Genomic DNA, 144,179 nt, shown 5'->3' on the forward strand with positions numbered 1-144,179 from the left:
TTTGTCTCAAGTACAGATAGTGTTGAGGATCAGTGGACGAAGTTCAAAACCGTCGTACATTATGCGTTAGATGAGTATGTGCCAAGCAAGATCGTAAGAGATGGGAAAGAGCCACCGTGGTACAACAACCGAGTTAGGAAACTGCTGCGGAAGCAAAGGGAACTTCACAGCAAACATAAACATAGCCAAAGCCTTGCAGACAAACAAAAATTACGCGAAGCGAAATGTAGTGTGAGGAGGGCTATGCGAGAGGCGTTCAATGAATTCGAAAGTAAAGTTCTATGTACTGACTTGGCAGAAAATCCTAAGAAATTTTGGTCTTATGTCAAAGCGGTAGGTGGATCAAAACAAAATGTCCAGACACTCTGTGACCAAAATGGTACTGAAACAGAGGATGACAGACTAAAGGCCGAAATACTAAATGTCTTTTTCCAAAGTTGTTTCACAGAGGAAGATTGCACTGTAGTTCCTTCTCTAGAGTGTCGCACAGATGACAAAATGGTAGATATCGAAATAGACGACAGAGGGATAGAGAAACAATTAAAATCGCTCAAAAGAGGAAAGGCCTCTGGACCTGATGGGATACCAGTTCAGTTTTACACAGAGTACGCGAAGGAACTTGCCCCCCTTCTTGCAGCGGTGTACCGTAGGTCTCTAGAAGAGCGTAGCGTTCCAAAGGATTGGAAAAGGGCACAGGTCATCCCCGTTTTCAAGAAGGGACGTCGAACAGATGTGCAGAACTATAGACCTATATCTCTAACGTCGATCAGTTGCAGAATTTTGGAACACGTATTGTGTTCGAGTATAATGACTTTTCTGGAGACTAGAAATCTACTCTGTAGGAATCAGCATGGGTTTCGAAAAAGACGGTCATGTGAAACCCAGCTCGCGCTATTCGTCCACGAGACTCAGAGGGCCATAGACACGGGTTCACAGGTAGATGCCGTGTTTCTTGACTTCCGCAAGGCGTTCGATACAGTTCCCCACAGTCGTTTAATGAACAAAGTAAGAGCATATGGACTATCAGACCAATTGTGTGATTGGATTGAGGAGTTCCTAGATAACAGGACGCAGCATGTTATTCTCAATGGAGAGAAGTCTTCCGAAGTAAGAGTGATTTCAGGTGTGCCGCAGGGGAGTGTCATAGGACCGTTGCTATTCACAATATACATAAATGACCTGGTGGATGACATCGGAAGTTCACTGAGGCTTTTTGCAGATGATGCTGTGGTGTACCGAGAGGTTGTAACAATGGAAAATTGTATTGAAATGCAGGAGGATCTGCAGCGAATTGACGCATGGTGCAGGGAATGGCAATTGAATCTCAATGTAGACAAGTGTAATGTGCTGCGAATATACAGAAAGATAGATCCTTTATCATTTAGCTACAAAATAGCAGGTCAGCAACTGGAAGCAGTTAATACCATAAATTATCTGGGAGTACGCATTAGGAGTGATTTAAAATGGAATGATCATATAATGTTGATCGTCGGTAAAGCAGATGCCAGACTGAGATTCATTGGAAGAATCCTAAGGAAATGCAATCCGAAAACAAAGGAAGTAGGTTACAGTACGCTTGTTCGCCCACTGCTTGAATACTGCTCAGCAGTGTGGGATCCGTACCAGATAGGGTTGATAGAAGAGATAGAGAAGATCCAACGGAGAGCAGCGCGCTTCGTTACAGGATCATTTAGTAATCGCGAAAGCGTTACGGAGATGATAGATAAACTCCAGTGGAAGACTCTACAGGAGAGACGCTCAGTAGCTCGGTACGGGCTTTTATTGAAGTTTCGAGAACATACCTTCACCGAAGAGTCAAGCAGTATATTGCTCCCTCCTACGTATATCTCGCGAAGAGATCATGAGGATAAAACCAGAGAGATTAGAGCCCACACAGAGGCATACCGACAGTCCTTCTTTCCACGAACAATACGAGACTGGAATAGAAGGGAGAACCGATAGAGGTACTGAAGGTACCCTCCGCCACACACCGTCAGGTGGCTTGCGGAGTATGGACGTAGATGTAGATGTAGATGTAGATTGGGTCAATTCTTGAACAAATTAATTACAATTAACACATGTTATTAGCTGAGCGCAATGCTGCTTCATTACCTTCGATAACAATATACCTCGTCCAGAACCGTGACCAGAGACCCATGTCGACGCCCGCCGACTCCTCACACACAACTACCGACTGAGTCCAACTCACAACTACAACTGAACTCTCGCGCGGTCAAGCGCAGACTAGCAACGATAAATAACTCTCTGGTCAGAGATTCTGTCATGCCTCGCCATCGCTGCTAAGGAATACACTGAATACATACGTGTTTCACAGTCTGGCATCTGCTTTACCGACGATCAACGTTATACGATCATTCCATTTTAAATCACTCCTAATGAATACTCCCAGATAATTTATGGAATTAACTGTTTCCAGTTGCTGACCTGCTATTTTGTAGCTAGATGATAAGGGATCTATCTTTCTATGTATTCGCAGCACATTACACTTGTCTACATTGAGATTCGATTGCCACTCCCTGCACCATGCGTCAATTCGCTGCAGATCATCCTGCATTTCAGTACAATTTTCCATTGTTACAACCTCTCGATATACCATGGAAATTAGCTGTAAATGGCCTCCTGGTAGCCAAATATAACAATTTCCAGTCAATAATCGGTTCATTTGGACAAGAGGGCCAAGTCTATTCCACATAAACGCAGCCCACCATTTTGGAGCCACCATCAGTTTGTACAGTGCCCTCTTGACGTCCTGGACCCATGGCTTCGTGCGATCTGCGCAGCACTCGAACCCTGCCATCAGCTATTACGAACTGAGATCGGGACTCATAAGATGAGATCACAGTTTTCAAGCCGCCTAGGATCCAACAGGTATGGTCACGAGCCCCGGAGAGTCGATGCAGGCGTCGTCGTGATGGTGGCAAAGGCATTCGCGTTGTTCGTCTGCTGCCATAGCCCATTAAATCCACATTTCTTCACATTAACCTAACAGATACGTTCGTCGTACGTCCCACATTGATCTCTGCGGTTATTTCACGCAATGTTGCTCGTCTGTGAAGCACTAACAGCGCTACGCAAACACCAGTAGAGATATTTCCAGAATGAGATTTTCACTCTGCAGCGGAGTGTGCGCTGATATCAAACTTCCTGGCAGATTAAAACTGTGTGCCCGACTGAGACTCGAACTCGGGACCTTTGCCTTTCGCGGGCAAGTGCTCTACCAACTGAGCTACCGAAGCACGACTCACGCCCGGTACTCACAGCTCTACTTCTGCCAGTACCTCGTCTCCTACCTTCCAAACTTTACAGAAGCTCTCCTGCGAACCTTGCAGAACTAGCACTCCTGAAAGAAAGGATATTGTTCAGGAGTGCTAGTCCTGCATGGTTCGCAGGAGAGCTTCTGTAAAGTTTGGAAGGTAGGAGACGAGGTACTGGCAGAAGTAAAGCTGTGAGTACCGGGCGTGAGTCGTGCTTCGGTAGCTGAGTTGGTAGAACACTTGCCCGCGAAAGGCAAAGGTCCCGAGTTCGAGTCTCGGTCGGGCACACAGTTTTAATCTGCCAGGAAGTTTCATACCAGTAGAGATAGTGTCCACCATAAAATCCTTAAAATCAGAAAAATCTTTGGCTATGATAACATATCATCAAAGTTGCTTAAACGGTGTGCCTCTGAGCTTAGTGATATTTGTGTATCCAGTCTTTTATCAGTGGAACATTTCCTGAAAGGTTGAAATATACTGAAGTTAAGCCTTCGTATAAGAAAGGAGATAAAGAAATACAATCAAACTTCCGTGCAATATTACTTTTGTCCGCATTCTCAAAAAGTTTAGAAAAGTTTATATACAGTAGTCTTCTTAATCATCTGATCACATACAAAATGTTATCCAAGTCACAATTCGGATTTCTAAAGGGTTCCAATATTGAGAAGGCTATGTACACAGACAGCGAAGGCGTGCCTAATTCATTCGACAAAAAATTATAGGCTATTGGTATATTTATGATTTGTCGCAGATATCTGACTGTGGGAATCACAATATCCTTTTAAGTAAATAGAATAGTGCCGTGTAAAAGGAAATGCCTCACAGTGGTTTAAATGCTGTTTCTCTGAGAGGAAACAAAGGGTGTCAATAGGAAAGGGACGTTTAGTATGCTGCCAGGCATCATCCAACTGGGATCCAATAACATGTGGTGTCCCCAACGTTCCATCCATCTTAGGGTTCTTACTTTTTCTTGTGGATAATCAACGCCCTTTCATCAGTAACATTACCAGATGCCAAGTTTGTTTTGTGTGCAGATGATACAAACACTGCAATAAATAATAAATGAAGTATAGCGTTAGAAAAGTTGGCTGCTGACATTTTCAAGAACATTAACAAATGGTTCCTAGTCAATTTTATGTCACCAAACTAAACATACTATGTCCACTTCAGAATTTGCAAAATGTTTCCTGCCTATATATGCCTAAAATATGACCACAAGCAGGTAGAAGAAATTAACAGTGCTAAATTCTTGATAATAATTGTAACCGGGAGCCGCATACCACAGAACTGCAGAAGTGCCTAAACAAATTTCTATTTGCTTTGCGAATGTTGTCATAGTGGTATAAAAGCAAAAAAGCTAGGGTACTATGCTTGTGTATTGTGTATTTAAACTGGGGACCTAGAAACGACGGAGAGGCTTCGTCCCGCCGTAGCCCTCAGTGGTCCACAACCCCACAACAGGCCACATCAGACCACCCACCCCACCACCGCTCCACACCGAACCTAGGGTTATTGTGCGGTTCGGCCCCCAGTGGACACCCCCCCCCCCTCCCCCTTCCCCAGGGAACGTCTCATATCAGACGAGTGTAGCCCCAAATGTTTGCATCGTAGCGTAATTATGGTGTACGTGTACACGGAGACATTGTTTGCGCAGCAATCGCCGACATAGTGTTACTGAGGCGGAATAAGAGGAACCAACCCGCATTCACCAAGGTAGATGGAAAGCCGCCTTAAAAACCATCCACATGCTGGCTGGCACACCGGACCTAGACACAATCCGCCGGGCGGATTCGTGCCGGGGACCGGAACGCCTTCCCACTCGGGAAGCAGCGCGAAGCTAGCTGGGCGAGCATACTATGCTTACTCTTCTGATGTAACTCATCAAGCCAAGCTAAAGTTGTCCCAATCCAGAAACGAGTAACACGAATTATTTGTCGTGTGAACTCAAAAACCGCCTTGCAGAGGGCTGTTTATGAATGTGGGTACTAATTACTGCTTCCCAATATATTTATTCCTTAATGAAAGGCCGGCCGGTGTGGCCGTGCGGTTAAAGGCGCTTCAGTCTGGAACCGCGTGACCGCTACGGTCGTAGGTTCGAATCCTGCCTCGGGCATGGATGTGTGTGATGTCATTAAGTTAGTTAGGTTTAATTAGTTCTAAGTTCTAGGCGACTGATGACCTCAGAAGTTAAGTCGCATAGTGCTCAGAGCCATTTGAACCTTAATGAAAGTTTTCAGTAACGCACTATTTTTTAATTTTATTTTTTTAAACATACAGTTCAGTTCATGAAAACAGTACTAGAAATAGGAATTTTCACAAAGATTTAAAGTCACTTCCTTTGGTTCTGAAAAATATATCCACTATTGAGTAATATACGTTTTCAATAACATGCCAGCAGCGCTAAAAATTTAACTAATAATAAAGTTCAGTTGGAGAAGAGTCTAAAGGATTTATTGATGGCCCACTCCTATTCCATTGATGTATTTCTTAACAGAACCGACTGATGCATGTACGAGAGTTGGAACTTTAATAGAGGCAACTATTTATTTACATCTCGTATAAAATAGATATGTGTTTCAAAGTTTTACTGACCTTCAAAGAAGTCACCAGCATTGTGTATGACCCGTTCCCAGCGATGTGGAAGTTGTAGGATATTCTTAGCAGTGCCAGTTATGTTGACAGTTGAAACGGCGCGGTCTATTGCCCGACGAATTTGTAGCAGTTCTGAAGAGAATGCCGTGAAGTGTTTCCTTCAGTTTAAAAATCGAGTTGAATTTACGAGGGCTTAGGTCAGGGGAGTGTAGTAAGTGATATAGCACTTAGCAGTCCCATCAGTCAAACAAATCAGTAATAGCTTGTACTGTGCGTGCCGGCCGCGGTGGCCGAGCGGTTCTAGGCGCTTCAGTCCGGAACCGCACGACTGCTACGATCGCAGGTTCGAATCCTGCCTCGGGCATGGATGTGTGTGATGTCTTTAGGTTAGTTAGGTTTAAGTAGTTCTAAGATCTACAGGGCTGATGACCTCAGATGTTAAGTCCCATAGTGCTCAGAGCCATTTGAACCATTTAGCACTGTGCGTGCTTGAACATTGTCCTCCAAAACGATGGTCAGGTCCTGTAGAAAGCGTCATAACTTCTGTCTCTAAGCTGGTCGTAGGCTGTGTTCCAAAAATGAACTGAATAGAGACAGAACTGATGACAGTTTCTGCATGACCTGACCATCGTTTTGGGGGACAATGCTCAAGCACGTACAGTGTAGGCTGTTACTGATGGGGCTGCTAAATGCTGAGAGCACTGCTAAGAGTATCCTACGACATCCACATCGCTGGCAACGGGTTATACAATATGCTGGTGACTACTTTGAAGGTCAGTAAAACTTTGAAACACGTATCTATTTTGCACGAGCTGTAAATAAATAGTTGCCACTATTAAAGTTCCAACCCTCATCTGTTATTAATAATATCACACAATGTGAATACTGCGTACAGTCTGAGTGCTGTACAAATTTTGTGCGGTAATGCCATCTTTCTAAGCAAGCGCTGTTAAACGTTTTAATTTTTTAATGATACGTGGCTACAGTAGCCTAAGAATTATCATATGCACCTAAGTGTACTGAAAATTTAATATTTGGTGACAAGTTTTATATCATTTTAAATGTAAATATGTTTAAGAATTTTTTGACCGATTCAGAATCCACAAGGAGGGGGAGGAGAGTTGTGTTCAACGTCGTGTCAACAACGAGGTCATCACAGACGGAGCACAAACTCGGATTATGGAAAGATGGAGAAGGAAATCGGCCATGCCCTTTCAAAGGAACGAGATCCGCATTTGCCTTAAGTGATTTAGGGACATTATGGAAAACCTAAACCAGAATGGCTGGACGCGGATTTGATCCGTCGTCCTCCCGAATGCGAGTCCAGTGTGCTAACGACTGTGCACCCACTCAGTCCACATCCACGACAGCAATTTCATTTTGGTGCTCTGGAAGTACATTAGCATATCTGTTCTTATTTTGTAAATATTTATTGTGTGTTCTCGTTTCCTGAAATGTTCCACATCCCAGAGGATCTGATGACCATGGATCAATTCGTGCGAAAAGTAGGCTTGCATCTAATCTAATCTAATCTTGGTCATTAAGTGAAGGCGGTCGACCCCTGCGTTGTTCATGGTGAGAGGTAATGCCTGAAATTTGATATTCTCGGCACCCTCTTGACACTGTGGATTATAAAATATTGATTCCCTTAAATATTTATGAAATGGAATGTCCCATTCGTCTAGCTCCAACTACCATTCCGCGATCAAAGTCAGCTAATTCCCATTGTGTGACATCTGCGCCAATGCACTGCCCTTTTGTACCTGTCTACAGGATACTACCACCGTTCGTATACGTGCATGTGGCTATCCCGTGACTTTTGTCAGTTCGCTGTTCAGTTCTTGAATGTTTTGTTGTGTCTTGTGCTGCATTTTTTTTTTAAGTGTCGGAGGTGCTCCTTTTATGAGCACTATTTTCGTGCCCTAATAATTTCGTCTTCTTGTTCCTCATCAATCTGATAGATTTTTCAATTACTGCTTCTTTTTGTGCTATACCAGTTGTTCCAAGGTTTTTCTTTGGCTGTGTGCTTCTTCATGTATGTTATTCAATCATCTGTGCTTCCTTTTCTAATTCTCTGGAGCTATTTCATACACAGTATGTTTAATCGTTTCTGCAAAGTTGTTGTCAATATCTTTTGAAAACAAAATTCCTTTCCCTTCAACGCATAGTTATTAATTCTCTTAGTAAGACTAGTTTATTTCTTGATTTTATATTTTGGAATAAATCTCATGTGGATCGCAGTGATCTGAATAAATTTTCATCTTGTCTTAAGTAATCTTCTCTGTAGTTTTATCTGGAGATGGTGACATTGTCAGTCTCCCAAGTTGGGGTATTTCTGTTCCCTAGGCACTTTTGTCACGAGTGTTTTCATGATTTTAAGACCACATGATTTACATATATTTGCTAAATTTGAACCAGCTGTGTTAGTTCTCTTGTGAACCAGACGAAACTAAAAACTAACCTCCGTCCGAACAGGCCTTGGAAGGCCCAACGGTGCCGACCGGCCGCCCTGTCATCCTCAGTCCACAGGCGTCACTGGATGCGGATATGGAGGGCATGTGGTCAACACACCGCTCTCCTGGCCATATGTCAGTGTACGAGACCAGAGCCGCTACTTCTCAACCAAGGAGCTCCTCAGTTTGCATGACAAGGGGTGAGTGCACCCCGCTGGCCAACAGCGCTCGGCAGACCGGATGGTCACCATCCAAGTGCTACCCCAGCCCGACAGCGCCTGTCTTCGGTGATCTGACGGGAAACAGTGTTACCACTGCGGCAAGGCCGTTGGCTCTTGTGAGCTACACATTTTCCAGTAACTTTTAGTATTGATTTCTCCTTATCTAGTACTTCATAATTATTCTATCGCTCTGGTGAACTTTTGACGGCCTCTTTTTAATATTTTCCCAAACATTTTCTCCTTTGGCTCAATTCTATTTGTTATCTTCATTTATTGGTAGATGGCACTTGGATCCTGAGTAATGTTCATTCTAGGATTTGGGTGTTAAAACCGAGAGTCTTTCACCAAAGCATTCAAAATAAATAATATTTTATACACATATCAAAAAAAGTTGTGCATCACCCCAGTTCCCAGAACTCCTGAAGGTAGATGTTGACTGTGGATATTGTATTACAGGCACAGTCCTTTTCACTGTTCATAGTTGCCACTAAACCTGCCCAAAGATGTAAACAACCACGCATGAGCAGCGCCTATTAGACGGAGGGGGTCCGACAGCCGAACAGTTCCAGTCATTGCACCAGGAAGGAGGTACACGGCTCGTGTTGTCTATAGTTCAACCAAGCCTACACGGTTAATACCGCGGTTCGATTGTTACTTTGTGCCAGGAAGGCCTCTCAACAAGGGAAGTGTCCAGTCGTCTCAGAGTGAATCAAAGCGATGTTGTTCGGACATGCAGGAGATACAGAAAGGCAGGAACATGCCTCGCTCCGGGCGCCCAAGGGCTACTACTGAAGTGGATGACCGATACCTACGGATTGTGGCTCGAAAGAACCCTGACAGCAACGCCGCCATGTGGAATAGCGCTTTTCGTGCAGCCACAGGACGACGTGTTACGATTCAAATTGTGCGCAATAGGCTGCATTATGCGCAACTTCGTTTCCGACGTCCATGGCGAGGTCCATCTTTGCAACCACGGCACCTTGCAGCGTGGTACAGATGGTCCCAGCAACATGCCGAATGGACCGCTCAAGTTTGGCATCACATTCTCTTCATCGGTGAGTGTCACATATGCCTTCAACCAGACAATCGTCGGAGACGTGTTTGGAGGCAACCTGGTCAGGCTGAACTGTCCAGCGAGTACAGCAAGGTGGAGGTTCCCAGCCGTTTTGAGGTGGCATTATGTGGGGCCGACGTACAGCGCTGGTGCTCATGGAAGGCGCCGTAACGGCTCTACGATACGTGAATCCCATCCTCCGACCGATAGTGCAACCGTATCGGCAGCGTACTGGTGGAGCATTCCTCTCCATGGACGATAATTCGCGCCCCCATCTCGCACATCTTGTGAATGACTTCCTTCAGGAAAACGATATCGCTCCACTAGAGTAGCCATCATGTTCTCCAAGCATGAACCCTATCGAACATGCCTGGGATAGATTGAAAAGGGCTGTTTATGGACGACGTGACCCACTAACCACTCTGAGGGGTCTACGCCGAATCGCCGTTAAGGAGTGGGTCAATGTGGACCAACAGTGATGCACTTGTGGACAGTGTGCCACGACGAATACAGGCATGCACCAATACAAGAGGACATGCTACTGGGCATTAGAGGAACCGGTGTGTACAGCAATCTGACGACCACCTCTGAACGTATCGCTGTATGATGGTACAACATGCAATGTGTGGTTTTCGTGAGCAATAAAAAGGGTGGAAATGATGTTTATGTTTATCTCTATTCTAATTTTCTGTACAGGTTCCGGAACTCTCGGAACCGAAGTGATGCAAAACTTTTTTTTGATGTGCTTATTATATTTTTCTGAACTGTGAAGGCTGTTCCTAAAATATTATGATCCGACAATGAGTTGTAAAGTCTAACTGCTGGCGAAGCTACAAAAATTATATGCTTCACACCATCTATTATTTGGTTACCAGCTGGATGGCTGCTAGCAGGATGTTGTTGCCGTTGAAAAAGTTTATAATTTGTGTGTGTTACCCAGCTTTGCAGAGGGAATTAATATTTATGGTTGCCAATTTCTATTTTCTCTTAATTTCACATTACAGATGTTTTGAGCACTACAAAGCTCGAAAGTCTGCTTACATCCCTTTCAGGGGCGGTGGACTGGGTACGTACAGTAATATAATATTTTCCACCACACATTATAGTTATCCTATTTCTACAAAGTTCGTAGATATATGTCTACCAGTGTTTAATATCGTTAGTCTTATTTTTAATCTTTTTTCCTTATATGTTATGGATAAATTATATTCTTCAATATTGTGTAATTAACATACAACTGAACTAAGAAAATAAGTATATGACTACAAACACGTGGGATAAGTGCACTTAGAAATTAATCTACAAAAGTTCTGCAGAAGCAAGAATAAAATCCTTAGGCGTAAGACGTAAAGCATACAGTATATAGTGTCTCTCGTGCACAAAACACCGTTCATTTGATACCTTGTCTTAAAGGGAGCTGTATTCAGCCGAAGTCCTAAAGTAAATTCGGTTTTATTTATTTTTCCAGTGATGTACCACACAAACGTCAAATACATTTTTCCATTAACATAGTATTCTTTTGCGATTATTACTTTATCTTTTCGCCAGCGATCAAACCGACGATTCTTTAGCTGCGTCAGCTTACAAACAGATCTCCAATCATCACGTCTTTCTGGCTGCATCATTTCTGCGTAGGAGTTACAGTAGACTCCTTCTGTAGTTTCATCTGCATATTTCAGTTGTGGTTTCCTTTAGTTCTTTTCCATTTACAGTTCCCTACTATAGGTTCTAGGAGTCCCTAATGTCTCAATAAACGATCAATAATCTGAAACGTTTTAGATTGTGTTCCATAAATGGGTCTTCCACTCTTTTAACTACCTCATCAGTCCATTCGATTATCAGTAAGCACCTCTTAACAGCTCCTCTCAATTCAGGCATTCCCTTATCTCAGCCCTCATAGTTCACGTCTCACAGCCATACAATGCCACATTCCAAATACACACTTGCAGGAATCTCTTCCTGATTTGCAGGATGTTACATTTTGAGGTCATCATCATTAGCAGCAGCAGCCTCACCATCATCACACCCCTACGAACCATAGACCTTGCATTAGTGCGGTGGCTTGTGTGCTCCTCATATACAGATATACACCATAGGTACAATTACGCATCAACGCGCAGGAGACAGGTACCAGCACTAGTAGTGGAGAGTATATAAAGTACGCTAGGGGGACGCGGGAAACGGTGCAGTTGTCGTGACGCGGAAGCGGAGCGATTTATCTGACGTCCAAACAGGCGTGATCATTGCCTTTCGGGCCAAGGCTGGAAGAATTTCCGGAACGGCTAAGTTTGTAAAGCGTTCGTTTGCTGCTGTGCTTGAATTATATCGTGTATGGCAAAATCGTGCTATCCAAAATAGGCGCCAAGGCGTGTGTGGTGCATCTCAGGACAGATATACACCATAGGTACAATTACGCATCAACGCGCAGGAGACAGGTACCAGCACTAGTAGTGGAGAGTATATAAAGTACGCTAGGGGGACGCGGGAAACGGTGCAGTCGTCGTGACGCGGAAGCGGAGCGATTTATCTGACGTCCAAACAGGCGTGATCATTGCCTTTCGGGCCAAGGCTGGAAGAATTTCCGGAACGGCTAAGTTTGTAAAGCGTTCGTTTGCTGCTGTGCTTGAATTATATCGTGTATGGCAAAATCGTGCTATCCAAAATAGGCGCCAAGGCGTGTGTGGTGCATCTCAGGACGTAGATACAGGGGTAAACGACGTCTGCAGAAATGTGTAAGGGTGATTAGACGTATAGACGTGCAGCTGTTGACCAACTAACCGTCCAGATGAACCAAGAGGCTAGCAACAGCGTTTTCACAACGATCGTTCAGAGAATGTTGCTGTATAACGGGCCTTCAAGGTAGGCGCTTGGTTCATGTACCCATGCTGGCTGCTGTTCATCAGCGATGAAGGCTGGAATTTGCGCGCCAGTACCACAATTGGACGTCCACAGAGTCCTGGCAGATTGCCTTTCCAGTTTTTGTTGTTGTGGTCTTCAGTCCTGAGACTGGTTTGATGCAGCTCTTCATGTTACTCTATCCCGTGCAAGCTTCTTTATCTCCCAGTACCTACTGCAACCTACACCCATCTACGCTGCCTCTACGCTGCCCTCCAATACTAAATTGGTGATCTCTTGTTCCCTCAGAACATGTCCTATCAAGCGATCCCCTCTTCTAGTCAAGTTCTGCCACAAACTCCTCTTCTCCCAATTCAATTCAATACCTCTCCATTAGTTATGTGATCTACCCATCTAATCTTCAGCTTTCTTCTGCAGCACCACATTTCGAAAGCTTCTATTCTCTTCTTTTCCAAACTATTTATCGTCCATGTTTCACTTCCACACATGGCTACACTCCATACAAATACTTTCAGAAACGACTTCCTGACACTTAAATCTATACTCGATGTTAACAAATTTCTCTTCTTCAGAAATGCTTTCCTTGCCATTGCCGTCCGCAGCTCGTGGTCGTGCGGTAGCGTTCTCGCTTCCCACGCCCGGGTTCCCGGGTTCGATTCCCGGCGGGGTCAGGGATTTTCTCTGCCTCGTGATGACTGGGTGTTGTGTGATGTCCTTAGGTTAGTTAGGTTTAAGTAGTTCTAAGTTCTAGGGGACTGATGACCTCAGATGTTAAGTCCCATAGTCCTCAGAACCATTTGAACCATTTTTTGAAGAGACCAGGTGAAATGTGATTCCTGAAATGGGACAGTAGACTGTTTCAGTAGCTGCATGCCACCGGACTGGATGACTGGTAAAATGAGCCAAAATGCCTTTGTTATGTTGGAAATTATCACCAGGAAAAGCAAAACTGCCATTCTAAGCGTCAGGACGTGGAGTGTTGAATGTTTTATACTTAAGCAGTTATGTAGATAGAGAATTTGAAAAATAGAAATATATAGGCTGAAGTCTGATATTATGGGAATTATTGCAGATCAGGACAGTACAGGGTTATCAACACAAAACCAAATGGAGGCAATGCAGGGACGGGTCTAATCATCAATAAGAAAATAGCAGTGCTTGAAAGTTACGACGGACAGCGTAGTGAACAGATTACAGTAGCACAAGTTTATACGCCAGTTAACTCAACAAATGAAGAGCTTAAATGAGTGTATGATGAGATAAAAGAAACAATTCAGATAATTAAGGGAGATGAAAATTTAATTCTGATTGCCACAGTTTGAAGAGGAAGGTAGTAGCAGAATGTGGACTGAGGGAAAGGAATGAAAGCACACCTTGTAGAATAGAGCCTAGTTTAATCATTGCTGATACTTTGTTTAATACCATGAAAGAAGGCTGTATACATGGAAAAGGAGACAACGGTAAGTTTCAGACAGAATATACAACAGCAAGGCAGATTTCTAAACCAGTTATTAAACTGCAAAACGTTGCATATGGATTCTGACCACATTAATCTGGTTAAGAATTGCAGATTAAAAGTGTAGAAACTGCACAAAAGGTAGAAATGAAAGAGATGCGACCTAGATAAATTAAAAGAGCCGGAAGTTGATAACAGTTTCAAATTTAGCATTAGGTAATGAATCACTGAAACAGGGGAAGCGACTAGGAGGAAAGATGAATGGGTAGCTTCTGTAATGAATAGTGAACACAGCAGAGGATCAAATGGGGAAGAAACCAAGGTGCAGCAAAAATCTTTTTATACCACGACATGTATTTAAACTAACCGATGAAGGGAGAAAACATGAACATTAAGAAAATAAAGCAGCAAAAGGAAATATAGACGTCAAAGCAGGTATGGCTAGACAAAAACGCAGTGATGTTGACGCATTTATGACAAGGTGAAAGAAAGGTGTGTCCCATACGAAAATTAAGATCTTTGGATGAAAGTGAAGCACCTGTGAGAATATTAAAAGCTCTGACGATAAAACCGCACTAAGCAAAGATGGAAAAGCTGAAAAGTGGAAGAACTATATCGAGGGCCTTAACAAGTTAAACGAACTTGAAAACATTAAGAAATCCAAGAGGAAGTTGATACACACGAGATGGGGAATGGGGACGGGATACTGTTACCCAAAAATGTTTCAGAACCTCAGTGCCATCTTCAGTGGATTTTGCTTATTGGACACCAGTAAAATTGAAGAGATTTTAGGCTGTAACTGATCTAGCATATCGAAGCCTAAAGACAGTTTTTGTTCGTTTTTGTTCTTACCTTGATTTTACATTAATGGTTTTGCAGGACTATCTGCATGTCGTCCTGCACTGATAGCTTGTCATCTGCAAACCAAACGATGTAAATGTGAATGTTATCAGCGAGTTAACCTGTTCCTTGATCTTCGAAGAAAACTTGGATTTCCGTGCGGCAAAATGTTTTGTGTACTTATTTGTTATCACTCACGTTTTGTTGTGACTAATACCACTACTTTCTCGTTCCGAGGGCACTGCTCCCACACATTAAATCTACTCTGCGTATTTTCGGCTCTGCAACCTCCTGTTCACTTCGCAATGCGTGGTGTGCACGGGGTTGTCGTGTTTGCTAACCACGTCGGCGTTCATTTCTTCCCGTGTTAGTTTGGCGCGGAATTTGAATTTTGTTTCCTTTTTAGTGCTTTTACAGAGAGTAGTGTTTTCATTTAAAACTTGTTTGCCTTCCGCCATTGCCTTCTGTATGTGGAAGTATTATTCTTTTCTTACTTTGCTGTATAGGCTGTGACTGGATTTCAGTATTTCTAAATCTGTTGCTATTGCAGTTGGATGGTGGTTACGGGCTACACGTCGTCAACAAATGTGCTAGAGATGCTGTCACATTTTAGGGTTGTGAGTTGTTTTGAGAACCTTGTTTTAAAGTTCCTACAGGTTTGTCCTATGTACACTGATCGGCAAGTGTTGCATGCGAGTTCATATATTTCTGATGTGTTGAATGTATCTGTGGTTGTCTCGTGTGTTCAGTTTTTTTCTGTGTTGTGTTGTCTGTCCTGTATCCTATTTGAAGTTCCTGTTTCTTCAATATGTTGCCTATTCTGTGAGCAATTTTGTTACTGTGAGTATGTGCCATTTTGTTGTTGTTGTTGTTGTTGTTGTTTGTGTGTGTGTGTGTGTGTGTGTGTGTGTGTGTGTGTGTGTGTGTGTTTGTTTCATCAGTCAGTAATATTATGTCATTGACATAACGGTACCAGTATATAACTTCGTACTTTCTTGGTTTTATTATGTATGTGAAGATCGTGTTCTCTAAGTTGTTCAGGAATATGTTATGCCAGGAGGCCACTAATTGGTGATCCCATTGGCAGTCCCTGATGTTGGGAATAAAGTTCTTTGTTGAACATAAAGTAGTTTTGTGCTATTATGGTCTTGAGTATGGTTGCTGTTCATTAATGTGTGAGTCTGGTTTGTTACTTGTTGTTTTAGTCTTTGTATGATGACGCTGACTGTTTAATTTACTGGAATGCAAGTATACACTGATGCGACAGCTATATGATATCAAGAACTGAGATGGCAAGTCAGTACTACGTAAAGAGGAGAAAGATGTAAGGGAAATGTGGATGGACTACACAAGGGAAATGAAAGGTAAGAAGAAGTAGATGAAGGTGAGATGGGAGATATGATAGTGCGAGAACAATCTGGCAGGGCACTGAAAAAGCTACGCTGAAACAAGGCCCCTCAAGCGGCGACATTCCCTCAGACCTACTGATATCTTTGGGAGAGTCATGCGTGACGAAACTATTTCATCCGGTGTGGAAGACGTGTGACACAGGGGAAAGATCTTGACATTTCAAAAGAATGTAGTAATTCCAAATTGAAACATATCAGGTGCTGACAGATGTAAATGTCGTCCAACTATCACTTTACTAGGTCGTGGTTCTTGACACGGAGTTGTTTACAGAAGAACGGAAAAACTGATAGAAGCCAACTTCAGGTAACTTCAGTTCCAGTTTTGGAGAAATGTAGGGACACGCGAGGTAATATTGGAAGATAGCAGGGGTAAAATACAGGGACCGGAGCGTTACTTACAACCTGTACAGAAAACAGACGGCAGTTGTTAGTGTCGAGGCCTAAGAAAGGGAAGCGGTGGTTGAGAACGGAGTGAGGCAGGCTTGTAGCCTATCGCCGATGTTATTCAATCTGTATATCGAACGAGAAGCAAGGGAAACCAATGAGAAATTTGGAGTAAAAAATTAAAACAGTGTTGTTTGCCGATGACACTGTAATGCGTCAGAGACAGCAAGGGACTTTGAAGAGTAGTTGATTTAAAAGGACAGTGTCTTCAGAGGAGGATGTAAGATGAACATTAGCAAAAGCAAAACAAGCGTAATGGAATGTAGTCTAAAGCAGACGATGCAGAGGGATTTAGGTTGGGATACAAAAAATAATGAGTTTTACAATTCTGCAGTAAAGTAATTGACGATGACCGAAATAGAGAGTATGTCATGCTGAATGGCAATGTCAGGTTAAGCGTTTCTGAAGAACAGAAATTTGTTAGCATCGACTAAAAATTTGAAGTGCTACAGGGAATGTTCTGAAAGTTTGTGTCTTGAGTGTAGCCTTACAGGAAATGAAACGTGGACGATAAGCATTTCGCACAGGAAGAGAATAGAAGCCTTTGAAAGGCAGTGCTACAAAAGACGGCTGAAGATTAGATGGACGGATGGTGTAACCGATGAAGTAGTGAGTTGTATTTGGGAGAAGAGAAATTTGTGGAAAATTTGATTAAACGAAGGGATCGGTTGATAAGACATTCTCAGACGTCAAAGAATCATCAATTAAGCATTTTACGAAAATGTAGGTGATAAAAATTGGAGAGGGAAACCAGATGTGCAACATAGCCAGGTTCAACAATATGTAGGTTGCAGTAGCTGTTCGGAGATGAAGCTTGCACAAGGTAGAGCAACGGGGAGAAGTGTATAAAATTATCTTCAGACTGACAACGACGACGTTTAAGAAGATGGTAGAAAGTTTCTTTTACGGTGACGCTCGTGGTGTTGCTGGTAGTGGCGGTAGATATTCATCCCGACAATGAGCTTGCGTGAGACAGTTGATTCTGAAAGAAGTGACTCATGATGACGGAGCTGGAGTTTGAATGTATCCTTTTCTACTGTTACATAACCCGTTGATCGTAGTCATGATGAAATTTTACAGCGTAAACTCATCGTTTCTACCGCAGCTGCACGTGTTATTTGCCATCCTCCGGAATGGGGCCATCTTACGGGCACATATTAGGTTCTACTATGACAATTACTGACTCACCGAAGAATAATGCAATCCCCGCATCTGAATCTCGCGAGCAGAATTGTATGACACGGTTGCTACCGATTGGTCTACTTACTCCATTCGAGATTAGCAGCCACATGGCATTTCCTGGTTTTGGCCTGTCCTCAGATCTTCTCAGCGATGCTACGAACTATACAGATGGCCAAATGGAAATCTGAATCGATGTCCTGAAGAACGCGAATTCTCCGGTATTTCAGATACCGTTTCGTTTGGAATTTCGTGCTGTGTGTGTCATCAATATGATTGTGTTTCGCCTTCAAGCATTACAAATTGTCATCTTTTCAGTTATTTTATTCATTTTGGTTATAGAACAGCAGCAACGAATTATCACACACTGAATTTAAAGCAATGCAAATAGCTGTTTGTATTTAACGAGTGGTTTCGGTTATGTAATCATCCTCAAAACCAAAATGCCCGTGGTGGGATGGCAGTATTGGTGAAGAATTACCTTCTAGTAGGTCCCAGTGACCTGTGTGAAGTAAAACACTTGTTACAAGTCACAACTGACGGCGTGGAAGGTGGTGTTATTTTATCGACTATGGTAGCATTTCCACCTCACTGTGGCCTTTTTTTTTTTATTAAGACGGTTTTACGACAAACCAGTCACCAAGTACAAACTTAGATTTGGTCTGTTTCAAGACCAGGTTATTTTCAAGTTGTTCTAGACTCTCAGGTTATCATCATCTTGAGTTACTCATAAACGCAGTTGAGGGAGTTGTCACACACATGATCGAATTTCTTGTTTCAATAGTAGCCATTAATTACTAGACGAGATACGATCCCATTTATGGACACCTGAATACGTTAAGAACGATGTCATGTATTCCCTCACTACAAAAGTTTGCTGCGTTTGACCGCAACTGTTATCAGCACGGTACTAACACAAACGTTCATCCTTCCATTTTAAAAAGATATCACAATAGCAGAGCTACGTATTGCAGTTCGAAATTGTGACATCAGACAGTTATGCTGATAGGGTTATTAAAGAAATATTGTGATGAATAATCAGAGAAACTTTAGCTCTTCTGCCGGTTTTCTTCGCTGTGATAAGTTTCAGGAAAGTTTTCCACTTTGTCTATGAGAAGTTTGACAACAGGTGTTCTTGGGCATTACTGGAGAGTGGCGTGTATTTTATACAGGGCGTTCAAAACAATGTGTCGAATACTTTGAGAGGTGGTAGCACTCATCGAACCAAAAAAAGTAAATCCACTAAACATGGGTACGGAAATGCACGCTCTCTGCGATAAACAGATGTTTACAGAAGGCGTTCAACGTGGCGTCCATTCATGGTCTGAGAAACGAGAAGTCCAAGGTGTGGGGGCGCCTCCCACCAATTCTGTGGCGCTGAAATGTCTGCGTGAGATGTTTGCGCACATTGTGAGGAAAGTGCGCAGGTGCGACATCACGCATGAACCACATTTCTATTCGTTGCTGCAAAGGCATAGCCTCCAGCAATGTTGGAAATACATTAATAAGGAAGCCTACATAAGGCGCCCCAGTTAACCTTTGCGGTAGCACTTATAGCCCTATTAGTCCATCGCCAAGTATGCCCTGAGAAACGGTGTTGAAGCCCTCTTTCGTTAATTGCTTGGGGATTTACATCCGCCCTTTCGTGCTGGTTGTGAAAATTAGCCCACCATCTCTTGTGAACGCTGCTTCATTGGTAAACAAAATATTGGATGTGAACAGTTGATCTACGGCACACTTCTGCAACAGCCATTGACAGAACCGCCGCCTGCACTTATGATCCTGTGGTCTTAGGGCTTGAACGCGCCACCAGATAAGAGTGAGACAAGCCTACTGCTGCTGCTAATCGTAGCACACTTGTCCAAGGGTTTCTTCCACCAACGTAGAACATGCTCCTCCATGTCAGGCGTGCGGACTGTGTGGGGCCTTCCACTGTCCATCTTGTGAGGTGCAAGGGTACCTGTGTCCCCAGACGCTGCAAAAGCTTACGTAAAAGCTTATCACAGAGCACTCTGTGCTGTGAATATTTTTCCGCGTAGAGGGCACGGGCTCGCAACATACGTCCGCTTGCTAAACCCTACCAGAATATCACATCCGACATCTCACTTGTCCAGTAACAGACTTCCATTGCTAACAAGTGGTGGAGGAGAGAAAATGTAAATGTGCTACACCATCTGTACGCACAAAAAGCGAAATAACAGTAAACAAGTAACTGAATCCGCGTGTGGAAGAAGGTAAAACACCATGACACGTACCAAGGGCTGACAGTACTGTACAATAAAGCACACAAACACAACACGACGAAACCTGACATAGCCTACAACAAGACTCGAACCACCTATCTTACCTAATCGTAGATAGAGTACTGTGAGTAAGACGACATAATATCCAGCCGACACATTTGAAGCAGCGCCTGTACAACGACTGTGCAAATATCCGGAACTAAGCGTCGCGCAGCCCTTCCTATAAACCGGTGTTTATTTCGGAAAGTAAGCGTTTTCGGACCCATGTTTCGTCAACCTGTTTTTCTCCTTTCGATGAATACTACCACCTCTCAAAGTATTAGACACTTTTTTTGAACACCCTATATTTATTTCTGAGAGTTTGCGAACCCTATGAATGTGAATGTCAAACGTACGGGTCATGGTAACAGATTGAGCCGCAGCGTAGCCTAATGTAAGTTCGCGCCACATTCAAACGGTCGACGTCAGATGAAAACCAGATCATCATACTAAATTTAGTTGCCGGTGGTTTCGTACGTCAATTCGATGCTATTTCCCTGATTCATAGACTGCAAGTGTGTGTGATGTTCGTCCTGGCTTACCCTGTACTTCTGCAGTACGTTTACACCCTGTGACTTTTTACGAGGGTGGGAAGTGTTATTCGTGGCATTGCTAAAGAATCTGTCCTTTGCCTTACGTGACTTGGGAAAACCTGAATTACGATGACCGGACAGAGGAAACTCCATTAACGCGAATATAAGGCCAGCCTCAACTGCATGAATCATTCCGATGATCACTATTGTACGATGTTTGATCATACACCGTTTGCATCCAGTGACTTATAAACCACGGCGTATCACTGCTCACGCCATGGACACCCACTGGTCAAAAGTTTAACATTTTACCCGTAACAATCGTTCTTCACAAGAACTACAATGACCTATTTGAGAATTATCATGGCTGATATTGTCGTCCTTCCACTTCGGAAAGCGGAAAGTGCTACGTTCAAAATGTTATTCATGTACTGGTAACGGACAACCCTTTCCTTATTTCTGAGAATGGCTTACAATAATGAAACTGGCTTTTAGTTTTATACACCAGATACATCACCCATTGTCAGATAACGCACAATTCGTGCTCACTTGAGACATTGGAAAAATATCTGAACGAAAGGACTTACGTTCTTCTGTGGTGTTTGCTGTCTGTGCGCTGAAAGACAGACTGGTACAGCATCTCTTCATCTCTACCTGCTAACATTAAGTCATTACTATAGTAGCTTCCAAGCTCTGTTGCGGAAACTTTGTACTTAATATTTACCTCGTTGTAGGTGCGACATGTGTTACAGGAAGATTTTGTTGCTCCTTCTCCGCGATACCTGAGAAGTAGTCGTTTACAAAGTTTGCCAATTTGTGAGAGTTTCAATCTCTGCACGTCACATTTTTGTGTGCCTTACAAGTTCACATTTTATGAGAGCCCTTGGTATTTTCTGTACTGTATATTTGGCCACTAAATTTTTTCGCATCCACCATTACCTTACTGTATATCTGACCTGTGATAACCTCTGATCTGGATTAGACTAGTTCTTTTGTGAAGGACTGAGGAATCTAAATGTGTTGAATTTTGTTATCGCGTCCTTAACCAATCTATTTTCCTTAGATCAGGTATAGTCGAGTTTTTGGAATGTTGCCTCAAAAATTAAACAAAATTTAGTTTCCAAATTTTTTTCCGTCTACACTTCGTTCCGGGTTTAATTTGGCAAATCCCTACAAAAAGTACTGACGTTACGTTGGGAGATATTTAGGCGTGCACTTTTGTGGGACTTACCAAGTCTGTTTAGATTCGTTACCCGGCCGTAATTATCTGAGGGGTGAGGATAAAAATACAATTTTTTTCCACGTCGATATCTGTAAGTACATGGTTCAAGACTTAGATGAACTCTCATACCCTTATTGCACTGTTTTCCATTTGTGCCACATCGAAAATATTCAAAACGTTTTGTAAGTTTGAAAGTAGTGAAACTGACTGTACTGTTGAGTGGTTAGGAAACATTCATTTACTGGTGGTCGCTTTCGAAGTAGCACTTTTGAATAAACGTATGTATCCGTTACCTCCACCGCTGAGAATTACTCTGCACGCCGTTTTGAGAGAGAGTGCTTGGAGTCTGTCGTTTACGCCTTCTGGCACACTATACGAACGAATAGCTGCAGGAAATTGCTCGTACATCACGTCACACCATGATACGGAGTTCTTTGCTAAATATCTTTCTGCCACACCAAGTACACGAATGGAAACTCCCACTTCAGTGCTTTAAGGTAGTTTATTTCCCACCTATGTTGCTCAAATTTTCACAACTCGTTGACATTATTTAACTGGTGATCTTTATATCACTTCGATACCCATGTTCTGACATCGCTATCAAGTATTAAAGAATGTTTACTTTAGAACTGAGTACGCGGCAGTCTTGGACCTAGAGCGTGATAATTATTTTACTATACGAAGAAACTTAGTAACCAACTACAGTGTGCACACACTTTATGCAACATATAAAGATCACTACAGATATACCTATTTAGCTTATGACATCTTCGATATGCCTGCCATCATTGGCGATGATGTGTCGCAGACGAATTGCGAAATTCTGGATGACCCACTGAAGTGTCGGAACATCAATGTTGTCTGACTAAACGCCTGTTTTCAGCTCAACAATGGTTTTCGAATTACTGCTGTACACCTTGTCTTTAATATAGCCTCACAAAAAGGAGTTGCACGTATTCAGATGCAGAGAATATGGCGGCCAATAAAGGTCCGTGCCAGAGGCCCCTGCGTACCACGGAAGCGGAATGCAGCCCCCAATGTGCTCCTCCAGGACATCAACCACACTCCTGCTTCGTTGAGGTCGAGCTCAGTCTTGCATGAACCACATGTTGTCCAAATCATTGTCACTTTGGATAATGTGGATGAAATCTTCCAAAACCATCACGTACCATTCGTTAGTCACCATGCCACTGAGGTACATCGCACCGATTATTCCTGACTGGAATTGCAGACCACAGATACACCCGTTGGGGGAGAAGTAACTATCACGAAATGCGGATTCTCACCCGCCCCCCATCCAAATGCACCAATTTTTCAAATCGACGACCCATCCAAATGAAAGTGAGCTTCGCCGCTAAACCGAACCATACAGCGCATACTAAATCCCATTACGCCCCGCGGCCAGTCGTGCAGTTTGAAGGTCCTAACGCAAACTGTTCACGCGTTATGACGAGTTTATTCCGTATAGTTCAATAATTGTCATCCTGTATAAGTTTTGGCACAGACAGAGGCTCAGTAGCTTGTAGGTAACATTGTTACTTGGCCACATATGGAGTACAAGACGGGTTGTAATATAACAAAGCCGAACCTAAGTGCGCTGACTGCAACAAAAATGGTGAGTAATCGACAAGTATGTTGAACATATGCATAAAATAATTTTTTATCTGTACTGGTCTCCCTACAATTGGCATTGGATATGAAAATAATACGTCTTGCCTAGTGTATCTATTGGGGTATCTGCCATGATAGAATACGTCGGTTTTCAGTGATTTCATAAGAACAATGTAATTATACGTAACCTAGACATGTTATCTAAACGGTAACGGTGGTCGTAAGAGTGACCATGTAGCAATCTACTGACCAATATCAGGTATATCAATGCCCGATTATTTCTATTAGCGACCTGTTATGTTTCAATGAAGGAAAAAATCTTCAACCTTTTCACAAGTTTTCTGCTGTGAGGTATTTCACGCTGTGTTATAGCTTCATCCTTTACTCCTTTATGGGCGAAAGTTTCACCCAAGTTATTTAATGTATTTTCAAGTAGCAACTTACTAAGTGAATACTAAGTGAATACTAAGTGAATACTAAGTGAATACTAAGTGAATACTAAGTGAATACTAAGTGAATACTAAGTGAATACTACGTGAATACTACGTGAAAAAAGGCATGACTGTTCAAGATTTTATTGGATAATACCTTTGATGACAGACGCTAAAATTCAGAAACCTTTAACTGCCTTTTTGCATAGATTGAGATAACAATGTAGTTCAGACTTACCTTCGGCTCTAAATGCCTATCTTTTCATTCTCCGATTCATTACCTATACGCAGAGTAACATATTGCGATTCTCTTGAGATTAGTCGTTCATAGTTTGTGCCATTGTGTACCACGATGACAGATGTTGACACGTCCCTGTATTTAGTAATGTAATTACGGTTTGAAGAAAGATTAGTTTTTCCATAATACACACAATGAAGTTCTGGATTCTTATCTTTTGTACAGATAATTTTAACTGATTGAATGGGAGTCTACATAAAACGTACTGAGGATTGGTTAAAACCCTGAGGTGTTTTTGCAAGATTTATTTTTAAGTTTGATTGCATTAGGCATAGCGTAAACGAGCAATGAAACAGTGTATATCATGAGACTGCGCACGCAGTATTCATATTGAGGTAAGAGGAAATTATGTGCATGAACAGTGGAAGTATCCGTGATCGAGGAGATACTTTCCCTCCGTCCGTCACCTTTTTCCGTCATGGCAATGTAAGTGGTTTAGGAATACTAACAAATATCTGGACTAGATAAGATCCAATGGAAATCATGTCTTCGAAAGCTGTCCATGTTTGACTTTCTTTCAATGGCTACGAAACTTCCAATAAATCCGAAATCAAGAATTCCTGCAGTTTTATTTAACTATTAAATCAGAGTGTTTCATACACAAGTTCTTGAGACTTGCCACCTTTGTCTTAGCGTACACAGTAGAACACTTGCGCAATCTCTCCGTATCACATGAGAGTACATCGTTATCTGAAGATATCTACAAGGCATCATCTACTAAGAACTGATTTACATTACTGGCTTCATTATCACTTCTCCTGTAGAATTGTAATGTGGTACCTATCTACCTGTGTTCAAGATGCTTAGAGACGAGTCGTCCGAATGCCTTAATTCGAAGCATGCAATAGTCTTCAGTGTTAAGTGCAACACTGCTTCAGCATATTCACATCTAAAACAATGTATCACATCTACTACCTCGTCATTTGAAAGTTTTATATATGGCATCAACTTTTTTTTTAAGCTGGTAGAATCTAGAAGGCCTAATATTCAGACATTAGCGTCACATGTTAAATAGCAACATCAGGAACACATTTCGTTAAACACGCCATTGTGTAGAAACTGTAATTTGGAAATTGATATACAGCAGACCTAACTGAAAGATAGTGAAGAATGGAATACCATTTTTACGTGAACGATATCTTTTTGCTCCCTCCCCAGGCTTGCGCCTAGTTACATTCAGCTAATGAAGTCTAATGAAAAATTAGTTTGATGTAATGCGCAATCCCACCGTAAGGACTTAATAACAAACCCACCGATAGAAAAGCTCACTGAACGCCATTAACTTCAATACGAGCATCTTAAGAGCTATTCGTTTTTACTTGCTACCTTTATTTTCTTGTTTCTGTGGGTGACAAAGTGTAAAGATTTACTATGTTATCTTAAGTGTTCCGTTTTAGTATGGTGGTTCCACACACGTCCAGATAGCTTCGCTACCAAGCAACAGGATGATTAGCATAAAACGCTTTGACAGCGGCGGAGTTATTTCGAAAGACGTTATCGCTGCTATTACGCAACGTAATCCTCGCCCAGCGGTTGAGAACATTTCTCTATATGCACACTTCTCAGTACAGAACTTACAACACCGTCGATCTTAAAGTAAACCATCATTGATGGCCAATTTTAGAGCATGCTTTTTGTAAATAGCTTAGTGGCTTTGCCCAGTGGCTTCACCAATTTTAGCCATCCACCTGTTTTATTCACGATCAGTTGCTTCTTACCACAGTCGTTTGAAATTTAGTTAACATCTAACATAAGCTATCAAAATTCCTACTTTTTATGATTTTTAATTTTGTAGCTTAATTCTAGTGAGGAAGCTTCATGTCTTCAAAATTAGATTCATGCTTTATGGCCATCATAATGTAATTTCACAAGACTAGTTTTAAAGTCTGTTGGGATTTCTGGGAAGTATCCCTGTTTATTGGGCACTGCACTTCAAACTCAGTCATGTAAGATTCAATGTGAGAGGAAAGGAAGTCAGGTAGGTGAACAATAAATATGCTAACAAAGTGTCATGTTTTTATGTACTTTAATGAACTTTTTTCATCAAAATGTAATTCCCCACCAAGTTCATGCTTACCTAAATTATTTGGTAACAAAATAATTAAGCAGACATTGGGGAATGCAGGGAGTAACATTAGTGTCAGTCGAAATTGTTCCAGTATGTTATGAAACAACAGACAAGTACACTTGCCAAAAGGACCTTAATACAGAAGATGAAAACTTTTCTTAAATCAGACAGTTCAACCTTTAAGCAAAATACTATAGTATTCTCATAGCCAAAGGCTCTTAATAGTTAAGCAAATTACCAGTATGGCAAAACATTTCTTTGCTATCTGCAAACAAAATACATCTCTTGTAAGAAATCTTTAATTAAAATAACTATCTTCTTATTGCCTATTCCATACTGCCTAAATGCCACTTTAGAGGGATTGCAGCCTGAAGTTCTACCAATCTACGTGCTTACTCTACTGAATAATGTTACACGCTCACAAAGCCGTGCAATGTGCTCCAGATATGGTGTGAACATTAACAGTCACGAGTAACGACAATTGGCAGTACAGCACACTAATTTCCTTCATTTCTTTCTCACTGACGTTCTTTTGAGCAAGATCTTTTAAACCTTTGGCACCCGATATAATCATTTGTAATACGTTGAAAGGGGGACAGGGTCGCGAGCTAGTGCAAATCACGAGCCAGTGTCAGTTTAAACACATCTGGCTTCGAAGCCAGAGCACATTACAAGCGAACTTTGAAGATACACCTTTTCTCTTTAAATAGGTAATATTGATATATACACATCGATACAATTAATTTTTTTTTACTTAATCACTAGTGATAAGAAATGCTGTTTGAAAGTTTTATTACTTTAAAGTCAATACCATGCGTAATAAACCTAACGACAACCTATAACTTCACGTCATGCAAAGAAAAAATCTTATGCTTAATCACTCAAAACTTATCCGACGGTCATAAAGAAATGTTACTGAGATCTAATATTTGGAATATAATCAACAAAAAAGCAATATTCTGCACATTTTTCTGTCATTCCTGGTAAAGCCACGCAACTAGCAATCACACATACATAATAAAAGTTCCTAAAACTTCCAGTCACGCAAGAAAAGTGCTAACGAATTAGGAGAATTAATGTGCAATGCTCAAAAAAATACGAGTCTCACAGTTTGGGCATAATTTCACTGTGGAGACAAACGTTGACAGTCTTACGAAACAGTACTTGCAAATCTAAATTCATCTATGCTTAAAGTGCTCACACTTGGGCAAGAAATAAAAAATTGCCAAACACCGAACTAACGGAGAGTGTGCCTCTACCTTTCTTAAGATTAATTCTAACGTCTATTGTTCGTTAACTCTAAAACGATAAAAATTCGTGTTTCTCATGTTTTCTTAAAAATTTAAAATGTTTCCAAATTACTCAGGTAGTCTGTAAAAACCATCAGCTGTTTTTGTGATTTCATGGAACTATATTTATAAATATTACTTGCGACATTTTTTAAAGAAATTCTGAACACACTCTACAGTACCCGTTCAAAGTTGCACCGAACGTATTACGTCCCGCCTCTGGCTTCGTAGGGTCACTTCACGTGGAGTCATCCTTTTTTTAAAAAAAAAGGAATCTTCAATCGCGAAGCTTTTGTGCACTTCCTGCAAGCACAGCCTACATCCTAACAGGCCGGTTTCCCTTTCTCCTCGCGAGCGAATTTGCTCGCCTCAGCGAGGTCAACTGGCACGTATAACCGAGCAGTACGGAACCATCGTGACAGCCACACAAAGAGGCGGTTATGTAAACAGACGAAAGTTGTGCATTCCCAAGTATGGACTTTTCACCAAAAAAAAACTCACGTCTCCACTATTGTAACCGGCAGAGGAGAGATGGTAAAGAAAACTTGGCAATCTCCGTGCTGAATTTTTTATGTCCCTGAACTGTTCGCGGACGCTGTAAGTAACCTTTGTCAACAAGTAATTTCATACGGAAACAAACATGAGCATCAAGGGGCATAACGTATCATCACTCCGTTTACTTTGGAATACTCAACGCTTGTCTGCTGCTGTTGCTACTACTACTACTATACAAAACCTAATCTAAAATATCTGCAAGAAACTTTATGATTTCAAACCTCTTACCTACAATTTTTCAAGAAAACTTTCCATTACTTCAAAAAATCTTCAACCAAGTTACCAGATAAAAGCATTAAACATACTGCATATTGTAACTTCAGGCTGCATTCTACCTTATTCATGAAAAAGAAAATTGAAACTTATCCTCCTAGTAATTCAAAACAGCACAACCAGAAATTTTATTTATTTCTTTTGGAGCTTTTTTCACAGCCACACACCAAATCAATTTAAACGAGTTGTGTATCTCGGAATGGTTTGGTCGCAATTATTTTTTAGCGTAGTGTTTTTCCTGTTAAGTCCGTTTTGTCCACTTTTTTCGTCATTTTTCGTGCATTCATGCTATTAGAAAATATTTTTCCTCTTTTTTTTATGACTCAACAGTAGGTTCAGTGCCGCAACTTGACGTGTAGCCACGGTCACGACTAACTCGTGAAACAGTTTATGGGTTTGTTTTTTTAGCTTCCCGTCGCACAGTTTCTGGGTACGAGGCGGTAAGCGGCCAGCACCTCCTTAGCCGGCGGAGTGCGGGGGCGGACGACGGCCGCCGCGTTCACAGTTTGCAGAAGAGCTCCGCCGCTGCGGCTGCGACCGCCTCCGGGCGGCAGTGGACGCGAACGCGCAGCTGCGAACGCGAGCGCGAACATCACGAGGAGCAAGCGGCGGCAGCTGCGGCCATCCACGCCGCGGCGGCGCCGCCTGCGCACGTGCACGTGGGGATGACGGGCGCGTAGAACACGTGGCCGTGCCCCGTCGTGTACAGCAGCGTGGCGGTGGGCGCGGGGGCGGCGGGGGCGGTGGCCGCGGGGGCGGCCGCCTGGTGGTGCGCCGCCAGGAGCCGGCTCTGCTCGGCGAAGAGCACGCGGTAGGCCAGCTCCTCTATGAGGGCGAGCGTCTGCCGCCGCTCGTGGCCCATCAGGCACACGGTCGACTCCTCGACGACGCTGTGCAGAAGCATCAGGTACTGGTACTTGAGTTGCTCCTCGTCCGCGTCGACGAAGTGGTTCCACAGGTAGTTCTCGAGCTTGGCCCGCTGCTGGTTGATGTCCGAGAAGTCTATGAAGAAGCGCGAGCACATGTAGCGCTCGAGCGTCTTGATGTAGTCGGGCTGCGCCGGCCGGTAGTTCTTGACGAGCAGGTAGCAGTACTTGAGCAGGCCGCCGCCGCGGATCTCCTCCGGGTGCCTGGTCGCGATCAGCTTCTTGTGCAGGTGGTAGAGCGCCTCCTGGAAGTCGCCGTACACGGACTCGCCGACGACGGTCGGATAGAAGTTCTCGCCGATGGGCAGCTCGCTGCACTCGTAGAAGAGCAGCAGCGAGTCGAGCACGATCTGGAACGAGTCGACGGAGAACTCGAACTGGCGCCGCATCGAGTCCACGAACTTGAGCTCGACGTTCTTGTGGCCGCGCGAGTTGCCGAGCGAGATGAGCGACCAGCGGTCGCCGTCGTGGTTCACCTTCACCATCTTGGAGACGTACGCCTCCTTGAGGCTGCACGTGGTGATGCGCTTGCGGCTGACTCCCTCGGGCAGCAGGTCGAACAGCGAGCCCAGCACGGCCGTCTTGACGCGGTCGAAGTTGCGCCCGCCCGACAGCTCGACGGCGAAGATGAGGTCGAGGTCGTTGTAGGGCTGCGACTCGGTGGCGAGCACGTGCGATGCGGCGCCGCCGTTGAGGCGGATGTCGCGCACCCGGACGCCCGTCTCCGCCTCCAGCTTGGCGCGCACCACCGTCACCAGGTCGCGCAGGCGCACCTCCAGCGTGGGGAAGTTGCCGCGCCCGTGGATCGACACCACCTCGTCCATGACGTCGTTGAGGCGGCGCACCTGCTCGTAGCTGAGCACCGCCAGCCGCTGCTGGCCGCCGCTACCGCTGCCGCCGGTCGAGTTCTCGCTGACCTGGCTCAGGGTCTCCATCATGTTGACGCGCCGACGACGCTCCTCGCCGATCTCCAAGGAGCCACACTGCAACCGACAGAAAACACACCAGTCAGCATCGCTGCAGGAGACAGTGCTTACTAGCGCTGCGCACGCCCATAATCTATAGCAAGTGTTTGCGACATTAACGTCCAATGGTGGTACAATATTTTGCTGCCTTTCACGTTAGTGCTGCACGTCAGTCACAATAGGGCGAAGAAACTGGTGTCGGGAAATTTCGGGAAAAACATTGTTTGCGTTGCTGAAACGGGGCTACTAAAATATAGACTTTCACGGCCGGAATTATCATGTCCATTATAATTATCCGGGCTGTTATGCCGTGGTCGGTTGACGAATTCTGTGTCAATTCACAACGTTTCGTCTCCGACTGCGAGAGAAATCTTCAACGGGGTCCGTAGCTCGATGGAAGGACCAACACACCCACTGGCTCGCTACTGACTCGCTGAGCCAGTGGGTGTGTTGGTCCTTTCATCGAGCTACGGACCCCCTTGAAGATGTGTCTCGCAGTCGGAGACGAAACGTTGGGAATTGACACAGAATTCATCAACCGACCTCGGCATAACAGCCCGGTCAATTATAATGGAAACGGGGCTGTAACATCAGAACTGGAGAAAAATAAAAAACACTTTTGATTAAGTTAATCAGTAACACTATCAGATCCTGGCTATTGAATCTGAAGATGGTCTTTGAATGTCGAAAGCACGACTATCGCTGTGAATGAGTAAAAAATGAAAATACTTCGCAGAAGGGTGGATACATGGAAAACGTGCATGAACGGTGCACTGACAGATGAAGGAACAAAACGCAACATACACTTAGAAAACAACATGGTCGCTTTCCGCTTGTGTGTCACTATAGCGGTGTCAACCATTTTCATGCTCTACCACACTTCGAAATGTGAAAGTAACATGTGTCTCGTCTTTATGTCATGTATCTGGCGAGTTTTCTACGTCTGAAATGTTGTGATGTGCGGCTGGTCCCTGGCGGAGGTTCGAGTCTTCCCTCGGACATGTGTGTGTGTGTGTGTGTGTGTGTGTGTGTGTGTGTGTGTGTGTGTGTGCGCGCGTGTGTGTGCGCTTGCTTAGGATAATTTAACGTAAGTAGTGTCTAAACTTAGGGACTACTGACATTAGCAGTTAACTCCCAGAAGATTTCACACACAAATGTGATGAAACAAGTTCACGATGATCCACTCCGACGTAGTTTAAGCTGGAATATGCCTTACAAGATTTTAAGAATGGTCGAAAGAGCGAATTAGCTATGATGTCTAAGGCGTTTTCGACTCTCAGCGCAACCAAAGAAGTCTTAAAACTAAAGAATGTAAAACACAAACTTCCATCGTTTGATTGGGCCGATTTAAAATATATTAATAATCCATTGTATTTTAATTGTCAAGTCCTGTACTGCATAGCGCGTATCTGAGGACGGTACCTAGCTTCGGAGGTTAGTGTCAGCCCAGCAGGCGTGTAACCTCGAGCAGGCTCGAACTGACGAATTCAAAAGTAATGCCTCCTATTAATGCTGTTTCTCCATTACGATACTGTTTTTCATTCCAGCAAGGCTATTTGTAGTTTCCTTTAGCCATGAAACTTCATGGTGTTTTATGTGATATATCTAACTGTTCATGTTATGATCTAAAATTCCGATTAGTAAATGAATGCAAAGCAATCAGCCAGTTTGAAACTTTGACCAAGTATTCGACAGATGTAAACCAGACTTCAGAAACAAATTTAAGTAAAATTTCACACTGGGAAACACCTAATAATGAAGTTATCAATATTTGTTCTATGAAAATATGCTGTCAGTGCGTTTCATTGTATACATTATTAAACATGTTGGCCCCTATGGTAAGGGCTTGTCATGTAGGATTAGTTACAATGTAGAAATAAACCACACATGTCTTATCAATGTGAAATTTTAGTTGCATGAATTTCAGAATACGGGATTGCATGCGGCGAAACTATGACCAAGAGGTCGAATAAAATCACGTTTAGTTGCAACTAGTTGACAGCTTTGGGTTCATTTACTGGTCTGACGTGTTCGAAACTCTGAAATACTAATCATAATGGTAACTGGTCCCTTATGCCAAATATCCTGAACGACCGTATTTGACGTTTTAAACCATCAGGTAACTGATCTCAGGACGTCCACAGCCCACTGCAATCTAGACTGCAGCTTATGCGTACGAGGTTAGAAACCTAGTAATTCTAGAACCAATCAAACAGAAATGGTAACAAATGTAGAAATGGGCTACCGATGACTAACGTGTTCGGAGCATAGTTACCATTTCAGACTACGAACTTTGTCGAACTGAGCACTTTGCCCAACAAAGCTACTTAAATGAGAACTAAGGCGGTAAGGTTAACACTAGCGAAACCACACGCAAAGGTAACACTCCTGGAAGACTGTTTGTAATGCCAACATCGATCTTTGTTAAATTTTCTGGCTGTCCATAACGTCAGCAAAAAATTAAAGAAATGAAGGCCGATAAGGAACTACACGCACAACTGTCTTTTTGTCTGAAAAAATGTTTTAGAGTCATTATTACATTTGCTTGATACGCTGTCACTACAAATCTACAATCCTACTGGAAATTTTAAAACCATTCTCATTTTGATTCTTAACAATATAATGCAACCTCTTAGCGATTTTGTACGAACGTTCTCATACGATAGCGTACAGGTTTTCATCCATTGCAGCTGGCTAACCTCTGAACATTTAGACACTCTGGAGTACTCTAAACCAAACACTGTTTTGCTCGCAAAATGAAGTGGCAAACATTTCAAATGCAATTACTGTTTCAGTACCTTTAAGAAGCCGACTGTTTAACGGACTACTTCGCTGAGTCGAAAGTGAATGGAAACCTACTGACCCGTATTACAATTTACAGAGTCAACAGCTACGGAAGTAATCTTCGCACAATGCCGTGACTGTATTACTGCCTTTCTCTTGGGTACAGGACTGGGAGTAAATGCAGGTCTCCAACCACAATGCGAAGATAACGGTAACATTACGTATCGTGCCAGATAGCAAGACGTGTTCAAGATGGTGTAACATGCATTTCATCACGTCCTGGTTATTTGTGCAATTGTCTCTAAAAACAAAATTTGCGCGGTGGCAACAGCTGACGGCAGACAGCTCTAGGGATGTTTTTAAGTCGTTATCGCACATCCACAGCGCACTCAAGTCACTAACAAAGCTATAGTGTGTTCAGACCCATTGTCCACGTGAGTTTACTGACGTCTCGTTTCTGCTGCACTGACACGATCAATGTGAATTTCTCCAGTTAGTAAACGAGTGACAAAAGTTTGAGACCTCTTCTCGACGAGTTTCTGTAAGACTTCTGTTGATCTGTAGGTAATGAAGAGAAATTCAGCTTAAATGTAGAGTGTGAGTCGCCAGCCATGCAGCAATAGCGGCGTGAATCACAGTTCAGGCTAGCAGCACTGTTACGTAACAGCGCGGCTACTGGCCCACCACGGCGCGCGCAATCCTCTAACAGATGGCTCACAAAAAAGTGAAAAGCACGCCGCACCACGTACAGTGCTCTTAGGAGTACTGTACTAACGATGTTATGCACCAACACGAAGTAGGACGAGCGTACCGATGAGCACTCAACGAGCCAAGTCCATAGACGCGGACAACATTTTTACGGTGACGAGAAGCTTGTCTACTCTAGCACAGGGAAAGTAAGTTCCGCGATTATGTACAGCGTTACGACAATGGTATTAGGAGTGTTGTTGCTTAACCGATGAAGACTCGGGAATAAATTTCTAAAAAATTTAAACGTTGCGTCACAGAACCTCTATGCACCAAAAAATTAAGCACACGAATCAGGAAGATGAATGAGGTATGTACCGTGTTTAGTGAACTGCTCGCAAGGCGACTGTCAGCTGGAGCAGCAGCGTGCCAATTCCATGCACAGACCAGCGTCTACTGAACTAGACGCCGTAGGACGGAACGCAGTGCCTTCGTACGTATCCCAGCTCCGGCGTTGTCGCGCGCAACGTCGGAACAGAAAGGAAGCGCGGGCGCAGCAGTGGCTGTCAGGAGCGCGAAGCAGCCGAGTCGGCGGACAGCGGCGAACCGCGCGACGGGACACACGAAGAGCGCAACCAGCCGTCAACCGACGTCGACGAGCGGCCGGCGGTGACTGGCTGCTGCCGCAGGTGTGGAGGCAGAGGGGCCGCGCGCTCCCCACCACCGCGCCGCCACCGCCGCCGCGCCACGGCAGGCCCGTTGCCAGGCAACTCCGCGGACAGTGAAAGGACGGCCGCCTGACGTCACTCAACATGGCGTCCGGCCGCTGCCCGCGGCGTAGAGTAGACCGGAGCAAGGACTCTTCAGCGGTGCAGCGGCGCGGTGCCTCACCCCCCTCCCCACCCCCGAAACTCCCTTCTGACGTCACTGCCATCTGCGGAGGCGTCGCAACAGCCGCAGCAGTAAAGGACGACACGGAAGGCTTTAAAGATGACTCCCAGTGGTAACACCTGCCAAGCACGCTGGAAAATACCTGAAGTGGCATTACTTCACTGCATTTTTCCTATACAAAAATGTGCAGGAGCATTTCATTCGTCATAATTAGCGACGCCGGGAAGAGCTCTACAATCAATTTCGCCCTGCGGAATGCAGCGTCAAGCATGTCACATCTATTTCTGAACATTGACGACTGCTTGTCTATTCACTATCTAAGGTTTTTATGTTGGTAACGCCACGTCGCGGTCTATATGAAAATCTGATTCTGCTGTGTATAGTCGTGGCTGGTTTGCATTGTTGGATGTCAACAGCGCGTAGCGTTGCGCAGTTTGAGGTGAGCCGCCAACAGTGGTGGATGTCTGAAGAGACAGAGAGAACAGTTTTGAGAGCTGACGATCTGGACGTGTGTCCGTCAGAGAAACCAAATTTGTAATTATATATATATGTATATCTCTTACAAATTTAGTTTCCTATCAAAATCTTTCATTTGCTAACTATACCTACCGGTAGTTACTGCCTTCAGTAGTTATAATCCTTTATTTAGCTGGCAGTATTAGCGCTCGCTGTATTGCAATAGCTCGAGTAACGAAGATTTTTGTAAGGTAAGTGACTCGAAACGTTTAGGTTATTGTTAGTCAGGGCCACTCTTTTGTAGATATTATTGAAAGTCAGATTGCGTTGCGCTAAAAATATTGTGTGTCAGTTTAGTGATCAGAATAAGTAAAGAGAGAAATGTCTGCTCAGCTGTTTGAAAATCAAACATAAGGGGTTTACCAGCACAGTAATTAAAATTCTCAATTGCCCTCGTCCTATTCACCTGATTCGTCTCCAATGGACCTTCAGAACTGAACACAGTGAAGGAAAAATGCCTGCCCGCAGATACCGAACACTGGCAGCAATACTGAAATTTGTCATTCACTCTCGTTTGACGGTTCTGGCTTGATCACAGTAACGCGATTCCAAGTTAATAAGGCTGTAGCAGTTCAGAGTTCTATCAATCCAGTCCTCGTACCGTTTGTAGTTTATCATGGTACTAGCTATTTGTTTTTCTTCCCTTTTAAAGCAGTCAGCGACCGTGTTCGGACAAGTGATACCAGTGACGTCAGTAGTCTCGGGTCAGTTTCCGATTACTCTGTCTTATTTCTGGTATTAGGGTTGAAACCGGTTGTAAGTAGGCTGTTTATGTTTTCTCTATGTAAGTAGGCTGTTTATGTTTTCTTATTGGCAACGTTACGTAGCGCTCAATATGAAAATCACTGGCTGTGCTGTGTGCAGTCTGTGGCTGCTTTGCATTGTTGTAATACTCGCCATTGTAGTGTTAGGCAGCTGGCTGTGAACAGCGCGTAGCGTTGCGCAGTTGGAGGTGAGCCGCCAGCAGTGGTGGATGTGGGCAGAGAGATGGCGGAGGTTTGTAATTTGTCATGAACTGCTATATTTATATATGATGATATCAAGGTAAATACATTGTTCGTTCTCTATTAATATCTTTCATTTGCTAACTATCCATATCAGTAGTTAGTGCCTTCAGTAGTTTGAATCTTTTATTTAGCTAGCAGTAGTGGCGCTCGCTGTATTGCAGTAGCTTGAGCAGCGAAGATTTTTGTGAGGTAAGTGATTTGTGAAAGGTATAGTTTAATGTTAGTCAGGGCCATTCTTTTGTAGGGATTTTTGAAAGATTGCGTTGCGCTAACAAAATATTGTGTGTCAGTTTAAGCACAGTCTTGTATAATTGTTCAAAGGGGATGTTTCACGGTAAACTGTTCTAAGTTCATCCAGTGCCATCAAGCCATCAGTAAAGAGTATTTCCCATAACACTTTGCATGCGAAGCAGTAGTTCTCGGGGGTTTTTCCAGAATTTTTCACCCCTGCCCATGCAGCAGTTTCCACCTACCCCCAGCGAAGAATTAACATATTTTGTGCACTATTTATACCGTCACTGAGATATTGGGTGCAGCGAACAAGATTTAGAGGTACCAGCTTGCGAAATACTTTTCTGTTCGGGAAATATTTTTGCACAATTTCTGTATGCAAGCACGTAACGTATGTCTAATCAAGTCCATATGTGAACGAACGAACAACGTCATGTCACTGAAGTATCACGCAAGACTCCAATTTTTATCTGATAAGCAGCTCGTCTGCTCTCTCCATGGAAACTTCCCGGAGCACTAGGATACTTTTATCTTACATTTCCTATGGTACGGTGATTACTGCGCACGTTTGGAAACTGGAGAGCCGTTTATTCAACAGCACATCTGTGACTAAATACGCGGAAGTCTACTTTCAGTCAACATGCTGTCATAAGAATGACCAAACCGTTAGTTCGAACAGTCTACGGGTGTACTGCCGTTCCATAGTGTCGAACGGAAACAATATTTCGGGCGGCAGTACACCCGTGGACTGTTCGAGCAATAAATACGCAGGGAGAAGTCGAAGAATCACAAAACTTTAGTTATTTGCTCACTTGGCACCTGTGCGAGAAATTTCATTTCATTAGCACTCCTTATTAAACTTTTAATGGGTTAGAGTTAATCTTGGCCTTTTAGACGTCTTTGACGCTGCTGCTTTTACTATTCGATGCGAGAACCCATGGTCGACAGCAGCTACAGTTTCACACTTTTCCTTCTCTGGACGAGCGGCAGTAACAAATATTCTATGGAGTCCTGTTTTTGTTCTTAACACAACGAAGTAAAAATCAAGATTGGGGATAAAATCACTTTCCTGGTACTCAGCCCATTTTTGATCTGCTCCTCTGCGTGTGGTACTTTGTTAGTTAATACCTTAATATTTCTATATAAGCAGTTTAACTAAACTGTTCATGTGCTGAATATAACTGAACTGAATTTTGGCGAAAATTTTAATGACCAGGCAACCCCAAAATGATTAATCAGCAGCGTAACTTCGGTGGAAGGCTACAAAGCTGGCGGGAGATAAAACTAGCAGCCGTTCTTGGAAGGCCACTGTATGAACGTAAAAGTGATTCAATGGCAGACCTTCGCCTGCCTGCTGTCGAGATAACCCTAACGGTTATCTGTCACTGCTCTGACAAGCTCTCCACCGATTCTGCTTCAGTTGGCAACGAGAAGGGCCAACGAACCTTATCGCAGATAATCCAATTGCCTCTCCGCTTACAGCTCAATTGGCAAATCTGCCATTTGACTCTCCATGCTGCATTTGCAAGACTTTCAAGACACGTTCCGTAGTGCTGGAGAGCTTCTGGACACTAGTGAAATACGTAAACGAGCTTACACCGGCAGCCCGCATTTACCCACATAAGCGTTTTCTGAACGGATTCAGTTTTTTAGTTTAGCATTTAACGAAGGTTCGCTCCCCGATCTCTTAAGAGAAGTTCGGAATGTTTACCAAATACTTACATCATTGAGTAATTTATACCACAGAGTATCGGCTTTCTGCGCATTTTTAGCCCACAGGTTAAAGATTCAGCGCACGGAGGACCAGTTTTCTGACAGACTGCTTTATCTGTGGCACGTTACTAAATTTATGAAATAACAGTAAATATTCCCGCGTTGCATATTATGAAGCAGGAAGTTTAGAGAACGCTAAATTATCTCGTTGCTAGTTTCAGTTTTCGTGAAAGCTGCAATCTGCATGTGCTCCATTCTTGTTAGTAGCGATGTGACCAGTAAATGTGGTTCATACTTCAATGTATTATTTGAATTTTGTTTTTCAAGATTGTGCTTAGCTTTTCACGATCACGCATACTTAAATACCTTCAACGAAGGCCTGAATTATAATATGCCTCGTGAGGGTATCCTGGGCGGAATTAACTATGTGAAAGCAACTATCATTCGAATAGAAGTAGTGTAGTAAACATGCGCTCTGAAATTCGTACTTCAAGAGACAAGCACTATTTCAGCAGGTGGTGTGTTTCACAGTATCGGAAACTGTGTACTCGGCGCTTGTAAAGTATGCGTTTCAGAGCGTATGTTTACTAGACTTTCCTTTGAATGGTCGTTCCTCATTCCTGACTTCTGGCCATTCTTCCTGGGATACCACGTACATTGCTTTTGATTTCTATTGCTCATTTCTGTGACTTAAGGATGGAGGAAGATGGACATTCGAATCCTCCCCAAGTCTTTCCAGTTCTTCGTTTCGTTTCTTATTATCCAGAAATACTAATGCAGACCTCCAGAAGGAACCGCAGTATTTATATAGCGTCGTCACCAGGAACTAATGTTAGGTTAAAGACACTGGTTTCGAACTATGAAACCAACAGGAAGGTCTGACTTACAGAGTACCAGTATTTCAAGTAAAATGAGTCATTGAATTTGCTGAAACCTTCAGAAGATCGTGTTCGAAATGTCGTCGCATAATTCATTAGGAACTCAACACTAAAAAGTGGATAGGATGAAAATTGTTAGCTCCAATGTATCAAACGCAATTACGAACATCGTAAGCAATGGAGTGGTATCACCACGAAAAAATTTGGTACGTTACCGTTTGTCGTCTTGACGAAACCAAATCGACAGACTAATTCAACTTCGAAAGTACTCTCAGGTGAGGTACAGCGCTGTTACCACATTTGTGCTCCACTGGACAACATGTGAAGCTCTGCAAAGCTATTCGTGAATGTAGTGGCAGTTTATCTCCGGCGTGTACGTCAGTAGGCGGCAAGATACATCACTGTACCATTCATGGCTCCCTGGAAACCTCTACGTTAAAATACTGCGAAGCATATGCCAGGCTGGAAGTCATTAGAATGTAATTTAGGAGATTTAATTCGTCCACGAAAAAGGCTGCTTATCAGACGTGTTCATCCTATTTGTCAGTATTGCGGTAAGGATCTGACACCATTCTGAAGCTGCTTTAAGATGGAAGAGCTAAGATCCAACGGAAAGGCAAATTTCGTCGCTGGGTTCCTTAGCGAACACGAAAACTTCTTGCAGTAGACTGGATAATTGGACGTTCTAAAGCCTTCAAAAATTTCGAGTGTAGTTAGATTTCACGAAAGAAATGGGTAACAAATGAAGAGGAAATGTAAGTAAGGGTAAGAAACGAAGAATAGGATTCAGGTTATTGTACTTTCGAAGCACTGGTAGTACTTTACAAAATAGAAATAGCTCCACCTGTAAAAGGAAGTTAATATTTTTGCCACTTTTGAACACACCACACGCAAATACGAATTTCAAAAACACGTAAGTGAACGTTAGTACTTTACAGTTCGACCCATGATCTGTCGTATGAAGAGATTGCTGAAAAGATCTGAATGAACTAAATTTTAAGTAAGTTGTACATACGGTGTGTTTTTCCGCCACGTCCTGAAGAGTGTTATATGATGACCCAGAGGAAATGACATTAAGTGGTACTGGGCACTGAAATACGTGAACGGGTAAAGATGGAAACTTATGCCGGATCGGGACTAACCCGGATTTCTGTTTTTATGACCGATGGCCCTTACCGCTTCGGTCATCTGGACACGGTCCTTGACACAAATTTCCTAATTATACAGTACTGGCGCAGTGCTCCTGCCTATTCACCTTGTCACTCGCAGGAAATTGCTGATTCCCGTAAGAGTTCGAGCGTGTTCGTACACTTGCACTGAAGGGATCATTGGGCCTTCTCGCCCTGATTATACGTATGTCGCCTCTATTTTTCAGATCATAATCGCTTAAGGCTGCAGGATCAAAAATGTTGCATTCTGTCAGGCATGTCCGACAAGATGATCACAGAATTCTAACCTAGGACGGGGCAGCATAATGATCATATGCACGAAGTAACTCTTACGGTAATCTGCGAATAACTGCAATTACTGAAGGTAAAGGGGCAGGGGCACTGGGTCACTAGTGTACGTGGTGGTTGCTGGTTTGGAAATTTGAGTGCCAGGGACCGTAACCGGATGGGCAAGGCTAACACTTCGACCGTTAAAGAATTCTGAAAAATATGTAAAAATCTGCGAATCGGTTGCATAGATTTTCTATATACCTTGACCATGTTTCGTCACCTCTAGTGGTGACTTCATCAGAAGATATGTTAATTACACGAAGAACATAACGTCAAAGACGTACCATGTTCCAGTCCCTGTTTGCCACGCATTCTTAACTTTCACTAACGATGAATTTCAATGTCCAATTAGCATTCAAAGCGCATTTCCTTTCGATCATAATTACGAAGTCTGTAAGCAGTTCGCTTCGAAGTCTCTGGTCCTGCGATAGTACATTTAAGTTTTGAGCAGATAGTGCGAGAGGGCACACTGTGCTCCCCTTCTTTCCACTGACACTAATTGGACCGAAGACCTTTCTTGCCGGTCGGAGTGGCCGTGCGGTTCTAGGCGCTACAGTCTGGAACCGGGCGACCGCTACGGTTGCAGGTTCGAATCCTGCCTCGGGCATAGGTGTTTGTGATGTCCTTAGGTTAGTTAGGTTTAATTAGTTCTAAGTTCTAGGCGACTGATGGCCTCAGAAGTTAAGTCGCATAGTGCTCAGAGCAACTTTTGAACACCCTTTTTAATATATAAACACTTCATTCCGTATTACTTTACTGAGACTATTCAGCAGTATCTAAGTACACAAGTTTCGCGCGAGCTGAGGTCCTTGGCTGGGAGAGACTTTTATCTCGTCGCTGCAGTCTTCGAGCTACCTGCTTGCCGCTTAGAACAGTCAACCAGCTTACCTGCGTGCTCAAAGGACCTGGGAAGTCTACTTCCGCACACAGCTACAATGTTTCACGAAAGGGAGCAGATTATACCGGACAGTCGGACTTGCCCTGTTTTCGAACTGCTGCTAGATGGCAGTTACGGTTGCAGGTAAGTTACGGGACTCAGCAAAGTCTTTAGCTAGACTGACTTCGCGTAATTTATTGTGTGTGGGCAGTATGTAATGCCATTCGTTTCGTGTTATGTGCGCCAGAAACTGTATGTTATGTTTATGGAGTTTCTTTCAAAGGGAGCGTATTGGTTCGATTAACCATAAAATGTGTCGAGCTTCGAATTTCAAAGATTGTAGTGTATATTAACGTAGGTTTTTTGGCGTGGGAGTGGAATCTATGGACAGTCGCGGAGAGCAGAGTACGCGGGTAACTGGCCGGTCGGCAGGCAGTGGGCGAGTGTATCCTTAGCCGCGGCGGAGCGGGCTGTGAGTGGCTGGCCTGGCGACTTAACTGTACCTGTCCGCTTGCGCAACCCGCGCTCTCGCTCTCGCTTCGCCTGCAGCTGCGCCGCTGCACTCGTTCCACTTACAGCATCGCCAGAGCGCGCCGTCGCCCACAGCCGGCGTGCCGTTCGCGACACCAACCGCGTCTCGAGCGAAGCACGGCCCAACTGTAGACAGCTGTCACAGCGACTGACAGTCTGCTGAACGGAGGAACGCGAAACAATCGCTTCGGTCAGTAGTGAGACCAGATTGAAAAATGCTCGTACCGTAGTAAAAAAAGGCGGATGTGTCTTGGGCAGAGTTAGGGGTACGAAGGAAGGGAACTAGGTTTTAGACTATCTGGTAGCTTCGGAGACGTGTAAACCAAAACAAGTGGACATATTTGCGCTTTTTTGCTCTTCAGTATCCATACCCGTGCCACGTGTAATGCATCGTGTTAAGTAGCAATATACAGGGTGTTCTCGAAGAGCGTGCAAAAATGTAACAGCACAAATAATGCTCCACTGAGTGATTATTTTAAGTGAGAGGCGCACTCAGCATCGTGGTCATCAGCGCCCTCACGATATTTCAACAAGCTGATATCATGGTCCCACATATGGAGCAATTTAAGTCTGCCTCCGTTCCCATCAAATTTCGGGATGAGGCCTGACAGTTCACAAAACTTCGCCACTCTGAACACTGGAATCAATATCTGCGAGGTAGCGGGCACATCTCCATCGAGACAGAGGGCTGCCTTAGTGTCCGTATATACGAGTCACGTTGCCAGATTATGCTGCAGTGAGAGTGAGACGCCACAAACTTCTGATTGCAGTAGAAGCAGAAATGTGTGTTCTCGCACCGCTCATCGTACAGGGCGTTTCAAAAATGACCAGTATATTTGAAACGGCAATAAAAACTGAACGAGCAGCGATAGAAATACACCGTTTGTTGCAATATGCTTGGGACAACAGTACATTTTCAGGCGGACAAACTTTCGAAATTACAGTAGTTACAATTTAACAACAGATGGCGCTGCAAGTGATGTGAAAGATATAGAAGACAACGCAGTCTGTGGGTGCGCCATTCTATACGTCTTTCTGCTGTAAGCTTGTGCTGTTCACAACGTGCAAGTGTGCTGTAGACAACATGGTTTATTCCTTAGAACAGAGGAGTTTTCTGGTGTTGGAATTCCACCGCCTAGAACACAGTGTTGTTGCAACAAGACGAAGTTTTCAACGGAGGTTTAATGTAACCAAAGGACCGAAAAGCGATACAATAAAGGATCTGTTTGAAAAATTTCAACGGACCGGGAACGTGACAGATGAACGTGCTGGAAAGGTAGGGCGACCGCGTACGGCAACCACAGAGGGCAACACGCAGCTAGTGCAGCAGGTGATCCAACAGCGGCCTCGGGTTTCCGTTCGCCGTGTTGCGGCTGCGGTCCAAATGACGCCAACGTCCACGTATCGTCTCATGCGCCAGAGTTTACACCTCTATCCATACAAAATTCAAACGCGGCAACCCCTCAGCGCCGCTACCATTGCTGCACGAGAGACTCTAGTGCACAGGATTGATGACGGCGATATGCATGTGGGCAGCATTTGGTTTACTGACGAAGCTTATTTTTACCTGGACGGCTTCGTCAATAACCAGAACTGGCGCATATGGGGAACCGAAAAGCCCCATGTTTCAGTCCCATCGTCCCTGCATCCTCAAAAAGTACTGGTCTGGGCCGCCATTTCTTCCAAAGGAATCATTGGCCCATTTTTCAGATCCGAAACGATTACTGCATCACGCTATCTGGACATTCTTCGTGAATTTGTGGCGGTACAAACTGCCTTAGACGACACTGCGAACACCTCGTGGTTTATGCAAGATGGTGCCCGGCCACATCGCACGGCCGACGTCTTTAATTTCCTGAATGAATATTTCGATGATCGTGTAATTGCTTTGGGCTATCCGAAACATACAGGAGGCGGCGTGGATTGGCCTCCCTATTCGCCAGACATGAATCCCTGTGACTTCTTTCAGTGGGGACACTTGAAAGACCAGGTGTACCGCCAGAATCCAGAAACAATTGAACAGCTGAAGCAGTACATCTCATCTGCATGTGAAGCCATTCCGCCAGACACGTTGTCAAAGGTTTCGGGTAATTTCATTCAGAGACTACGCCATATTATTGCTACGCATGGTGGATATGTGGAAAATATCGTACTATAGAGTTTCCCAGACCGCAGCGCCATCTGTTGAAAATTGCAACTACTGTAATTTCGAAAGTTTGTCTGCCTGAAAATTTACTGTTGTCCCAAGCATATTGCAACAAACGGTGTATTTCTATCGCTGCTCGTTTAGTTTTTATTGCCGTTTCAAATATACCGGTCATTTTTGAAACACCCTGTATATTTAACAGGGGGTAAGAGGGTGTCACTGTTCTGGGGGGAATAGAATTGTCTTACAAAAACCGCACGTATGTCAACTTACTTTGACTTCAAGCATCTTAAGCTGTAAAGTCTTAAACCTAGTTCCTTTCTCACTTTTAACTCTGCTCACAACATTTGCCTTTTTTGGTGCCACGATAGCTTTTTTCGTTCATCTTACGAACACCACCATGATTGACGGTAGACCGCCAGAGCTTGGCAACAAACTTACATCTTTGTTGACTGGTGACGTACGATCAGGTATAGGTTCATTTATGGTCTTTCGAACTGTGCTGATTACATCATGCAAACGGTTTAAGCCTTCACAGAACGACCATTAAGTACACGTATTTGTCTACGTTCTTAGAAAATTTGAACAGATTCGCAGAAGTTTGAAGTATAGAAGTGGCTCGTGTCATCTCCCTGAAAAAGTTTGGCACGTAAAATCCGAACGGTGTACATAGGAATAGTGCCATTAGCTGACCATTGAGTGGTGCAAATTACAATCTGTTGCGAAAGGAATTAATCGATTATCAAATGCGTCCGGGCGCCAACTGATTCTACGTTCAAACCTTGCTAATTATACTGTGACATGGGCACAGTAAGACGTTCGAACGGATATGCAAATGGTCGCTGGTTGATTCTGGCTAAACCAAGAATATTTCATTTCATCCCACGTTCATAGTTTACAGAGGAACCAAGCACGAAGACCCACAAACCGCGATTCTGCCCGCGGGTTTCCCGGATGTTAGTTGCAGCCCTCGCGCGCTCTAATGATGACCAGATAAACTATTCCGGAGAAAATTTAGGAACACATGAAAATATATTGACCCTACGACGTGTTTGGAATACGCACTGAAGAAAGGTACACCTATGTAATACTTTTAGATTTAGAGAGATCCAGACAATGTTGACTGGAATGCACTATTTCTGAATGTACTGCTGGCAACATGCAGGAAGCGAGGAATTGTCCCCCAACTTGTACAAAAACCTAACTTTAGTTTTAACAGTAAGGATATGGGAAGAAAGGAAGGAAGGAAGGAAGGAACAGCTGAAAAGGGAGTGAGACAAGGTTGCATTTCATCCACCCCTTTTCTCGATCTGTACATTAAGCGAAGGGTAAGGGGAAACTAAAGAAAAAATCGCGGAGGAATTGAAGTTCAAGGAGAAGAAAAATATCTGAAAATTACAATATCGTCATGTCTCAGACGGCAGACGACTGAAGGGGAGTTGACGAAATGAGTAACGTCTAGAAAGAAAGTTTTAAGATAACCAGGGTAATAGAATTAGTAATGAGATCAGGCCCTACTGAGCCAATCAGTTTAGGAGTCGAAACGAATTAGGTGCGTTTGCTATTTGAGTGTAAAAATACCTTATTGACGAAGCGAAAATTATAAACGCCAACAAGGAATGAAAAACGTTTCAGAAGAAGAAACGCTTGTTAGCATTTAGCAGAAATTTAAGTGTTGGAAGTCCTGTCAAGGTATCTGTCTTGTGTTAGTCTTACGGAAGAAGACGATGGGCCATAAGCAGTTCGGACAACTCTAGAACCGAAGATTTTTTGAAGGTGTTTAAGATTAATAAATTTTATTGTACAGGTAGTAAGAGAAATTTCGAAGTAGTCTAAATGGTTGCAGCTTGGAACATGCAATTGTCTTGTAGCACTTAAATGACATCCCATTTACAGAAATGATTGTACGAAAATGCTAATGAATCAACATGTATCGATGATGTCCAAGAAAAGAAATACGCCTCATAAGAACAGTTCGAAAGTTTTAGTTCGAATTTCGCTAAGAATGTCACATTGTCCAACAGTATGAAATTTTTGTTCAACTTCATGTAGTAGTGCGTTTTTAAGGACGAAGCCCTTCGTTTGAGTAATGGGATCAATATGTGAACACAGAACTTTTTGAATGACAATACATCTGGCGAAGTTATCAGCAAAATTTATACAGGAACACTAAGCATTTGTCCAACATCTGCCCTAGCTTAGACTTACTTGGACTCACGGTTTCCTGTATGCACGTTGACAGTAAGTGCGTATAAAATTATCTACTTCGTGAAATGTCGACATTACTTTTTGGTACCATTGCACTTTGATGTATTCTGTTGGCGAAGCCTTCCTTCGATCAGTTGCCGTATGTTACGAACGATCAAGTAAGAGTTTAACTTTTGTTGAAAGCAGAATCTTAAGGTATACGTTGGAAGAAGAAAATCGACAACACCCATTCCCAAGAAACGATCCCGGCATTCGTTCACATTCTTCACTACCTAAAAACGCTATTTACGTTAGGAAGATTAAGTAGTCAGAGTCAGCTGCGTCAAATGCTGGCGAATGACTTTAAAAACCCTTATTTCACTGCTGATTGAAAGGAAGCTTTGGTGCGGCACGTTCAGGAAACCAGTTTAGACAGGCCTTTACAGCTACGTCTGAATGAGACCCAAACGAATTATTTTTCCCCGTGGAAAATTCTCTTCCGAAATTACATTAATAAACAGTTTCTAAACTGCACGTCATGTAACGTTTATACAGAGGCATGTTTCTTAAGTTCACTATTCCCTGTGTCAACATTAATGGTAAAACTAGTATCTTACTACGCAATAAATGTAGTTTGTATTATCTCAGTGTCTTTCACAGGACATTCATTTCGGAATTTAAAACAGGACTAAAGCATGCTAAAAATTGTTAAGACGCTTCAGCAAGTAATAATCACGTTCTCGGTATGTTACAGAAGTGCTTATCTGTTAACATAAAATTATAACTGCCTTTCTGGCAGAGGCTCTTTAAGGTATGTATTTGCTAAAGGAGTACCACCTGCATGATAGTGAAGTGTTACATAAAGCCTTCGTAACCACTTTGGTAAGTAAATATTTTTCATGATTTACTTTCGTATTCCCTATTTAGTAACCGGTTCTGCCCCCAGCGCTGTTACTTTGTTCGGAAATACTGAGTTTAATGAAGTAACCACATGGACAACTTACTCTGAAGCATCTTCAATAGTTAATAACATTCACTTGATGGCTCTATTCTTTCCGTCAAATATATTTAAGGAGTAGGAAGTATTAATTTTTGTGAAGCACGACAGTTGTGCTAAGGCTGAAAAATAAGCGGGCTTGACGGCGTCTATGTATACGAAGTCAACACGTATACAGGGCACCATCCGTGACTTACCATCTTGTTAAGTGAACTTCCCACTTTGCTCAATTCCCTTACTTTTATGACTAATTTGCATCACCCGTCCGTTACGTCAGTTCTTTCTACCTTGTGCCAAGCAACCATATGCCAAGGAAAATGGCGCTCCGTTTGATTGGAAATTAGCAATTTTCGTAAGGTCAGCACGATGTTTTTGATTCATGTCGAAGTCTGTCGTATTACCGATTTTTTATAGCTCTATTTGTTTGTATGGACACCAAATTGTGAGCGCACTTTCTTAGCCGTTCGAGTAGAGCTTGTGGCTTATTTTCACGTTACTTTCTGGAACGTCATATTGTGGTAAGACTGGCTTTCGTGCCACTTGCATCCCTGTGGGACTCTAAACATAGCCAACAGTTTTTCGGGTCTGTAATTACGTTAAGAGATGATCTAACTCTTTACTCTTTGTAGTCTATATATCCTTCCAACGTAGAGCAATTATCCACCACTTCTGAATAATTTTCAGTAAATATACCGAGTCAATTGGCTGACGCTATTAACAAAGAACCCACGAACAGAATCTACGTGGGTCACTGCACGCCGAAGTGCTGGACACGTAACGGGCAGCTCACTTTGGGTGCTTTTGTAAGCCAGTTGCAGGGTTCTCCCGCAAAAAATTACTTCCCCACTGTGACGGCTGCTCGCTCGTAACTTAATAGACTACAGTTCGATGGCGTTTTGGAAACTACCTGAAGAAACTTTTCAGCAAGGTCTATGCTTTTCAGGAAGCCCCATTTTCAACGGTATAATAGCCTATTGCACGTATGCAAATTTGTCTTTAGGTTACGCAACGTTGATGATTTTGTACTAGCTACATGAACAACGAAGTTCTTTATTATTGCACTACCGTAAAGCTCACTACAGAACTGTACACTTCACGTTTCTCTTATATTACACTAGAATGTATCTGAAAGATTACGCGATTCCACAACTCATTTGTGCTCTTTAGACTCCGCTGCAAGCACTTGCAAACAGTCGAGGAGACACGCCATGGGCTTCACGAATGAAGTGGTCAGGGGGGGAGTGAGACACCCGTAACTTCTTGTTGCCACTACACAGGCAGTCACACACGCTCAGCGCGCGTCTCCGCGTAGCACGTGATGAAGCCGGCAGTGTCCGGCGTGTGACAGTAACCCGGCTGACGGCGGTGCAGCGGCAATTGGCCACGGCCCGCACCCTCGGCCTTGCGCAGACAGGCCGGCGGTCTGCGGGTAACGGGACCCGACCCGGGCAAGGCCGCCGCCGCCGCGGCGCAACCGCCCAGGAATGCACCTCAGCTCACTTTCACACGCAGTTCGGCTGACGCCTTAAAGCCGGCTCGCGGATGCGATAACCGCGCCGCATCAGCCCCATCCTCACGCAACAGCCATCTGCCGGCAGCCCAACGAATACTTAACTCCCAGGCTCGTCTCTGTCGCTCGTGGTACGGTGTTGGTAGCTTCTGACTTCGCTCCGCGACACCCTCGTATTCTTTTGTGCACTGTTGTTAAGGAGGGAACTTACTGAACACAGCCGAATCGTACCTGCAAGTTCCCGAATGATCTTACCAACTATATCTGAACACTGTGCTTTTACCTTCAATCCAGTTGCCGACAGCTGAAGTTAACGCTCGGTTTCTGCCTTAAACTACTTTTCAAGTGTCAGTGCCTGTAACATAGAATCAGCGATGCTGCTGCAAGACAGACGGCTCGTGGTACACTGAGGCAATGATACAGTACTTGCTTCCAAGTTAACAGTCGACGCCGAGACTTAAGTGGGAAGTGTTAAGAGTTTTTTAGCGGCCATATTGAGATCATTGACAGCGAAAGGAAGCACGTCTACAGTTATTGTAACGGAAATTGGTGCTCGCACGACTACTTTTATGATTGGTTTCAAACAGACCACTGGAGCAAAACCCAGATTTGATAGAACTTCATATCAGTAAGTCCATTTTTGCTAATTTACGACTCCTTTGTTTTAGGCATTATCGGTCCTTGCAGAATTGATCACATGAAATGATGGGTGCTTGAAGACGATGTCCCTGCGGTTCCAAAATGAAACCGCATTCTTAGAACATTTTTTTACTATTCGCCAATTTCTTTTAATTGTTGCTTACACTTATGACGAATATAACTGTTGTCATAATATTTAATGTTAAATTTGTTTTCGTATTGTTGGGACTCAAAAGGTTGAACGTGTACAAGCTTAACAAGAAGCCACCTATTCGAGGATGGCATCGCAGAATCACTTTTTTTTATAATTAACTGAACCCTTGTTAAACACATTTCGCGAAGAGCATAGGAAATGGTATGACGATTGATGATACATAGAATAAGGAAGGTGTAAACATTTATATAAAATCCTGAACCATCTGACATTTTCTTCGTGTGTGTGTAGTCTTGCTGCTCTGTAGGTGTGTGTGTAATTCATGAATAACCATCTCAGTCGCTAAAATTTAGTCGAATTCTACTTCGCCTCTCTATACCGTACATTGTGCTGTAGTGAAGCAAAACAGTGGTGTTGCTTCAACACACAACAACGTAAGTTTTAGTTTCTCTGCTTACACAATAAAATTACAAGTTTCTAAAAATCTGAACTGTTACTGTTCTGTTATACAAACTTTAAATATTCATTGTAGCTTTGTGATTGGTTGCATTGACGGTCCCCATATTCGATAACAATGTCAGTCTAGGGAGCTTTCGTTTCATCACGGTAACGTTTCTAATTTTTAGAATCCAAAACCAACTTACCAGTTCTGTCACTGTTGTGCCTAATTCAGCGTTATTCGGTGTAGACGGGGCTGAGAAACATGCCAGATAGCAATCAACATGCGAATTATCGTAGTGATAGTAATGGAGCTTGCAGACATAGCGTTGGTATGAAGAGGCGTACGCTCTTTGCTACACGCTGGTACTTCGTAGCTACGTGCGGCCGTTTAACCTTTTCTGTGTCAATACAGGGTTGGTCGTACCTGCCAAGAACCGTTTCACTAGCATGTACAGTAGTGTTTGTCACCCACCGAGGAAGAAAGCCATCGCTACCCGCGATGGAGCAATGCTTCGCTTAGGGTGGGGACACGGAAGCGCCCTCGACATTGCGTGGCTATAGGAGGTTGCATCGTTACGCATGCAGTGCCTCCTGAAATGAACCATACGAAATCAGCGGCTGACAATTTATTCTTGCGATAGATGTAGCTTATCGTGCGTTAAAACAGCGACAATTTACTCTATGAAAGTAGTACCTCTTTTTCCAGGTACGCGGATCTAGCCTTTGGCGACGATGCAGATCTCGTGAACATTGATATCTGCGTTACAACAAAAGAGTCTACGTGCAATCCGATTTTGTAATTATGTGTACGAAGTTTATGGACGAATCAGAAAAGGTAATACAAACTTTACCAAGATGTCTACCTGGCATGGGAACTACCGGTAAGTATGCCTTAGTATTTCCTGGATTCCTAACGGCGTGCCTGCTCGCTCATTCAGTAACTTAATGGGGTAGTTCCCTCTGTCGTCACTGTCAAACCATCACCTTAAGAGCTTTTCTAGGTTAAGAAGAATGTATTTGCACAATGTTACGTTCTTGTTTTCGATTGAAATTATTTCTACACAATACGGACGTGCACTAGGTTACAAACACCTTAGTCTTACACACTGCACACTTATGAATCGATTCTTACGTGTTAGCGGGACAGTCTTAAGCTTCACGGATTGAGAAATTTAAGAAACTATTTCCGCGTTCTGGCAAATCCATCATCGAACCGGAGACATTCCTTTCACATTTGGCGGCCTTAAGGTAGTTTGTTGGTAAAACCTACACAGTGTGCATTATGTAAGCTCAACTCGAAACATGCACTAATCCTACACTTATTTTTCGGTTAATGTACTGAACGCATCTTTTCGGAAGATAGCAGCTTCACTACATCCATACACGGTACAGCCTTTCACTAGTGCATGTGCCTCCACAATTTTGCATTGGGGCCACTAATGTGCACTGGAAGAGAAAGAGTCCCAGAAAATCTCTAGACAGGCAGGGACACACACTTATTCCTCATTTTGCATCCTGTACTTCGGTATGGCGATGTTAGTTATGCGGTAACTTCCATGCTTCAATGTGGAATGTGCTTTTAAGTTTAAGAAGTTAACTTCAGCACCTGTTTACATCTCAAAACCCCGAATAGCCAGTATCCTCTACTTCGTTCACTAATATTCCAAGCCTATTTACAGCGGCTCTTAAGCATACTTTGTCTCTTTAGAAGTTGTGGTTTACTGTAACTTCGGTATAGAAACTGCGTCTCCTTATTTGCTCCAACCTCATTTTCAGTTTCACAATAAGGAGTGCCTGAAGCTGTGCCATATAATGAGACTGCTATTTCTTTTAGTCATTCCCATCGGAATCAGTGAATACCTTTCAGGACTTAGTGGTTACCCTCCCAGAAGGTCGCAGCTGATGCATTATACAAACCTGTAAATATTTGCCTTAGTTACTTTAACCTACGACAGGCAGGTTATCACCTTTTAAGGCGGCACGTATTAATTTGTTCGTACTTACTGATTTGCAGTGTCACTATACATCGGGAACCCCGCGTCGTATTACTATAGCACGTTGCCAGAACCCGAAACAAAATAACTCTGACCAATGATAAATTTGAGTACTCTGCGGTAATACATTCCCTGCAGCAGTGGAAATCTGGCAGCTGTCACGCAGTCCTGACAGCAGTTTAAGTGATCAGATTGACACGACAGCTGCTCTATTTCCGTTGCTGCCGAAAACTAATTACCGCGGAATACTCCGATTTATCAGTAGTCTGCGGCGTATTATTTCGGGCCCTGTAGTGACGTGCTACGGGCTTTTATTTCAAACAAACCGAAATTACATAATTTTCTTCGTGGTGATAATTAGCATTTTAGAACTACTTGTTTTCAGCAGGCCTATACGATTATTTTATGAATCGTAGTACTACTACTACTCCAGAGTACCAACAACTTTTCGCCGTCTTTGTAGATGCGCTACACTTCACAATTCTCCCTATAAATTCCTTCAGTTCACCTTCCACATCCGTTTTATGTATCTGTTCCGATTTGTACCCACCACTGGATTACTCCAATACGCTTAATCGATGTAGGCGGGCTTACCACTTACGTTGTTACGTGTTTTGCAGAGGCAAACGTGTAGCGCACTTTTCCTTAACACTGGTGAAGGGGGAGAAAGCTGCTGTGCTTCACCAGTGTTGAAGTTCTTTCGGTATTCTTTGCCTAGTAGACATAGGATCATGCATTTTGTTATTCAGGACGGCGGAGCCTGTTCCGACATCCTATGACTGGGGAGGGGAGGTTGACAGCAGCCAGCCATCCTGCTAGTGCATGAGTTAAGTCTTGTGCCTTCTGTGGCAGATGAACTGTATTGAAATGTTTACCATTTTTTAAGTTTGGAATTAGTCATTCGTTGCATTACTTCTCGAATACCAAAAATTTAAAATCCTGAAGTGAGTTCATGGCTGCTTGTGTGGAATTACAGTCATCTAGTTTTTTAGTTTAGCGTCACCGTTCACTTTTACAGCAGGAGGTTGATCGGAGCAGGGAGCAGTTAGCTGACTTGAGGTGACAGTCTATCAGAGAGTCTTTACTCCAATTTGGGTGCAAGAATGGTTTCCTCTGAAATTTAATGAATTAGTCACTTGCCCTACAGGCTGAACTGTTATCCTGTTTCACCCTGGTCATGATTACTGGCTGAAGTTGCTTCCAGTCAGCTGCAGTAATCCGTTTACTGTTTATTTTTCTACTCTTGTGGTTGGATCTCTAAATGTTTCTATCCACCGGTTGTGACCAAGATTTCCGGAACATTTCCCTCGGTAGTGAGAAATGGTTCCAGTGGACATCTCTTACATACTCTGAACCCGTATTTCCTTTGCCCCAATACCTGCTCTTCTAGCATTTGCCTGTGAAACCCCTGGCTCTCCAGTGGGTCATAACCAACTGGCTTTATCCTTATGAGTAGGGAATGGAAAGTGTTTAACGCCGCAGAGAACTCGTCCACATCTGCCCGTGAGTGTTAATATTCACATTAATGCGTCACCAAACGTGCATAGATTAGCAGCTAGACAGATTTGCGGACGAGACGAAGGAACGTTTAGAAATTTATAACCTATTTAAGTTAACAGGGAAATACACATTTCCAACCGCTGCAATATTGCCATGAGTTCTACATGAGGACAAAGGTTACAATCAAAGTACAGTTACTTCCAGAAGTACAGCGGGAACTGTGATTTCAGTATGGCAGAGGAACTTCTCAGATATTCTAATACGCTGGTGCGGAACGTTTACGGTGGAGAAAGTTACGCCCATTTCGGCCTCCATGTGCAAATCTGGAGTTGTGAAGGAAAGAAAGACGTATGGAAGAGTTCCTGTATGTAACGGACATAACAGGACACGGTCAGAAAAGATGGAACAAGTGAGAAATCCGTAGTGTTGATGTTGCAGAATTCGTTCAGTATGAGCAGCGGTGACGTCGATTGGATGCTATATGGCACCAGATTCGCACCTGCTGGCTAAAGCTATTTTCTTTCCAGCGTAAACCGGTTTAACGTTTACGCATTAGAGTTTCGCTGCCGTGCCATAATTTCAGCCCACATTGGACCTGTGCGAGTAGCTACACTTTAATTACAACCATCCTATACATGGTTTCATTAAACGAAATTTACATTGGCATATCAGTAAATACAATGGACCATGATATGGGGATAATCTCCTTGGATGAGAGAGAGAGAGAGAGAGAGAGAGAGAGAGAGAGAGAGAGAGAACGAACCCAGTTTAAAAGCAATCCAGCGTGGCCGCAGTAAGCAGGCGGTGATTAACGCCGGTGAGGACGCCGCAGAGCGAACTGGGCGCCGCTGGCAGCGGGGCGGATAGCGCGGTATTTCGTAACGTCTCATCTGCCGGCGCGCATGCGCGCGAGCGCTGACGAAAGCGGCAGATATTCGCGCCTCTGGCTGACCGCCTGCCAGACCTGTTGCGGAGCACATGGCGCGCCAGCCGACGTCCGCTGAACGAGTTGCGCCCTGTGGCGCCACACACCGCAACATCGGTGCAAGCGACGAGCTCTATTAGAATAATTAGAAACCAGTCTCAGTGACCAGTTGCGTTCACACAAAGCAAGGTGTGAAACTCTTAAGCACGTATCTCAATTTTAGTAAATATTTTAGTGTTGAAACTTCCTGGCAGATTAAAACTGTGTGCCCGACCGAGACTCGAACTCGGGACCTTTGCCTTTCGCGGGCAAGTGCTCTAATGTTCTTGACGCTTCATGGTTTTGCCATATTTGTTGACGAGTAAGGCATGCATAGTTTCCTACACCTCTGCGATAACCTCAGACACTCGCGATTTAATTTTGTCTATTATTAGTAACCAAACAGCTGCCCGAGATGTCTTTTTCATGTGACCGTCACGTTGTAGATAAGTGATTAACTTTAGTTGTCTTGTGTCGTTTCTAACCAGTGTAGTGCTGAGTATATTTTATACAACGTAACAGTACTTCTGAACGACGTTAAACGCGATGGAGAGGTGTTTGCAACGCTCCATATCTGGATATTTTACACTATATGAGCGGTGTATTATTGTTAGGCACGATATGAGGCCGACTACTTTCGCCTCACTACTGGTTATGGCTGATTCCAACGTAATACTTCAGTGCTTCGGTATACCATGTGAAGTTATTCACAGGAGTACTAAAAGAAATCCGCTGAATTTCGATTACGCGGTAAGTCAACCAAACCTCAAGGTTGCGAAGTATCAATACTTAGGGATTACAAATAAAATAAATTGGAACGACCACATATAATGTGGGTAGAGCAAATTAAAGACCGATTCATTGGCAGAACACTTAGAAGGTACAACAGGTCTACTAAAGAGACTGCTTACACCACGCTTGTCCGTCCCGTTCTGGAGTATTGCTGTGCGGTTTCGGATCCGCATCAGGTGAGACTGACGGATGATGTCTAAGAAGTTCGAAGGAAGGGCAGCTCGTTTTATATTATCGCGAAATAGCAGAGCGCCACAGACCTGATACGTGAATTGGAGTGGCTATAATTAAAATAAAGGCGTATTTCGTTGCGGCGGGATCTAATTGCGAAAACATTGTTGGCACCCACCTACATAGGGAGAAAATATAAAATAAATCCGGGCTCGCACAGAAAAATGTGAGTGCTCGTTTCCCCGCGGGCCATTCGAGAGTGTGTAAGTAGGCTGTTTAAGTTTTTATGTTGGTAACGCCACGTTGCACTATACGAAAATCACTGACTGCGCCGTGTCCAGTCTGTGGCTGGTTGGAATATTCGCTTGCGTAGTGCGTAGTGTTCTGTGGAGGCACATATATATATATATGCGCCAGAGTTTTGAGACGTTACTATAAGCTGACGATCTGGACGTGTGTCCGCCAGAAAAAGGAAATTTGTAAAGATGGATGTCATGTATTGAGATATATATGACGACTTTTGAAAATTTTAAGTTAAATACATTGTTCTCTATCAAAATCTTTCATTTGCGAACTATGCCTATCAGTAGTTAGTGCCTTCAGTAGTTTAAATGTATTTAGCTGGCTGTATTGGCGCTGGCTGTATTGGCGCTGGCTGTATTGCAGTAGTTCGAGTAACTAAGACTGTGAGATAAGTGATTCGTGAAAGGTGTAGGTTGTTAGTCACGGCCATTTTTTGTATGGATTATTGAAAGTCAGATCGCATTGGGCTAAAAATATTGTTTGTCAGTTTATTGATCAGAATAAGTAAAGAGAAATGTGAGTACGTTGAGTTTTACTCAGGTGTCTGTATCAAATAACGTAGGAGTTTACCAGCACAGTCATTTACAATTTTCCAAAGGGGACGTTTCAAGTGGAACGGTAGGGAGACCGCTTGAAGGTGGTTCATTGAACCCTGCCAGGGATTTTATTGTGAATGAAGTAATGAAGCAGATCTAGACCATCACACGCTGTGAAAATTGTTAGACAGTCCTCATTTCCAACCAATGTGTGGCAGGCGCGGTTGACGCGATCTAATATTTTTTTCAATCTGCGATCTTCAAACAAACGTCAGTAAAATCGTTTTTCGCGATTCACCATGATGTTTCACTAAGGGTTAACCCGTGGTGGTCGGGACACTTACTCCCACCATTCCAAGGAAAACATGCTCTGGCCGACTGTCACGCCCACACCACCACAACAACTCAGCGTTCGCGGCATTTGACTCATTCCGCCTATATCGACCTGTGAGGCAAAATGTTTATTTCTTAGTAAGCGATCGTGGAGCCCCAAGAGGTTTGGGGTGCTACTGGGAAAGTGAACGAATACATCGCTTAGCCGTACTTTTATTTCCAAGTTCACCTGCAAGTGCGGCATCGGTCGTCGGCTTTAACTCCGCGCTCAACTTGCGTTACATGTCGTAATGGTTGCCCTTCGTTTTTGGAATGGACGTTGTGTGGGATTGGCGTCGCTCCACTGTTTAATGTCTGCTTTGAAGTTAGTTTTATATTGTAATGTTGGCTTACTGGACTTTCGTTTGGGTAATGGTAAGGTTGTCATCGATGAACCGGCTCTGTTTCTCTGTGGACATCGGCAAACATGAGCGTTTAGCAGCCTGTTCCACGAATGCACAAACCAACAGTGAAGAAAGTTAAGGTTTGTACTATTTTTTAAATGACTAATAATAACTTAAGTGTCATTGATATGGTAATGCTGATCAGTTTTCTGCGACTAAGATTTGAAGTGTAAGCAATTTGCATCTCTTGTCATATTTACAATATAAAGAACGTGCTATCCACGGAAACTAGCTTTAGCTGGTCAGTGTGAGTTGCTTTTAATGGGCCACCTCGAATTTTGTTTAATGTTAGACCCAAGGGGGCCACTATGAAGCAGATTAAACTAACATTTCATTATACGTTTTCTGGTAGTCCAACTTGACATTTGACCAAATGTCAACATTTGACGAGGACTTTTCTATTTTTAGTGTCCTTTGTTTAAAATGCATGTTACTCTGTTTCAGTTGCCAACAAGAGACTCGAAAAATCAAATGTTACGTATTCACACTTAGATGTGTGTAGTATCAACTGTTACGATGTAGCCCATCCACGGAAACTGCTTGGCCCAGTTGATAATTGCAGTTCCTTGATTGGGCCGATTAATTTATCTCACATATTTCATTAACAGTGATTTCTGTGTGCACTACAGTGAATCCAGAAGATCCTTTTCAACTTACACTCTAAAAGAAATTTGGAATGCAGTATCCGAAGATATTTATTACACATGTTATTTAGGTGGCCCATTGATAGCAACATTCCCTATTTTATATTGGAGGTGGTGTTTGGCCCCCGCCCAAAATCCCTCGGTTCCCGCCGTTGTCCATTTAATTTCATGTTCTAATTGTTTAGATTGCGTTCTGCTTAATGCGGTTTTTCTCGTCTGCGTGTAGAGTGTGTGACGTCATTGTCACCACATTCCGTAGCGGTGAAGTAGCGGCGTCTGGGATCTCTGACGTCACGGGTGGGAGCAGACGGCCTGTAATGGACGTTCAGGTATCTTATTCTCAAAAGATAAGATAGCAAGATATTCTAGTGCAGACATTGACTTACCAATAATGGTTTATTTCGCACACCATTCTCAACTGCCGCAGGAGGAGCTAAATTACAGTGGTACATCAAGAACCAGCCCATACCCTCCAAAGTTTGCCCATAGTACAGATGAGGATTTTTATAGCAAAAGACCGCTGGATCGCTCTTCGAAGAGCGTCACAAGCGGTGTTCCCTACCCGTTTTTTCGTGTAGTTTGGTGTTACTTTGTTCAGCACAGACAGGATTCTTCATCTATGTACGGAGAAGATTCACTGTGGTCATTTACTTTGCGTGATCGAGTCGTGATTTATGAACACGGGCCCAGGCGTTTACGGAACGAACCAGAAGCCCCGTGGGCCCGGCCGCGCCCCTGTTGGCAGCTCGGGCGGCACAATCTGCGCGCGATCGGAGCGGCGCGGTGGAAACGCGCGGTTGGCCGCTCCTGGTACAGCTTAGAAGGGGACCGGCGAGCCGCGGCGAGGCAAGGCTGTTTCATTTCTCTCGTGTCAAGGCCGTTTAGCGGCCGGCCGCGCCGCCTGCGGGAACCGGTTCGGATTCTGTTACTTTTACTGTTACTGACTGTTGCTGTTGCCAGGGCATCCGCGGGGAGCGGGCGCCGCGAAACCTGATCAGCCGCGTGATACGTGATGATACTGCGCTGCCCACTACTGGGGCAGACCCACTGGACTGAATCAGTTCCGACCATCACCAGTCACATCGTGTACGTGCCACACTCCAGTACACTGCTTTACGTGGACCCCTCACCAGACTCATGGCCCAGATGCTGGCGGCATCGCTGCTGGGTAATCGTTAAGGACTATCTGACTTTTCGTCGACCCGCGACTCATCTACTTAAGCGCCTGGTGATGAAGTTAGCGAGATTGCTGGAAGTATGAAGTAACCTTCTCCAGTGCTCTTCCACCCGCACGCGTAACGCTGTAGCTAATCCACGCTTGTGCAGTTCCACTCGACTCAACTAACACCCCTCAGAATACTGGTGATAGTTTTCGTACTCCGTATTTGCTGGGTAGGGGGAGAAGTTCTGAAGCTGCTCATCAACGAAACTTCTATGTTCCTAATTAAACTTCGTACCTCTCCGCAGGGTTACGAAGTGAAGTAATGTGACAGGCCCGTTCGTCGGATGCGGACCTCTAGAGTGGCGGTCCACTAGATAAGGAGTAGGGTAGGCTAGCTGCCTGCACCAGGTTTCACCCTCATCTACACTAAACATCAGGAGTAGAGACGTCATTGGGCAGGAAGGACAGGCATTCCAACAAGACGGCTGATCCTAGCCATCTTGTCTCGCAGCCAAGCTTATCATACGACTTTTGTTTTAGCACTGCCGTATCTCAATACAACGTACCGTAACAGCTAAGCTTAAGTTCGGCTCAGCCACCGCTCTGGAAAAGCTGCACTGGATTTCAACGACCAGGGTATAGTCAGTCCGCTAACTTGGACAAGGCAGGTCCCTACTGGTTACTGAGCTAGACCACAAAGAGCACCTGCAGGCTGTTCCCAAAGATTGAGATTTTGCTAATCCGTGTATAGAGCTCTTTAAATCAGTGGCAACGCATTGCGTGGACACGTCTGGTTAGTTAATTTTCCGTTAAATGCGTGAACATATTGTCATTGGAAATTTAATGACAAACATAATACATGGGAACCAAGTATACATAAATACAACACGACGCACAAAAGTACTAATTGGCTAATTTCTTCATTCTGTACGGCAGTTCAAGCGTTCTTTGACTAAAAGCCACAGCCCCAGCGCAAGCACTGATCGCTTTTCAGTTTACAACCGCGAGGCTCGACAACCTGCTGCCCCAGTGGCTGAGCTGTTGAGAACATCTTATCACACGCGTAATCAATATTGAATGGATCGCCCACTGGTTTTCCGGTTCATATTCTCAAGGCGCAAGTGCGTATGCTAATAGATTCCCTCGCATTGCACTATGCCTGATTAGGGCGCCAACTCCTACAAGGCCAGTCTAGCTGCCCTGCTCCAGACTTTCCCGTTTTTATAACGGATTCCGATCTCGCGCAGACACGACCTCCACGTACTGAAGTTGTTCCCCCACAAGGCCACTTGAAGGCGCATATCTACGGGGCGGACCCTGTCTGTGCTACGAGATCCCTGCAGCTGATCCGCCAGTGCCAGGATTTCCCCTGTGTTTTTGGAATATTCGCCTTTGCCGGTCTGGACACACATGCGAGTAGGAAACTCTGCCGGAGTTCCGCTGGGATTTCTTTAACGTCATGCATTCTTGCACCATTAAGTATCAGATTACAATTACCAAAACATTGCACTAACATACTGTGTACAACAAATATGTAACCGACATTCAGCAACGTAACAACGAAGAAAAGGATTTAATGCAACGACGCCTAAAACGTCGTCTGTTCAAACTTATTTCATGGAAACTTGACAGAACCGTATCTAACAAATTAAAGATAGATTTACCCCAACAGGAACTATCTTCACTTAAAGTTAACACGTGCTTCTGCATTGTCAAACTTACACCCTCACTGAAGTGAAAGAACATCAATGTTACTGACTGGTTACGTTGTTTTACTCGTGTTTGTAAGTGATGAGAACAGCCTCCCAGTCACGCTGCTCTGTTTTTGTAGGTTTACAATTTTTTATGTTTAGGTTGCAATTACTGTTACTGTTGAATAAGAAATGAGTCAACTTAAACAATACTTAAGTCTTAGACAATGTATCAGTGTCTTTAAGCCAATATTTCAGAATATATCAGAAAGAGCACGCGCTCTACATTTGAAATGGACAAAGGAAATCTTTAGTTGTATGCTTAACTGAACGATTACAGCCCATCTCGTTCAAAGACGAAACACGTCAGAACCTTTTAAATGCACACGATACTTCGCAAAACTGTTTCAGCTGAGCAGTACCACTCCATACAGGGCACTGAAATTCTACAGATATGAAATTTAATCATCACATAGGCTCAGTTTTAGGTCAGATAGGTGTCAGATGTGTGTCGATTGGCGAGATATTAAGTAAACGCTGTCAATCTAGAAAGGACACTGGTTGCAAATCACTTTTACATCTCGTCTTAAGGACACGCTGAATTGAGTGAGACCTATACAAAATAGGACTAACAACACACACAAAAATGGCGATGGTCAAATTTGATTCATGGACCAAATTATCCCGTGAATTCCCATCTACAAAATTTCTGGAACAAGTGTTGAAGTGAATACACTAATGCTTAATCCCTGTATGAAGAGGGTCTCAGGAGGAATGGTCAACGTTCGGGGATTACAGACAAGACCATTTAAAGCAAGAAATGGTCTTATTAAAGATGGGCTCTAAAATGCATACCGTAAGAGCTGTGCTTCACAGTAGCTAAGATGAGCAAATGCTCGTAGCTCTTAAAGCGATCATATTGGAACCTTATCTCTATTGTAACTTTTGCTTCCAATGGCCCTGTATCTGCCCATTTACCATTCCTGCTACGACATTACAACTCTCTCCTATGGAACGATGTGACTAATTACAGCAAATTGTTCCTGTGCTCCATACTTTAACAGGAAGGAACTCTGACGTATGGTACCATGCATAGTACTCTGCGCTATTCACTTCACACTGGTTTGCAGAATATGTTGACAGCATGTAGACGTATGGTCTACGGGAGATTTTAGTGCTGCGGATGGATGACCAACGACAGTTTATTTGGCCTTTGAGTGTGTACTCAATTTAGCCATCGGAAACGCAGTGACAATGTACACAATTGAATAAACAAAATTGAATTGAACTGGAAAATAATTGGAAGTGTCTTGGCTTACAATTCACACCAATTCTGAAATATCTACATCAGCAAGACATACACTCCTGGAAATTGAAATAAGAACACCGTGAATTCATTGTCCCAGGAAGGGGAAACTTTATTGACATATTCCTGGGGTCAGATACATCACATGATCACACTGACAGACCCACAGGCACATAGACACAGGCAACAGAGCATGCACAATGTCGGCACTAGTACAGTGTATATCCACCTTTCGCAGCAAAGCAGGCTGCTATTCTCCCATGGAGACGATCGTAGAGATGCTGGATGTAGTCCTGTGGAACGGCTTGCCATACCATTTCCACCTGGCGCCTCAGTTGGACCAGCGTTCGTACTGGACGTGCAGACCGCGTGAGACGACGCTTCATCCAGTCCCAAACATGCTCAATGGGGGACAGATCCGGAGATCTTGCTGGCCAGGGTAGTTGACTTGAACCTTCTAGAGCACGTTGGGTGGCACGGGATACATGCGGACGTGCATTGTCCTGTTGGAACAGCAAGTTCCCTTGCCGGTCTAGCAATGGTAAAACGATGGGTTCGATGACGGTTTGGATGTACCGTGCACTATTCAGTGTCCCCTCGACGATCACCAGTGGTGTACGGCCAGTGTAGGAGATCGTTCCCCACACCATGATGCCGGGTGTTGGCCCTGTGTGCCTCGGTCGTATGCAGTCCTGATTGTGGCGCTCACCTGCACGGCGCCAAACACGCATACGACCACCATTGGCACCAAGGGAGATGCGACTCTCATCGCTGAAGACGACACGTCTCCATTCGTCCCTCCATTCACGCCTGTCGCGACACCACTGGAGGCGGGCTGCACGATGTTGGGACGTGAGCGGAAGACGGCCAAACGGTGTGCGGGACCGTAGCCCAGCTTCATGGAGACGGTTGCGAATGGTCATCGCCGATACCCCAGGAGCAACAGTGTCCCTAATTTGCTGGGAAGTGGCGGTGCGGTCCCCTACGGCACTGCGTAGGATCCTACGGTCTTTGAGTGCATCCGCGCGTCGCTGCGGTCCGGTCCCAGGTCGACGGGCACGTGCACCTTCCGCCGACCACTGGCGACAACATCGATGTACTGTGGAGACCTCACGCCCCACGTGTTGAGCAATTCGGCGGTACGTCCACCCGGCCTCCCGCATGCCCACTATACGCCCTCGCTCAAAGTCCGTCAACTGCACATACGGTTCACGTCCACGCTGTCGCGGCATGCTACCAGTGTTAAAGACTGCGATGGAGCTCCGTATGCCACGGCAAACTGGCTGACACTGACGGCGGCGGTGCACAAATGCTGCGCAGCTAGCGCCATTCGACGGCCAACACCGCGGTTCCTGGTGTGCCCGCTGTGCCGTGCGTGTGATCGTTGCTTGTACAGCCCTCTCGCAGTGTCCGGATCAAGTATGGTGGGTCTGACACACCGGTGTCAATGTGTTCTTTTTTCATTTCCAGGAGTGTATATTATGTGATAATTTCACTTGAAAGTTAATCCACATCCTTGTACAGATTTCTTCTCAGAAGAACTGCCCACTTAACCCAGCAAACTACGACAAAGGAAAAACATTGCTTGAATAATCTGCGTCCGACCGAGGATGACCCACGACGAGCAAACTTTTAAACTGATTTCTTAGCAGTCACTCCTTGTCACTCAGGACAGGCTTCACATTTTCCTGCAACTCGGGCACGGAGGAAGGGGTTTTTAGCGGGTGTCTAACGGCCCGCTACCCGCCGACCGCATCCAATGGGGAGACGGCGTGGCGTCCTAGAGGAGCGCACAAAAAGCTGAGGCCGGCGCGAAAGCCGTGCCTTTCCGCGCGGCCAGCGACGACGAAAGTGATTAACGAGCGTGTAACCGGCGCCAGGCCGCTGCTGAATAAAGCCCGGCCGTGTTTATGTTGTAAATCGGCTGCGGCTGCGGCTGCGGCGCTGCTGCGTTATGCAATACGCCGCTCTCTCCGGCGCCCGCCGTTGCCACAGCGGGAACGGCAGGGCCCCACGTGGCACTGCGCTGCTCCTTCCGTCCCGATTTCCTGCAGGTCGCTCTGCGACGGTCACCCTAACGTTATTACCTCACAGCGCCGTCCCGCGTACTAAAAGGAAACCGCCTGCCGCCTAGCACGGTTCTCCAGCTACCCAGTTTGTCTCCACTGTTCCAGGCTGGCTACCAGACACTGCTCAAGTCAATACACTTAATGCAACCGGTATCATTTCGTTACGTTACACAGGCAATATTAAGATTTATAAACGTAGGCTTCGGCGGCCGGTGTCAGTGATTAAAATTCTTCTGGGTGTTGCTCCGCGTCTTTACTAAAAACGAACAATAATAAACTAAAACCGACGTTTCGGCCGAATTGCAACGGCCTGCCTCAGGGCACAACTGCAGTCTTACCCTGAGGAAGGCCGTTGCAATTCGGCCGAAACGTCGGTTTTAGTTAATAAATAATAAAATATTATTATTATTATTATTATTATTATTATTATTATTATTATTATTATTATTATTATTATTATTATTATTATTATTATTATTATTATTATGTGTTTAGTAATTACGTGGCATAATAACCAGAAGAATTTTAATCACTAATATTAGGATTCAACAGCCGGAGTGGCCGAGAGGTTCTAGGCGCTACAGTCGAACCGCGCGACCGCTACGGTCGCAGGTCCGAATCCTGCCTCGGGCATGGATGTGTGTGATGTCCTTAGGTTAGTTAGGTTCAAGTAGTTCGAAGTTCTAGGTGACTGATGACCTCCGAAGTCCCATAGTGCTCAGAGCCATTTGAACCATTTATTAAGAGTCTTTTCGCATGAATGATGAGAATTTTTAAGGGACTTTACTGGCACATAAATTTAACTGCATCTTCGATTCAGGAGCTTTAGACAGCGGTTGGTCAAAGGTACACAATAATACTGTACCAACAGCTGTTGCTTTTGTTTTCATTAGCAACCGGCTTGCACGTTCCACCCACTTCGGTTTCAGGCCAGTTGCACGATTGACACGAAATGCCACTCATATGTCTAAGACAAGGCACCAATATTCGTATCTGGTCCTGCAGATACCCGAACTTCATGAGCTTGTATGCTGCTAAGAGCACACATACTTGCGAAGGCCAGATATGTACGGTATCATAAGAATATTGGTGCTTTGTCTTATACATGCACGAGTGGTACTTTGTGTCATTCGTGCAACTGGCCTGAAATTGATTTGAGTGAAACGCGAAACTAATTGCCCAACAAAATATCAGAATAACGGTTGTTACATTATTATATGTTATCGCTACATGGCTGGTCTTCCACAACAGGAACTAGGCATCTCACAACGAAGAATGTTTTTATATGTGGATGAAGAGAAAGGGTACAGTGTGCATGGATGCTGAAAATGTATTTTCATTATACCAAGTGTTGGAGAAAAGTATGTATTTTTAACGCACTAATTTATTAACGTTATTTATACGACAAACTTGGGAACATACGAATCTTTCGAGCTTAGGTTACGTATGTTCAGTATGTCAACCACCAGCGATACTAAATGTATCTCGTCAATACTCAAATTCTTCCCATATTACGGTAAGAAAGAAATGGCATAAACATATTCTAAGGACGCCAGAGCGAATATCCCAGAACACACAAATGTACACCTTAATGTAAAAGGAACGTTGGGGCCATAAGTGGAGGTGAAAGCTCAGCTGGAATCTAAATTCGAACAGGCTAGCATGCCTGAACCGAAACATTGTTGTAAACGTGTCCATTATCACATTATGGCAGCACGGATCCGGTTTTTCACCTCTCCCATGTTCTGTGGTAGTGCTAATGTATTAACGTTGTCCTTCGTGCAACGCCACAAGAAGTAACCACAGGGCGTGAATTGCTCTGACCGCGGAAGCCAGATTGGAACTGCTAAGTCGTCGGCTGTTAGACAGTTCTACTGCTCTGTTGAGATGCATTTAGATATTCACGCACTTTACGACTTCAGGGACAGCGTGCCCGTCTTATTGAAAGACATGACATTCTCCTCGTTCAGCCGCGGCAATACCCAGCTTTGTAACTTACAACTGACCGTTAACCGTGTTTTAACCGAAGAATGGCCTGTAAACAGATGGACAGCAAATCGCACAAAAGACAGTCTGGGTGATTCTTGAAAGGTTGCTACACTGAGTCACAGCGCCAGAGATTGCGCCAAACAGCATTATTCAGCCGCCTCCACTGGCAGTGCTTGTTCAGAAGTTGTGGTGGTTAGTGCTTTGCTGAGAGGATATTGATAGCTGTATTATTTGAGGCCATGTCGTGTGCAGTTGTTTTGATGGGCTAGACAGCAGATGTTCGAATGGAGATGTTGTAATGATCAGAGTATTTTTAGTCAATATATATGAAGGTAAAAATCTATTTTTTAAATTTCCTAACTAACAATGCCTCTTGGTCACAGGTTCAGTCAAGAAGGCATCTGGCTTGTGTTCATGTATTAGACTGTAATTCGGGTTTCTATGTGCAATTATAGTATTTCAGTGTAAATGGTATTTAAAATATCTTGTCTTATTGAGGAAGAACCGTGCCAGATGTGTACGCTGGATCACACTTCCACACAGAACAGTTACACTTGTGCTTTGTTCGTAGTTGTTTCGTAGCTTTTATAGTTGCTGGGGACTTAATTGTGTTAACGGACGTTTCCTTTCATTCTTTGTTGTTATTCTATGCAGTCAGATTGGGTACTAATACTACTCAGGGCCAACCGGTTACGAGACTGCGTAACCGGACAGAGCGACTAAAATTAAAATTATTTGCATTGTATTTAATTAAGCCCCCATGCAATCTCTTACGTGTTCGGTGTGTACGCAGGTGGGTTCTGTAGTCTCCCAAGTCGAAATTTTGTTTACTTCCCCAGTAAGGTGGAAAGTCCCTTCATTTAAAACTATGCTTTGGCGGAAATTCTCCTGCCAATAGAATTCTGAATCTGTTCAGAAAATATACGTTTGCGTTTGTACCCATGACGTCGAGCATTTGATATTTCTTTTGGCTTTAGAACCGACTGACTACTGAGAACACTCCAAATTATTATTGTGGGCAGTTTTAATTCTGGACTGGCAAGATGAGTTGATTTTGTAGGACTACGCTGGAAAGCGGTTTGAATTCGTTCGATATTGTAGTCTTGACCATGAGAGCCACCAGTTCACTTTCCTTTACGTACATATCCTGAACTATAGATGTCCTATCCATTCTGAGGATCCGTTTGCTACCTCAAACCTGGAACGTCTTTGCGTTGCTATCACCGAATTACATTTCGCAAAACTCGGAAGCAGAAAATAATTTCTGCTGCAGAGTAGCCATTTTGCAACCTGTGACGGTAACCTAGCAAGCAGATCGACGTCTAGTGGCTATGAATAACTTGGACAGGCGAGCCGTGGTGCAGTGGTCAATAGGTTCGAAAGACCCTGTGTAAGTAGTGGAAACACGAGTGCATTGATAGGCAAGCAGTCAAAGTAGAAAATGTGAAGGATGAAGTAAAACGCCACGATCTGCTTTACGAATGACGCGTCATGTTTTTGTACCATTTCCTCCGCCAAATAAAGTTTCTTAGTGTCTAAGAATTTTCTTATTGGTGCACTTCACAGCAGTTGACCTTACCGACTAGTAACATCCGTTATAAATAATACTTTGGCCATTCACTTACTTCATCGCCAGTTCCATATTCATATATATTTAATAGTGACCAGCGCTTACGGTGGACGGTTTCTTTGCAAGTACAATATTTTTGAGTCACATGTAGCAGTACAAAGAGACAAGTATTCCGTGAAGCCTTTCGATGTGGCATACAACCAGTTTCGCTGTTGTGGTGCACCACACGCCGTTGTCCAGTGACAGGTGGTGCGATCTCTGCTCTACGGCGGAGTGCATCTTCGACTACAACCACCGTACAAGCACCTTAAAAAGGTGGCAGTGCAAAAATTCAGAGTTACGTGAAGTGCAACTGACGCCCCGAACACAGTGTCTGCTTACTGAGTCGTCACCATACCTTGCTGCTGTGAACTGGGGAACACCGAACCAAATATTCCAGCAGACTAGTCTACAAGCCGAGTAGTTCACTGGTAAGCTGAAAATACTGACAACCGAAACCATAACGACTAGCATAGAGCCCAATGATACCACAGATTACCACTGGCAGCGGTCGTACCTCTCGACTGAAACTAATCGGAGAATAACCTATAGTTATTACAGTTACGCCGCAGAACAAGCCGACTCCAACAGGTGGACGGTGACTAGGTGAAGCTTTCAGTGAAAATGCCTAGAGCGTGCTTTGTAATAACACCTAAGATAAATTCCTGTCTAAGAAACGACTTCTGAATGACTTACGTTTTATGCAGGTCAGAACGACATGGAGAGTATTCTGATTTTGTGAAGCATGCCATTCCGCCTAACACGTATGTCGAAGCACGTTATCCATTACATTTCAGGTTACGGTCGGAGGAAGCAACTAAGTCTCACAGGCTGCTTAAAGCTTGCCCGTCGTCTGACTCAAATACAGACAAACCCGTCGCCTGTACACTACTTACCTGGTGGGCTGAGCTTTTCCACTTCACACGTTAAGTGCAAACCCAAATGCTGAATGTGCGCAGATTCTAGTTGCACCATTCAAGCGCTGTGACAGTTTTCCATGATCAGTCTGATTTCTTTCTGAAATTAAACTTCATATTTGCGCACGAAGTGTGTACGTCAATAATCAAGAAAAACCATGGTCTTTCAGTTCTGTTCTTATTCTCTCACGAAACTGGGGATTCAGTAGGAAAACTTAATCACTGTAGAAAGTCAGGTAACTACGATTTTGCTTGCTGCTTAGTGTCTACAGTCACGGTACCCATTAAATCGCCGAGTCTTATCTTTGCACTGCGGTAGAGGATCCGTAATAAAATTGCGCAGCCCTGTGGTGAAGTGGACACTGCACTTGCTATTTCTCAGTTTACAGATGCTGAAAGGTGAAAGTATCAGCGCTATTTTGTCTTCGCTCGTCTGGCAGAATGATATGCTACTGGGGTCCGGGGATTTTATTTTGTACCCCTACTGGAGATGTGCCTCTGGACCAACAAATTACTTTTCCTTTATGTGTAGCAATAGCCCCAGCAAGTGTTTCAGTAGCAGATTTCCATTTCCTGGTTTTAACAATTTGTAGTTGAAGTAATAGTAAAGTGTTCTATCACATGGTTGCGAGATGGCGTTGCTTGCCGCCTAGGAGTCTGCACAGTTTTATTGAAAATTATCTGCATGATCTTGACACAATTGTCAATTTTTTATACTTGTCCAGTTTAGAAAGCTGGAAAATTCAGACCGAGTAACAATTACTAATGGAAGCACGGTCATAGGGATTATGAATCGTCATGACGTCATGAATGGAATAGGGCTAATACCAAACTCTCACTGGGGTGAGAAACTTAAGAATGACTGCGTGTGAGCACCTGACTGCAAATGTACTAGTGACAGAAGATTTGAGAATTTTAACACAGGCAGCCGTCTGTTTTACTGAAGTAACACCAACGCGACCGCTTTCTGTTACACAGCGTACCTCAGGCCCGTCTATTGGCAAACACTGGACCTGTAAGGAATTTCTCTACACTGACAATTGGGCGCAAGGAACCGTGCCTGTAGACCTGCTCATGCACAAAATTCCCGCTACAGGCAACTGCTAGCAGGGTTACAGCACTTTGACCGTAATCCATGTCAGTTGTGTAGCGGTTACTTCATGCATGATCAAGTCTGGACTTTTAGTTTGATCTTAATTGCTGTTATGACAGTATAGGAATTAGTTACAGGTCCAGTTTCTGCGAATGGATGGGCTTGACTGTGCAACGTATCACGGAAATTTGTTGTATTTAAATCAATAGCATTTAACAAGCGACTGAAAGTGTTACCATTAATTGTATATTTACCAGCCATTTCTCACTCGCCATCCAAAATAAAAGCCGGATATGCGGGAAAGAGGATCTGGTGCAGAAAGACACGCAAAGTGGAACGTTTTTAAGATGGTTCAAATGGCTAAGCACTATGGGACTCAACTTCTCAGGTCATTAGTCACCTAGAACTTAGAACTAGTTAAACCTAACTAACCTAAGGACATCACACGCATCCATGCCCGAGGCAGGATGCGAACCTGCGACCGTAGCGGTCTCGCGGTTCCAGACTGGAGCGCCTATAGCCGCACGGCCACTTCGGCCGGCCGTTTAAGAGTTTTCAGTATTTGTGTACTGCTCATTGTAACAAGTTCCGAGTCCATAGCTACTGTTTTACTGAGGGGAGGATGAAAGTCATGAACAGAATTGCGCATCTATTACCGATTTCGGCCGAACTAGACCGTCTTCACATCTCGACTGCATGTAGACATTACCGGCATTGATCCATGTCGTTAGGTCTGTTGCCGGGGTTTTTGGGAAATTTGACTTTCTAGGACCCCGTGTGTTTAACATGTTTAAACAACCAAGTCAAGCTTAAGACCATAAATAGCCGGCATGTTGCATTTCTCACTGAAAAAATTTACTGTTATTGAAATGTATCGTTCCGTATCACTGCGAGAGGTCGTAATGACCAATGAACACGCAATGAGTACACGATAGTTTGGTGACCGTGTGACTTTCCCTGATAATTTGCACGCCTCGTACTTTCGCGTAACGGATGTCCCGGTGAAGTCTTCTAAGAGAGCGCCGCATAGCGCCAGACGTCTGGGCGGGAGGCAGGCAGGCACGAGGTATTTCTTGCCCTACTGCGACACCCCCGGAGCTAGAAAGCTCCCTGCGCCGATCCTAGGCCGGCGTGGGCTGGCTGAGGTAACGACCATCCCAACAGTGCAGGCGAGGCCCGGCCGGCGAGGCATTCCGTTCCGCCAGCCAGCCAGCCAGCCTGTGCGCGCGTTGCAGCACCGCACCGCAGCGCGGACGGACGGACACGGTTTCGCCCGCACCCCCATTCCTCGCGTCCAGCTGCTGTGCCCCGTGCCTTTCTGCACCGCGGATTCTCACTCTGCCCACTGGCCCGGCCAGCGCTTTGTCGGTTAATGGATCAAGCTAACCTGTCTCCCCGTTTAAACCCGTGCATTCATCTTTTTTCAATGCTAAATTGTGGTTCTTTTTTAACGCTGTGGTGCATTAATTTCACTGCACTGGAAAACTTTTAATGGTGAGTTCTCTGGCGTTTTCAATCGGTTATGAGGCTACAAATGCACGCAGGGCAACGCCAGTAGGAGGTGTCCACTGCAGTAAACTGTGTGCATTTGGAGCCTGAGGACTGATTTAAAATGCCAAAAAGCGACCATTGGCAGCTGTCCACTGTAGTGGACGCTATGCGCCACAGGGTTAAAGATCAGAGGTCCAGGTATGACTTCATTTATGGACCATAGGGTTCAGAACTTCTGCCACTATGACAAAGCAGTTCGCTGAAATTCCAATATTTTTCCGGCCATCACTAATTAGCTGAATCTACGAGGGTTGCCCAGTAAGTAATGAACCCCATTTTTTTCTCGACCGAGAACTGCTACGAATGTGAAACGTTACGTATGTATTATTTGAAGTCTCCCGACTGAGCACGTCAAGTTTCCGTCACTTCCGACAGATAGCGTAGGTGCAGGACAGTTTCAAAACAACATCTGTAGGTTATGTATGCTACAAGCAACGTCCCAAAATTGAATCTCTCACTCGAGAGAAAAACTGTGGGGAATATTCACAAACGCTTGTGTACAGTCTATGGAGCATCTGCTGTCGACAGAAGTACAGTTAGTCGCTGGGCACGGAGGGTGAGGTTATCACAAGGCGATTCGGCGGAACTCGAAGATTGGCAGCGGTCGTGAAGACCATGCATGGCTGTCACACCCGACATGTTGCAGCTGGCTGATGTTAGATACATTAAAGATGCCGTTTGTGGAAGACACTTCGACGACGATGAAGTGATTCACACAGTGAAGCACTGGCTCCGCCACCAGGACAAGTACTGGAACATACAGGGCATACACGCCCTTGTTTCGCGCTGGAGGAAAGCCACAGAAAAGGGCCTGTAGATGAAATACTATTCTTTCGTGTGGGTAATTCTCATATTCAATAAAGAATAGAAGAAAAAATGCGGTGCTTTACTTTCTGGGCAACCTTCGTAGTTCGGTATTCCGTTGGCCACATAGCTCTGTGGTAGACTACTGCCAGCCTGTTCTCGGGTGGCCTGGGTTCCTCTCCTGGCTGATAATTGTTTGAAACGAAAACACTTGTTTAACGAGCTTTACCATGAAGCCTCAAACCCATTTAGTTCGAAAATGATTTGTTTATATTGAACAAACTTAACATTTTCCAAAAAAATCAGTACTTTATATTTGCAACGGAATAATTCCATGGACAATGTCCTATTGAAAATAAAACATGATTGACTTTTTTTTAAAACGCTGTGTTGAAACAACTCAAACGCAATTATGTTCAATGGTCCGCTGTAACTATTTGTTCAGCTCATACAACCACAGAACAGGTTCGCAATGTTAAAGTTGCATCTCCTGGTGTGAACGTAAATGCCATGTCCAGAGTTACAGAATGCCGCAGTATAAGAATTGCCACGGTTACGTAAAGATTTCCGAATTCCTCAGTTGATAAAAAAATCGTCAACTAAGACTATCGTCAGTGATGAAAGTCGTTGACGATTGTTTTTATTGACAAATGATTAAATCTTTACTTAACCACGTCCATTGTTACACTGCCGCATTATCTAACTTACGACATAGCATTTATATTTACACCAGAAGATGCAACTTAGAAGTTGCATAAGTACTCTTGTGCGTTTGTAAGTGACCTGAACAAATACGGCGGAGCAGTCAACATTTCATTCAGTTTTATTTTAATAATTTTAATTGTAAAACAGTTCACTGTTTTAAGTATGAAGCAGTCCCGTCAGTAATTTAGCTGTGGTTGCCCCAGTTTTAAATTTATCTGTACAAATGAAACGCATTTTTCATAATAAATGACAGATCTATGTTAATGAGCATAAATCTGATATGTCATTGAATCATTTAATTATTCGAACTGAACTGAAAAATCTGAAAAATAACGAAAATATCGGTTTTGAGCACTTCCGAACTTTTTCATCTTGATGTTTTCATATTTTACGGAAAATCTACATAATGCGTCTGTTAAAAAATTGATAATTTTTCTGAAGTACCTTGGGGTGTCCATACGACAAGCGAGCATTCCACAACAGAACCAAGTGGCCCATTGAAAACTACATTTATGGAATTGAACGTAGTCTGAAAACTTCCACGTCTATTTTCTTGAGAATTTGAGCGTTTCATTTAACTGTTTTTAGAAATGTGAATTTTAAAATTAACGTACTGCAAAAAATCAAAATGCTATTGCCATGTCGTGAATGATTGCGGCAATCAAGTCTAATTCCTTAATAGTGTTCTCCCGGCTAATTTCGCTTTCACCAGTCTGATCAGAAGCGATACGTTCAGTATTAGTATTGGCGAAGGTATTGGATCTATAAGGAAAAAGGGAGGGTGAGGGAGGGGGCGCATCGTAATGCTCCCGTTTGTGCAGAGTATTATTGGCTGTGAGAGGCCTTCACGCTCGCCCCTATTTTTATCAGTAAATAAAATAGAGGGATTCGCGTAAAACACTACGATGCATTAAGAAGGAAATGAATGAGTTGGTTGGGTTGTTTTGGGGAGGAGACCAGAGAGCGAGGTCACCAGTCTCATTGAATTGGGGAAGGAAGTCGGCCGTGCCCTTTGAAAGGAACCATCCCGGCATTCGCCTCGAGCGATTCAGGGAAATCACGGAAAACCTAAATCAGGATGGCCGGACGTGGTATTGAACCATCGTCCTTCCGAATGAGAGTCCAGTGTGCTAACCACTGCGCCACCTCGCTCGGTTGGAAATGAAGTGTGTACGTTCAAGAAGTGAAGGTGGTCGTACTACGCATCGGTTCAGGGGTTCTGTGAAGCCGAGAGCCAATCGAAGTTAATGCACTAAGTGGTACCACCTGAGCACTCGTTCCCAAAGCGAGCGAGCGAGCTGAGTAAAGGCTTTCGATTTTGTTATAGTCCCCGCTATTAAAGGTAAAATGCATCGGCTAGTCTGAGGTAGGGGTACGTCATAACTCAGCTTACGTGGCATGTCAGTATGATGAACCCTTCGGCTGTATGAAGTGTCATTCGAAGAGCTCTACATACTCATGAGTGGGAAGATAACTGCGTTGCCAGAGAGATTCGTGAGTGTCGTGTCTAACACACAACCAAGAAGACTGGTGATTTTCGAGAGACTGTGATACTACATTTTAGGGAATTAAGATACGAGTTGGAATAAAAACCTGCCTGCTTTTGTATTGTGTCCCCGAGACGAAAATAGGACAAATTACATAGCACTATTCCTCTGTTAAAGAGTTGCTTTGAAGCAGATTACTTTTCAACTTACACCTTTCCAACTGAACTTATTGGTAGGCACCGGGACAGCAGTGACAGAAGCGCATTGGTTTCAATGACGCCAGGACGCTGGGATGCATTCCTTGGAGGTAGTTTGAAGTTACGACTATGCAGGTAATGGCGAAGAACAGATCTGGAGAGTTTCCTCAGAACTAGCTGGTCTGACATGGCTTTTGCAGCAACAACCTCTTAAGATGACAACGGAACAGTGTCAACGCTGAATCTGCTGTTCTCTTGTTTGGATCGAGTCTTTAAATAAGACGCTGCAACCCCACTCCGCCTTATTGCCGGTGTCCTGGAACAGTCATCAAGTAACGGCCGCGTCCATCATGGAGGACTTTGTGGACAACCGCCAGCCGCCGCCTGTAGGGTAGGTAACGCGCCTTCGGACTCCACCGTTGCACCTCACCTCACTGCTAGGATCTCTTCTCCGTTACAGGTGCTTCACGTAACATTTTCCTGACGTTTCGTGATTAGTGCTTAGTAAAAACGTGAATTTTATACTGGACAGTCCGCTCTCTTCCCGATTTCGGTGCTTAAAGTGCATTTGCTGTTCCTCGTTAATCTTTAATCCAAAATACACTGCAGTTAAGGAGATGAATACGGGCTCTTTCCTTTCTGATGACCGACTGCCCTGTTTGTTCACCTACATACCTATCATTAGGTTAAATGTAAGGTGAAGGATTTATATCGACTGCTTTATTGACACATGGAAGCAGTATCAAGTCCTGTGTTTCCAAGGTCAGGCTGCATAATATCTCTATTCGGTGACACTTGTTAGTGGTAGCCGACGAAGTGGAACACCGCAGGGTCTACAGTGAAGTTTGTCACGCTTATGATCATCAAGCGACCTTTAGATAGTGCAGTATTTCGCCATTCATATCCCATATCCTCTAGATAGTTTCCCAGATTAAATACAGTGTTTCAAAAATTGATGTGTATCATAAAGGAAAGCTACAGCTAATAGCCCTTCTCATAGTTACATGCGAGAACATTTTTCTGCAAGCTAAGTAAATTCTGATTGAAACATTTTCGTAATGCTCTAAACCTAGGTGTCAGTTTTCTCAGCACATTCATGGAAGGAAATTAGGCGTGGCCCTTCACATAACTACATTGATGCTGAAACGAGTTAGACACCACAGAAATCCTTAGTACGAATTCCAGGAAGATTTGCCCCAGCGTCCTTCCGAGTATCAATATGGCGCGTTAAACATCGCGCCATTCCGCACGATGCTTCTGAAAGTGAATTATTCCCGAGTTTATTGGTACACAATGAGTGATTCTTCACGCCGAAATGTGAGTGATCAGATCATTACGTCCTGAATTTAGGGTAACGCTTAGATTTTAGATGCTTCAATGCACTAACATCCGATATTGCACAACAAAGGTAACAATTCATGGCGAAGAGAATCTAGTCAAATTAGCACTTCTGATGAGAGCTATTTATCTGCTTTTGATCACTCGTTAAACCCAGGAACTGAAGCGACGCCGGAATACGTAGGCAGGGAGTACGACGGAATAAACTCGGTAGCGGTAAATAAATTCTGGGACGATAAACTTCATACCCTTCACGTCCAACCACAGGCGCTACAGGAGCATCCACACTGTACTGGCGTATTCGCATACTCTTTCTGGACTAAGAATGCTGAATGTACCTGCTAAGACGCAGTAATCAAAATCTAGAGCAAGATTAGTGGATCGTTCTCTTCGAATAACTACAGTCTTACTACTGTGTTTGTTGACTGAAGTGAACCATCTATGTTTATTGGAACCCAGGTAACAAACATGATGCTCCTGCATACGGCTTTTTATACTGAGGTGAAAACACATGGCATTGTGTTTGACATACATGTGGCGGTAGTATCGCGTACAGAACGTTTAGAAGGGTGGTGCATAGGAAAAGTTGTTTTTACGTAGTTGAAAAGGTTTCCAAATGTTATTAACAAACCTTTAAGGCGGAATGGTAGTTTGAGCTAAACGGATGGAACACTCCGTTTCGGAAATCTTTAGGAAATACAGTATTCCGAGATCCAGTGTCTTGAGTGCGCCGAGAACACCAAATTTCAGGCATTACCCCTCCGGAAGGACAGCGCAGTGGCTGACGGCCTTCACTTAACGACCGAGAGCAACTGGCGTTTGTGTAGATTTGTCAGTGCAAAGAGACAAGCAACAATGCGTTAAATAACCGTAGAATTCAATGTGGGACGTACGACGAACGTCTTCATTAGGGCAGTGCGGCGATATTTGACGTTAGTGGACTATGGCAGCAGACGCCCTATCTTACTGCCTTTGCGACAGCACGTCACCTGCCGAACCTCTACAAGGTTCGTGATCATATCAGTTGGACCATAGACGTTTGGAAAACAGTGGTCTTTTAAGGTGAGTCCACATGTCAGGTGAATATAGATGTGAGTTGGTAAGAGCCGATGGTAGGGTTAGAGTGTGGCGCACACCCCCACGAAACTGTGGGCCCAAATTGTCTACAAGGCACCGTGCAAGCTGGAGGTAGCTCCAGAATGATGTGGGCGGCGTTTACAGATGTACTGTCCTCTGGTCCAACTGAACCGAAATGGTAATGTTAGGCTACTTTGAAATTTGCAGCCTTTCATGGATTTCATGTTTCCCAACAATGGAATGTTAATCGATGACAATGCCCATGACATCGGGCCACCACTGGTCGCGATTGATTTGGAGAACGTTGAAAATTTGAGAGAATTATCTGGCTGCACAGATGATTAACAAATCCCACCGAAAATTTATGGGGCGCAATCGGGACGCCAGTGCGTGCAGAACGTCCTACGCCGGCAACACTCATTTATGGGCGGCTGTAGAGGGAGCACGGCTCAGTATTTCTGCAGGGGACTTCAACGATTTGTTGAGTTTATGTTCTGCCAAGTTGTTGCGCTTCACGTCTGACACGATATTAAGATGTAAGTCTACGTTGTTGAGCGTACGGAACTTCAACGTGAAATACTGCAAGGGGATTGACTGTCGAAAATTTATGTTTCGTTAAGTACCTTCGTTTCTGTACGTTTATGTTGGTGGCTGGGTGTTAACATAAAAACGTAACTTTCAGCATGTATGAACACTTCCGCTTTCCTAGAACGCGCCTCTTCAATATATGAAGTATTTTAACGCGTTACATGGGTGCTAAATACTATCTGGCTTATATCACTGACATTTCTGCTGTGCTACGGCATCTGCTTTTCTCCTCACGGTTACGCAAAGTTGCGGCGTTACCCCTTTGTTACCTGCTGCACTGCATGCCTTATACATGAGCACGTGGAATACGAAGTACTTGCAAGGTACCAAATATGAGCGTCGTGAAGAAACTAGCATACCACTGACTGAAGGAAAACCCGAGGGAGCTGTGAGTCACACGTCGCCACCCACGAGCTGGGGACTTGAATAGGCGAGAGGAACGTGCCGAGTGAGGCTAGTTTGGAGGGCGCGGCGCACGATGGCGTTGCGGTCGACACGCGGGCACTGGCGATGCGCCGTTGCAACTGCGCAGCAACGTAGCGTCACGACGCCCGAAACAACGGCTGGTTTCTTCGACGCTGCCGTGTTTACATCTAAGCCGGGGAGGCATTTAATGGCCCTCGCTGTTTTATTCAAGTGGAGCGCTGTAACACGCTTCGTGCCAACGATCGACTTACCACAACAATGATCAGAACTTTTTTAAATAGTTTTGTACAATGTATGAATATACCACCGGCCGTTTCAATTTTGCTTCATTTATACGCGAACATTAATATCGTGACCTATTTGGAACTGAGTTATCTGTTTTCTTCAAATTATACTCTGGGCCGTTTGAAAAGGAATCTTTCAATTAACAGTTACTGTGCCGTCTATCAACTAACGTGTGACCGAACTGGCGTTTTTGCGAATTTTGGTGTCACGTTGAGGTTTTTGAATTCCCAGCAAATTCTGCTTGACAATGTTTGTGCCAATTTGCTTCTAGCAGGCACAAATCCAGCGTTCAGTGCTGATGGGCAGCTAGGTGGTTTGTTTCTTCTTTCGTGCTGAGGACGTAAGCGCTCCTGTAGTAATTTAAGGCCAATTTTGGAATTAATTTGACGTCTGTAATACTCTGAACCTAAAAACGACATCCCCTCCGATGAGTTCGCTCAAACGGTTGAAAATTAAATGTCCCTTGCCGAATAGAATGTATAAAGCGATCTACAGCTCGTTTTCTATCTGCTAAAATCCGGTAATTAAGACGGCAAACATACATTAAAACCTAAACGGCATTAAGTCAGAAAATGGTGCACTATTTGGTTGGTCGCAATAGGCGCAGAGCGGTCCGGGGTCTCCACTTAGATGACTGACCAACGACGGTGCTCAATACGCAGCTTATCTCCTTGCGACGAGAGGGGCTAGAGTAAGCCGTCCAAGCTGTTGGAAGGCGTTTGAGGGTGCTTAATTTCTCAGAGTTTCCATACATTGGTGCTTTATGCGAACAATACAGGAGCGATTCTGCTTGGCATGGATTCGACAAGACCTTTCAGAAGTACGCGGCACCACATACCTATGCACAGGTCAAGCAATTCCCGTAAATTGCGGGTTGGTTGTTTACGGGCACGCACCTGGTGCTCGATATGTTACAGTGGTACAGATCAGGCGGATGTGTTGGTCAAGACGATTTGAGTTCACTATAATGCACCACTGTAGCACGATTCTGACTTTTGAACACAGTTATCCTGCTGGAAGATGTCCTCGCCATAGGGGGAGACTTCAAGCATGAAACTATGCATGTGGTGCACAGTAATGCTCACGTAGTTCATTGTTAACATGCCTTCGATTACCACCACAGATCCCATGGAAACTCAGTTCAGTGTACATCATAGCGTAATTCGATCTCACCGGTCTCCACATGTGGCGTGATGCACATTTCGTGTAGCCATTCGCCTGGATGACGCCGTGTAATGAGCCCAATCGTCTTATCTGGTGTAACAAAAATGCTATTCGACAGGCGACACGTTTCTATTGATCCACGGTCAAAACTATGCCCACTGCAACTGACGATGTTGGGTGAACGCAGGAACACGTTGTGGTCGTGTGGAGCTGCATATTCAACAATGACCTTTGAACGGTGTGCTCCGAAACACTTGTGCCTGCACCAGCATTTTACTTTGTCATGGATCTGCCGTATACCGCTGCCTATCCTAGGCTACACAGCGGGGATCCTCTAACCACGTTTTGTGATGAGACGTGGTGGTCCAATACCATGTGCCCTACTCGTTATTTCACCATTCTTCTGCCTGTTTCCATAGCACTCCAACAGTTGACAAGCGCCGCCATTTCAGACATTCTCGTTTCCAGCCACTGCGCCCCAACAATGTACCCTCTGTCTAGACCACTTATATCGGTGCATTTCCGCATTTTTGGCCCGTATCTTTGCTGTAATGACTTCCCATTCGTCTCTCTTCCTCTGGAGTGTTTTCTCTGCTGTGTCACATGCCCGTACACCACCACCACCACCACCACCACCACCACCACCACCACCACCACCACTTTCAACCTCGCAGTGGGCAATTACTATGTTTTGGCTTATCAGTGTCCATTTCCTACGTTGTCTTCTCTCCACTGAAGAGCAATTCTTGGATATAATCTTGAGTGAACACGTTCTCCTAGCAGTTCAGCATGTATAGAGAAGCAAGATTAACACTTAACGTCCTATCTGCGATACTAGGGAGGACAATCTCCAGTGCCCTTTCGAAAGAAACCATCCTGGTATTCGCCTTTTACTATTTAAGTTAATTTCGGGAACCTTTATCTCCATGGCTGGACAATGCAAATGAGACGGAGCTGCTCCCAGGAAATCAGTAAAACTTTCAGGGAAGACTTGAGCTTGCAAAAACACCCAGCCATATATAACGTACAGTATACCTGTACGGTGGGTTTGCTAGCCACGACGCACCCGTTGTAGGGAGACGGCAGTGTGGAGCAGTATTTGCCCGCCATTGTCCGGCTGTAAACAGTGGTGGGCGGGCTCTGAGTTGCAGGTGTTCGTGGGAAACAGACCCACCCTCGCGTGCGCACGGCCGCTATGGATTCCCTCGTGCAAAGCGAATAATTGGCGGTCCAGTCGAACACGGCTCGTGACTCCTTAGTGCAGCAGCTATATAGCCGTCACAACAGTATTTCATATGTCCCCATTCAGCGTGGTATGAAGGTAATAGCTGATATAACTGGGAAGTAGCATGCGCTGGCCACGTAGGCAGAAAAGAGTCATTTGCAGGTCCCAAGCGCCATCTGCCACCAACGTAAAAACCAGTGAGACCAACAGTCTTCAAATGGAAACAGTACCACTTTTCAAACATGTTACGCCATCATGTAGAATGAAGCCAAGAGCGGTGTTTGGCCATTCGTGGGCGTGTTACGGAATCCAGTAGATTTGGGCCATGCTCTACTCTTTATTACAGATGCTGACCTGACATGCTTAGGGAGTTTGTTTCCACTATGTGACGCCTGTAACAAATCTGTCACATTTTCGGAAGACTAAGTCCACAACAATTTTAAGTATATATCTCACTGCAACAGATTGAAGTTGCCACGGAAACACTTGTAGCGTTGATCGCTACCTACTTCCTCTTTCGAGTTGTTAATGTGCTATAACTAGCTTTAACGGGACAGCACCGCGTTCCTTGGCGAGTTGCTGTGCGCCTTTCCTTTCCCCGGCGCAGTCGCACAGTTAAAGCAGAAAGTGGCGAGCGCTGGTGCTATAGACGGAATAGCAGGCGTGGCCGGTCGTCCTTGTGCGTGTGCGCTGCGGGTAGCCGCTCAGCCCCTGCGGAACGCCTCTGGACCGCTCTGCTCGGCGCGACGGCCTTGACCGCAAAGATAATTTTAGAGACTCCTCCCAAGGACCGCTTGTTTGTCTACGAGCTGACACGTCGTGTTCAGACCGTGCGGTTTTCCGTGTAGTTCCACAACGTAAAGGTGACTATGTATTCCTTACGGTGCCCTGGGCGCATAGACGTTCGTGTTACACGTAGTAGGCATCGTTCGGGACTCCGCTCGAAGAAGATGCTGTAACACGCAAAAATTCTTTCAACACGTGAAGCTAGTTACTACTTCCAAACGCTCGTGCGCTCGTGTTTTAAGAGGCATAATTCCATTTCATGTCAAATACCCCACATTTCTTTCAGCTGATTAACCCAAGAATTATTTGCAAAAGACACTTGAATTTCTAACCGAAGCACTCGTTTCCTTACTTCCATGGCGATATGTGCAGACGTTACCCGCTAAAACTTTACGGAGAAATTTTCCAATCCTTAGTTCGGTGGGCGCTCTCACGTTACAGTTTAGGTATATTTATGCTCGTTACGTAGCTGAAGTAGTCGCTTTATGCTCTTCGTCAAATTTCTGTAGCTGAATACACCAATTCCTGCGTTTACGTTCGACGCTGGGCCATCTGGTTTTGGGATGTATAGAATGTGTGAAGAGGAAACTTCAGCTGTGTGATAGAGGAACAAGATGCAAGCAGAACAGGGGAATATGAAGTTATTTTCGTCCGTGAAACTTAATTGTAATGTATGGACATTGGCTGATGTGGAAAATGATGTGCGTCCCAAACGTAGGGGCATACTGGCTGCAAGTATGTTGTGGAGTAACATGCAAGTTTTCTTCCTGATCCTCTTATTTGTGACGATGTAAAATTGATGCAGAACTAATCGAGTTCAGTGTTAATTGCAGTTTTTGCCATTGAGAAATAACAAATTCCTTCTTAACTTTGCAATCCTCTGGGCCTGCTGCTTAATGAACGTCTCTGAAGGACGTAGTTAATTTGCCTAACCAGATATGCTACTGGGAGTTATTTGAGCTCTAGACCTATCGCAGATATACAGCCATCATTTATAAAATGTTCTGTTACAGACAACTTGGTAATTTCTATACAGCTGAGATTGAACTACAGGCCTATTGTTAATACTCCTAGCAGCCTACATGGTTACAGAAATTTATCGTTCATAACTATTTGAGTATTTAGTGACTGACAGGAAAACCAACGATATACATTTACTTTTGGATGAATGAAGCGAGGGCAGCCGTTGGCTTAAAGAGCAGCAGTTCCCAAAAATTGTTTAACGTTTATGCAATTTTCCGTAATTAGTCTAGGCAACAGTTGTGCAAACAATGTGGCAGGTACTCACGACAAAGTTTAGGGGCATTTCTTGATCAGTACATGAATTTTTTTTACTTCACTGGAAATTAAAAACATTTCGAACAGGTGCAAACGGCCGTCGATGTAGTGACCGTTTTCCCCATGCCCGAGAGGAGCCTAGACCTCAGGAAAGTCGTAAAAGTTCCAGTGATCAGTATCAAGTTCTTGTACTAGGCGTTTGATGAAGCCGGAAACAATCTCAGGACTGTTCTCTTAGCCAAGTTTCCAATCGGATGCAGTAATCAGAACCCTTAAGGACAGCAGTTCTTAAGTTGCGCCAATTCGTGCCACGGATAGGGCGCACAGCCATCAGCAATCCCACCATTATGTGGAACATCGAAGTTGTAACTGCTCGAATAACATTGGTGTACCATGTCGAACCAGTTACCTACAGTTAAGGAAATTCTCCGTAATGTTATGGGGCTGAGGTGCTACAAGTTTCGGTTGTAGACTGGCTTTAACACTAGGGGTGGGGGGAGGCAGAATATGCCATATTGTTGGCAAGCAAAGAACTTACGACGCTGTAAGGTCCTGATCAGCATCTTTTGTAAAGATTATGGGTCTGAGATATGCCTCATTCGTATCTATACTTTTATAGCATCTAAGTCTAAAAGGATTAACTTTAGGCTTAATCACACGAAATTAAGTCGTGTGCTTTACTTTTATAAAGTTTAGGCACTTTCATCTACGCCACAACAAATTATTCGCTGTTGAATGAAAAACTTCACGCAATGGCTCACGCCATTTTTCACGTTCAAGTCGCTCGTAACTAACAACTGCTGATCACACATATTACGGATCCTATATTCAGCGTTTCATGTTCATTTAACAAGTTTGTTGAGGTCTCTTCGTTCAGAGGAATTTAACAACCCCCTTTGACTTAACTAAAAAAAATTGACTTTTCGTGGCTTTACAAATTTTAGTATCAGTTGTGTGAAGCCTATTACGCAGGCGCGGATGCAAGGAGATGGGGTGGGAGCGGTCACGCTCGCTCCTCCTAAAAATCCAGTAGCACTATGCTAACCATCGCCAAAGTGATCAAAACACTGATGTATCTTACTGTCTTATTAAAATAATCGACATCAGTGACACGTTAAGTGTGTCATTTAGCAGTTTGAAATTTAAACGATCTCAGTAAGCCGAACTGACGAGGCAGTTGCTCTGATACCGATGAGATAGGCTTTCAGATTTTATTTGAATTTGATACTGTCTTTGTAGCCTCTCATCCCAGCACGAGACGAAACTTGAGGTAAAAAGCTAAGCCTCTGACTACTGCCTCCCATCCAGAAAACTACTCGCAAAGTATGTTACCCCTTCAATTATTCGCGTCTTCAAATACGCTTGACTACGATGCTTTCAAGGCTACACTGGGCGGAATGTATTTGGCTTCCATGAGTTATAGGAGTTGTTGGGCAGGTTGGCAGTACCGACAGCGTCTGTAACAGCTGGCGCCGTGTGCTGTGGTGACGCCAGTGGAGGAAGCCCGGCAAGCGAGGGTGCTTCGCGGGCTTCGGCCTACAGCAGCCAACGCAGGCTGCGAGCGCCACGGGCAACCTCCAATTAGCTGCGGACGCTCTGCACTGCCTCTACTTCCTCACTCTGGCGAGTGTTTTACGAAACAATCTCCCGAGTGCGTAAGTCACTGTACTACTCGTCTGACCTGATACGACTAAACGTAGTGTGGGCAACCACCAACGTAACTTGCCTTGGAGCATCCGGAAAAGTCTTGGCCAGGACTAAAAACTGTGTTAAACGGCGTTTACTATTGCACCTGAACTTTGAAGCTTTGAAGGAAGTGGAAATTAATTTCAGAAATGGAATTAAAGGTGCAGGATTAAAATAATTTAAGATTTCTAGAATTGCTGGGGGAAACCGCACGGAAACACCTGTTCAGGTTGGTCCATAGAATATGAGACTGGCGATATAACACCAGATTTTCAGATCCACAAAATTCCGTAGACAGGAAGTTCGGAGAAATGCGAGAATTCTCACTATCAGCTCAGCAGGTTATACATGCAAGTTTCTGCCAAGATCATATACAGAAGAATGAAAAGGATAATTAAGGGTTTATTACATTATCAGTTTGGTCTTTGGAAAGGTAATGACACTAGAGGCAGTTCTGACGTCTGCGGCTCATAGTGGCAACAAGACAAGAAAAATCTAGACATAGTTGATTGACGTAAGGCAGAGGACGGAACAGCTAGTTCCCATCGTCAGAGAAGGATGGGTAAGGAAGCCGGCAGTGCACTTTCGAAAGAACCGTTCCAGCAGTTGCCTGAAGCTATTTAGGAAAATAACGGGAAACTAATCAGGATGGCCAGAAGCGGGTTTGAACCGTCGTCCTCCCGAATACGAGTCTAGTGAGCCAACCACTGAAACACCTCGCTCGCCATCTAGACACGTTCTAGTTATTTGTCGACCTGGAGAAACAGACGGGTGATATATAAACTGTAAAAGAACCAAGAAAGTAATAAGACTAGAAGAACAAGGTTCAAGTGTTCTGATTAGAAATGGTTGAAGACGGGAATAGTATTTCACCCCTACTGTTCAACCTATACGTCGAAAAAGTATTGACGGAGATAAATGATCAATAGTGGATTAAAATTCAGGGTGAAATATCAACGGTAAGATTTGCGGATGACGTTACTGACCTCTGAAAAAAAGAGGTGTCTAATGTTACCAACTACCTATTGTGCGTGAAAGACGAGCTCAAGCAATGAACAGCGGAAATCCGCTATGAGCAAAACCGGGAACCACGTAGTGGAGAAAGTAAATGAGTTCTACCTTTTAAGAGAAAATACTCAAGGGAGAAGCAACTATGGCATAGTAAGCAGGCTAACCCTGCCGGAACTAGTAATCCTCGCTTAAGAACATAGCGACGTAGTTATGTCTTGGTGAAAAACCAGTACAGCCGTATACAGATAGGTATTACGGCGTTTGGAGAGGCGCGGAAAGTTAATTTAAGCGTTTAAGATTATAGTAGGCTGCTAAAGGTTAGGTGTACTGATGAGCTGAATAATTTTTGCATAATTGGCACTGGGAGAACTCTGGAGAAGAAATAGGAGAGAGTGGCATTGAAGTTACCAGTGCTGCTAGAGAATTCAGTGGAAGGTGTAAGTTTTAGGAGGAAGACAGACAAATATATACATAAACTTAAGTCTTCAAGTTTCATTACGAGAAGAGATTGGCGCAGGAAGTGAGAACCCTTTATGGCACATAAAACTGGACAAGGCTAATGATAAAAGAGGAAATTTTATGCTATCCACGTTATTACATGCTTGTCTTTGTATGCTCCGACGCAGAAAAATATAATCCTGCTGATTGTGATGGTTCTGTAGTTTTCCATAGGAAATTTTTGTTTGATCCATCAGCAAATTGAACACCTACCTTTCTAGAAAGGTTTAGTTGCACTTCTTTCCTCAGATTTTATGACATCAAATCTGAAGACTGACTTCCCTTCATTTTAAGAAGGGAAAGAATACCAGTGCCTACGTACATTAGTATGCTGTTCTCAGGAGATGGGGGTGGGGTTGATCGCTGTCTTTAAGTCTATCATATGGGCCAGTAATCTTTTCAGATGTTCTGACAAACCGCCAAGAACTGTCGGACACACTAGATAGAACTTTCTGAATGTAGGTACGTGAGCTTTACCTCATACCAAATTCCGCTGTTATTCTTTCCGTTTTACATACGTAACACAGTGCATTTGTGTACCGTAAGAAGTAACGAAGCTCCCTCCCCCCATCCCCACGCTCTTAACAGCACATGACAATGTTATTCGAATAATCGCTCTAGGATCAGTGGCCTGAAATTATAGCTGGTCTGTATTTCTAAGCATCTGACATATTCCTAATGTTCATCCTCTGTATCTGTCTAATAAATGGGAATTTTAAGACATTGTCTTCTAACAAAATGAGTATACTGCCTGCTAACGGTTCACATATATTTTGGTCTTCGGCTTCATCAGTAAGCCGTGTTTCGTGAAAATAAGCGATGTTTTGTTTACCACATTAAGACTATGTGCATGTGTATCTTCTGGCGTCCGAACCTGTAGAAGATATGTCAGTCAAATCAGTACTGGACCACAAGATCTACTGAGCGCTACGAATTTTACACAGTTCAAAAATGATCGGACCATTGGTTATCTATAATAACTTATGTACATCGTAAGTACTCGACCACAAACAGGAAAGCTATTTTTGGCTATATGCCAACCTTTATGAACTACAGCGAGCGGTAACATGAATAGCCGACATCGAAGTTTCAGATTTGCATCTGCGGAGCATATCCGAGGGCTATGAACTCTTCGCCTCTTAGTCATCCACTCCTGTGTTATTCGCCGACTTTATTTCATATTTCTATTCAGTCGAACTAAACGCATTACTTAGTTCTCGTGTGATCGAGAGGAGTTATGCTTTAAATGAGCTACGGCGATTATCTCTAGCTTGTAAATACTTCATGAGCCTCTTCCAAATCTTTCGAAACATGACTGGGTAAAACGGCACGGAAAAGGTTAAGGAAACTCATTTAACTAAATTCATACCTTTTCGTCTACGCAGACCAAATTTGTACGATTTTACTGTTTTCTCTTTCATCACCAGGAACAATGCACAGAGCATGAAGCCTCAGCTTCTTAATTCTAACCAGAGATAATCCAAACGGACGTAACGTCAGCTGGGAAATGGACCTGAAGGTTTTCCCGGCTCCAAGTACCCGTAGACAAAATTCCAGAAAAAGCATTTGATAGCACAAGCACCAGAAATTACAGTAGAATGGAAGATGATCATGGTTCTTATGAGACGTAGCGTCAACGTGGATAATGGATGGCTCCGTCAATATAAAGCTCTTAATATTACCATATTTCCACTGAGTAATACTAGCAAATTAAGAGAGGAAACCCACGTAAACATCTCCGTTTCTTAAGTAAATACTCTACCATTTTAATCAAAGTGTCGCCAAACCACGGCGCACATTGAAAGGAATCAGTAAATAGGGTGAAAAACTGCCAGAGTCAAGAATAATGAAATGGTAATGTCTTTGTCGAATGTACTATTGGGTAGTTATCCCTACACTTATCGATCGAGAGCTAGTCTACTTCATAAATCGAGTCTTCTGGGCAGGCCCTTGCCACCGTTAGGCTACAACACAAATTGTTCTAACAGCAAGTTGATTCACTCACGAGAGTAAGGAGGGGGGCGGGGGGGAGTGTGAAGTTAAAATGCAAGATGGTGAAGAGCAACATATATCTAAATTAATCAGTGGAGCACAACTGCCATCTGAACTCGTGCAAAAGACGTATGTGTAACTTGATACAGATGAAATGTACGATATCTCAGGCTCTCTCATGGGTAAAGTAGGTAGCAGACTCGTATGTAAGTGGAATACTAGAGAAAAGTCATCCGCCTACACAGGAGAGCCATAAATACTAACGGGGGTACTGAACGTATACAGAGAAGCACGAATGGTCACAGGTTTGACCCATGGGAGTCACAGTTGCTGAAAGAACAATTTTCACACACTTTTTTGCGAGAAAGACTACTTTAAGTTTCAAGAATCAGCCCCAAATTATGTATCTAGGAATGCAATACAACCCCTAAGTAAAGCTACCGTAGGTATGAGGACAGTATCAGATTTATTACAGTGTACAGATATTTGTCCAGTGACTCCTCTGAGTGGAACGTGAGAAAACCCTTTTAACTGATGCAATGGCATGCACCCTCTGCCATTCATTTCACAGTCTGCAGAGTACAGACGTAAAATGTTCAGAAAGAACAGAAGCACCGTCAGGAGTATCATGGAGGACGTCGTTTTATCCACAGCAGCCTAGTCAACTATGAACTTGGGCCCATACCTGTGATAAGGAGGCGTACGCTCCCAAGGGGGAGACGTAACGCCACTTGCATTCTCCCATATTGTGTAATTAGATAGCAAGCCTTAGCGTGAAGCTGCCTTGAAGATAAATTTTCTTTGAAGGATGGTGCTTGAGACGCTGGAAGACCCTTCGAAGACCCTGGATAGCTATCGCAATGTCTGTTCCACTCTGGCAGCGGTCGGAAAGACATTTGCCACCGTCTCATCGATGCAGTCCGACTGAACAAACTAAGGTGACGTATCTAACTGCTACACGGTTTTTCGACGAGCCGAACGTGGTAAATGGTTGGTTGGATGGATGGATGGGGTTGAAGGGACCAAACAGAAAGGTCATCAGTCCCTTTTTTCAAATGTGGTCCATTCAGAGAGTGACATCTCAGAAAAGTCAAAACGATGAAATGAAAAACGCTAAAAAATGTAAAAGGGCAGTCATGTTAATGGTAAAAACAAAATGAGGGAAGTCGGCAAGAGAGCGAACCCAACGCTATGCTAGAGGCAGGAAATATCCTACCTCTGAAGCAGAAGAGGCAAGATCACCTGCGACTTAAAACGTGCAGCCGCTAGGATGTAGAAGTGCGTATGGGAAAAGGAGACTAACAAATCCTAAAAAATGATAAAAACAGTAGAAGGGGAAGAAAAGAGGATCTCTGGCAGGGAGGGGAGTCGGGAATATCCAAACATGGCTTACAGTGGGAGATGCCCCAACACCAGCGAGATTAAAATCCTTAAAACAGAATAGAAACCACTTTCTCGGAAGAAACCGAGAACCAGGTCGACCGTCCGGGAATCGTCAGCCAACATCAAAGGTGAAGTGCGGGGGGAGTCTGTACTTAGCACGCAGAGCCAAAAGGGGCATTCAACCAAAATTTGGGCTACTGACTGGTAAATGGTCCGTCAGGCAGTCACGAAGGGATTTGTGTACGTTCATGGTACTGCAGGAGGCGAAATTACTACTTGCTAAAGCCACACACTTTATAAAAATGTACGTGCGTCCCAATTCTCTTCCTAAACCACTGGACCGATTTCAAGAAAACCTTGTACTGGTATCACTTACTGCCTGCAGATAATCCATGTAGGTAAGAACCGCTAATCCTACAAAAGGGTTGGGGGCGAGAAAGCAGCGTATGTCATAACGCGCGAAGAGCCATACTTTCGTCACTAAATATTTGGCAATCTGATACCTTAGAGAGACCAGCAAGAAATTTCACACAGTTTCAAATGCTTTAAGAAACTGTCTTGCTGAATACAAACAAAATGAAAGTTCATCGCTTACTACTTATTCGCTCTTCATGCAGTAGAACTGCAGCATGAAATACGACATTTTGCTTAATTACTTAGTCCTAACTATTCTCAACGTATCTGGCATACAGGCAAAATACTACTGGATGTAGCTACAAAATTATGTCATTGTGAAGCACATGCTTCAGGAAATACGTCAGAAAGAATGAGCGGCGTTAAAATGATACAGCGCGAAACTAAGACGTGAACGGAACGTGTTAAATGTATGTCAAAAATATTTGACACGTGCGATTGTGAGTAAAACGACGTGTAAAAAAGCTCATCGTTGGAACGATTGCAAATTTGATACAGAATTATGTGGAAGTAAATCCTATAGGCGTGAGAACTACCTGTCTCCTGTCTCCTATTGGCGCGAGCGTGATAACGTAAAGGAGCAAGGGGGGCCGGCGGGGGGGATGGAGGAAGAGGACGGTCAGAGAAGGGGGGAGGACAGGAAGAATATGAATACATACGCGGACAACACCGGGTACTCATAATGGAGGGATTACAAAATAGAACGGAGGAAGAAAATTTGAGTTTCTACATTGACGTGATTACTCTGCTATTCACAATAATGTGCCTGGCAGACGGTTCAATGAACCACCTTCAACGGCACGCGGGAAAAAAGAGCAGAACTTTTTTCTGTGTGAGCATTGATTTTATTATGATGAATTGTCCGTATGTAGGTGGGTGGCAACGTTTCCGCAATTTGAAGAGAAAACTGGTAATCGAAATTTCATGAGAAGATCTCGTCGCAACGAAAAAACGCCTTTGTTTTAATGATTGCCACTCCAATTCACGTATCATGTCTGACACTATTTTCCCCATTTCGCGACAAAGCAAAACGAGCTGCCCTTATTTGTACTTTTTCGATGTCATCCGTCAGTCCCATCTGATGCGGATCCCACACCGCACACCAGTACTCCAGAGCAGGACGGACAAGCGTGGTGTAGACCTGTTGCACCTTCTAGGTGTTCTCCCAATGAATCGCAGTCTTTGGTTTGCTCTACAGTTTACAGCTGCTGTTGACGGCGTGGATAAAGTCTTTATTGTAATGCTAATGGGCAGTCTCGTTTTGAACTACCATACATTGCCGTTAACTGAAGACACGTGCACTTCGGCCCATAGACTTCGTTTCCAGACCACCCACAGAGGCAGTTACGTGGCAAATCCGCAGGCAGCCGGAATACGTGAGACTGCTTAAGCACCGCGTGGCATGTGAAGGAGTACGGCCGGCATGCGGTCGGTGTTACGACCGGGGGCAGCACGCGGCATTGTGCCGTGTTTACAATGACGCCGCTGTGTGATTACCGCATGTGACGCAGGGAGGCGAGGCAGCGCGCTGTGGCCTACCCAAGGACACGGCACGGCCGATGGCGGACCCGCGCATGCTCCCAGCCAAACCCGAGCCCACGCGCGTTCCCCTGTCCCGCTGTCTGCCTAAAATTAAGCTGGGGTACTAACCTTTCACCAGCATAACGTGCAGCATACTGTATAGGGTATTTGAGAAAGACTACAGGTTTGAAGGCTATGTACTCTTAGCATTTATTGCACTCAACCTGCTACAATCAGTACCACATCGAATTAGAGACCAACTCCAACCGTTTTTCTTACAAGCCTTCAGTATAATTACCATTCGTCAAATGGAGTCACAGGCGATTTCTTCCCGAACTTATCAGTGTGCCTGAAGTAATTGTTGCGAAAACGATTTCTGAAGTCGGGTAGATAGGTGGTACACAACTAGCCATTAAAATTGCTACACCACGAAGATGAAGTGCTACAGGCGCGAAATTTAACTGACAGAAATAATATTCTGTGACGTGCAAATTGTTACCTTTTCACAGCATTCACACAAGGTTGGCGCCGTTGGCGATACCTACAACGTGCTGACATGAGGAAAGTTTCCCACCGATTTCTCATACACAAACAGCAGTTGAACGGCGTTGCGTGGTGATACGTTGTTGTGATGCCTCGTGTAAGGAGGAGAAATGCGTACCATCACGCGTCCGACTTTGATGAAGGTCGGAATGTAGCCTACCGCGATTGCTGTTTATCGTACCGCGACATTGCTGCTCGCGTAGGTCGAGATCCAAGCAGAATATGGTATCGGTGGGTTCAAGAGGGTAATACGGAATACCGTGCTGGATCCCAACGGCCTCTTATCACTAGCAGTCGAGTTGACAGGCATCTTATCCGCATGGTTGTAACGGATCATGCAGTCACGTCTCAGTCAACAGATGGGGACGTTTGCAAGGCAACAACAATCTGCACGAACAGTTCGACGACGTTTGCAGCAGCATGGACTAACAGCTCAGACCGTGGCTGAGGTTACCCTTGACGCTGCATCACAGAGAGGAGCGCCTGCGATGGTGAACTCAACGACGAACCTGGGTGCACGAATGGCAAAACGTCATTTTTTCGGATGAATCCAAGTTCTGTTTATAGCATCATGATGGTCGCATCCGCATTTGGCGACATCGCGGTGAACGCACATCGGAAGCGTGTATTCGTCATCGGCATACTGACGCATCACCCGGCGTGATGATATGGGGTGCCATCGGTTACACGTCTGTCACCTCTTGTTCGCATTGACGGCACTTTCAACAGTGGACGTTGCATTTCAGATGTTTTACGACCCGTGGCTCTGCCCTTCATTCGATCCCTGCGAAACCCTACATTTCACCAGGATAATGCACGACCGCATGTTGCAGGTCCTGTACGGGCCTTTCTGGATACGGAAAATGTTCGACTGCTGCCCTAGCCAGCATATTCTCCAGATCTCTCACCAATTGAAAGCGTCTGGTCAGTGGTGGCCGAGCAACTGGCTCGTAACAATACGCCAGTCACTACTCTTGATGAACTGTGGTATCGTGTTGAAGCTGCATGGGCAGCTGTACTTGTGCACGCCGTCCAAGCTCTGTTTCACTCAATGGCCAGGCGTATCAAGGCCGTTATTACGGCCAGAGGTGGTGGTTCTGGGTACTGATTTCTCAGGATCTATGCACCCAAATTGCGTGAAAATGTTATCACATGTCAGTTCTAGTGTAATATATTTGTCCAGTGAATACCGTTTATCATTTGCATTTCTTCGTGTAGCAATTTTAATGGCTAGTAGTGGACATACCCGCGATACTTATGAACCCTCTTGAGTAAAAATCGCGTGGCATCGTATGGTCTGTGAATGTGGAGACCATGTGAAACAAGCTGTGGCATCCGGTCCCTTGCGATCAATCTAGCCGTCTGATTTAACGTCGTTTAACCATTGACTTACTGAGTTAAGCAAAGGAGACGGTGCACCATCTTGCTGCCAAATGAAGTGTCATGGTTTAGCTTTTCTGAACTTAGGGAAGGGAGAGAGTTACAGTTACTTTACGGAGAAGGAAATACCCATAAACTCTCCACCACGATATAGCACGTAGAACACTTTAGGAGAGTCATTTCAACTATTTCACGAGGGTTTGATGACCCCAGATGCACATATAATGTGCATTTCTATTCCATTTAGGCGAAATGTTATCACTGAAGACTACTCGATCTAGATAGTCGTGCAGCAACGTTTCGTTCGCAAAGTCGGCACGTAAGCCGTTGCGTGCAGGTTCTAGAGCTTTTAACAACTCCAAACGGTAAGTACGCAGTTGTAACCCTCTCCTTGTGAGCCACCACACATGCGTCACGAATTGCTAATTCACGACTAGTCCGCCGACAGTTTCTTGTGGCTACGCGTGAGGAACGCGATCGTTCGACACATTCTGCAGTCACTTCGTCGTTCCACACTCGTCCCTTTGCGCACAAGTATACAAGCAAAACTAATTTGCTGTATTTATAATTTTAAGCTGACTGTAATAAATCATACCAAGCCTTAAACCCGCATATTCATTTCGAAACACCCTGTATTTCCGAAAGCCGACTTCCAACGAAGATACGATCAGACGACCTACCTACGCAAATGTGTCTTTTCCGAGGAGTGTGACTACTAAAACCCAGTACGTAATACTGCACGCTCCCGTGTTACAGAGAAACTTAATTGAAGTCATTGTCCCAGTGGAATATACTTTACACGTTTAACGATTATCCGGAGTCGGTTTGTAGAATTTGTGAGAAGACAAAGGCCTACTGTCCTACAAATATCCACACAATTCTGAAGATATCAAGGGCAAGTAATTATTGTACCACTGGACTAACTGTTCACGCATTCAATTTAATGAGAATGTAAAGGACGGGGAAGAAAATTTAGGATCGGTTACTAGACAATCTGGTTGGCATTATTAACACTACAGGAACCGGAGGCCGTTCTGACGTAACGCTTTGTAATGGAGATAGTGCTAAGGAGGAAACACCAAAGGCTTTGTCGAACAAGGAAAAAGCGTTCGGCAATATGAAATAATGGAAGATGTTTGGAATTGAGATAATTTCGTGAAAGCTGCAGGGAAAAGTAGTAATACACAGTATGTACGGGATGTGGCAGATTGAAGTGGCCCGGTGAGTGGCAGCAGTAACGGAAGAGGAAAAGCCCTACAGTTGCTTCCAGCGGGTTGGACCAGCCGTCCATACTGCCGGCAGACACTGAGCACGTTTCCACGATCTTCACGCCTGACTTACCAGAGGTCACGTGGTCGCGACCTTAACTGGCTGCCCAGGTCACCTGATCTGTCCGCGTGCAGCTGCTTTGTGTGGGGAGCCCTCAAATCTAAGGTGCAGAGCAACAACCCTCTTCATCTTCAAGAATTGCAGAACATTTTCCAGCAGTCCAGCTTCGATCCGCCTTCAGCAGCTTGCTGATGAAAATCTAAGTGCCAAGAGTGACCACCTTGCCACTAAACATCTGCTATAGTCACGTTAGTATTTTATTTCCTTTCCCCTACCGTGTTTCTTTGCAGCCTGTAACTCCGTTCTCCAGGCCACTAATTTGCCGCACACAGTACAACAACCTTGCTCAGGGTAAGAAAGGTTTAAAACAGGGACGTCGTCGTCTTCTTTAGTGTTCGATCTGTACAGCGATGAAGTAATGCTGGGAACAAAGGTTCAAACGTCGGATTAAAATCCAGAGTAAAATGAAGTCAGGAATTACGAAACATGTTAAATGCAATGAACAGTTTAGTGACCATTAAGTACAGACAGTTAACCCAAGAACGACTGAACTAACAGGAAATAGTTTAAGGGAGATTAGTAGTAAATCTGTCAATACTGGTGAGGACGACGTAGAATGAAGGAATTCTCTCTCGGAAGCAAACTAAGGTAACGGACGAAGCAACCACAAACTAGATGTAAATTAGACTCACAAACGAAGAAGACATTTCTGGCCAAGAGGGCATTCCCAGCTAAGAGAAGTCTTGTCAAACACAGGTTTTAATTTGAGAATAGTATCTTAAAAATGGTGCTTTTGGAGGTAAGTATGGCTGAATCGTGGATTGTTAGGAAACCGGGACAGAGGAGAATATAAGCATTTGAGTTACGGCAAGGAAGGATGTCAGCAATTAGGTCGACGGTAAGACGTGTAACGAAGAGGTGCTCAGTATCTTCAAGGCACATATGGCAGCACTGTCGAGGAGGACAGGATGAAACGACAAGCCGTAAGACGTCGAGTAACTTCCATCGTATTAGAGATACAATCTGAACTGGAACGTATTCAACAAATAAGGAAGAAACTTCCTGGCAGATTAAAACTGTGTGCCCGACCGAGACTCGAACTCGGGACCTTTGCCTTTCGCGGGCAAGTGCTCTACCAACTGAGCTACCGAAGCACGACTCACGCCCTGTACTCACAGCTTTACTTCTGCCAGTACAAATAAGGAAGTTGGGTGCAAGCACTACTCACGAGGTTGGCGCAGAAGGGAATTCGTAGCGGGTTACATCAAACCCGTCCGAAGATTTTCTGGATACATAGAAGTGATTCAGTTAGCATCAGTAGCACTATACAGTTGTCCGCGAACGATGCTACAAAGGAAGTATCCTATTGACGATAGAAAATTTAGCGACACATGCAGGGACTACCTTGGTCGGAGGATTGGTACGGGGTGCATCCAGTCTCGTGACGCCCATTGAGGAGTTGCTTTAATGAGGAGTAACAGCTCCAAGGTCTCCTAAGCCGAGAAGGGTCGGGAGGGCGGTGTGTTGATCCCACGTCCTTCCATAACGTTATCAAATGACGCCATAGGCTGAGGATAACACGGCGGTAAGTCAGTCCGTCCCAGTTGGTGTATCAGGGTCACAACTCTGAGCTTTGCTTTTTGCTTCGTTTAAACGTTAATATATCAGAGCGCTTGAAACGGAGAAGACGATGTTATCCGATTACAGGATCAGTGATTAATATTCCGCTCCTACCCTAGCGTTGAAGTATGTAAATGTAATATAAAAAACATATGAAACGGAACGATAACGTCCTGATATTAGGGAAGGCGACTGGAATTCTTTGGAGTTGCTACACGAGTTCCGGTAAAATGTGCAGAACCTGTAAATTAGCAAGACGCTTGTGCGAAATCTACTGGATTATTGTCCAGTGTATGGATTCCATATCAACTTCTCATAACAATAGCTAACTAACTCACGGACTCGCTACCACGATCATAGCCGGTACAATCCTAGCCCACAGTGAAGTTTAACAAATGGTCGGTAAACAAATGGAAATCCTTGGGAGAAGCACTACCTTCTCGTGAAACTCTGTTGAGCAAATCTAGATAGCAGTATCTTCCTCAAATACACGTTATCAGTATGCTGCCACCAGTTTATCTCGCATAGGGATCGTGAGAATATGATTAGAGATTTGGGCGTGTTCAGGGCCATACACGTCATTTCCTCCCTCCCCCCCCCCTCCTGGTCATTACACGAAAGTGCAATATATGATTTTAAACGATGTACCCCGAAATGCTATGTAGTAGCTTGCTGAATATGTAAGTGTATATTGTTCAGCATTTGGCTTTTGCCTTTTTGTAGATAACATCAACGAAATGAAAGTTGAACTAGATGCTATTTGTACTGACCATTCACCAAAAATTAGACATAATGGCTGGAGAATTTAAACGTCATCCAACACGAGTTTGTCAGGATCTACCAGCACTCGCTAGTAACGTTACTGAAGAAATCTAAGTCGACAAAATTATTCTCGCGAAGCGTCTAAGTTTGCGAAGTATCGGCTCAATTGATCGGCAGACCATGTTGCTGCTTTCTGTTTCTAAGTAGTTTTGGGTCCAGTTCAAGCGAAATCCGATCGACATTTACGTCGACTTGTCACCATCACTATACCTGGATTCATTACACCCCAGAACAAAAGCAACACTGTACAGTGCATTGCTTTCGATGACAGGCGAACCAAGTCCCACAGGCTGAAAGTCACGGCTTTGACTAACGGAAATAACATCCTATTGAAACTGCTTACAGGAAGGAAAAACAAGAGCACATGACACTAGTGAGATATTGGACTACTTCGACATGAAGCGGTCAACGCAGACCCGTTTGATGAAAATACAGCTTTTACTTTTTAATGTGCCAGCACATTCACCTACTGGTATAGGCACCAAAGTGCGTTAACTGCTCTGCGTAGTAATGTCTCGACCTGACTTCCTGCCACTTAGTCTTTCCATAAATATGAAGAAATTTACATCGGGTATTTTATGAGGTCATATTCGAGACAGCCGTCTTTTAGAGAGCTTGATAATATTTCTGTTAGTGATTAAAAAATAAACTTGGATGCAACATAACCGTAAAGAGACTAGGCTGAGAAAGCCCCTTCCAAAAATTATGTCTACATTCCTTACATCTTATTAAAGGAGGAGATGCTGTCACCAGAAAAGAACTGATTCTTAATGCTGAAAACATGCACTTTTTAGACTTTTCCTCGCAGTTGCTACGTGCAGTGTTAGTGCTGAAAATAAGCTCTTTTCTCCTGACGGCAATTTTGACAGCATCACTTGTGTGCGACCCAGGAAACGCACAGCTGAAGTGAATTTACAGACAGCAAGTAAACATTTTTCTGGCGAAGCGAACACTTGTTTTGACCTACAGATTTGAAATGACAGTTTATACATCTGCCTTGTTTGTTATGTAGAACTAACTCTTCAACGGTACTACAGATCCCTTTCGAAAAATCGGAAAATTAATCTTAACTGGTACAACAAAAAAGCGCTACCACAGATGCTCTTAACTAGTTCACTATTTTTTGAATGTAATGGAAGGTTCTAGTACAAAACCTATCAAATACTGGACTTCTACGGCGGTAGCGCGGAAGGTGCAGAAGTTCTTACGGGATTTTCGCATCGAAGTTTACAACAGGGCTTATACTCTAGAGTTAAGCAATTATGAGAGAGACAAACCATCTCATGATATTTTTCTGAGCCGTAAGAAGTTTCCTCCATACATCTATTACACGTCATTCAATTTTAAAGTAAATTTATGTGGGACCATGTGAATCGTATAGTACCTTGTCTTTGTAGTCCTGTGCTTTAAATGAAGACTGAAGACTTTCAAATGTAGTCCACTATTCTGCATTCCATGTACAGCCTTTGCCGAAAGAGGAACAATGATGAAATAACACTTTTTAATCGTCTTACACCCATAGGTGTCTCTACAATGCCCAACTTTTGGTGATACTTTAGAAGGGATTGGATGCAAGCCGTTCGTCGTTTTTCTTGTTGCGCTGCAACTCCTAATTCCGATCAGAAGATTAGGAATATTAGCCATAGCAACGAGTTTTCTTATACTCTCGTTTCAGCACGTAATGCAGATTTGTTCTTGGCCCATTAACGGTATATCGAGCTCTCATCAGCTTGAAGTGTGTGTGACCAAGGTTCAACACTTGACGTCTGGCCATCATATTTAATAATCTTTGTATTTGGGCATCACAACTGAAGTGCAGAGCCGAAGTTTCAGCCTGAATGTGGAGAAAATTAAGGGGGATATGTTCCCAATCCATTTTAAGCTCCTTACCAGAGGTGTGACAAATCTGCTTCTCTTCGAAGTCCGTTTAGGGGAATCGTATTCAAGATGGAATTCATGCATGTTGTGTCTGGTTACATTCGACTAACAAACCAGAAACATGGTAAGGTTATTGGACAGTACCTTGTGGAAGTGCACATTTATCTCATTACTAGCAAGTGATGCATACGAAACTCACTGAAATGTGAACATACTCTTAATTGAGGGTTAAAGCTTTTTCTATCTACCCCCTGAACTAATTAACTACCAGTTCTTTTGCCTCTGTCCACAGAAACGAGTCTAGAAACTGCGGGCCGCCCTTTAAGTAGAGATATTTAATGCAGAAATACTGCATTTTTTGCGATGCTGTGTCTCAACCTGTTTACCTACCCATTTTATTCTAGCATCATATTCGTTTCTGGTTCGGAAACATGGTAAACGAGTTTCAGCATGGAAGTAGGGGTAACTTTTTTAAATTGATAGCTGTGATTCTACCTGACCGCTATGAATACTTTTTTCCCTGTAGACTTTAGGTAGTTTGATACTGGCATCTGTATTTTGTTCATTCTCGTGGTGCGAAACTGGCTGTGGTTTATAACTGCCCGTACGAAAGAGTTCATTTACAACTAACAGAAAAAACTTATGGCACAGTACGTAAAGCACCTATGCCCGTCATAACAAGGCTCACGTACTCGGTTACTAACATGTGTTAAGAGTCCAGGATAAAACTTTCAATAAAAAGCACTGAAATCATGTTTGTGTAATAGAATAGTTAACACTGGGAGTTAACTTCAACTGTCTGAAAATTCTGGCAAAAGTCTATGTGCGAAAAGAATTTGTTGAGAGTGCAGCTGCAACTGCTAGATTGGACGAAGCGTGTAACGCAAGCCGCAACTGAACTGCGTAAGCCGCATTGCGCTGACGGGTTAAGTGGATAAGCGGTGTGTTTATACTGACAGGCCACGCCACCCGGCAGAGCGCCCGTGCTAGCCATGTCCCGCTTAAGGTATTTCGTAACAGCCAAAAAAATCGATGGTAGAGTATCGGCGCGAGGGCCAGGTCGACCGCGGCGCGGTCGACAGGGAAAACTAGAGGCTTTGCGGTCCGGGCTGCACCAGAAAGCGAGAGCAACCGGCCGGCCGGCCGCCCACGGCCGCGCCGCCAGCAACCGGTTCCACATCCGGGACGTCGCCATATACAGCGCCACCGCCGGAGACTGCCGAACGCTGGCGATCGTCGCCGAGCGCGGGCGCATGACGCGCGCGCCGGTGTTTCCCTTCCCGTCCCGTCGTTTTAACTACGGCCATCGCATCGGACGGCCTTCACGCGCTCTCGTCGGTCAGTTCCGCTCCGCTGGTATCTCACTGCTTGTCGAGGTCGCGCCTTGCCTGTAGACGATACACGAGCGCAATCCGGAACGCTTTCGTAAATCCCCACGGTAAACGGTTCCATTTCGTAATTTCCAGGTAGAGTCACGACGCCTAACACTTTTTCGGGTGATCGTATATGAAGTTCGGTACCGGATACGATGGACTATGAATTTTTCCATCCCTACCTGCACACCTATATTCTGTAGGTAACTGGCAGAGGGTACTTTGTCAGATGTCCGTGCCAGTCTCTTTCCACATTGGAATGGTATGCAGGAAGCTTTGTAAACCCTAGTTGCCACTGCTGCCTTAAGCCCAGTTTCTGAGTTCGTGAAACGATTTCTGGTGCCGTGCACCGCTAATAATTTCTCCATTTCACTATTAGACAGCTATGCCTCAGGGTCAGGTAACAGGATAGGAGAACGAAGGTTCTGCAACACTCCAACAAATTAGTTATAAAGTCATACAAACGAGTCAAAAGTTTACTTATCTTTGTGACCTGTCGAATAATCTGCAACACTGCGTGCAATTTAACACAGAAAGGGCTCAATGACCGTACAAATAACAGTAGGTACACTTCACGATACACAGCAAATGCAATTTACAACTGTGTTCGCTTTTAAGAGTTCACTATATGGCTTGCCCTGTCTCAATCAGGCCTGGATGGTGATCGCTAAGAGGGCGAGAGCTGGTGTTCCATCTTCCGAGTAGCGTTCTGTCCTTCGTCCGGTCACTGGCGGGTTGTATGTACTCTGCCTGCAATTGGCCTGTGGTGCTGGTTGAACTCGCGCAAGCAGCGATTGTCTACAGCAATGGCACCAGTTATCACCTTTGCGCCTGTGGTGCGTTTATCCCGGCTGTGTTGTTCGGGCGACGCAGTAGGAAGAACGACTCAATGGTCCACGTGAGCTCTAATCTCATTTTACTTTCATGTTCTTTTCGCTAGCCTTGGTTCACAACTGTCGTTTAGCGTCTACCACTTTAGTTTTGTATTACCGTGAAGCTCACGTGCTTTCTCAACGAACGTGACTAAATGCCGTATTCTTTGGACGTTTTCCACTTCCTGCATCAGTGCTGTGGTAAGGGTTACATAGTGAGGAACATTTCTGCAGCATTCCCACGTACCTTGTCAGATGAAGAGTGTGGAAGATTTTCGCCGTGTTTCTACGCTTTATCTCCTGAGTCTAATCTGTTCAGCTGCGATCCGCTTCAGACTTAACTGCAATGAGCCACTTAGCCCTATCTGTCGGCATTGCTATCGACATGGATCTGACTGGATAAAATACTCCAGGCTCCTGTCAAGTGTGATATGAAGGAAGATACATTGGGACCATGTTCCCGCTTGTCTATCACCCAACTCTGTAAGCACACGGCACACTAAATCCACGAGTTCAAGTGCTACCGGTTCATTCCCCGAAGCCAGGAGAATTAGATTTTAACTGCCAGTATCAGGAAAGTTTAGTACTGCAGTCACAGCGCTGACGACAGTCAAAGCAGAACTGTGCGAAGCAAACGCAAACTGTAAAATAAAGATTTGTTTGTAAAGCGTTTATTCTCTCAAATTCGCTAAAAATTGTGCTGAAGAGAGCTGACATACCCTGCAGGTGCACGTAAGGTTTTCGTTAGGTGGTGACCCATACAAACAATTACGCTGGTACGTTTGAACACCAGTGTTCTCTAGGCATTAGTATGTTATATGCGCTAACCGATGTATGCTGTGAGATCCTTTCAGCTAGAGAATTTTAACAGTATTTAATTAAGCGCTAAATTAACCACATGAATCTAGAACACGCAAATACCTGAAAACGTCACAATTGTGGAATGAGCGACGAGAGATTGAAGATGAACCTATGGTTTGTATTGAAGAGTTAGGGATAGAACAGAAGAAATCAAGAACATGCCTACTACTAGGCTTTTAGTACTGCAGGTGTGTGAAATGCACTAACTGACACCAGTGGAATGTTACGGAAGAGAACGATACAGCGATGGCAAGATGCCAGACACACAAGGTATGCAGTTTAGACTTCGGAGCGAGAGTCGCGCAGCAACGGTGCTTCTGCGAGGCATTTCTCAGCTGCTTCGGTCATGCTTTCTAATGCAGCCCGTACTCGCCACTGCTTCGGATGACTAGTTTTCCTTGTAGACCAACTGGCCGATCTCAATCCAGAAGTTGAGCGATTAGCTAACGAGAGGCGACGGTTACCGAAAGAGACTTTTCGAGTTCTAATTGAAGCCAAGAACTATATTCCTTTCTACTGAAATTTTATGTGTATATTTACTTTTAGACTAAATAACCCTGTTCTCTACATCTTGGTGCAGTCAACCGACTACAGGTAGTAGATATGAGATGGGTGGTAACTACGTTTTCCAGTTCATTGGTCAGCTCCTTTCATTTTATTGGACGCCACTGGATAGCTAGAGGGCATTAATTATTGGTTTTGGAGTAGTGGTATGTTTAACGTTTCCTCGCTGGTCCAAGTAGGGCTCACGACCTTAATTCAAACTGGGCCCATCAATAGCTCTTAGACTTCGGTCGCGGCTACAATGCAATGACGCCTCCCAGTACGAAACGGAAGAACTTTTTATCTGGAGTAAATACTGTAATGAAGTCCACCTCCGTAGCGGTAACATTACCGGCTACCACGCAGGGGGCCCGGCTTCGATTCCCGGCAGGGGACTGGGTGTTGTGTGTCCCTTTTCATCATTGACTCGCAAGTCGCCGAAGCGGCGTCAACTGAAAAGGACTTGCAATACGGTGGCCGAACTCCCCAGAAAGGGGCCTACTAACCAACAACGCCATCTGATCATTCATTCACTGTAATGTAAGTGTTTAAGTGTGAGTGATTCGATCTGCAGCTAGTGGCACACATTTAAAACGAGACTATTACAGAATTAGTAGAAATAGGTTCATTCAATTAGCACTAAAGCGTTAGATACGCTTAGGGAATCCTAGCGGCAGACGATGCAATGAAGGCGTTCTGGATCACGGTGTGGTTTACTGTTCAAGATCCTAGTGCATACGTTCCTAGACAAAATGTATTACTTTCTCCTTCGTGTATGACGCGGAAAGACCATGAAGATAAAATTTTTGAAACTCCAGCACTCATGGACGCCTGCTATCATACATCATTCCCGCAATCCATTCGTGACTGGGAAAGGAAATTCAAGTTGAAGTGCTACACGAAGTACACTTACACACCGTTAGGCGACTTTGAGAGAAGTGCTCTGAAAACTCCTTTAAGGGCTTTAGGGTTGTTTCTCTGACAGTGTCCCGATATTTAAAAACTTAATTACTTCAAACCCGTGTATGAGTTTTAACTGAACTGATTTTTACGAATATTTATGAGTACTTTCGTGTGTTTTGCACTGTACGAAAAATTTCTGAAATATACGGATAAACATCCAACTGAAATTATGTCTAATATCGGAGACGAATGCGAAAGAGAGATGACGGTTCATCTCCGAGGTCAGTGGAAAACGGAGACAGTGTTGAAAGGCATCTACATGTATGCATTTCAGTGGAATTCGTATTAGCCGAACACAAAATTAAACAGTTTAACGGACCAACTAACAAGTACAAAAAATGTTTTCTCTAGAACGTTTCTGTGCTGCGTGACAAAGGCGTTTGGTAATTTTGGATAAAGCTTTGTACTCTTGCCTATGAGGTAATAGTGTGGGTCACCGTCTTTGTGGAACTGAGGGCCTGATTTCGTAACTACCTCACTTTTGTGAAATATAGATACAAACTACACAATTTTAGAGGGTGTACTTTCCTGTAATGTTAGTACGTGAGGTTACCAGAAGAGTTCCCGAACACAGCCAAACTGATTAAGTTTTCCTCTTTCAGAACGGTGAAGTTCCGCTGAAAATAAAGAGCATGGTAAATTCCATTTACTGCTACTTTTCGATCACTGCAATTCAAGATGCCGAGAAACATTGGACAGCATATCGAGGGTGAGTCACGTAACAAAGCGAGGAAGGCGTTCACCAGATAAGGTAAGGTCGTTGATCCCGTCCAAACAAAAATGCAGTATTCATCGTAACGAATAGAGCTCTAAAAGCTCAAGACAGTTACTAATTACCCGAAAGCTTCGTGAAGGGATGTGGTGAATATTAAAGTATATTACGATTAATATCTACAGAAAAATGAACGAATTCCACTGTCCTTTAGCATTAACATTAATAGTTTTCGATTGTGAGATTCGTTTCGAAACGATGTTTCTGGGACGTGGTCCCAGAATACATTAGAGTTCTCAACAACTTGTTCTGACCAGCGTTTCTTTTACTGTAAGGTGAGACTATGCTGCAGTAACAGCTCACCTGCTATTTAGCTGCAAATTCCGACACTATTACAGGTCATTAATAGCCCACACTATCTGGACAATACCGTATAGAAAACTGAAAAGAAAATGTTTCACTAAATTTTTGTGAGTATGTTGCAAAACGTAACTCAAATGATAAACTGCGAACAAAATTCTGTGCAGTAATGAACACATGTAACTGAAAAATTGTGTCTCATCTAAAACTTTTCTATCTCTCACTGTGCTATTTGAAGCATTAAGCGTGTAACTGAATTGCCCTGGTTATAGATTTTCTAGAAATTGTGTAATTCGCGTGCTGTAATTCATCTACGTACAAGTAATATTGTACCGTAGGATGACAGTGTTTGCGTCTGGATACTTAATTAAAATGAAGTATTGACTATCTTTAGAGAAAGTGGTAAGGCATACTTTAGTTTCTGCTATGAGTACCTGACAAAGCGTTGACAACAGTATCAGGAAGCACAGCTGGTAGTCAAAAATTGATTTGATAGAATAGTGCGTATTTTCGTGGAAAGGAGTGCTTGCAGTAAGTGAACGGTGAAGACGTTTAACCACAGAAGCACGCTTTGGCATTCCTGTCCGAACGCCAACAGACATTGGGAGTACTCGAGTAACAGTTTAAAGTCACGTCGGCGGAATCACAATGTTTGAGGTACTACGAAGGACAAAACCTGCGGATGACCTTGCGCCAGCCAACCTTCGTGCCAGACGAAGTCAATGTCAATCCTCGACTGACATCGTTCTGCCGTTCACAGCTTTCATTCAGCAACGCGTTTAAGACGCTAACATTTTTCTTGTCAACGTGGCGCCTCAAGTTTCTTGGATATGTTCCATAAAATACGACTAGTTACCTATGTGCTGCTTCATAAGTTTCAGCCTGCCGTGCACCCAACAGTTTTTGAAGAAATACGTAAAAGTCAGATCTGAATTGACCGCATAGCACTGATTAGGGTCGTCGACTGTTTAAACCGGTGCGTTTAATTCCTCCCTGTACTGTCATGACAGAAGTATGTTCATTACGGCGCAAGAGCAAATCTGCGGCGATCTAAGACAGGTTATCCGCCGGTGTGCCCCACGGATGCGACGTCAGACTGATTGCGCGGCTATTTAGGTGTGGAAGTATTGTCTCTGCCATATTTAAAGCCACCATACGCGACCTGAAGCCCGCTCCACATCTGCGGGTTAGCGCGGCGGGCTGATAAGCGAAGATGCTCGGGTTAGATACCCGGCCGGTCGGAGATTTACTCCCTTCAGGACTTACATTCGTATCGTCGTCATTGACATTACTATGGAGATGGCTGGATGGGCATAGCCCCAAAGCCAGTAACCTCAAAAAAGAAACCTCAGAAACTTCAATTTCTTACCAAGCTCTACTCTATGATCCATACGTTTTCCACAGATTATCTCACGTTCAAGGTATTAATTCGTGACTGTTTACCCCATCACGTGCAGAACGTTTGTCATTTCACCCTTTATTTTCTTTATTAAACTAGCAGTAACACTTAGAGTTTAGTATATCGTATTGTTTCCCGTCAGTAAGCGGTTCTGCTTATGTTTAGTGCCGTTGCAGTGCCTTACGAAAATACATCACGATATTTGTGTTTCCCAGTTATGTCGCCTTAACCTCTCTGAAAAATTTGAAATGCTAAGAACTTCCAAATTTTCTTTATGAGTGCAGCCACTTTACGCAACAGCAGCTAATTATACTCTGAGTCAGCCACTTATTTTTGGGTCGAATTTGTTTGGACGTTTCGAACTTCAAGTTTTTCATTTTATATTGGTTACAAGGGAACCTTCCCATCACACCCCTCTCAGATTTAGTTATAAGTTGGCACAGAGGATAGGCCTTGAAAAACTGAACAGGTCAATCGAGAAAACAGGAAGAAGTTGTGGAACTATAAAAAAATGAGCAAAATATACAAACTGAGCCGTCCATGCGCAACATAAGCAACATCAAGGATAGCATGAGCTCAGGAGCTCCGTGGTGCCGTGTTTAGCGTGAGCAGCTGCGGAACGAGAGGTCCTTGGTTCAGGTCTTCCCTCGAGTGAAAAGTTTATTTTCGCAAAGTTATGATCTGTCCGTTCGTTCATTGACGTCCCTGTTCACTGTAATAAGTTCAGTGTGTGTTTTGCTACCTCACCGCAAAACCGTGCGATTAGTACAGGAAAGGACGTGCTTCTCCAATGGGAACCGAAAACATTTGATCGCAAGGTCATCAGTCAGCCGATTCCTCCACAGAAAAACACGTCTGATATATTCTATACGACACTAGTGACGGTATGTGCGTCACATGACAGGAATATGTTGTCGACCAACCTAATTTGTACACTTGACGAATGGGTAGAAAGATTCTTCTACGTTGTTCGATTTAGGTTCTTGTGGATGTGATAATCACTCCCAAAGAAGTAATGAAAACATTTGTCACAAACTGGAAGCAATGAACACAGTCGCACAATTTTCCCTGTGCTCTGTCAAAACATGTTTCAAACGTTTTCAAATTTTTCCTTGTGTAGACCGTCAACTCCTGCATATGTCCAAGCAAATCTGAACATGTCCTGGAATTTTGGAGAGCGAAGTTTATTATGTTTGAGTGCCTGAACTTTGATAATCTGTATATCTGTCTGAAAATAAACTTTTCACTCGAGGGAAGACTTGAACCAAGGTCTTCTCGTTCCGCAGCTGCTCACGCTAACCACGGGACCACGGCGCTCCTGATTTCACAGTATCCTTGACGTTGCTTATGTTGCACATGGACTACTTCCTTATTTTTTTGATAGTTCCACACAACTATTTCCTTTTTTCTCGATTGATCTGTGTTTAGTTTTTCAAGGCCTATCCACTGTGCCAACTTATAACTAAATCTGAGGGGGTGCGATGGGGAGGTTCCCTTGTTAGTACTACGCTGAAGCTCTTTGGGTGTGTGTTACTGAGGCTGTTCCAACAGCTTAGGAGCTGAAGTGCACCAAGTTAAATATTTCCAAATTTTTGTTTGCATCCAGTACTAAAGAACACTGGTGAAATCCGCTTAACATTAGTTTCATTATTTTAGGAGAGAGTCAGTGCTGCAGTGAGCTTTATGAATCTGCAAAACTATGTACGTCGCACTATACCGAAAACGAGGAAGCTGAGACTGCTCGTAAGTGAAGAGCCAGGCGGGGCGCTGCCGCTGGCCCGACACCAGATACGAAGCAGCACGGCGTGTCGGCTGGCCAAAGAGGCGACCCACAAAGGAAAGGCAGCGTGAACGGCTTTGTAACCGTACGCTGCGACGCGACGGCGCCTCTGCTCTGGCCGGCTTCTCAGTTTCTGCCAACAACTTGTTACATTGCGCGCTGCCCGCTCAAATTTCCTCCTCCCAACACGGAAACAAACACCGAGTCGCGTAAGCGCGATGTCTGTCAGGCATTTCTGGCTGTAACAGCATCCTGTGATGTTCATTTAGGGAATGTTCGAATGCAGCACTAGTGCTGCGCTGCTTTATTCATATGGATTTAATGCCTAGGCGTACGACCATTAAAAGTCGGTTGTAGATAATGCTGACTGCTGCTTACTGAGAGATTTCTAGAAGGGTGTAGCTGATCTGTAAAGGAGACCTCATTAATAACACTAGGGTGACGTACTCAGAGCTGCGTTGAAGTTTGAAATTCCCACCAGGTTTGATTAAAGGAAAACGAGCAATTCAAATAATTGCTCCTGAATGGTTCAAGTGGCTCTAGGCACTGAGATTTAACATCTGATGTCATCAGTCCACTAGAACTTAGAACTACTTAAACCTAACTAACCTAAGGACATCACATGCATGCCCGAGGCAGGATTCGAATCTGCGACCGTAGCAGCAGCGCAGTTCCGGACTGAAGCGCCTAGAACGTCTAGGCCACAGTGGCCGGCGATTGCTCCTAAATTTGTTAGAACCAGGTTCGATCAACAATCTATTATTACGACAATAAGCGAAACCAAGTTAGTCCTTTAAGGAAACATGATTGTTTTTTTAGTTGAATACCGAACTGTAAGGGTATCATTCCCTACATCCTGCAGGTATCCAAACAGGAGTCATCCTCAGAAGGATACCAGAGGGAAAACCAGGGGAGCCCGATTGTAAACAATACACAATCATAGCTAGAAGCAAGTAGAGGTAGGGGAGGAGTAAGAGTAACATGGGCGAGCCGCCTTGAGGGAAGAACACGGTCTTTTCGTAAATCACTGCTAAGAAATTACAGAGACTGCAGGCGCGTTTGTGACAGCCTTCAGAAACATTCTGCTGCCACTATACACAGTTCACTTGCAAGCTTCTGGTCCTGCGTTAGTACACATGAGCGTGTAGTCCTCCCCTTGTTTCCTCTCTTGCTGATACATAAACAATCCATTCCGCATTACTTTACAGGTGCCACTCCAAACTGCCGCTAGATGGCTCTTACAGTGGCAAATGAGATACGAAACTCACCAGCCAGCCACTAACCGGTATCTCACCTACGGACTGCCGGCCGGGGTGGCCGAGCGGTTCTAGGCGCTAGAGTCTGGAACCGCGCGACCGCTACGGTCGCAGGTTCGAATCCTGCCTTGGCCATGGATGTGTGTGATGTCCTTAGGCTGGGTTTAGGTAGTTCGAGGTTCTAGGGGACTGATGACCTTAGAAGTTAAGTCCCATAGTGCTCAGAGCCATTTGAACCTACGGACTGCGAAGACTGGTCATACCTTGTACGAATGGGTCTACACGGTTTCTCATTCCTCACCCTATTTCTGAGTGGAAGAGGGAGTGACTAGCTGCGGGAGAAGGTAACCTACGCTACGCATGGGTGTGTGTTTCACATTCTTATCTGTCTACGAAGATCCTTATTTTCTAGTCCGTAGACGCGAAAAGCATCCTGACAAGAACACTAGGAAGAGTATTAAGAAGTACCAGTCCTCGTCTTGCTCGTACCAGGTGGAAAACTTTCTGTAGCGTTAGGTGTCTGCTGTAATTGTCATGTGCACCGTTGCATCTGAATGACGTGTCCTCGTGTACTACTGTCCTGGCACTTCTAATCACTTAGCAGATCTGTCTGCCCTGCTTGATGTAGGAGATGTAAAACAATTTAGGATGAAAATGTTAAACAAACAGTCAATGTGTCATACTCAAAATCTAGCAAATATGGGCACAGAGAGTGATGACTTTTAGAATCTAATGATTTCATCCCTAGTTTAGTCCGACAAAATTAATCGTCAGAATATTACCTCATGTTCGTGTCAAAAGGTATCTTTTCTTGCTGACAGACGCGTTCCCTGCATAAAACGGTATCATGGGTAAAATACTTGTCTTCATTAGAGCAATCATATGTATGGCCAACGAGAGTATCATGTCTCCTCAGTGTCAGCAGAAATTAACGCATGTATGCAATTACACAGCAGGGAACAGTTGCCGAGTTTAACAAGACAAATCAAGTCTTATTTTATATGACTGTAAATCATTGTTTTTAAGTATACATCTGATACTATGTATTGCATTTTTTCGCTGTTTCAGTTCTGAACTACCTCTATGTAGAAGTTCAATACTTTCTTTGTGACGAACTGTGCCATATAGCTATGTTCCATTCGTTGAAAAGTTGTTCAACTACCGCTGTCGCCCAGAATGACAGCCAATTAATTTCCATTCTAAGTGTTTTGTCCCTGCAGAGTTCCATTTAATATCTTGCTATTGGGACAGGGGGATCTGATGACAGTAAATTCATCACTATTTGATGTAAATCGTGGTATCTGAGAATTAGTTTTTCACCAGTCTCCATTTATACTAGATTTGTATTAAATTTAACAGTACCCACGATGTAAAACAATCCTAGCGAATTACACCGACTTTAGAGACTGAACTATTTGAGTCCAGACTATACAGAATCTAGTTCCAATTGGGTATCTGGTGAAGTCAATAAGCTGAGCTAGATACGTCAAAATTTGTGTGCGAAAGTGTTTTTATAACTGTCTAGGGAAAGTGGTTAGAATTAGCGTCAGTAATATACAGGGTGTTTCAAAAATATATGTATTTCGAATGCATATATATTTATGGAACTGTGAAACTTACGAATATGAAACTTTACATATATTTAAGAACCTCTCAAGTTCAGATTACGGATGTTCAATGTGTCTATCAGCTACACTAATATCACATCGATACTCAAATTCCTCCCATACTCAGGCAAGCACATCAGTCACTGATGTTACGGCAGTACGGATCCGGTTCTTCAACTCTTCCAGGTTCTGCGGGAGTGTTGGTACATTAACGTTGTCTTTAACGAAACCCCATAGGAAGCAGTCCGAGGGTGTAAATCCGGTGACTACGTTGGAAACCAGTGAATTCGTGCAACATTTTCTTCAGGAACACGAGGGCGGCCAGAACTTACATAAACATCCTGCATCTAGAAACTGTCGATACCATCTCCGAATGTTCAGACCATTCGGAGGATCAATTTGGTGCCGAAACAGGAAACGTCTTTGCACAGTGATCACGAAATTGCACTTCGCAAACTCGAGAACAGAAAATGATTTCTGCTGCGGATTACCTATTTTAAACGTATGACGGTTACCAAGCAAAACAGAAGACAACTGGCATCTAGCGGCTATTAATGTAAACTAGACTATGTATTTGTTTCTCCAATAGCAGAGCCGAGGTGCAGCGCTCGATAGTTTGGACCAAATAATACTTTGTAATACGTATATTCTTTTTAAAAGATCCTGTATTACCTCTAAACATGTCAGTACGAAAACAAGCCACTTTAACAACCCTTTCATTCAATTTGTGAAACGATAGCTTTACGGTGAAGATTGTAGGAATTTTTCAAATAGCTACAGTAGCAAAAGATAATCTAGGGAATTTCCGATCACATTTGTTTAGCTGTATCTGCACCTCAGATTGTCTTGGGACATACCTTACTGTATATGCGACGCGTAACAGCACAATATGCTTACACATTATCCACAAATCTTTCGAAAAACCATTGTACACAGTTTCAGGTAACTGTACGATTCTGAATACGACTGGAGCTTGAAAAATCGCTGTAGTACGATGTTTAAGTCATTTGGTCAGAGCAGCTCTATAGCAGCAAAGAATTCCCGCTCCCGCCAAGGTCTGCGGCGCAACGCGTTTGTTTACTGTTTACACTTTCTGACCAGCGCGTGGCTTTAACTCTCCACTAACCCTATTTCACGGTAAACGCACAGAGCCGTAGGTCGGAAGCCCGGTCGCTTCCCGCACGTTTCCGTAGGTAGCACCTCCGCCTACGTCAGTGCCCTGATCCGCCAAGATCACATGCAACAGGGTCACGTGACGGCGATCGCAAACTATCGATCATTGGCACTCACGTGTCGCCGCAGCGGACGCTGTCCACCACCGTCTGTCCACGCCTAACCAACTTAGCCTACAAGGTGATTGTTGTCGTGGAGCTGGCGTGCGCCAAGGAGGGCGCAGTCGATATCTCCAGCCCTTAACGAAAATGCGGGGCATAGTCCGGATGATATCACGCGGGACGTAGTCCAGGGGGACACTATCTTGCACTTATCTAGGTTTAAGTAAACTCACGACTGCAACAAGCTCTGGGTATTTGCATCATGTATCTCTAGAGTTATGAAGTAACGACACCATAAATCCAATTAACATCCTGAGACACTAGTACGTATTGTTTCTCCGTCTCAACGTGCTTCATTAAATATTTTTGTTACAACAGTTACCAATCTTAATTGTTTCTGTTTCTGCTACTTGGTCCAAGAACAACATTTTCAACTGTTGTATTTACATGGTTTCATCGTCATTACGACTGGTGGAATATATACTAAATATGCATTTCGTGCATAGACATGTTCATCAGACTACAGCTCATGTTGCTCCTTTTATCTTTACGAAACCCATTCCAATACACTGCCGCCACTACTGAACCTGTCACGGCAATGCGATGTGTGACATCTAGCATCTGACAGCCTGATCCATGTTGGTTTTAGTATTCGTTATGGAGTTCCCTGCAGGTAGTTTCTTTAAACTGACAACTTATTAGGTCTAGTACTTTCCAGAAAGCTAACTTTCGCTTGAATTGTATTTTATGCTCCCTAATTGTATCAACTGTCCTGAGTAATTTGCCGAAACGACCTAGTTACTATAAAATAGTTAATTACCTGGTTATTTCTAAATCCGCGTTTCCCTGGTACATTTTAACAGAAAACTGAAGCTGCAATACCGTGCTATCTTCGTAGCTTAAGCTCTAGCAATGGTCGTCAAACTTTTTTATTAAGAGCCAATATTGACATTTTAGGACGATACCTCGGGCCTGAAGCTTATGGCTTAAACAGTGAGTCTACGTATTTTAAGCTATGACCTTTTCAAGTAAAATATTTGATATAATATAATGGAACTGCGTGCATTTTCTGGAGACATACACAGTGACTAATTTTCTGTTTTTCTGGGCATCTTCATACGTTACTACGTAAAACGACCTAGCGACTGAAGCACGCCGTTTTGAATCAGACCTTTTTATTAGCCTAAGTAGAACGAACGGTTTTAAATATTTTAACTTTAGTAATTCAAAATTGTCACAAAGGGATAGAATGGTTGGTGATAGCTTTGGGTATATACACGGAAGTAAAAGTCAGTGGTCTCTAATATTTTGCGTGATATAAGGCAGTAATTGATTAGATAGAATACACTGCCCTCTTTTTCCCGTCGAGTAGTGTGGCGGGAGTTTCTCCAGGTCGGACACGATGCCTGCGAAAGTGATCCATAGAAGAAACTCTCAAACTGAAATAACTATGAAACGAATTTTTAGGCGAAAAGACGTAAGTGCGATTTTACAAATTGTTACTCTTCATGCAAGTGATTTAAGAATAATATGACATCTTACTTTAGACGACTTGAAAAGTTTACTAAAAATAACGGAAGTTTTCAGTCTCTCAGACAATTACGATGTATATCAGAAATCGTCTGATCATTTCTCAGCGAGCATCGGCACTGTTCACATCGGAAAGTATCAAATGGTGGCCTTCCCCTGCCGATGTCACTACCGATTGGGAACGTACATAGGTTAGTACGTTGTGACAGTAACTGCAATTATGAATCAGATCACGAGTGTTTTAGTAAATGTTTTGAATGTTTCCTTTTACTCATCGCATCGTATTAGCCTCAATTTAATTTCACTTTACTTGCTACGGACATGTACGACACAAATAACCGTTTATGTAACGTGCATTCACGAATCCATGATACTTCCGTCTGACAGTCCACAGTGGCAGATCGGTACTATTTGCGCAGTCGTGCGTCGTCAGCATTTTAAGATAATATTCCTACTCATTCCTATTACTCCTACAGTAACCGGCCTACATACCACTGCCTCTGACAAGAGCACGCAGTAAAATACTACTGTCTGGATTTTAGTTTGTTACTGAATAAAAATTTACTAGTAAGACGCTCCCAACGTTAGTTTATGTTTTTGGATTCTGCTATTCTTGCTGGAAGAGTTTCGTAAAATACGGCTGGAAACCGAGGCAGCCTCAACAGTGACTACCATTGACGGAGGGTGTATCTACTCTCGGCGCAGAGTACGTTTCGCTGAAACCACGCAGCATTTAGCTGGTCTAACAGCGCACTTTGCGAGTCCTAGTGCAATACAGTCACAAATTATCTGGAGACAGTTGATCAACGGCTTTCAATAACTTAGTTATGTAGAAAACTGTTCTGAAAGTGTTTAAAATCGTGGGCTGTAACGTCGTTTATCACCAACGCAAAACCATACTTGTGTCAACCACTAAGTGAAATCTGGTGACCGGTCGCCTTACCCACTTTAAGTACAATGTCCGTGACCAAACCTTTTCGAGAGAGCTTTTAACCTAACTGAGTAAGTTTACGCCCAGCCGACTCTGTACGCAGCAGCCACGACACATCGCAGCAGCTACGCGCAGGATGAGCACGAACCGGACACCTGCATCTGCTGCTCGACGCCTCTTCCTGTTTCGGAAGAGCACAGGAAAACCGCAGGCGATTCACCGATGTTGCCATAACAGCTGATTATTCAAGTCTGACCGGCGGCAACATCGCACGGTATTTACTTCAAGCACGTCTGGAATTTAAAAAAGCTCTTTGCAACAATCATCGGCTCCGTTTGTCAATAATCGCCAATCACGCACATTTAACACGATACCTCTGACAACTTCGAAATGGCTTAAAAATGCGGAAGGAAGTACCCACCCAACACATTTAAGGCTATGATTTAAGGAAGGGTGGCGAAGTTAACCTGAAGTAACACAGGAAAGCTGCGAAACAGGTAACTCAGTAGGACAGGGGGATTAAAATTTTGCGACTCTAGGAGAAAAATGCTGTACCCAATACACGAACACCCTCAGTCGAAGCGCTAATACGTAAAATTCCTATTATTTCTGTTAGTTTCGATACATATAAATATATGTGACGCTAGGGTATATCCGCGGAACATTATTAAGGCTTACCAGCTATTCTTACACCCATTTCATCCAGCTATCGTTCAACGTCAACTCTTGTATGGGCTTCCCTGTACGTTTTTATCATAGCTCGCATGACAAAGGCAACTGATCATCAGGTAACCCTGCTATTCAATTTGCTGATGGCTTCCATCAGGTGCATATTCCTCAATGGTTTGTCTTTACGTGTACAGATAGCTTACAGTCTCTTAACAGTATGCAAGCAAACTTTCTGAAATGCAAAAAAAAAATAACACTGCTTCGGGATTCCTTATTATAGTCTATTTCGTGCCCTAACTTGCGACAAAATCTTAGAACAGTCAAGTGCCATAATAGATTATTCCGGAAATCGTTAACGTAATGAACCTACGACCGGCTTGAAATTAATGGGAAGCTCGTTTCCTAAAGAGATTCTACGAAGAATGGAACAGAAGAATCAGGCTTACTTCACTGCTATGACAAATACTTTTAGAACTAGATCCTCTAAAGTTTTCTTCATATGCGACACGTGTCCCGTTAAGACTAAGATTATGTGCGACTGTCGGTTCATTGAAGATTATGACCGTCTTCCAGCAATCTGACGTTCAAGTGTACTGCGAAAATCGCAACTAGTGTGTGAGCTATATTATGAAGCTTATTTCTGCTTGAATACACATCTCGTCAACACCGAGGAAACTAGCTCGGATACGCCCTACACGAACGACAGGAAGTCAAGCACGGAAGTTAGTTATCTCTGCAGTGGCAGAAGCAGCGATAGTTATTCTCGGTACACTCTCGAAAGCCATCTTCCGGAAGTATTATACGTGAAACTATTAAACAATGCCACAGATGATGAATTCATACTGGAGGAAGTACTGCACTGTATGGTACCAGTAAATGTCAAATTCTAAAGATGAGCACGAATTACGCGATCCAAATATAGTGTATTACTTACTCCTGTTTAAATATAAAGGTGTGGTTCACCAAGCACTATATCTGGCATATAAATGGTTTCTCATTTATTTGGCACTTCAAGTTCTGGGTCAATACTTTCAATGCAGCTGCTTCGATTTCATCTGTCGTGTTCTGACCGCATTGGGCCAATGGAAGACTGTTCGGCGAGTCTTTACATGTACTGTGTGCAGACCTCAGTCTACAGACGCAGAGCTGTCAGGTTTAAGGCTAGCGGTAACCAGAGCGCTGACAGGTCTCAAGGACGCTGCTAACAGTCGGCTCATTCCACTGCCGCATAAGCAGTAACTGTACACCCACACTTCCTTACTGCCCTTCTGACCAGCAGGGAGAAGCCAGCAAACGGACTTCTCATTACATTTCAACCGACAAAGGTGGTAACTTACCTACTCTACAGTCGATATACGTATCACACTAATAATCTTACGGAAGATTTTATACGTATCTCGTCTAAAATACGGAATATTAGATCGTTAGAAACCACTGCGATAAAGGATAAGATTAGACAGGCAAAGCATAACGTCAGTAAGAGATACGAGGGAAGTCATTAAGGAAATCATTGACACGGAAATACGCTTCTGTGCAAGGAAAAGCAAGTTCCTTATTAAGTATTTATGCTTAACATTAGCTTTCAAATGCTTTTTAACATTCCCTCTGATCAGCGCTCCGATTTCGCTACGAGCTGTCAGTCCGTAAACGACTTTTGTACTATTAGTTCAATCGTTACAATTGGAATTATTTTTCAATGCGACACTTTAAATAAGGCTTCTGGTTTATAATCAGACTTTCGTATATCTAGTGTCTAGTACAGACTAATATGCTGCAGTGCAGAAAGTTGCCACATTCTAGATCATCGCTTCGGGCTGTCTTTACTACTAGCAGCTATTCAAATGCCAAAAAAGCGTTATTCCGCGAGGACCGTAACACTTCTAACGAGTAAATACAACTGGAATGGTACGTCATCGTTAGTAGTATTACAAATTGCCATTATATTACCAAACACCTGCTTTGAACTATTCCAGTGTCAATGACAGGCACATGTCATCACTGCTGTTACTTCGTCGTAGAAGTGTTTAAATTTGTATTAAGTCTTCAACAACACATACTGTCTCAACCGCGAAGTCCAGCGCTGTGATGTGCTATGTGTACACCAAAGACTACGCAGTCTGGTAAACTGTCTTCCTACCGAATGGTTCTCTGTAGGTATTTTACGCATTAACCTGCGCGTTGGAAAGTTATAGTCTCACGAGCAAGCCATTCGAAACACTGAACTGTAATTTCAAGCCCCAAGAAAACCAACAGGTGAAATAGAAAATCAGATCCCATCGGCAAACGCAGCCTGCGAAAATGGGTCCCCGACTACTTTACCAGTTTAGAGTTAGTCTTTAGGTTTCCTCTTTAGTCGGCATATCATATCGAATGACCCAGGATAATTGTAGAATTATTAAGGAACTGTCCGTACTATTCTAAATTAAGTAACCACTAAGCTACCAACCGAAAGTTGTGTAGGAATCTTACTCAGTGAAACGCTTAAAAATGTTACGAAGACCACAGATAGCTGTAATTTTAAAAAGTGTGCTAAACAACTTGTTTTTACTGATACGTATGATTTAAATTTGAAACAAGTAATTCAATACACATACGTAAGCTGCAGCTACTCTTTCATTGGTTCACATACGCCTTAGACATATTGAGAAGAAGTCTTTCCCAAATACATTGAGCAAAACACATTCTAATACAACGCAAGAAAATTTATGGTATATGTAAACTTACTGAAGAAACATGACCACCTACATATCAACCGCTTTATTTAGAGGACATCAGTTTATTAGTACGTTTGCGAATATTAAGGTGAAAGTGATACAAGTAACCAGAATTCAGTTTTCATTATGAAGGCTACGTCAACACGACCTCCGGTGCTTGCATTATTTGGCGACCAATACCAGTAACACAAGAATTATCCTTGAGCCTGTATGTGGAGCAGACACCGAGTTATCTACCACCGCAACGAGATTTACAACCATGAGCGCTTTCAGCGTGCGACACTTACATCTGGTCGTGTGAGCTTGCGCGTCTATGTCCTCATAAGAGCGTCGAACGGCCAGTGAAGAAGATGCCTGTGGGTGTGTCCGCAATCCTGCGCCAGCCGTCGTACACTGTGGACAGGACAGCTGCGACCACTCAACTCGTTACCGCCGCAACAGCGAGCAAATGACAGAGCGAAAGCTGCGACACCTAGATTCCAGCGCTCGAGTACTTTAGTGTATGTGGCTGTGCCTGAACCGAAGCCTCGTTCGGACTGACTGGAGTGTGGCGGCTACGCGATCGCTGCGGCGTCGTGTCGTGGTCGCTGTTACTCAACACGCCGCGCCTGCCCCCACCAGGGGGACGCTCAGATGCCGCCTTGTTTTCTTTCCGCACCGCCGGCGGCAGCACTGACAGAGCGCCTCCGCACGCAAACAATCTCTGGAAACAGAAGCTGCTCGATACGCAACACTTCGAAAGATTGTTTGACGGTTAACACTTAACAGGTCCCGAGTGCAACCATCAGTTTGGAATCCGACGAAAGTAGTTAACACATCTTTTTCCACTCGCTTAAGACTATCAAACAATTATGTTCTTATCATAAGGCTATCGTTTTCGCTTGTAGGGTTAAACCCACGCAAAACCAAGGCTTTTTCTACAACACGCATTACTGAGAGGGTACTTTATGACCACCCGAAGAATATTGAAAACAAAATAAGTTAATTGTCGCTGAATTTCATTAACAACATACTTTTTAAAGAGGTACTGATGTTTAAATAATGCCCAGAGTCTGAAAATACCTTTTAGCACCTCTTAGCAACATCAACGCACTTCCAGTAACGTGTACGCCCGACTTCATGACCACCATAATTTTTTTAATCAGATTTAGTTGACTTTTACTCTCAAATACTTTTAAACAAATATTGAGATGTAGGTAAGGCCCTGAACCTGGAAATACGGAATACGAAATTCACTGGGGAAAGTGACAGCTGCTATTGAAACCTAAATTTTTGGGTTAAATTTAAACGAAAACTTCAAAACGCATATGGAATCTCGTAGAATAATTCATTAAAGCAATAAATATTTTTTTCAAAATTTTAAAACATATAGTAACTGATGAGATTACAATATTTTCAAAATGTGGACATAAAGAACCCCTGCCCCCTTGATAATGTGAAGGAATAAAATGAGTTCTGCAGATGGGGACGTGCCTAGCGGGAGACAGGGAGGGGTAGGTGACTCCCCCCAGCCGGTCGATGTGGCCGAGCGGTTCTAGGCGCTACAGTCTGTAACCGCGCGACCGCTACGGTCGCAGGTTCGAATCCTGCCTCGGGCATGGATGTGTGTGATGTCCTTAGGTTAGTTAGGTTTAAGTAGTTCTAAGTTCTAGGGGCCTGATGATCCTAGCAGTTAAGTCTCATAGTGCTCAGAGCCATTCGAACCCCCCCCCCCCCCCAAGTAAAGTTTCTGCACCACAAAACACGTACGGGTGAATTAAGCATCAACTGGAAGATATCCGAATCATGTAGTGAATATTTCCTAAGAGTACATGTATCCAGAGTCATTTGTCATGAAATTTAAGACCTATTTCGTCGTTTATCGCGAAAATACGAATAGCTCCCTCCCACCTTAGCTCACGTGCTGAGTACGAACTGAGTTCTGCACCTGTTTTAGATTAATTTTTAACTTTATGCCATAACGGTGGGTTATGTGCTTTCTTTGTTGCTCACGTTACTCCGTAGTCCACGACAGGTATACAAAATTAAAACTTATTCTTGCGAAATGTCAGTAGTTAAGACGAAAATCGTTGCATTTCAGGTAAGAGGTCTTTTTTGTAGTAAACAGTTACTTAGCTACTTAAAAATTATGTTTCTTCGGATAGAGCTGTTTCCCACAGAACGTGACACATAATTATGTATTTCTTATGCAAACGGATAAGACTGCCTTCTGAGCGTTGATGTTAATGTTTATATGGACGACTTCAGCTGAAGTGTGCATATCTTCCATCCAATAATAAACATACGTGCTTTGGAATGTCTCCATTCATAAGAGAGAAGATAGTTGAACAGAATGTTTGTACATGAAGCTATCAAAATTTCCACCATCTCACCATATTAACCGTCAAATTTTAGTCGCCCTGGAAATAAATGGGAATAGCAGAATCCCCATCATCAGACTGAACAAATTAAATTTTTATCTGTGCGGATCTCTGCAGCTCATTGTGGACGACTCAAGTTCACAGATTTCCTGCCATAACACACGTAACTTAAATTGCATGAAAATTTGTCCATGGAAATAAAAGCCTGTGTTGCTCTGTTTTCCAACGTTAGTGATGGTCCTTTCGAAATTTTATAACTACATAAAAATTGCAACATATATGTTCTTATCACTGTATGATGTCATTTACCCGGAATTCACACAGAAAGGGTTCCTTTGCCCCCTTTTTGGAAGGATATTCATTTTTATTTGCTAGGATTTGACATTTAGACGAAATTTACACTCTGGGATGACTCTGGAAGCACTTATAAGAGGTTCATAATAAAAAAAACCTAATAGCTGTTTTTTTTCAGACTGTGTCTATGCTATCAGGTCTCCGTTTAAAAATGTGTGTGTGTGTGTATGTGTGTGTGTGTGTGTGTGTGTGTGTGAGAGAGAGAGAGAGAGAGAGAGAGAGAGAGAGAGAGATCAGTAATAAAACGATTTATACTGCTGGACATTAGTTTTAGCTGCCGAGAATCCTACAGTAATATGCAGAAATGTTTGAGTCAAAACTTACTATCGGACTGAAGATATTAACAGATAACACTTGTATGTGGAGACACCTATGAAAACGGCATGACAATACTGGCAAATAACTTTAGAAATATTGATCCTCTTGCAGCCAAGAAAGAACCAATTACAATTAGCCTATTTCTAATCAAACACGCGTATCGTCTGACATCCACAAATGCCGAATTCCAATAAAATATACTTCCCTTTTGGTATTTATCAAAGTTGATGTAGCTAGAGCACAGGAATATATCGAGCGAACACGATAATCAGAAAATCTCTGTTATGTACTGTCATGTGTTAATTATGTCCCTAACTGACTTATGTTTGGTGTATGCAGATAGCTTGCTGCCAAATGGAAACATTCTGGAGGAATCGTTTCTCAAAAGTGCAAAAATCAAATAGAATCAACAATAAATTCGTACTGTCATGCTAACGGTTGATGTCGAAAGGATGTCCAATTTCGTTTACTGCGGATGGCTTTAATCCAAGGGAAAATACTTCATAATAATTACTGCACTTGTCGTGCGATTAATTATTTTGTTTGAAGGTGTGTCTATTCAATTTACTTCCAATGAGACGAAAAATGCAAATATTCTTGTAGCATCTGCATCATACAAAAATAACTTACGCAACTTACTCTGGAAGAAGCTCGATACAACCTTGAAATGCGTGGATTGCAGACAGGCCAAGGTATTCTGGTATTTCAACAGCGGAGAATATTTTATTTTCCATTAGTTTGAATCGGTCGTCGGGCAAGAGTAATGGTTTCGTTTACTCTCGACGCTCCTATTTCAGTTCGACTAGCATGATTCAGAATAGACATGTCTTAAAGCTTTGAATTAGGAGTGTTTTGCAACTGATGTGAAGTTACGGTGCAATAATTTTACTCTATCAGTATAGAGATTATTACGCACCAGTTGTTCAAATGAACGATTTATTTAAAACAACGTGTTTCAGAACGACATGATTTCTTTATCAAGTTCTTAGAATTAATATGCTGTTAGCTTGGTATTTTTGGCGGTGCCTAATGGCGTACTAATTTTAAGAACTTGATAACGGTGTCATGTCAACTCGCCCAGATGGCTGCACGCATTAGCACGCCGCTTCCGGGATTAGTGGAGGCGCCCTGGCCCCGGATTAAATCCGCGCCCGTGCTGGCCAGCCTGGGTGTCATTTTTAGGCGCTTCTCCATATCCCTGTAGATGAATACCGGGCTAGAAACCGAGTCTCGCCTCTGTTACATAGTTTACAAATATTAGGAAAAATTTTATAATGCATATATGCAGACTGAGCGACGAATGAAAATTTGTACCAAGATCACTATTCGAACTGGGGTCTCCTGTTCATTTGGCGGAAGAACAAACCGCTACACCACCCTGCCACAATTCCTTGGCGCAACTGCATGAAATACCCTAGAGGCGCGCTATGGTGGTCCGTACAGTGGTCCAACTAAAGCATTCATATTTCTTTACGTACTACACGAATATGTAATAAAAAATGTGGGTTCCTATTTAAAAAAACGCAGTTGATATCCGTTTGACCTTTGGAAGTGCCATCTAGCGGGCCAACCATAGCGCCATCTGGTTTCCCCCTTCAAGCTAGACGAGTTTCGTTCTTTGTAGTTTTTTCGTTTAATGCTTATTTCGTGAGATATTTGGGCCGGTCACTATCAATGAACCACCCTGTGTAGCATTCAGATGGTTGCGGGCGTCGACACTGAAGTAAGGCGCGCACCGTCATGTTTTATCCACATCCTCTCACGAACAGCAAAGAGGACGTTCTCCAACAACTCAGGCAGAACTCTTTGCACGAGCTTTAAGTACAGGTGGCCGTTCAGATGGCCAGGTAGAAGATATGGCCCAGTAAGATCGTCGCCTACAAATTCCGGCCCAGATATTCACAGCAAAATGTAGTTGATAGTGTGACTCTTACTACAGCGTGAGGGTTTTCCTTATCCCACACACGGCTATTCCTGCTGTTCGAAATACCATCACGATCAAACTTGGCCTCGTCAGCAAACAGCACGATTTGGACGAAATCTGGACGATCAATCCATTGTTGGGGCAAACTCTAACACAGTGCGACCCTCGGCGCAAAGTCAGTCACAGGCATTGTATGTACTCGTTGTGGGTGATTTGGGTGTAATTGTTGTTTGTGGATCACTCGCCACACGCTGGTATAAGCAGCACCCATTTCACGTGCAATATCACGAAACACGCTCCAGCAAAAAAAAATGGTTCAAATGGCTCTGAGCACTATGGGACTCAACATCTGAGGTCATCAGCCCCTAGAACTTAGAACTACTTAAACCTAACTAACCTAAGGACATCTAGCGTTCTCGCTTCCCGCGCCCGGGTTCGATTCCCGGCGGGGTCAGGGATTTTCTCTGCCTCGTGATGACGGGGTGTTGTGTGATGTCCTTAGGTTAGTCAGGTTTAAGTAGTTCTGAGTTCTAGGGGACTTATGACCATAGATGTTGAGTCCCATAGTGCTCAGAGCCATTTGAACCATTTTGAACCTAAGGACATCACACACATCCATGCCCGAGGCAGGATTCGAACCTGCGATCGTAGCGGTCGCGCGGCTCCAGACTGTAGCGCCTAGAACCGCTCGGCCACTCCGGCCGGCCACGTTCCAGCAACTGGTCTTCAAAATCGGATATAGAAGTGGTTCTCGTGTTGACATGTCCGTCGTTTCTTCTTTCCAATGAACCAATCTCCCGAATTTGTTTATCGAGAGAAATAAACGCTCACTGTGACGAACGATGCCTTTCAGCAGCGAGAGTATTGCAACGTACTTCCCCGTACATAAGGTGAGTGTCAGTACTGCGAAACTGTACCGGTTCTGTTTCATCGTATTGTACTGTACATCTCTGAATAGCATCGAGTAATGAATGGGTCTGTCGTTGATTCATACCACGTTCTGTAATGGGACAATGCAAATACGATACAACAAAGCCACGTTACAGTTTATTGGTTGATTTGAAGGAGGGGACCAAATAGGGAGATCCCATCGGATGAGGGAAGGAAGTCGGCCATGCCCTTTATAAGAAACCATCCCGGCATTTGTCTGAAGCGATTTAGGGAAACCACGGAAAACATAAATAAGAATGGCCGGACGCGGGATTGAACCGTCGTCCGCCCAAATGAGAGTCCAGTGTGCTAATCACTGCGTCACCTCGCTCGGTAAAGCCACTTTATGGACAAGTAACGTAAACAAAACCTGCGTCATGACTTCCTAGGAATCAGGCTCGTTCTCCTTGTTTACTTGTAGGAAATAAAGAATGTACATGTAAATAAACAGCACAAAAAGTGGTTCAAATGGCTCTAAGCACTAAGGAACTTAACATGAGGTCATCAGTCCCCTAGACTTGGAACTACTTAAACCTAACTAACCTAAGGACATCACACACATTCATGCCCGGGGCAGGATTCGAACCTGTGATCGTAGCAGCAGCGCGGCTCCGGACTGAAACGCTTAGAACCGCTCGGCCACAGTGACCGGCTAAACATCACAGTACGTGTAAATTTGTAATTGTGTTAGTTGTAAATAAGCTGGAAAACAGTAATGCTAGACAAATTGGTAGACAAGTTTACTTCCATATCTCCTTAATCAGGCTTCTCCGATGACAGTTTCCCCCCTGTTTCATATCTGAACGCTCTTACGGAAACACCGTGTATACATCATAGATGTTTGAGACTTGAAATGGTCTCTGAAACCGCATAGTTTCATTTGATTCGGGAAAACGTTCTCACACTTTCACATGGGTAACACTGGACTAAAACAGACTGGGTACACAATTTCTGTCCTCAGGGGTATGGAGGGGATGGGCAGTAGTGGACGGCAGGAAGACCATCCAAAACCGTCTACCATTGCCAAATCCAGTTTCACATGCCGACTCCGTGAAGGCCGGCCAGAGTGGCCGAGCGGTTAAAGGCGCTACAGTCTGGAACCGCACGACCGCTACGGTCGCAGGTTCGAATCCTGCCTCGGGCATGGATGTGTGTGATGTCCTTAGGTTAGTTAGATTTAAGTAGTTCTAAGTTCTAGGGGACTGATGACCTCAGATGTTAAGTCCCATAGTGCTCAGAGCCATTTGAACCACTTTTTTTTTACCCGAGCATATCAACGCAGTTCTCACAACGCGCATTACCAAGACAGGGGGGGGGGTAACTTTGTTCTCACCACAAAACAAGATTTTAAAAACGCAAACTTCGTTAACTGTTGTTGACTTATTCTCACAATATTATTTTTAAACAGATACTGTTATGTGAGTAAGGTACTTAACCTCAAAATGTTAAATATGACGTTCACTGGGGAAAAGAACATCTACTACTGAGACAAAAATTTTGGGTTAAGTTTAACTGAAAATTTTAAAACGTTTATGGGATCAAGTAGAAGAATTCATTAGGAACATTATTTATTTTCAAAATTATAGAGTATAAAGAAACTGACTAATTTACAATATTTTTCAAAAACTGGGTACAAATCAACCCCCCCCCCCCTCCAATCGACCGGTATTGCGAGGGTTTACCTACGGGAAGAGGACCTTGGTTCGACTGCCGGGCCGGCAGCGGTGGTCTAGCGGTTCTAGGCGCGCAGTCCGGAACCGCGCGACTGCTACGGTCGCAGGTTCGAATCCTGCCTCGGTCATGGATGTGCGTGATGCCCTTAGGTTAGTTAGGTTTAAGTAGTTCTAAGTTCTAGGGGACTAATGACCTCAGATGTTATGACCCATAGTGCTCAGAGCCATTTTTTGAACTCATCTGTTGTCATGGAGAAGGAGAACTTCGTTTGTATTTTTGTGACAAGGAACACGCTGATACCGTTCCTTCAGTTTCCTGAGGGCAGCACAATACACTTCAGAAACGATCGTTGCCACCATGAGGGAGGACACTGAACAGAATAACTCCTTCAGAGTCAGAGAAGATCGTCGTCCATATCTTTACTGGCTGAGGGTGCTGCTTTGAAGTTTTTCTTCGTAGGAGAGGTGGCGTAGCGCCACTCCATGGATTGCCGTACTGTGTCCGTTTATAAGTGACTCAACCATGTTTCATCGCCCGTGACGATGTTCGACAGCCTCGTAATGAGCAAGCACTTGTGCACAGATATTCCTTCTTTGCCCTTCACGACCTCCTGTTAAGCGGCGAGGAACCCACCAGGCAGACAACTTCAAGTACCTCAACTGGTGAAGCAGTGTGTCGGCACTACCAATACAGACGTCCAGTTGTGCAGCGAGGTGTTCGACTATGAACCGTCGATCACCTCGAATGAGAGTGTCCGCACGTTCCAACACTGCAGGTGTCACAGCTGTGTGCGGCCGACTGGACACGGAAGGTCGGACAGGTTTGCGCTACTTCGTTGTGATGATGACAGACGCTTCGCCTAACGACTTATCGTGCTTTTGTTCATAGTCAGGTCTCAGTAGACATTTTGCAAGCGTCTATGATTATTTGTGATGCCCTGGTTTTCCGCCGAAAGGAATTCAATGACAGCTCTCTGTTTGAAAAGCACCTCTGTTAAAGACGCCATTTTGAAAGCGACGCCACATACTGGAACATCATGATACTACAGGAGCTGAAACGGGAATATTCCACGATGTCCCACAACGAATTTCACGTTTTTTCAACCGAAACTGGCCGAGAAAAAAAAGTGCTGCATTACTTACTGGACGTCCATCGTAATTTATCCGTGTACATTCTAACACACATGTAAATATTTAACAGGTATTCTCTTACTCGGAATCGAATTTTTGTCTACAAGCAGTCCCTTCTCTCAGTGATGTAGAAACTGCTAAAATTCCTTTTGTCCACACAGAAATTAAGAGCGCAACTTCAGAGAAACTGTACCTTTTTTTATACCTTTCATTGGCTACTCATGGGAGCTGAGAGGGCTGTTGTAGAAGTATGTTCTTTCCAGCAAAATACCCTAGTGTGAGTGGTGGCAGAGGGGTTCGCAGTTCCCAGTTGGGAATATTTGGGAAGAGATATTCATGGAAGATACACCCGCTAGGGTAGCCGAGTGTCGAGTGCTAACGTGCTGCTTCCTGGACTCGGGTAGGCGCACCGGCCCCGGATCGAATCCGCCCGACGGATTGACGACGAGAGCCGATGTGCCGGCCAGCCTGGATGTGGTTTTTAGGCGGTTTTCCACATCCCGCTAGGTGACTACCGGGCTGGGCCCCACGTTCCGCCTCAGTTACACAGCTCGCAGACATCTGACCACATTCCCACTATTTCATGGATTCCACTAGACACAGACAGTTGTGGTACACTCATTCTGTCCTGGGGGCTCTGGGGTGGCAGCAGGAAGGGCTTACGGCCACCCCTTAAACTTTCCATGACAACTCCGATTAACCTTGGCCGACCCTGTGTAGCCGCAGGACAAGGCGCAAGCGATAGTAGTAGTAGTAGTAGTAGTAGTATATTTAGGAAAGATACACAATATGGACTGAAATCGGTCGGGTTGTCGGACTGGAGTAACCAGAAGTTGATTCTATCTTAGGTAATTTTTAAGCGTCCCTGTTTTTTACAACGGAGCGAGATTTTCGGATTGCTGCAAGTGTAATACTGTTTACAACCATCGGCTTATTATGCGACTTCGTTGAGAAAACGTGACAATGAAGCCACGTTTCCTAGACTATTACAATACTATTCAGATGATGAAGTTCACCGTTTTCGCAGTTTTTGAACACGACGTGTGCAATGCGCCATCTGCTGCCATGTAAAGCAGCGTGGTGGCACTTGATAATAAAAATTCCAAACACTGTTATAATTCGTAGTGGAGAGCAGTGCAGGTGCGGAAGTGAACAAGAACTCCTTTTCGGAAATAACAGCATACACCGGTCACTTAGTGTTCGTATCCGTACCGCTCTCTTCAGTTATTGATGAAGATTATGATCGGACAGCGTCCCAGAGGCTCCCCCTAAATGTCTGAAACTCTCCAGTACTCTGGAACGCTTGGACAGTCTTTTCACAAAACGTGACTAACGTTTTACAGAGCGCTGACTGTAATGATACAGTACTTATAAGTACTGTACCACGCGGGATCTTTTACGCCGCGCGATACATGGGAAGGCACGTTGAGATAAGTATTGAAAACATTAATAGAATTATTCGTGTGTTTTGATGTTCATCTGAAATACTAAAAATGTATGTTTTGGCTGTCTGTATGTTTCATGTTCGTGATGGGGATTTCTGGAGGCCGAGGGACGTATGTCTGTGCCGGGTAGTAGAAATCGACACCGGATACCAGATTTTCAAGTCGACAGCCGTCGGCAACAGAAGACAGTCTGATGCAACGAATCAGCCCCTAGGATCTGAATCAAAAACAATAGAAATACTATAGAAAAATGAAATAATAAATGTAAAATGATATTCTGTAACCAGCTCGCAGCGCGGGGTTGCCGCGCGGTCTGAGGCGTCTTGTCACGGTCCGCGCGGCTCCTCTCTACGGAGGTTCGACTCCTCCCTCGGGAGTGAGTGCGTGTGTTGTATATAGAGTACGTTAGTTTACGTTAGATTCAGTAATGTAATCTTAGGGACCGATGATCTGAGCAGTTTGGTCCCATAATGTCTTACCACAAATTTACAAATTTTAATTTGTAACCAAAAAACTGGCAGAAGCCCACCTAGGGGAAGATCAGTTTGGATTCCGTAGAAATGTTGGAACACGTGAGGGAATACTGATCCTATGACTTATCTTAGAAAATAGATTAAGGAAAGGCCAACTTACGTTACTAGCATTTGTAGAGTTAGAGAAAGCTTTTGAGAATGTATACTGGAATACTGTCTTTCAAATTCTGAGTGTGGCAGGAGTAAAATACGGAGAGTGAAATGCTATTTACAATTTGTACAGAAACCAGATGGCACTTACAAGAGCCGAGGGGCATGAAAGGCAAGCAGTGGTTGGGAAGGGAGTGAGACAGGGTTGTAGCCTATCCCCAATGTTATTCATTCTGTATATTGAACAAGCAGTAAAAGAAACAAAAGACAAATTCGGAGTAGGAATTAAAATCCATGGAGAGGAAATAAAAACTTTCACCGATGCCACTGTAATTCTGTCAGAGACAGGAAAGGACCTGGAAGAGCAGCTGAACGGAATGGACAGTGTCTTGAAAGAAGGATATAAGATGAACATCAACAAAAGCAAATTGAGTATAATGGAATGTAGTCGAATTAAATCGGGTGATGCTAAGGGAATTAGATTAGGAAATGAGACACTTGAAGTAGTAAATGAGTTTTTCTATTTGCGGTGCAAAATAATTGATGATGGTCGAAGTAGGATATAAAATGTAGACTGGCAATGGCAAGGAAAGCGTTTCTGAAGAAGAGAAATGTCTTAACATAGAGTATAGATTTAAGTGTCAGGAAGTCGTTTCTGAAAGTATTAGTATGGAGTGTGGCCATGTATGGAAGTGAAACGTGGACGATTAATAGTTTGGACTAGAAGAGAATAGAAGCTTTCGAAATGTGGTGCTACACAAGAATGCTGAAGATTAGATGGGTAGATCACGTAAGTAATGAGGAGGTATCGAATAGAATTAGGAAGAAGAGAAATTTGTGGCGCACCTTGACGAGAAGAAGGGATCGGTTGGCAGGACATGTTCTGAGGCATCAAGGGATCACCAGTTTAGTATTAGAGGGCAGCGTGGAAGGTAAAAATCGTAGAGGGAGACCAAGAGATGAATACACTAAGCAGATTCAGAAGGATGTAGGTTGCAGTAGGTACTGGGAGATGAACAAACTTGCACAGGATAGAATAGCATGGAGAGCTGCATCAAACCAGTCTCAGGACTGAAGACCACAACAACAACACAACAACCACTTCTACTCTAGCCACAATTCCTGTTGCAGCATCTTGGCTCAGTTAAAGTGTGGCTGCAACTTGTACAATAACTTTGTGGAATAAATTGTGTCTGATTCACTTGAAACCGAGTCAACGAAGATTTATTCAAAATTTACCTTATGAGAACATGTCTTATCAACTTGCTAATACTAATTTCCAACCAAAAAAAGAAAAAATAAACAAATTGTTACGACGCTCCGCAGTTTAACGGGTATTTCAGAGCGTCAAATCTTACCACTGCTGGTAATTTATACTGAGTGCTTTGGTGTTTGGGAAGGAGTGTAGCAAGACAGTATCTGAAAGTGAGAAGCACCGCAGTTAACCATACTGAAGCCACTATAGTGAACACAAACCACAAATAATAATTTGTATTTGATTGAAGAACACCAGTTAACGACTCAAATATTATATCCCGCTACGACTTCGCAGTTAATAGTTTTTTCTAGATCGCTGTAACGACTGATCAACAACCACCTTAAAGCGATCTGAAATACTAATTTATTGGCTACTAATTAAATAACTTCAAGCCCTGGGCGATCCATCAGCTACCAGAACCAGCAGCCCTAAAACAGTTTGTACTTCGGACAGCTACAGCGGTACGCGCTTGGCTTGCGATTAATTAATGAGGATGCAGGAGCCGGCAATCGCCAGCCCAGTGTAGTGTACAAGCTTCGCGATACACTATTAGCTTCCGGGACAACTTCCGTAAAGTGTCTCGTTGTTTTCTTTTATTTCGATATCCCCTGATACTAAGCGGTTAGCGGCTGCTACGAAACTGATTCCAATCTATGGAGCGCTTACGAGCAGGTCTAAATAAACCTGAAACTTCATGAGAAATTCCAGCCGGACCGCAATTCGAAACTGGAACCTCGACTTTAGCAAACATTGGTCTTACCATTTAAGATATCCGTAGCAACAGAAAACAATTTACGGCAGCAGTTACTTGGGCATCGCGGAAGTACTGAACGGTATCAAACAAAAGCCGAGTATGGGTCTACTCAAACTGGCTGACACAATTCGATATTACTCAAATGCTCACTTCGCAGCATTCTTGTTTGCAGATAATCCATGAACAAAACCGCTAACAACTTTAAAACTGAATAAATATGAGTGACACTATTTTTAGGGTTCCGTGCCTCAGTCCGCAAAGACGGGCCCCTTACGGGATCGTTTGTTGTCCGTCTGTCTGAATGTTAAAAACCCTTTTTTTCACGAACGTTTATACGTATCAAGGTGAAATTTATGTCACGTACTGGGGTCTTTAGTCCCTTGGAGACGTAAAATTCTAAGTCAGTGCAGTCGAAAGATTCAGCCATTTACGTCACAAATTTTAATAACCGCAAACTCATCAAAATCTATAGGGTATTTCCCGTTGTCCTAGAATCATGAAATATTGCAAAAAGGAAGGTTCCACAGTATAACAAAAGGAAAAAATAAAGTGTAAATTTGGAATTGTACCTCGCGAATTTTTTCTACCATTTCTTATCTTTTTGTCTGTTCGTTCGCCTGGGTAGTTATATTACGCTGAAATTTATGTCGAATCTAAGTCCTAAGGCTCCTTAGCGATGCAAAAAACAATTTTCTAAATCAGTGCAGTCGAAGGTTCCCGTTGCAAAGACCGGTCTGGGATTGTTTGTTTCACATACAACTTGAAACGCCAAATCTAAATGCAGTAATTGCTCCTGGATATCTGGTCCGAAACGCGTCATATAGGCTATAAAGTCATTCCTTGCCTGATGTTTAATTTTTATCATTACGACCATCCCTGAATGGAGAACTGCTTGATTATTATAACAATGGTCTGCTGCCTCGTGCATGACTTTGTCACTTATGTTATTGAAATTAAAACATTCTCGAAAATTTTGGAATCCCTACGATCGATATCTTGCCAGTATCAATGTCGAATAAAGGCAAAAATGGTTGGGAATCTCGATTCTCGAAATAGATGAGCTGTCTACATATGAGGGTTGGAACTTAAATAAATAGTGGCAACTATTTATTCACAACCGATACAAAGGAGTTACATGTTTTCACCTGTTACTGTCCTTCAAAGTAGTCACCAGTGTTGTGTAGAACCCGTTGCCAGCGATGTGGAAGGTGTAGTATATCGTTAGCACAGCCTGTTCTGTTGATGGTGCGAATGGAGCGGTCTACTGCCTGTCGAATCTCTGGAACAGTTCTGAAGCGAATGCCACGAAGTGGTTCCTTCATCTTCGGAATCAAATGAAAGTCACAAGGACTTAAGTCCGGAGAGTATGGTAGGTGGTACAGTACTTCCCAGTCCCATTGACCCAACGGAGCAGCCACAGCTTGCGCTGCATGCGCCCGCGCACTGTCGTGCAAAATGATGGGTGGGCTGCGCAGAAAGTGTCGCCGCTTCTTTCGCAAAGCTGGTTGCAGGTGATACTCCGAAAACGAACAGCAATACTGTGCATTGACGGTCTGCCGTGGAGGAACGTAATGCGTTAGGATAACACCATCACAGTCGTACACGAGAATCACCAAACTTTAGACCGCTCCGTTCGTACCATCAACAGACCAGGCTCTGCTAACGGTATACTACGCCTTCCACATCGCTGGCAACGGGTTCTACGCAACGCCGGTGACTACTTTGAAGGACAGTAACAGGTGAAAGCATGTAACTCTTTTGTGTCGGTTGTGAATAAATAGTTGCCACTATTTAAGTTCCTATCCTCGTACATAATTAAGTTTGTAGCGAACCTTCAGCGTGTGAGTGTCCGGCCCCGGTAGCTGAGTGGTCAGCCTGACGGAATGTCAATCCTAACGTCCCGGGTTCGATTCCCGGCTGGGTCGGAGATTTTCTCTACTCAGGGACTGGGTGTTGTGTTGTACTAATCATCATCATTTCATCCCCATCGACGCGCCGATCGCCGAAGTGGCGTCAACTTGAAAGACCTGCACCAGGCGAACGTTCTACCCGACGGGAGGCCTTAGCCACACGACCTTCCATTCTTTCAGCGTGTCAGTCCTACTCGCACCTACCTATTGTTTTTTAGTTAGCATTACTTACTCACTATGGTTTCGTGTAAGTGTATAAATAGATACACCACAGATAAGTCATTGTACCGTTCATGGAAGGAAGCGTTGCTAGGGACGCGGTAGACGTCACCACTCAACGGATGCCAGTTGCGAAAGAACTCCGGAAATACTGAGAAGTAGATTAGATATTTCAACTGGGAACGACGTACCACGTTAGTAGGCGCCGTGGTGAAGACACAGGAGTCGAGTTCTGGAGGATTGCGGTTCAACTCCTCTTCCAGCTATCCATATTTTGGTTTTCCGTTGTTTACCCTCAGACTTCAAGAAGAATATAATAATTCCAATCCCAAAGAAAGCAGGTGTTGACAGATGTGAAAATTACCGAACTATCAGTTTAATAAGTCACGGCTGCAAAATACTAACGCGAATTCTTTACAGAAGAATGGAATAACTGGTAGAAGTCGACCACGGGGAAGATCAGTTTGGATTCTGTAGAAATGTTGGAACACGTGAGGCGATACTGACCTTACGCCTTATCTTAGAAGAAAGATTAAGGAAAGGCAAACCTACGTTTCTAGCATTTGTGGACTTAGAGAAAGCTTTTGACAATGTTGACTGGAATACTCTCTTTCAAATTCTAAAGGTGCCAGGGGTAAAATACAGGGAACGAAAGCCTATTTACAATTTGTACAGAAAGCAGATGGCTGTTGTAAGAGTCGAGGGACATGAAAGGGAAGCAGTGGTTGCGAAGGGAGTGAGAAAGGGTTGTAGCCTCTCCCCGATGTTATTCAATCTGTATATTGAGCAAGAAGTAAAGGAAACAAAAGAAAAGTTCGGAGTAGGTATTAAAATCCATGGAGAAGAAATAAAAACTTTGAGGTTCGCCGAAGACATTGTAATTCTGTCAGAGACAGCAAAGGACTTGGAAGAGCAGTTCAACGGAATGGACAGTGTCTTGAAAGGAGGGTGTAAGATGAACATCAACAAAACCAAAATGAGGATCATGGAATGTAGTCGAATTAAGTCGGGTGATGCCGAGAGAATTAGATTAGGAAATGAGACACTTAAAGTAGTAAAGGAGTTTTCTTCTTTTGGGGAGCAAAATAACTGATGATGGTCGAAGTAGAGACGATATAAAATGTAGACTGGCAATGGCAAGGAAAGCGTTTCTGAAGAAGAGGAATTTGTTAACATCGAGTATAGATTGAAGTGTCAGGAAGTCGTTTCTGAAAGTATTTGTATGGAGTGCAGCCATGTATGGAAGTGAAACATGGACGATAAATAGTTTGGACAAGAAGAGAATAGAAGCTTTCGAAATGTGGTGCTACAGAAGAATGCTGAAGATTAGATGGGTACATCACATAACTAATGAGGAGGTATTGAATAGAATTGGAGAGAAGAGGAGTTTGTGGCACAACTTGACAAGAAGAAGGGATCGGTTGGTAGGGCATGTTCTGAGGTATCAAGGGATCACAAATTTAGCATTTGAGGGCAGTGTGGAGGCTAAAAATCGTAGAGGGAGACCAAGAGATAAATACACTAAGCAGCTTCAGAAGGATGTAGGTTGCAGTAAGTACTGGGAGAAAAGAAGCTTGCACAGGATAGGGTAGCATGGAGAGCTGCATCAAACCAATCTCAGGACTGAAGACCACATCAACATCAATTTTAACTGTTTATGGCGAATGTTCGAATGGTTCGTTTAAGAAGGACAAGACTGATTTCTTTCGGCTTGCTTCCCCGGTTCGAGCTTAAGCTTTGTCTCTAATAGCCTCGTCGTCGACGGGACTTTAAACTCCTAAGTCTCCCTTCCGTCCCTTCTGAGGTGACGAGCAACGTGTCAGCTCCAACATATACGGCAGCTGATTCTCAAAAAGACTGAGATTACCAGAGAGTCATCTTCCATACAAAGGTATAAGTGGCAGTCAAATGAATACCAAGCACCCACCACAACGGGACCACCGAATGGCTCCGTTCAAAACTAATTACCACGCACGTTAAGACGTTTGTTCCACTGGGAGACGATCAATTCCTGTTTCAAAGAACGCGATCGGTCGCTGAAGAGTGCACAACCGGACGCTCTCTTGCATTCCCTCGTTTGACCGAAACCGACGTCTATCAATGTCTTTTCTGGATCGCCAAAGATGTGAAAATCAGACAGTGAGAGATTCAGGCTGTATAGAGATGTCGCAGTGTTTTCGATCCAAATAGCTCAAGCAAGCTTTCGTCTGATTGGCAGTTTGGGAGCGGGCATTGTCGTGCAACAGGATGATTTCGTCCGACAGAATTTCTGGGCGTTTTGGCTTTATGGTGCATCGCAGTTTCTGTAGCATGTCTTCATAGCGTTGCGCACTGATTGTGGTTCCACGTTCGCGGAACTTGACGAGCAGAAGGGCCCAACATTCGAAGAAGGAGATCATCGTGACCTTACCGGAACTGGTATGAACAACTTTGGGTTTCTTTGATGAAGAAGATGTGGCATGTTTCCTATGTTAGCTTTGTCGTTTGCTCTAGGGATGGCGGAATGCTGCCAGATGGAATCATACCTTTGCACGATATCGTCCGCCTCCGACACTGCTATTCAGACGAAAGATACGCTTCAGTTACTTGGTTGGAAAACACTGCAACATCCTCTGTATAGTCCGGATCTTTTACCGTGAGATTTTCACGTCTTTGACGACATGATCCACCTATTAGGCACATATTTGTCCAGAGCACGATATACAATCTCTTTAAAGTTTGCCCATAATCCCTCTGCATCCATCATGCTGGAAATAAATGATGTTGATTTATTGTCTGAAATGCTAACAACTGCTAATCTGCTCTTTCTAACAAACACTGTCCTAGCCTTCTTGACTGATTTATTAACTTTCGTGATCGTAGACCCTACCATGACGTCATGATCACTAACTACGGTTTAAAATATTTCCACTGCGTGCTGGCTGTTGAACTAACTGCTCAATAAAGTTTTCGGGAAACGCGTTCAAAAATAATACTCAAAAGTGTCTGTCTGTACCCCCTCTCCCACTCCGTAATGAATCCATAGCGTCCCAAGTAGTGCATGGTCTGGGTATTTACGCGCTTTCTTTCAGCGACTCTGGAACTGTCGCAGCGGAATCGAGTGGCCGGTAAAAATATCCAACGATCAACTTCGTTTCACCTAGACCTGTCCACTCCAGCAAGTAACTTCTCTCTCGCATTCAATTTAGATCTCAATAGGGACAATATTTTGTTTGTCAAATGCAATGAATACTCCCCCTCCCAACGCGTCTAATATGCCTATGCGATATGCGCTCCATGACTCGCTAAATATCTCAGAGCTTTCTAGTTTCTTCCTATTGGTAATGCTTATTCAGACAACTAAAGTGCTCTGACTAACGAAGCAAATTTACTGAATGTTTAATCGTACTTGTAACATTTAATGATACCTGCAACTGTGTGAATGATAGACTGCAGCAGTATTTCATATGAGGAAGAACGCCAGTAGTTTATTCTAGATGGGGACTCACTGACAGATGCAGAAGTAGCCCTGTGAGAACCTCACAGCGGCGTGATAAGACTTCTGCTGTCCAAGGTCTATATTAATAACCTAGCAGAGAACACTAGACTTAGCCTCCGATTGCTACCTTGTGGTGTTGTCTCTACAGCAATATTATCACGCATGGCGATAGGTGCTGGTGCTTTACACTGAAACTTATTAACCTACAGCACTTTACATTTATCTAAGCATAAACACTTCACAGGTGTAGATAAGAAAAGTAGTCACGGCTAGTACTATCATGTCTTTCACGCAACTATGAGTGCAGAGAGCGAAGTTTGACATGGGAACAGATGTATGAAGAGCAATAATGGTACGCAGAGTGATGAGATACTCTAGCTCCTTATCGAAGGTGGCTGCCAGTGCTACGTACTGTACGCATGGAAACGGTTGCAGGCAAAACAAGTGAAACTACAGTGAGAATTTCTATGAAGACAACTTGTGTAACGTTTTACAAAAGTGAACTGATGTGCAAAGAACACAGAAGCAGCATAACAGAAAGCGGGCACCCAGAAGCAGAAACATCGCGAAGGGTGAAAATGCAAAGATTTTCCACCCCAGCCTCTGCTAACGAAGTGGAAAAAACCTGTCGATCTCAGAGTGTATCTAAAAGAGTACCAGATATCAACCACCACCGACGATATTTGTAAATAAAAGCGGAACACATCTGTTGTAAAACTCGCTATAATTTCAGTACGACTAAGACGCAGAAAACATATAACAATGTACAACGATCGTTGATTTTAAAAGGAAATGTATGGTTGTAGGCTATAGTCTACTAGACATATGCCTTTAGTAAATTACATACACCATTAAAATAGTACACACAATTGTCAGCTGGTGAACAGTCGAGGTGACACTTAAACTGGTGTTATTATTTTGAGAAGTCCGCCTCGAAAGCTGAGTGGTCAGCGCGACCGAATGCTGAGCAAAGGGGCCCGGGTTCGATTCCCGGCTGGGTCGGAGATTTTCTCCGCTCAGAGACTGAGTGTTATCTTATCTTCATCATCATCATATCATCCCCATCGATACGCAAGTCGCCGAAGTGGCGTCAACTCAGAAGACTTGTACCATGCGAAAGGTCTACCCGACGGGAGGCCCTAGCCACACGACATTTCATTTCAACGTGAGAAAATGTATTAGTGAAGGAATGCAACCAGGAAATAAGCCTATTCTGAAAATTTTAAGAACTAACTCGCTGATTATGAGGGCTTCAGAGTTAAAAGTACCCTGTTGTCATATAGAACAACGTCTTACATTTGGATCCAAAACTGTGGACCAAGACTGATGCACAATCATGTTTGTTGATTCCCGCTTTCAAAACTCGAATACGGTCGCTTTTTGCTCCAAGTTGGAATCCAGAACTGAATATAAAGGTGACTGTTCGTATAATGCTTTGTCCTCTAACTATATTGCGGTGGTCTAGCGGTTCTAGGCGCTCAGTCCGGAGCCGCGCGACTGCTACGGTCGCAGGTTCGAATCCTGCCTCGGGGATGGATGTGTGTGATGTCCTTAGGTTAGTTAGGTTTAAGTAGTTCTAAGTTCTAGGGGACTGATGACCATAGATGTTAAGTCCCATAGTGCTCAGAGCCATTTGAACCATTTTTTTCTAACTATATTTCGTTCAACGAAAGTTCAGTTTAGTGTAAACAAACTCACGTTGAGCGAATAGTCATCGGCAGTTGTGCACATTCGCCAATTGTTGCGACTACACTGAAATAAGCTTATGCCCTATTATGTTTTAGGTACTTTTTTCTTCCAGTGCGAATGTTACATTGATACACGATAAAACATTGGAAGTTACCCACGTTTTTATTAATTAGCGTTCTAAATGTTCAACCAAAGTAGGTCTTGTTTCTAATCTCACTGAGCATTCGCTTTCTCTGATCCACCAGTCATACAAAATTATTTTGTCGTTCGCAAACGCTGTGAAAATGTGTGAAGTTTCTTCATGTAGAGCAGTGAAAACAGACCCGGAAACCAGTTAAAAATCGGGGAGAAACAGATTGTTCTTTTTGCTGCTTTCGAGAGACTTCACAAAAACATGCGTCATTACTGACACGGTGTCCGCCTACGTAGCTAAGCGGTCAGCACGTCTGACTGCCATGCAGAGGATCCGGGATCAGTTGCCAGTAATGCCAGAGTTTTTTGCGTGGTGGGAGGATTGAAACGGGGTGCAATAAATCTCATGATGTCAATAAACTACCTGAAAAAAAGCAACTAGTCCAAGGTCTGGAAAGCTGGTAACAGCTGGGAGAGCAATGTGCTGACGCCATGCTTCCCATGCATGCCATTGGCAAAAGAGGACATTGCGGGCGGCCCTCTTGCAGGGGTTCCATAAGTTTACCCCTTACAGAACACTTTGAGAGTCCTGGTACTTTGATACGACACCTTGTACTGAGGGACACAGAGAAGACAGACGGTTTTGAACTATGTACAGAGAGCGCTGCGCGGGGAGAAGACCGTGGTGGGGATAGTTCCTCACCACACAAGACTCCATTTCAGTTACAGTGGAGCAGTGGAACTCGCAACATCGTCTGTGCGTCTATGACAGTTTCGTTAGAAGTGGAGAGTCCGTTACAGCTACGCAGCGAATGTTTCGCGTACAATTCAATCTCGGCCAATACGGAGTTGTTCCGAGTCGTAACACAATCCTCAGATGGGAGGAACATTCCAGATCAACTGTAAACGTAATGGATAACAAGTTTACAGATCCGAGACGCAGTGCAACGATGCCTGAAAATGTTGTGTTTGTAAGGAAAGCGATAGATATTTTTATGGACGTGCATATTTTGTGGAGGGAATGCTGAACTAGTGATAATACCAAAGCGCGGGTTTATTCCCAGACACAGAAACAACCACAACTTCAATCCTCTCCTGAAATGTGTTCTGAATGAGTCGATTTTCTTGAAGACCGGGTCTTTGTCGGCAGGCAGATACAGTGATACCTCGACAGCCGAAGATCATACGCTGCGTCACCCGTACTCTTATTGATGATGATGATGATGATGATGTCCCATAGGGAGCGTAGGGAACGATGCGGGAGACCCGCACCGCCGAATAGGCAAGGTCGTAGGCAAGGTGGTTTACTATTGCCTTCCTCCGACCGTAATGGGGATGAATGATGATGATGAAGGCAACACAACACCCAGTCATCTCGAGGAAAGCAAAAATCCCTGACCACGCCGGGATTCGAACCCAGGACCCCATGCACAGCAAGCGAGAACGCTACCGTAAGACCACGAGCTGCGAACGTACTCTTATTAGTCCTTTCACTTTAATCGACACAGACATGGCTTGCATATGTTCGGATAAAATCCTCGAGCGAATCATGATTATATGATTGAGGTTCTTTGGCAAGCAGTCGATACGGAAACAAACTTGGAACTGGTTTCTGACTGAAGCACAGACGACTACTCAAGCCCGCATGATCGGAAACAATTCAGAAGCTGGTTGAACTGTTACGCAAACGTTCCCCACAGACGATCAAGTCAGAAAAAAAAAAAATAGTTCCGCTGTCAGATGGAAAGGACCAGGGACGTCAAATTCTCGCCGAGTCATCCCTTGTCGTAAGGCGTCTTTTGGGTGTGGCATGAAGGCACATGGGACCAGCACACCACTCTCCCGGCCTTAGATTTCCTGACCCTGGAGCAGCTATTTCTCATTCTCCATTGGTATCACGAGGCTGACTGCAGCCCGTGCAGTTTCGCCCACCAATGAGAAACCCTTATCATTACGGACAATTGAATTTGACACCTGCGTAAAGCGGTCTGACACACTGACCGTTTGGCTACGAAGACGAACAGCCGCTCAAATATGCTTGCGCATGCATACTAGTCAAGGCTGCAATACCGCCTGTAGCCACCACATGGCGGTGCGCGACCTGAGAGCCTGGAGACTAAACGTCGAAAGTGTCAGCGATGAAATACGGAAGCTAAAGGTATTACACGACTTTAAACGAACAGGGTTATACCTAAAAGAATCGATAAACATGGAAGGAAGGCACTAGCTGAGAAAGAGATGAGTGAGGGTTGCAGCCTATTCCCGATGTTATTCAATCTTTAAAAATCATTCAGCAGCCAAGATCGCATAAAATATTTCGGTATTGAAGACAACCGGTTTCAACAGACTTTGTTGTCATCTTCAGGTCTTATAAATCATTTTTTGTAACACACGTTCATTTTACGATGAACATCACGCACAAGATGTCAAGTGGCTAAGTCAAGCACATTTTAAAGTAGATTCCCACGGTTTAGAATATACCCAGCATTTGCAAACAGACGTGATATTGTGTACTGTGTTTGTACGATGTAATAAGCAACTGCGAGGAATATGTATATGGACATGGGCTTTTGCACGAGGTGCTTTACGTTTTTAAATATTTCAGCGATGACAAACCTTCTATAATGTGCTGACGTTTAGCCACTTGAACATCTTGTGCGTGAGGTTAAGCGTAAAATGAACACGTTTTAAAACAAAAAGATTTTTAACACCTGAACATGACAGCAAGTCTGTAGAAATCGGTTGTCTTAAATAAAGAAATATTTTATGCGATCTTGGCTGTTGAATGGTTTTTAACGTTTAAAACAGATCGCCCTTCAGTACTGTGAAAATGAGAAAATTCAATCAAGTTATTCAATCTGTACGTGGAGAAAGCACTAGACGAACCGAAAAAGAAATTTTGAAAGGGAATTAAAGTTCGGGGAGAAGAAATAAAATGTTTTACATTCTCGATGGCATTGTAATCCTCTCAGAGACAGCAAATGATTTGAACGAACGGTTAAACGGAATGGAGAGTGTCTTGAAATATGATTGTATGATAGGCATTCACAAAAGTAAAACAAGGGTGATGGAATGTAGTCGAATAATCAGCTTAGTTTAGGAAATGAGGTTTTTTTTATTTTATTTCGGCAATGAAGTAATTGACGATCGCTGATGTAGAGAGGGTATTAAAAGTAAACAGGAACTAGTAATACCAAGAAGAGCTTTTCAGAAAATGAGAAATTTTTTTTTTGGTCATCAGTCTACTGACTGGTTTGATGCGGCCCGCCACGAATTCCTTTCCTGTGCTAACCTCTTCATCTCAGAGTAGCACTTGCAACCTACGTCGTCAATTATTTGCTTGACGTATTCCAATCTCTGTCTTCCTCTACAGTTTTTGCCCTCTACAGCTCCCTCTAGTACCATGGAAGTCATTCCCTCATGTCTTAGCAGACGTCCTATCATCCTGTCCCTTCTCCTTATCAGTGTTTTCCACATATTCCTTTCCTCTCCGATTCTGCGTAGAACCTCCTCATTCCTTACCTTATCAGTCCACCTGATTTTCAACATTCGTCTATAGCACCACATCTCAAATTCTTCGATTCTCTTCTGTTCCGGTTTTCCCACAGTCCACGTTTCACTAACATACAATGCTGTACTCCAGACGTACATCCTCAGAAATTTCTTCCTGGCCGGTATTTGATATTAGTAGACTTCTCTTGGCCAGAAATGCCTTTTTTGCCATAGCGAGTCTGCTTTTGATGTCCTCCTTGCTCCGTCTGTCATTGGTTATTTTACTGCCTAGGTAGCAGAATTCCTTAACTTCATTGACTTCGTGACCATCAATCCCGATGTTAAGTTTCTCGCTGTTCTCATTTCTACTACTTCTCATTACCTTCGTCTTTCTCCCATTTACTCTCAAACCATACTGTGTACTCATTAGACTGTTCATTCCGTTCAGCAGATCATTTAATTCTTCTTTACTTTCACTCAGGATAGCAATGTCATCAGCGAATCGTATCATTGTTATCCTTTCACCTTGTATTTTAATTCCACTCCTGAACCTTTCTTTTATTTCCATCATTGCTTCCTCGATGTACAGATTGAAGAGTAGGGGCGAAAGGCTACAGCCTTGTCTTACACCCTTCTTAATACGAGCACTTCGTTCTTGATCGTCCACTCTTATTATTCCCTCTTGGTTGTTGTACATACTGTATATGACCCGTCTCTCCCTATAGCTTACCCCTACTTTTTTCAGAATCTCGAACAGCTTGCACCATTTTATATTGTCGAACGCTTTTTCCAGGTCGACAAATCCTATGAAAGTGTCTTGATTTCTCTTTAGCCTTGCTTCCATTATTAGCCGTAACGTCAGAATTGCCTCTCTCGTCCCTTTACTTTTCCTAAAGCCAAACTGATCGTCACCTAGCACATTCTCAATTTTCTTTTCCATTCTTCTGTATATTATTCTTGTAAGCAGCTTCGATGCATGAGCTGTTAAGCTGATTGTGCGGTAATTCTCGCACTTGTCAGCTCTTGCCATCTTCGGAATTGTGTGGATGATGCTTTTCCGAAAGTCAGATGGTATATCGCCAGACTCATATATTCTACACACCAACGTGAATAGTCGTTTTGTTGCAACTTCCCCCAATGATTTTAGAAATTCTGATGGACTGTTATCTATCCCTTCTGCCTTATTTGACCGTAAGTCCTCCAAAACTCTTTTAAATTCCGATTCTAATACTGGATCCCCTATCTCTTCCAAATCGACTCCTGTTTCTTCTTCTATCACATCAGACAAATCTTCACCCTCATAGAGGCTTTCAATGTATTCTTTCCACCTATCTGCTCTCTCCTCTGCATTTAACAGTGGAATTCCCGTTGCACTCTTAATGTTACCACCGTTGCTTTTAATGTCACCAAAGGTTGTTTTGACTTTCCTGTATGCTGAGTCTGTCCTTCCGAAAATCATATCTTTTTCGACGTCTTCACATTTTTCCTGCAGCCATTTCGTCTTAGCTTCCCTGCACTTCCTATTTATTTCATTCCTCAGCGACTTGTATTTCTGTATTCCTGATTTTCCCGGAACATGTTTGTACTTCCTCCTTTCATCAATCAACTGAAGTATTTCTTCTGTTACCCACGGTTTCTTCGCAGCTACCTTCTTTTTACCTATGTTTTCCTTCCCAACTTCTGTGATGGCCCTTTTTAGAGATGTCCATTCCTCTTCATCTGTACTGCCTACTGCGCTATTCCTTACTGCTGTATCTACAGCGTTAGAGAACTTCAAACGTATCTCGTCATTCCTTAGTACCTCCGTATCCCACTTCTTTGCGTATTGATTCTTCCTGACTAATGTCTTGAACTTCAGCCTACTCTTCATCACTACTATATTGTGATCTGAGTCTATATCTGCTCCTGGGTACGCCTTACAGTCCAGTATCTGATTTCGGAATCTCTGTCTGACCATGATGTAATCTAATTGAAATCTTCCCGTATCTCCCGGCCTTTTCCAAATATACCTCCTCCTCTTGTGATTCTTGAACAGGGTATTCGCTATTACTAGCTGAAACTTGTTACAGAACTCAATTAGTCTTTCTCCTCTTTCATTCCTTGTCCCACGCCCATATTCTCCTGTAACCTTTTCTTCTACTCCTTCCCCTACAACTGCATTCCAGTCGCCCATGACTATTAGATTTTCGTCCCCCTTTACATACTGCATTACCCTTTCAACATCCTCATACACTTTCTCTATCTGTTCATCTTCAGCTTGCGACGTCGGCATGTATACCTGAACTATCGTTGTCGATGTTGGTCTGCTGTCGATTCTGATTAGAACAACCCGGTCACTGAACTGTTCACAGTAACACACCCTCTGCCCTACCTTCCTATATTTTATCAGCTAATAAAAGTTGAAGTGTTATTAGACAATCTTTCCAGAAAGCTCTCGAAGTCTACTCTCATAAGGATTTGAAACGAAGACGATAAACAGTTCAGATAAGAAGATAATAGAAGCTTTTGAAAAGCTGTGCTACTGCAGAATGCTGGAGATTAGATGGGCAGATCGTATCTCAAGTAATTAGGTACTGTATGGAATTGGGGAGAAAGTATCTTTAGCACTATATGACTAAAGAAACCATTAGTAAATGGATCACATGGTGAGGCATCAAGGGCTCGTCAACTACCTAAGGGCGAGAAGAGTGTGTGTGTGGGGGGGGGGGGGGAGGGGGGGGGGGCAGGTGGTTTTATTCAGGATTCCCATACACCATGTTATCCCCATTCTTTTGGTTACAAAACCCTGTTTTTGAACATAATATCTGCTCAATGCGACGGCCTTACGCCACCTCATCAGGAGGGCCTGTATGCCTGCATGGTACCACTCTAATGGTCGATTTCGGAGCCAATGTCTTGCTGTGTCAACATTGTCCCCATCATCCACGTACTGCTCCCCGTCGAGCGAAGTGGCGCTGTAGTCAGCACACTGGACTCACTTTCGGGAGCACGACACTTCAAACCGGCGTCCGGTCATCCTGATGTAGGTTTGCCGTGATTTCCCTATATCGCTTCAGGCAAATGAGAGGATGGTTTCTCTGAAAGAGCATGGCCGATTTCCTTCCCGATGTTTCCGTACTCCGATGGGACCGATGACCTCGCTGTTTGACCCTTCCCCCAGATCAACCAACCGACCACCTGCTTCTCGCTGCTTAATTGCGCCAAAGAGATGGAAGTCGGAA

At 43.8% G+C, this 144,179-nt stretch overlaps 1 protein-coding gene across 2 annotated transcripts; it reads right to left on the minus strand.

The window, feature by feature from the left end:
* Positions 1 to 26,165: 26,165 nt before the first annotated feature.
* LOC124794756 (terminal nucleotidyltransferase 5C) lies at positions 26,166 to 117,848 on the minus strand. Of its 2 annotated transcripts, none has more exons than XM_047258372.1 (2): positions 117,556 to 117,848; positions 26,166 to 30,250 (listed from the first exon to the last, which is right to left on the minus strand). In XM_047258372.1, the coding sequence occupies exon 2, from the start codon at positions 30,203 to 30,205 to the stop codon at positions 28,934 to 28,936; it is 1,272 nt and encodes a 423-aa protein (XP_047114328.1). In that variant the 5' UTR covers positions 30,206 to 30,250; positions 117,556 to 117,848; the 3' UTR covers positions 26,166 to 28,933. The 2 variants fall into 2 exon arrangements, with proteins under 2 accessions (XP_047114328.1, XP_047114329.1); XM_047258373.1 differs by lacking the exon at positions 117,556 to 117,848 and adding an exon at positions 34,082 to 34,365.
* Positions 117,849 to 144,179: the final 26,331 nt, after the last annotated feature.

The sequence above is a fragment of the Schistocerca piceifrons genome, chromosome 4 (assembly GCF_021461385.2).
Source record: "Schistocerca piceifrons isolate TAMUIC-IGC-003096 chromosome 4, iqSchPice1.1, whole genome shotgun sequence".
Classification (NCBI taxonomy): domain Eukaryota; kingdom Metazoa; phylum Arthropoda; class Insecta; order Orthoptera; family Acrididae; genus Schistocerca; species Schistocerca piceifrons.

What these genes read in the sequence shown, in the direction of transcription:
- LOC124794756 (XM_047258372.1), bottom strand. Translation starts at nt 30,205, where the DNA reads ATGATGGAGACCCTGAGCCAGGTCAGCGAGAACTCGACCGGCGGCAGC.